The following is a 144,179-nucleotide window of genomic DNA, read 5'->3' as shown; positions in this document are numbered from 1 at the left end:
GAGGGCTCTGTCCTCACCTACATTAAGGCTTTGCTGGCCCCAGAAACCCCGTGCTGGACTGTCAGTGATGGAAGAAAGCCCATCTCTAAGAAAATCCCATAAGAAGCCCTGGCCAGCCTGCTTGTCTCCAGCACAACATAAGGAAGGAAGATTAAACTCATCTTGACCAGAGCTTGCAGATTTAACTGAATTCTACTCTAAGAAGCATTAATTCAATTGGTGTAGCCACTATGGAGGACAGTATGGAGGTTTCTTAAAAAACTAAAAATAGACTTACCATGTGATCCAGCAATCCCACTTCTGGGCACATACCCAGAGAAAAATAAAATTCAGAAAGACACATGCACCCCAGTGTTCACAGCAGAACTATTTACAATAGCCAAGACATGGAAACAACCCAAATGTCCATCAATAGATGGCTGGATAAAGATGATGTGGTACCTATATACAATGGAACACTACTCAGCCATAAAAAAGAATAAAATAATCCCATTTGCAGCAACATGGATGGACCTGAAGATCATCATTCTAACTGAAGTGGGCCAGAAAAAGAAAGAAAAATGACATATGATATCACTTATATGTGGAATCAAAATAAATAAATTAAATAAGGACACAAATGAACTATTTATTATTTATAACTTAGATAATTGATTTCTTGAATATGTGTAAGCACAATTTGACTGTCCTTTATGACTGGATTATCACATTCTGTTGATTCTTATTTTGTGGTTGGCTATATATTCTTTTGATAACTGTAAGTTTAAAAAGCTTAAGCTTTAATCTGTTCTTAGAAACAATGATCAGTACACATATGTAAACTAAAAAAATGTGCAGTATATTGTATATATGTATTTACATGCAATATAATGTATATGTGCAGTCAAACTAATAATTCTACCTAATAAAGCTGAAAAAGGGTGGGGGAGAAGATAATCTGAAAGAAAAAGAAGAATTAATTCAACAAGCAACTGTTTGGTTTTGTTGTGATTCAGGGGTGAGGTTCCTTTCCACTTAGGGATAAATAACTAATCAGACTAAGCAGTCCCTCTTTCCAAACTGTTGTCTTGCTGTTGCATGGACTAAAATAACTTGCAGCCCTTAAACGAAAATATCTGATATAAACCAGCTTCTAAAACCACCATCTCTCTGATACTTACTAATACACACAGATTGATAGATAGGAAAATGTTCTTGCACCATGGGGAAGTCTACAATTATGACATTAACCAGATTTATATCTCTGAGCTCAACATTTTCTGTGCCTGAAAATGTCTCTAATTTCTCCCTTACGTTAGCTACCTGGAACTCAGGTCCCTTGTACCTCCCGGCACAGACACATCTATCATACTCAAAGAGGGCCCCACTGAATGTTGGTCCCCTGAGAAGTGAATATGTTACATAATAAAAGGTTTCAGCAGTCAGATAAGTTTCAGAATTGCTGGGTTAAACCAAGATAAACAGGTAATTTTTACTGCCTGTATCCCCAACACTCAGAGTGGGACCTAGTCCAGAGTGGGCACTAAATCTGTATTTACTGAATAAGGGAACGTGGGATTCCACAGAGCCACTGACTCATGTGGTCTGTAACATGCAGGAAGGAGACTGAGTGTGCCTTCCCGTGGGCTTCCCTTGGGACTAGCATTCAATGAAACGTACTTTGTGAAATCTCGCCCTAATCCCTAAATCTAGAAGCACCGATCATGAAGCCAAATTTCCAGAAATCAGAAAGAATAAAGGGTCAAAGGAAAGAGGGGAAAGTACCTAACCCCCAGAATTACCCTCATTCTCTTGGCCCTTGCTATTCACCCATGAGCAGACTCCCGACAAACCAGCCTGCCCTCAGCAGGGAGAATTTGGGTGAACGAATCAAAAATGGATCTGCCAGACATATTTTACCTCCAACTGTTAACTTCCCAGCTCCCCAGGTTTGCCCAACAAGCGTTGTCTTCAGCTCAGAAGTTGAACTGATCCTAGATGCCAAAAACTGGTGAGAAGTTTTTATAAGAGTTCTAAGAAGTTTTATGATGCAGAAATAATGTGTTATTTCAGCAACCTATGGGAAACTGTAATCCCTGCCTTCTCTAGTCCCACTCCCTGGAAGACCTTGAACCAGCATTTGCAGCATCAACCAAGACCTGAGCAAATATCACCAAGGTCAGCCAGTGGGTCTCACACTCTAGCACACATCAGAATCACCAGCTTGTTAAAGGGCAGATTGCTGAGACCCACGCCGGAGAGTTTCCAGTTTGGTGGAATTTACACTTCTGAGAAATTCTCAGCTGATGCTAATGACGCTAGTCCCTGGTTGCTTCCTCATCATCACATGTGCTTTCAATTGGTTTTAAAGCCACAAGCCTGGTGTTAACTCATGGGTCCAGCTATGGCTATGTAGTAGAATTTGGATCTAACACCTGGTGCACAATAGCCACTCAGAAAATAATTTGATTAAGTTAATGAATAATTATCTAATCCCTAAGACTGGGGTTCTACTTTGGGCAAGTGTAGACCCGCCTTCCCTGAGGCACCTGGAGCCCAGTCCTTTACCCCAGCTGGCTCTGCTGGGCTCATGACCTCCTTCCTGCCTATCTCCAGATCTTTCAGGGACCATATGCCCAAAAGCCAGACCTTCTGACTAACAACAGTAGACGTGAGGGCACCAAAGTGGGATAGGCCCTTTTTGCACCCTGAGATTTAGACTTCTGGCCTGCCTGATAGAAGCCAACTCCACCATGGTTCAGTTTGTCCCAACCATTTATTGATACCTCTCCCTGCCAGACCACTCATCTCCCAGCAAGCTCTGGCTGAAGCGTCACAGTTATGATGGATTCACAGGGCAGGTATCTGAACCTGGTTCCAAAAACAACTTTGAAATAGAGATTTAAACTAGAGATCATGGCAGCTTTCCCAACCAGCCAGAATAAGGAATGGTTAACTTTACTATTTTCTTCTGTACTATTTTAATCATGCTCTGAGTACACAGACCCCAGTGGTTAATTTCATTCTTCCCTCTCTGTGACTTTGTAAACTGTGTGGAAGAGATAATTGTACTCTGGCCCTGGGAGTGCAATATATTTAGGCTTTGATGGATGATGGGGGAAGTAAATTCTAAGAATAAAGATTTTTCTAAGAAATCCAGAAAGGGGAATTAAAATCTTATTTATCAATATCCCAACACTGTAATATTCTCCACAATCCTACATTATTGAGGAAGTCCAGGTAACTGTCTGTGTGTAGACACCTGATAGAAGAATGACCCATCTGTGCTCAACCACAGCCTTCCTTCTCCTTTTCTGTTGCAGCTTCTATCGCTGTTTCCCTTGGAAACCAAAGGATTGCAATTTACTGCAAAAACATCTCTCTCCCTCCTCACTCAACAGTCCCAAGGATTAGCAGCCTGTTTTCTCATTCACTGAAAACATCTGATGTTGGAGGAAGGCATGCATATGGGGGCCAATATAAAATTATCATCACACTGGGTCAGACACATCATGCATTCCGTCTAGTGTTCTTTCTTGGATGGTTTCATTTTTTCCTCTTCATTTTAAATGATACATCACCAGTTTCTCTGCTGTGTTGTAATGATTTGTGCACACGAATCTTCTCTACTAGAACTTAGGCTATTTAAAGTCTAGGAAAGACGTGGGCTTCTGCTTGGCATTTCATACAGACCCCTAGAAAAGCCCTTTGCTTGATAAACATGAGCTTAATTATGTAATTATCAATTAATATGATTTTAACCCAGTGCTGAAAGTTTTTGCAGCCATCAGTGATTCTTGCCTGAATCGATTATTACTTTAATGTTGCTAAATATTCACTTTTCTTTTCTCATTCTACTTTTATCAGTTAGAATTCTACCTTGAGAAAGAACTTTTCCTTCTCCTCCATTTATTTGTCCACTTATTTATTTATAAATGAGTATGAGCTCATTGGTTTTTATTTTATGCAATGAGTTACAATCTGTTACTATCAGTTTTTAATGATCATATTGCCCCAGATTTAGCCCAGGGGAACTTCTTCAAGCTTTATCCTGTGTCCCTTTGACATGTCTCCAATTTGCTTTAAACATTACTCTCTGTCACAAGATGTTTGCATAAGATCCTTAATAATTATAAAAAGAAAACAGTAACTTTACAATAGATCAGCCTGGTAAACAACACCGTAACCGAGTGATCAAAGTTCCTATCACCAGTAATGGTGCCTCCTGTTATTGTACAGTAAGGACACATCACTGATGGTATTTCTGCCAAAAAATGAATAGCTGCAATCCAATCATGAGGATCAGATTAGAAAAATCCAAATTGGGGGAAATTCTACAAAATAACTGGCCTGTACTCTTCAAAAATGTCAAAATGATAAAAGACTAAGAAATTGTCTTGATTAAAGAAGACTAGAGATATGAACAAAATGCAATGCATGATTTTGGATAGGATACTGAACCAGATAAGGAAAAAAACTGCTATTAGATATTCCTGGACTAATCAGCAAAATTTTAATAAAGTTTGGAGATTAGATAGCAGTATTATATCAATGTTATTTTCCTGATTTTGACAACTGTACTATATGATTATATAAAAGAATGTCTTTATTCTTAGAAATTTAGACACTTAAGTACTTAGAGGGAAAGGAACATGACACCTTACTCTCAAAAGATTCAGAAGAATAAGGCACAAATGGTAAGCTGGTTGAAGGGTATATAGGAAACTGGGTGAAAAGCACATGGGTGCTGCTCTTACAACTTTTCTGTGTGTTTAACATTATTTCAAAACAAAGAGTTACAAAAACTCTTGGATAAAAGTCAATACTACCATTTGTTTATTTTTATACATTTATACTCCACTACATTCTAAAAAGGATTAAAGGCAATTTATAACCCTATCTATTCAACAAGATTTTTCCAATTAACTGTCTTCAGCTGAGTTCTCCTAGAAGCAGACACTGAGCCAAGAATTTGAATACAAGTAGTTTATTGGGACATGATCCTAAAAAGCATCTTGCATTGCAAGAAATTTAAAAGAACTTCTTCAGAGAGAAGGAAAATGATCAGCATCTTGGCTGAGAACTTAGATCTATGTAAAGGAACTTGGATCTGCATTATAAAATAAAGAACATTAGAGCAGGAATAAGTGAAGATAAAAATTTTAATTTTTCTTACTCTTAATTGATCTAACAAATAGAAATGTTTGAAATAATAATAAAAACTATTCATCAATTAAAGCTTATGTATAAGCGAAATGAATGACAATTATACAAAGGACAGGAAAGAGGAACTAGGAATATTTTGTTATAAGGCATTTGCACTGCTGGTAGTGGTATAGTGTTATTTGAAAGTGGACTTGGATAAGTTGCAAATGTATATTACAAACTCCAGGGCAACCACTTAAAATTTTTTTAAAAAAATATTATCAGTATGCTATTGAGAGAAAGGAGAAAAAAAAACAGAATCATAAAATGCTCAATTAAAACCACAAATGACAGAAAAAGAGTTGAAAACAAAATTAGGGGAAAGGAACAAATAGAAAACAATAGCAAATGTGGTAGATATTAATCTAAATGTATCAATAACCACTTTAAACAATGACCTAAATACACCAGTTAAAAAACAGAGATTATCAAAAGGATCAAAAAACAAGAGCCCAACTATATGTTTTCTATAAAAAATTTATATCAAATATAAAGTAGATTAAAAGTAAAGGGGTGGAGAAACATGTATCATGCTTACATTAATAAAAAGAAAGCTGGGGTAGCTATATTTATTTCAGACAGAGGAGACTTGGAAACGAAGAAAATTATCAGAGTTAAAGAGGATGCTGTGGACTGAACTGTGTCCCCGCAAAATTCATATTTTTGAAGCCCTAACATGGCTGTATTTGGAGATGGGGCATATAAGGAGATAATTAAGTTGAATGAGGCCATAAGGGTGGGACTTTGATAGGATTAGTGTCCTTCTTAAAATTGATGCTAAAGAAGTTCTTTCTCTTTTCCAAGTATGCTCAAAGAAGAGGGTATGTGAGCTCTGAGAGAGATGACAGCCACCTACAATCCAGGGAGAGAAGCATTCACCAGAAACTGACCATGCAGGCTTCAGAACTGTGAGAAAATAAACATCTGCCATTTAAGCCAGCAAGTCTTATTCTGGTATTCTGTTACGGCAGCCCATGCTAACTAAGATAGAGGGGTATTACATAGTGATAAAGGGGTCAGTTCTCCAAGAAGAATAACAATCCTTAGTGTGGATCCACCTAACAACATTATGTCAAAATACAGGAGTCCAAAACTAACAGAACTGCAAGGAGAAACAAATAAACCCACTACTATAGTTGGAGACTTCAGTACCCCTGTATCAGAAATGGACAGAGCCAGTGGGCATAAAATCAGTGAGGACATACCTGAACTCAACAACATCATCTACCAACTGGACATCATTGACGTCTATAGACCACTTCATCCAATAATAGCAGAATACACATTCATCTCAAGCTCACATAGAACATACATACATCAAGATATACCACATTCTGGACCATAAAACACACCTTAACAAATTTAAAAGAACAGAAATCATATAATGTAGGCTCTCAAACCACAATGGAATTAAACTAGGAGTCAATGAGTAGATAGCCAGAAAATCCCAAAATACATGGAGATGAAACAATACATTTCTAAATAACACATGAGCCAAAGAAGAAATCTCAAGAGAAGTTTTAAAATATTTGGAACTAAGAGAAAATAAAAGCACAACTTACCAAAATTTGTGGGATGCAGTGAAAGCAGTGCTTTGAGGGAAATGTACAGAATTCAATGTGTATACTGGAAAAGAAGATCTAAAATCAGTAATCGAAACTTATACCTTTGTAACTAGAAATGGAACAGCAAATTAAATACCAAATAGGCAGAAGAAAAGAAATGATAAAAATTAGAGCAGAAATCAATGGATTTAAAAACAAGAAATCAATAAAGAAAATGAAACCTGGGGAAAGGATATAGCTTAAGTGGTAGAGTACATGCTTAGCATGCACAAGGTCCTAGATTCAATCCCCAGTACCTCCTCCAAAAAGTAAATGAATAAGTAAACCTAATTAACCCCCCCCCAAAATAAATAAAATAAAATGAAACCGAAAGCTGGTTCTTTGAAAAGATCAATAAAACAAATAAGACTTTGGTCAGACTAAGGGAAAAATAGAGAGAACACAAATTACTAATATCAGAAATGAAAGAGGGGATATCACTACAGATCCCACGGACATTAAAAGGATAATAAAGGAATGCTATGAACAACTGTATCCTTACAGATTGGAAAACCTAAATGAAATGGACCAAGTCGTCGACAGACACAATTTGCCAAAACTCACACAAGAAGAAACAGACAAGAAGAATAGGCCTTTATCTATTGAAGAAATTGAATCAATAAGTAATAAGCTTCCAAAACAGAAAGCACCAGGCCCAGATTCAGTCACTAATAAATTCTTTCAAACATTTAAAGAAAGAATTGTATCAATTCTCTACAACCTCTTTCAGTAGATAGAAGCAGAGGAAATACTACCTAAATCATTCTGTGAGGCAAAATTACCCTAATAGCAATACCAAAGATCTAAAAAGAAAACCGTAGACCAATATCTCTCATGAACATAGATGCAAAATACTCAACAAAATATTAACACATTTTATCTGACAATGTATAAAAAGAGTTACATATCACAACGAAGTGGGATTTATCCTAGGTATACACAGCTAGTTCAGCATTCAAAATTAATTAACATAATCCATCACATCGACAAGCTAAAGAAGAAAAATCAGATGATCATCTCAATGGGTGCAGAAAAGGGGTCTGAAAAATGCAACGATCATTCATGATAAACACTGGAAGCAAACAGGAATGGGGAATTGCCCTAATTTGATAAAGAACATTTACGAAAACCTACAGCTAACATCATACAGTTAACACGTCACCATCACTAAAGCTGAGAGACTAGCTTTCCTGCTAAGATCAGGAACAAGGCAAGACTGTCCCCTTTACCACTCCTTTTCAACACTGTACTGGAAGTCCTAGCTAATGCAATAAGATAAAGAAAGTAAGCAAAAGGCACACTGGGAAGGAAGAAATCAAACTCTTTGTTCACAGATGACGTGGTTTTCTATGTAAAAAATCCAAAAGAATCAACCGAAAAAACTCCTGGAACTAATAAGCAATTCTACCAAGATCTCATGATAAAAAGTTAATCTATAAAAGTCACTTTCCCATATACCAGCAATGAACAGATAGAATTTGAAATTAAAAATATAATATCATTTGCATTAGCACCCAAACAACGAAATTCTAAGGTATAACTCTAACAAGATATGTACAAGATCTATATGAAGAAAACTATAAAACTTTGATGAAGAAAATCAAAGAACTGAATAAACGGAGAGATACTCCCTGTACAAGGATAAGAAGACTCAATGATGTCAAGATGTCAGTTCTTCCCAACTTAATCTACAGATTCGATGCCATCCAAATCAAAAAACCAGCAAATTATTTTGTGGACACTGACAAACTGACTCTAAAGTTTACATGGAGAAGCAAAAGACCGAGAATAGCCAACTCAGCACTGAAGGAGAAGAACAAAATTGGAGGACTGACACTACCTGACTTCAAGACTTACTATAATTCTACAATAATCAAGATAGCGTACTATTGGTGAAAGAATAGACAAACAGATCAATGGAACAGAACAGAGAGCCCAGAAATAGACTCTGAGATGAGTTGCCATTCACAAATTACATAGTTCAAGATTCTTAGTATATACGTATTCACTACAAAAACCATCTTTTTGAAAGACCACAAGCCACTGGACCAACATCAAGATGATTAAGACACAATCCCGCTCTCCACACGCCTTCAATCTAAGTAAAGAACACAAGGGTAAAGGGTAAGTACACAGACCACCATCTGGTGAGGTGACTGAAAGGGAGCTTTCCTGAGACGTGACCATGACGGTGATGTTGGGTTTCAAAGAAGGGAGAGGTTTCATCAGGCTTCATGGAGGAGCGAAGGTTTGGGAACGTCAACCCACGGAGCTGGGGAGAGCATAGTGAGTGCAGGGAAGAGCAAAAGGCAAGGGTGTGAATCCCAGCAAGCAAAGGAGGTGTTCTGGAAACAACGAGCCACTCAGTTCCCTGGGAAGCACAAGGAACAAGCAGTGGGAAAGGAAGGTGGAGAGGAATGTGGGGCCCACCTCAGAGAAGCAGGTACTGTGGCGTTAAAGGATAGGCACTCGCAGCGCCACGCTGCGTGGGCTCACATCCCCATTCTGCCTCTTGCTAGATTTGCCACCATATGTATAACTTTTCTGTACCTCAGTTTCTTCATCTGTAAAATGGGGACAATAACAGTGCCTGCCTCAGAGGGTTATGAGAATGAAGTGGATTAATGTGTGTAAAGTACTTAGAACAATGCAGCAAATGCAGCATGCGTGACAAGTGCCAACATTACGACCACAGAGGGTCTGAGAAGCCAGAATGAAGTGTCCGCACTCAATTTGGACAAAGAGCCAGGGAAGCTTTTCTAAGCTGGGAGCCAGTAAAATTAGGCCTGGATTTTAAAAGGGTAAGTCTGGCAAGCTGTAAGGGATGGAATGAGATGCGGGTGGAGATGAGGAGGGGGGTGGGAAGTGAACACAGTGCAAGTAAAGGGCTCCAGGCTGTGAAGGAGGGACTGAGCTCTCTCTCTGAAGATAACGTGGGTGGTTCCGAGGGGACCCTGAGCATGTGGGTGGCTGTTTTCCCTCAGAGTCTGCCTCCTCATTCAAACCACCTGATTAAAATGTGGAGGAAATTGAAAAGGATTTAATACCTGTGGCAAGAAGATTCTACCAGTCTGAACCAAAGGATGGAAAGCAATTCTTGATACAATAACTGGAAAACTGACCTCTAAAATCTCCCAGTGTTCCTTCGGTGGCCTGAACTACGACTGAAAGGAAATTAACAGTCTTGTTTCAAAGGACACACAGTTCTTCATGAGAAGAGACATCTTCCTCTTTGGAAGGTGTGAGGATTGCTAAAAACCCCCTTCTATGGGCTTCCCCGGGTTCTCACTGTATGTGACTTCCAGGAGATAAAATAATTTCAGTTCCTATTTAAATGCAGAAGATCACCTTTTCCACCCAAATGTAGTATCTTGACAAGATAACTTACTCAGTTAACAATAAACCCGTCGCTACTGAAGCCCCACAGGACAGCTGGGTTTGCCTGGGAACTTGGAGGAGGAGCTGATCTAGAGCTCTGGGTGACCCAGGGGCCATGAGTGCAGGCCACGGGAAAGCACATGGTGGGGAGCAGGTGGGGGCAGAGGCCACATTAAGGAAGGAAGCAGATGTGAAAAGGGAAGCAAGGGGCTTAGAGAAAACATTTGCCAATCTCGAGGTCTTGTTGGGAACCAGCCCTGACGTGTTTAATGAAGCCTACATCTGCCACTCGAACCGTGAACCTGCATCCTCACTGCTGCTTGACGGAGTGCGCTCTACTTCTGGATGCACGGACACCCCTGCCGGGGGCCTCTCCTCGCTCATCTTCCCTAGGAAAAAGGAAAAAGAGAGAGAAAGAGCGAGAGCAAGAGTGTGAGATCAACAGTGAAGGAGAGACCCACCGACCACATACAGTTTAATCCTCTGTGATTTCAGGTGGTCTGAAGGGAGTAGACGTCTTCCTTCCCACTGGCCCAAGATGCTGCTAAAATTTCAGAACCTCTAGGCTCCTCTGTGTTCATGGGAAGACTGTGACAGGCCACATAAAGAGTCAAAAACCAAATGTTGAACAAAGGAAATACTTTAAGCTGAGTTATAAGGAGGTTCATTGCTAACAACTCCAGGAATTGAATTAAAAGAGTTTCTCTCCGGTCTTTGAATGGGGACAGCAGTGCCACAGGCCTCTTTGAGAATACAGAACACTTCTTACCTTCTGGCCAATAGGTGACCATTCCCCCTTTCCCCTGGGGAGGAAAGGCAGAAGCATTTAATTAGGGAAGAGATAGCCAACTCAGCCAGAAAGGGAATCATCCAGTGATCGACTGGCAACTCATTGGACGTGACAGAGCACATCCTCAGCCTGCTCAGGAAACCCTGGGGTCCCCGGGGGCCAACATCCCCAAGGGGTCTCCAGGGGCCGACATCCCCAAAAGACTGATCTTTAATTGGCTCCCCCACATTGCTGAGAGCTCGCCCGACATTCAGGGCAGAGATGACTGCTTCACGGGCACCACGACACACAGGCTGACTAATGAGTCTTGGTCACCCGCGCACACTCACTGACGCTGCCATAACTAACGAATCCCACGTGTGCTACCAACTGCTACTTGGCCCTTCTGGCAGAGCTAAAAGGCGATGATGACCCAGTAAGTCTGAGGACTGGCATCTTCTTTTTAGGGCAGTTCCTAAGCGGGCAGTATCCCCACGTGAAATATTAGTGCCCTGCCATCAACTGTGGATCAATAACACCCTCCTAGCTCAGGGGTCAGAGCCTCAGCCTCTCATTTACACGGACACTGGCCTTCAGAAGCTTTCACTCTAGATTCGCTTTGATACACTTTGCAAAAGAAACATCATCTACCTGTATTTGCTGATGCAATACAACTAAACTCATCGCAAAACGAATTTCAGAGTTAAGCCACGGGAGTGAGTTGCGTTTTCTTGGGTTTTTCTATGTGGGTTACCATGGTACTCCCTCTGAACATATTTCATATTTTAAATACACAAAAATACTTCAGAAAGTATTTGGACAATGTCTGTAGGGAACCGCCCACAAATAGGCACATGCATCTCACATTATTTCATAGCTGGTTAAACTGACTTCAAGAAGAACTTGTTTATTTAGTGTCTTACTAAGCCACACAATTGTTACTCCTGTGACTTTCCATCTGGGGGAGCTGGAGCAGAGTGAAGTGTTTCAGGTCACACCTGAGCTTTCAGCAGAGGAAGCATCGGGCTCTGGAGGAAGAAGAGACAGCAGTGCCCCTTTCCCAGGCCCATCTCCCCTACAGACAGAGTAGGATTGGAGAGCTGAAAACCTCTCTCACCTTAAGTGAGTTCAGCCTTCTGCCCCAGATGAAACCAGCTCTAAGCTAATTTTCATTACTTTAATACAATTAATCCCATTGCCTTGTTCTAGGAAGAATTGATCGTCTTTAAAATAAAACACTCAGAAGGGGAGTATTCTGGGAGTACCTCAGTAGAATCAGTTCACGAATAGACTTCTATTATAGGAAGAGTCCCAGGCAGTGGGAGAGGACAGAGTCCAGTGACTAGAAGATAAAAAGATGCTGAAATTAGGGGGAAAGATCTGGAAAGGCGATGGGAAAAATCAGACGTACTTTGCCAGTTTCACAATTTTGCCAAGGATTGCTGGCCCTAATTTAACCTCAGAGAAGGAGTGTCCCAAGAAAGGTCTGATCTGTTCATAATGATTCAGGGATTCAGAAAACATCTATTGTATGAGCCAAAAGAAACATATGCAGGTCTTAAACAGATACATAATTCAAAAACCCAAATGGACTAACATCTTGATCAAAAGTCAAAGAATTTCCAAGTTTGCTTGGGAGTTTCCCCCGCATAGCAGGGACAGCACACGCAACGCTGCAAATTCTAACCAGTGAGTTTACTGGGAGCAGCGCCCACAGGACGTCAACGGCAGGTTTCCTTTAGCGCTTCTCTCACATGTACGCCTCCACCGATACAGCTAGCCGACAGCTACCTTGACTTGTCAGTTCCCACAACACACCAGTATGCAGTCTCCAATTTGCTCCAGGAACTGGTATGTGCCTGAACAAACACCAACTCTAAAATATGACCGAAGGAATCCAACTCCAAGAATCTCATCCAAGTGAAGAGGTACCTCCGAGCACATCCTGGCAAATATCCTGAAGTGCTTCACATAATATCCTATACCCAAGTAGCTTTCCCCGCAATAGTTGGCTGGGGCCACTGACCTGGGAAAAAGTTGCACATTCTAGAGAAAAGCAGCTATCTACTCTTTTGGGGCAGTTCTCCAGGAATGTCGGCCCTCTTCTTACACACCCTTCCCTCCAGCAGCCAGCTTTTGACTACCTGAGGTAAGAGTGGTCAGAGCAAAGATAAAGAATAAAAATAAACCCCCATGAAGACCCTGTGCTCTCACCAAACCATTCCTTACATCCAAAATGATAGGAATCTACCTCGCTGGGTGCATCTCACGTCATGATTTGTCATAATCTGTACTATTAACATTTTTCTTTAAATGCACTCAATTTAATTTTTCTTAGTGAAGGATAGCAAGGCTTATAAAAGCATCCTCATATCAGAATGAGTTCCCTTTTTTCTTGACCCAATCAGAAAGGAGCAAGAGAACTGAAAAGTAAATCACTTTCTCATAACGTGATTTAACAATATTTAAATCTTTATCCTTTGACTGCCTAAAATCACCTAGTAGTATGGCCCCACACTTGGCGGTGAAGAGCTCTAGGGAAAGCCCAAATGCTCTCCTCCACGCCTCTACACACACACACAACCTTCCCACCAAGGAGGAGCTCTCATCCATCCTCAAGGGCCCCAGACTGGGCCACAGCAATCAGCAGAGGTTAGAACTCAGATGGTTAAGCCAGAGGGGTTAAGTCTAGATGTGAAGTGGCCCCTTTTCTAAATCTCTTCCCGATCACTTCTGCTCACTCCCTTCTCTCAAACCCTAGTGGGTGGTCAGATAGACCAAAGGCTGCCTCCCACTTAACACGGCCCCCACATTCACTCTTGACCCTCATAAACAAAAAGACAGGGGGTACCTAGAGGAGGCATGGAGAGGACAGCTGATGCCAACCTGTTCCAGGCCTTACAAAAAGGGATTCTGTTCTCCCTAGGAGTCTTTTTGGATCTTCTCTTACTTACAGCCTTAAGATCCTGGACTGGGGGAAAAGGGGCCAAGGAGGCCTCACCATGCCTTCGCCTCATCTAAGCCTTGAGCTATGGGGCAAAGGAGCCCTCCTGGCTCAGAAATGGTTCTGCTCAGCAGGCAGGATCTGATGTCATTGTTTTGCTCCAACACAGTCAACCTTAAACCCTGATAACAAGTGACAACACTGAGTGACCCCAACTTACGCTTGTATTAACCTTCCTACCTGATTAAATTTCATTAAGTTGGAAGAGGAGCAAAATTTGGATAATGCCAACCAGAATAATTGGTCCCTGAATAATTGTGTTAATTGTACAACCCAATCACAAATGAACAAATATAAAGAAAAGTGAATTACTTTCTGTAAAGCAGATAACAAACTTGAAAGAGCTCTTATCATTTATTTTTATATTGAAATTCTCATTTGAAGTCCCATCATGACTTTCCATCATATTAATAATTATTACCATTTGTTGACAATTATTATGTGGCAGGTATCGTGCTAAGGTTTTAATATCATCCCTGGGAGGTAAATAGACCCACCCCCATTTTATAGATTAGGTAATTTAGGCTAAAAAGGTTAAATGCATGCCTAAAAGGACACAGCTTATAACTACAAAGCCAGGAGCCAATGCTTTAAGCACATCAATAATGTCGCTCTAAGCCCTAAACTTCACCAGCCCCAGCAGGCCTCCCCCACCTCCACCATAAAGATAAGTCATCAAAAGCAGAAAATGGGTGAGCTTACAGTCTGTATAGAGCAGAGAACACATTATCCTAAAAGGAAGGCCTAATTCTGAGCTTTTACCAACCCAGTAGAGGATCAGAGAAAAGGTTTTTAGTAGAATCCTCATCTTTTGCTACTTAGTGTCTCTTAGTTTTAGTTGAAGAGCCTCCATTAATAAAGGAAAGTGGTTTGGAAAAGGGCATAGGCCCTGAGTATAATTTTTTTTTTCAAAAAAGAAACTGAAATAACCTGAGTGGTAAAGCATCATAACACTCCAACTAGAAACTCTCCAGTTGGTATTTGGCTTTTGACCAAGTAGGCCTTAATCTTCCCCCCACCTTGACTACAGGCCCCTGACCTCCGTTTTCTTAGAGCATTTACTTTAGAAAACTTACAACTAAACTCTTTCTCTATACCTTTGAGATGGAAATCTTTTCCCAGCCTCTAGGTCCATTTACAACCCAGGAAAGTCTTTCTCGAGGACCTGGGAGTCATCCCTTTGAAATGTAATCATCTAGAAAGATAATGCCCCTATCTGTGAGTCTTTGTGAGAGGGTAGGAGCCTAACTTCCTTAAGTACCAATGAGCAAACACTGCCCAATTTCACTGACCAACCTCCCTGCAATATCCTTAGACTCTTTCACTCGCTCATCTCAGCGCTTAAAACGCTTCCTGTTTTGTTTCAGTAGCGTTGAATTCAATCTCTCTCCCCTATTGCAATAGTCTTGAATAGTCTTCCTTGCCTGTACAACTTTGGTGCAATTTTCTCTGACATTTTGTATTAACTGTAACCTGTACCAACCCACCCTTTCTCCATTGGCAATGACTGTGCTTCTAGTGGTGCAGGAACTGCAGATTCTCTTACAAGATGAGGAGGTAGAAATGAGTGCTTGGAGGTTACAGGTACTGAGCATGGCTGACCCATGTCTTTTACTCTCCTGTGACCAGCTACTAGGGAGACTGTAGTGAAATCATCCCAACATAGGCAAAAAGCACCATATTCAGCATTGCTTAGACATCCACCTCATCCACACCCCCATCACCAGGACTATTTTCTACTTACTGGAGGTTCACTCAGGCTCATATGCAAATGCCCCCTGCACTGAACTCAAACAGATCAGCCCTGGAAATGTTTGGGATCCCACTATCTTTAAGACCATGAAAAACATACAGATTACAGGAGAAGAGTATAGCTCAGTGGCAAGAGTGTATGCTGAGCATGCATGAGGTCCTGGGTTCAATTCCCAATACCTCCATCATAAATAAATACATACGTACGTACGTACGTACGTATGTATGTACGTAAGACAAGACCTTTTAAAAATACAGACTACAGTCAGCTCATTGAAACCTTATAAATTTCACACAATTTCCATTCAACTTGCATTGTCTTCCAGACAAAACCTCGGTGGATGTTTCCCCAACCCCCAAGTCCTACTCTGGCACTGGTTCTCATCCGAGAAGTTAGGGTGCTGATGCCCTGAATTGAATCCATTTAGATTGGCTATGGAAAGTTAAAAGAAAAGGGTTTCAAATAATTTTTTAAGACAGCAGGCAAAGGAATTACCATGTAACTTGATGTGTAGGAAAACACACCAACTTGTCCCTTGGAAAACCAGATCTTTAACCCAGTGCCAGTGGAGGCATCTCACCCTAACTGGTTGACACCATTCAGGAAGCTGTGTCCATAGTGTCTCCAAATAGACAGCACGTAGGCACTTTGGTCCCAACAACCCCGGCAACCACTGGCCTGGTCAGTGAGAAAATTCATGGCTTCAGAATCTATAAGCCTCTGAAGCAAGTTGTAAGTCAGTCTAAGGTAAGAAAACATGACGCTACCACTTAATGTGTATGTACTATGTGTTGAGTACTTTACATTCTCATTTTGTTTGCTCATCCTAACAACCTTCAGAGGTAAACACTATCACCTGCATTTTAAGTCACACAGATAAGAGTCAAACTTGTGTTTGTTTAATTCTAAAGCCTATTCTCTTTCTGCTGTACAATACTATGTTTAATTTGGGGGGTATCTAATCAGCTTTAACTCTTGTTTCTTTGTTCCCGAAAGGAATGCAGCCATTTGTGTAGTAGTCAGAGGATTTGCTCTGTGGTTCAGATGACAAGCACCTTACAGGAAGTCTGTAAATTAAATGAGATAGAAATTGAAGGAGATTTTGTTGAGAAGTTACTATGTTTGGTTTGGACACATGGAATCTGATGTCCATGTAGGACACCCAGCTGGAGGTGTCTCAGAGACACTTGTCAATATTAGTCTGTCGCACAGGAGAATGGTCTGGGGTAAATACAATGATTTTAGAGCTTTTGTCAAGAAAGGGTTGTTTGTAAACCATGGAAGTGGATGAAACTGCCCAGGGACAATGGAAAGAGTGAGAAGACAAGAGGGACAAAGCTCTGGAGCCAAAAGAGGAGAAGGAGCCAGTGAAGGAGACCTGAGGAAGTGGTGGCCAGAAAGGTGGGAAGGGGGAAAAGAGAGCAGTGATTGGGAAAAGTGGAGGATGGAGAAGATGGGCCATAGCGTCCCCTGCCTCAGCCAGATCAAGTGAAGTAAGAATTAGATAATGCTTCAGGGCAGATGATGATTTGTAATGAGTTGAAGGGTTCCAGAAAGTTGGAGACGGTGGAATCACTGGAGATGACCCTAAGGAATCCAGGGTTGTAATAACAATGACTTACTAGAACCTGGGCACCATTTACATCAGTCCCTCACCTAATCTCCATATCAGCTTCTTGAGGAAAGTACTGCTATCACCTCCATTTGATGGATAAGGAAAATGAGGCACAAGGAAGTAAGGGAACTTACCCAAGATCTAATCTAGTAGGTAGCAACATCAGAATTTGAACCCAGGCAATCTGGTAGCAGACCCCAACTTTGTAATCCTCAAGCTAAATTGCCTCTCTTTGTAGAAAAAGGAAGCCAGGACTAATGTTAAGTGAAGAAAGGTACCAAGAGAGGTTTTCTGTACATGTTTGATGTTGGATGGGAAGGTTTTTGAGTATGGGTGTAGACTGAGAAAAGGGATCAGTGAAGAAAATCTAAAGATCCTAGAAAGAAAAGGAATCAATGGAACAATATCCCAGAGGAAGAAGGCAGGATCAGAAGCAATTTCTTATCTATGATTAATTCCTCCCGTCCTCAGTGAATACCTACATGCCAGACTCTGCTTGGCTTTAGGGACTCAGTGGTGACCTACAGAAATGGAGCCCTGAACCCAGAAAGCTTCCAGTCTGTGAGGAGACGTGAAAAATGAGAAAACAGACCAACAGAAACCATGGTTTCTGGGATATCCACAGGGTGCTGGGATAGAAAGCCATCTCCCAGAGAGGGCGACATTTAAACTGAAACCTAAAGTTTGGGAAAGAGGCAGCTTTGTGGAGACGGGAGGGGAGTGGTTAAGGTGAAGAGCAGGGGGAAGGGTGGAGTGAGGGGCCACAAGAGAGGTAAGCAAATCACTGAGGTGGCTTTTTTAAAATCCTGTTGACCAGGAAATCACATTGTCTCGTGGAGATGTCTGAGCATGGTTATTTTTGAACTTCTGCAGTGCAGCCTGGGGTGAGAAATACCGTTTTAGTACCAGCATTTCTTGAAAACCACAATAAAGGGTTCGCCTTTCAGTCAGGATGCAATGGGAAGCACCCGGAGAGTTTCAAGCAGAGAAACAACACGATCACATTTATGTTTTTAAACAATCAGGATAACTAAACAGAGAGGAAATCAGCTTTACAGGGGTGAAAGGGCAGCTCTTTCTTAAAATACGAAAGAAAGAAGTGTGGTACCAACTGGCACCTGCTGAGGCCCTGCAACCCCCAAACCTCCAGCCCTTAGGCATCTGCCTGCTCCTCTTCAGAAGATAAAGCACATCGTCTCCTGACCTGTGTTTCCCCTAGCAGGATTAACAGCCCTGGGAAATGGCTAACCTCACAATAGCTCAGGCTGACTTACCTCTGCCCACTTTTTCTCCTTATCGGGCTCATAACCCCCACTGCCTTGCCATATACCAAAGCCCCTTACCTCACTTACAGCCAGTCAAAAATCTGTTCCCCTGTCCCTTTGTGTGCACAGCCCCTTCATCGACAGAAGAGCCTGCACCTTCACCCTCGGCACTCGCACAGGCACCTCTGGTCTGTGTGGCCCCTATTGCCCGTAACAGTGTATCTATTAAACTTTCCTTCGTCTCTTAAAATTTTTGTCTCTGGTAAATTCTTCCACCACCTGTGACACCAGCCCACCATGTCCCCCAACAACAAGGAATGAAATTATTTTATAGACAAGTTGAAAGGTGAAAGGGAGAGTTCATACATAAGGACCTCGACTGCCTCTAAAAAGGGGAAAATACAGAACCACGGGCAGTGCATGAAGGGCATAGGGATGGGGCTCAAACAGCCAACAAAAAGGAGCAGGAAAGGAAGACACCTGGGAAAATAAAACACCTAAAGGGTAGTGCTGGGAGCCTCAGAAGGTGCCGGGAAGCAGCTCTTCTGATGGAGCCCTTATCATGGGGCAAGGTTATGTAATCATCTCTACTGTGCAGAAGAAGAGAGTAGAATGACTGCTAGACCAACCGAACAGTGTGAACCATTGAGCAAGTGCAAAGGGAAAAACAGGGAGCTGAGAATTCACAATAAGAAAGCATAAAAGAGATTGACCGTGGGTTCCAGGCTGTGTCAGAAAGCAAGCCAGGAGCACTGGTTAAACTGGAGCAGTTGAGGCCCTGGGGCTTGAGGCAGCTGAAGAACAGATTTAGTGACACGGGGGAGAGGAGGGATATAAGCATATGGACAGCCGGTGGGGTTTCTTAAAAGGAGCAGTTTCAAGCAATGGCAAAGTCTGGGCTGTGACCACAGGAGCAGCATCACCAGCATTCAGTTCATCCATTGCCTTCTTCAGGGAGCCTCGCAAGCAGACAGGTTTTAGTTTATGGACATTATGTAGATTCCAAATTAAAATTAAAAGTGCTCTGTAGTCACCAAGTATCAGAGTGTTACTGTGAAGGGATCTGGGAAGATGGCTTCGGGTTATATGCTTGATGGTTGCCTGGCACCTTCCCTGAAGCACTTAAATCCTGAATACAAACAACCACTGACCCATATTATCCCAGTGGGTGGGAAAGTTCTATGTAAGAGCAATTTCCACCATTATGCCATCAAGAAACTAAAATGAATGTCTCGATTCAAAATGTCACTCTGTTGCTGACACTCGATTCTTACAACCTCTGGTTATTTCTCAGTCTTGGATAAAATGCCTGTCAAGATCTCGGTTGGCCTACTACAAGATGATTACTCATGGGTTGTTGGCTTATGTGCTTGTTTTTCCAGTCAGCTGGAGGGTTGGCTGTGGGAATTAGCAGAAAACCCAGGACTGCCTTGGAGATGTGAAGGTAAGAAGTAGGAACTGAAGCCCCAGGCACCTGGCTGTGAAAGGTAGCAGAGTGAAGAGTTAAGATCACCGGCTTGGTAGTCAGACCTGGCATCAAACTCCATCTCTACCTGCCAGCTGAGTAGATGAATCCCATTCTCAGCGTCCTCTTCTGTACTATGGGCTAATAATGTCTACTTTGCCAGCTTCATTACAAAGATTAAATAAGATCAATTAGGTAAAGCACTAAACAGTTCATTAAACTATAGCTATGAGGAGGATGCTGGTGATGTTCTCAAATTGTATGTTTAGGACAACGAACCACTTCCAAGCTATTGCTGAGGGGTTCTAGCCCCTCTGGAAAGCTCTCCGAAGCCAAATATGCAGCAGTATGTTAGTAAACCAGTTGGGAAGAGGGTAAGGGGGAGAGGAGAGCCCTGATTTGCAGTGGTTACCGATTTCCATGGTATAGATACGTCCACCATGGACTGGTTTCAAGCTACCAATGTGACATTACTGAAAGCACATTTGACACCCAGGAATCAACATGAGCTGGCTCCCGTACACCACTGAATGTTTATCTGGGAACTCCCCACAAGAGTCCTTGGGAATTCATTTATTCATAGACACACACCCCCACACCATCAAACACCTATTCTATTAGGAGCCAAGCATCTACTGCACAAAGATTTTTAAAATGAACAAAGATGTGGCCCTTCCTTCCCCGGAGCTTGTAATCAGGGAAGGGATGGACAATTAAACAGCCGTTACAACGCAGTGAGGTAGGAGCCACGCAGGGAGGGCAATGTGACAAGGAAGGTCAGCGTGGGGCACTTCATCCAGACGAGGGTCCAGAGAAGGCTCCTAGTCCAGAGGATGAGTAGAAGCCATCCAGGTGAAGTGAGAGCTGGGAGTGTGTTAAACAGAGGAAGTGGCGGGTGCCAAGGTGCTGTGCCCTGGCGGTGTAAGAGCAGAACTAAGAGGAGGCTAGTGTGGGTGGGCACAGAGGGTGGGGCAGGGCTGGAGAGGCTATGCCCAGCAGGCCACACAGGGCCTTGCGAGCTGTGTTAGGGGAGCCAGCACAGGTTTCCAACAGAAGAGTGAGACTCTTGGGTTTGCCTTTTAGAAAGATCATTCTGATGACAAAATCATGTAATTAAAAACAAAAATTTTAAGCAAAGAAAATAAAGCTAAGCCTAGCTACAGTGTGGATAAAGGAGTTGGGGGGAGAGTCCATCTCCAAACCAGAGGCAGGAAACCCACTTGAAGGCTGTTACTATAACCTGGGCAAGAGGTGATGGTGACCTGCCCCAGACTCTTGTTGGCACGGAGAAAACAGATCTGAAAGACGGTTAGAAGATAGAGCTGCAGGATGTGGTGACTGATAGGAGGGGGGTGTGAGGGAGGCAGGGAGTTGAGAACAATTTTCAAGTGTCTGACTTGGCCACCAGGTAGATAGGGGTGCCGTCCTCTGAAATACTGAACACCAGAGGAGGATGAGCAGTGCTGGAGGAAGAGTATAGGCATCAGTGTTGGGCAGGTTGGGTGGAGGCACCCAAGGGAGTGTGACGACCCCCCAGGGGCTCAGGAGAGGATCCTGAGTCGGTGATGAAGCCTTCAGAGTCTCTAGCGCATAGGTCACAGTATAAGCCCTGGAGCAGCTGAGATCACCTGCGGAGATGTGGTGAGTTAGAAGAGGAGGGGCTTAGGATAGAACTCTCAGGGTCGTCAACATGAAGCCTCTGGAAGAAAAACCTCCTGTAGGAGCCTGAGGAGGAGCAGTAGGAGAAGTCACAGGAAAGCCAGGTAAATAAGGAGTCATGAAACTCAAGAGAAGACTGTTTCAAGAAGGAGGAATCGGTCAGCAAAATTAAATGCTGCTGAGAGATCGAGACAAGGAGGACTGGGAAATACTATCGGAGGTCCCTGATGACTTTGGCAAAATTCATTTCAGAGGTGTGATGAGGATGGATGCCAAACTGCAGAGGCCAGCAGAGGAAGGATGTGGAGGCCACGGGGATAGGCCTTCAAGGAGACTGATGGTGAATGGGGGCAGAGAGACTGGGCAATAGCTGGATAGAACTGTGGGGCTGATAGAGGGCTCTTCTGCTCTGTCTGAAGTTTAGAGAGACATGAGCGTGTTTAAATGCTGATAGGGAGGAGCTAGTACATTCAAGATGTAATGGGGGCCAGGCTGGGCCTGAAATGGACCCCAGACTTCCAATCACCTCTCCAAGGGTGGAGTGAGAGCCCGAGGGCCTCAGAGCCCCACAGAGTTCAGTGTCCCTCTGAGGAAGTGAGGGAAGAGAAGGAAGAGGGGGGCATTGAGGAAAATGCATAAGTTAGACAACTGAGGTCACACCAGTTTGTGAGTTACTAGTACCAAGCTTCAGTTTCAGTCACTGCATTACCATTTGGGGAAAACGTGTTTAAAACTTACTTTTGCGGGGAGGGTATAGCTCAAGTGGTAGAGTGCTGGCTTAGCATACACAAGGTCCTGGGTTCAATCCCCAGTACCTCCTCTAAAAATAAATAAATAAGTAAATCTAATTACCCCCCCACAAAAAAAATAAAAATAAATAAAATTTTTAAAAAACGTACTTTTTAAATTATTCCATGAAACAAAGCTTTTGGTTCTTTACCAAAATAAATCTTTAGATACTTTAAATGCTTAGAAAAGGGATCCACAGGGGCAGCTTGTACATCCAATCCAGCAGGCAGACAAATATTTAGCCTAAATAGTGTTGTAAGATTCAAGAAATTCCACATAAAAATCTAGACTTCTGAATTCTCTTGAAAGCTTGAAATCTGGAAACACGGGGACCACGTGGCATCCGTCAGATGAGCTAAGTGGTTGCTGCCTTGTTGGAAAGGGGCAAACACCCTCCAGACTGTCCTGGCCTCACCCAGCCATTTTCTGTTCCAGCCCAGCCCCTAGAGGGGGACTTTTCCACTCTCGCACCAGGTTGGTTTAGATGGCTCTGTCGTCCGTTCCTGCCCCGCTTTATAATTGGGTACTTTCTACATGCAGAACAGAGAGCTCAGGCACTGGGTACACAACAGTGACTGTGACACTGTCCCTGCTCATGGAGAATGGAAGCTGGAGAGGCTAGAGGAACCCTAATCTCAACAGTATAGGGCTGCTGGCACCCTTTGACAGCACAGATTTAACTTTGCATTTAGAAAATATTCTAGCTGTCTGTTCGTCCCACACACCCACTCATGAACAAAAGCACATTCAGAAACGGATGCTCAACTAGCTATAGAAATTCTGACGTGAATTTCCTGGAGTTTGACACTGTATTGTAGCAAATGCTTCAGGAGTCAGGCCAGACCACTTCCTGCAGAGGGCAGGGGGAGCATGGTTTAGCACAATACAAGAGAATTTCAAAGAGCACTGGAATGTTTTTGTTAACAGCAGTCTCACTGCATTCCTTCCTTTTTCTTTACAAGCTGAAGTCATTTCCAATACTGTGCCAATATCTGACCTTGTTTTTGCCAGAAATCAACTGAAGAGAGATTAAAACAATAGAGCAGGTATGACCCTAGGGCTCAAAGATTTATTTGTTTCGCTAAAACTCTTGCAGCTGATCATTTGGCCAATGTAAGCGTGCCTGCCTGCCTGCGTCCCTCGAGGGTACTGTTTTGAGGAGAAGGTGCTCCTTGGAACAGAAGGGTTTTTTCACTACTGAGCCTTCTATATTCCTGCTGCAGAGAGACGAGGAAAATAAATTTGATAAAGTTTTAATGTGGCCTGAAAAGGGCATTTCACACATGAGGAAGACCTTTGTCTTTTGCAGTTAGAATTACTTTTCATTGAATAAGAAACAAAGATGAAAACAGCGGAAGCCCCAAGGAATTTCATACAATAAGAATATTCCTGTTTTGAGAACTAGTACTAATCAAAGACTCTGCGGTGCTGTGGAGTCAAGGTAGGGAACCCAGCTTCTTCTAAGTCTGGGGCTGAAACAATTCTAGGATTTAGAAGTGAGATCACACAGGCTGCTCTGGTGACCCAGTAGTCCTCCCTCTGTCCCTCCCTTCCAAATCAAGACAGCCGCATAGCTCAGTGCCTTATGGATCATGAACTTTGTGTTTGCCTGGGACACAACCAGATCTGAACCCCAGCTCTGCTAATTACTAGCTGGGTGATTTGTGTAACCTGTGCATTTATTAGCTGTTAATCTTTTTACCTAATGTCTCTAAGCTTCAGTCTCCTCACTTATCAAATAAGGCTATTACTATACATTTCAGAGGATTCTGGGGAGAATAGAATGAGTGCCCATTATGTAAATCTAAAGAAACACTACAAAAGTTAAACAGGGTTGGGGGTAGAGCACATAGACTAGGGGACACGGGGCTTAAAAGACAGGTGTGGGAGGGAGAATTACTTCTCACTATTTATATCCTTTTGCACACTTGAAGTTTTCGTCAATTTTACTGAGATATAATTACATACAATAAAATTCACCCATTTTTAAGTCCACAGTTTAATGAATTTGGGCAATGTATATAATAATGTAATCATACAACCACACACTCAAGATATACAACAGTTCTAGCACCCTAAAAATTCCCTTTTGCTCCTTCAGTCTCCTCTTCCACCAGGGCCCCAGTCAGCCACTCATCTGCTGTCTCTCATAACTGTTCTGTGTTTTCTAGAATGTCATACAAATGAAATTACACAGCATGTAGCAGTTGACCTTTATGCTTAGTATGTTTTCAAAATTCATCCACATTATTGTACATATTAATATTTCATTTCTTTTTATTGCTGAGTAATAATTCATAGTATGGGCATAGCACAATTCAATTATGGATTCACCACGCGATGGACATTTGGGCTGTTTCCAATTTGAGGCTACTATGTATAATGCAGTTGTTAATATTTGCAAACAAGCCTTTGTGTTGTATCTTTTAAGTTTTGTCCCAAATGCATGTATTCCCGTTTTTTAAATTAGGGTTTGGGAAGACTCACCTCTCTAAATAACCAGAACCTGGAATAAATGAATATAATTACCATTTGCCTGACCAAGATTTATATAACTTCTCTTCACATGCAGTACTCAGTGTCTTTTTAGGTACTATGTATGTAAATATACCAGCACTATTTGGCTTCCTCTAAGCAATACATCTGGTTGATTTCCCCAGTAGACAAAATCAACCAAATAACTATGATGATTATAAAATGCTTCCCTGTGGTCTTAAGGATGTTTGATTTTCTTTAAAAAATAATCTTTAATAGCTACATGCAACAACACATAGGGTATGGGAAATGCATGCATTTGGTACAAAAGAATACATAAATTCAAATACAGGCCAAACTAAACTATGGAGATACAATCCGATGAGTGGTTGCCTCTAGCAGGGGTCAGTGGTGTTGACAAGTGCAGGGAGGGAGGGGTGGGGAAGAGGGGTGATCGAGTCTTGGGGTGCTGGAACTCTTCTCTATCTTCATCTGGTTGCACAAATATATACATAGATAAAAATTCATCAGACTGTGCAATTAAGATTAGTGCACTTTACTACATATACGTTTACCTCAATTTTTAAAAGTGTAAAGCAAATCATAGCAATAATCTTTAATCTTGGGTCAAATGAGATCATGTGTATGAATGCCTGGCATTATACCTGGCACATAATAAATGGTGCTTAATAAATATTCATTTCTTTCCCTTGCTTTCATTTCTGAGGGAAATGTTTGGCAAAATGTTAACATTACAATCATGGAGTTAAACCATTCACTTTTTTTTTTTTTTTTTTTTTTGCCTTCACAGATAAGGTCACATTGTCTCCCCAGAAAACTGATGCATCATAGGGTATGGGAAGAGGCACAGGTAGGCTCTTCACCTATCCTGTCTTGCCTCACCTGAGTGGATCCCAGCATGGATTTTCAGCTGGGTATTGGGTTCGTGGAATCTCAGAGGTATTGCACAGAGCCACCAGGTCCAGGGCTGTGCTTGCCACTTCCCCAGAATGGAGGATCCCACTGGCCTTGGGCACCCCAAATACCACCAAGAATGGAAACAATGGAACACTTGAGCGAACTGAAGCAGATATTTTAAGGCTGCTAACAGGGTCTTGCCATCCCAAACCTTTACCTAAACCTCCCCTTGCAGCTTAGAAAGTTCATGTAGGCCAAAGGTCCAGGAAAACTTCCAGGAATGGATCTTTGAGAGCAACAGTCATCCAGCTTGAGTAATCTGGACATGAACTGATCTAACAAATCTTTCTGGTCCACAACATGAACAGACTGCTTCTTGGCAGCTGCGGGTCAATCGTTCTTGTGTCCAAGTAGCATTGCTTTTTTTGTCTTTCTGACATAGCCTTGTCCTCTCATACAGACTTCAAGACAGACAAGAGAAACAGTTTGGGGCAACCAGCCATGTCTGAGTCATTTTCTTGTATCTTTGACACTAAGAAAAGGGACTCTGGGAGCCGTAAGAAATAATGAAATGATGTATCAAATGTTAATTCTTTGGCTTCCACAAGACCATTTATGCAGTGAGAGGTGCACTTATGGAGTAACAGCCCAGTAGCTTGAAAGAGTCAGTAGAGCTTCCAAAGATATGGAAAACTCATAAAGATCCAGTCCTCAGCTCAATGTAAGCAAAATCGATTTCCTGGCTCAAAGTTGAACGACCTGTCTTTAAAAAGCTGACCTTCTTTAGAGAAATGTGACAAAATCTCAGAAGCTTGAAACAGTAAAATCTGTAAGTGGTTCCCCAAAGTAGGGATCCAGGGTGTTCCTGCAAGAGATGAGCGTGGACAAGCTGGAGGGAGAAGGTTGACACAGCAGGTTCAGAAGGATCAGAACATGTTAGAATGGCAATGGGCACTGATACAATGCAGAATGAGAACTTAGACACTGACCTTGAACATACACCTGCTGTGCTCTGCTGGAGATAATAGCTGATTGTCTAGGATTTTAATCGAAGAGGTGATGCTAAATGAACAACCTTCTCTGACATTGTCATTTAAATGGGTAGAGAGAAACTCCGTGCTCAGCATCCCCACTCCATTTCTGCCTGAATGCTGGAGGTGCTGCTTCCAGATACCATCCAGCAGACACACACACACACACATTGTCATGACAACTGAGGAATAGTCTAAATAAAATACACACTGAAGCCGTATCTGAATGAAGCCAGTAATTCAGACATTTTGGTTAAGACTTTTTTTTCCACTTGTTTGTATACCTAGCAGCAACAAAAACCCATCTGTCTACACTGTAGACAGTACTCCTGCCTAACTAAGCACTGAATCTTGGGATCTTAGGACACTAAAATTAAAGCACTGGTATTTAAGGCATAAATATTTTTCCAGAAGAGCTCTCTGGATGGAGTTCGCCCATCTTCTCAAGGTTCTCACCCTTGGATTAGTTCCTAGGACTCTAATCCAGGAGTCATAGGAACTAGGCCACAATAAATATAAATTAAAATAAAATAGAATAACTGCCAAACCAGTCTAGAATAAAGTTCTGGATGGATGGGCTTGGAGGGCATCACGCTAAGTGAAGTAAGTCAGAGAAGGACAAATACTGTATGACATTACTTACATGTGGAATCTAAAAAAATACAAAAACTAGTGAACATAACAAAAAAGAAGCAGAGGTACAAACTACTGGCTGTAAGATAGGCTAAAAGGATGTACTGTACAACATGGGAATGTAGCCAGTGTCCTGTCTGATAGGAGAGTCTTTGCTGCTGGGAAGCTCTGGCCACTGACAGTCTAACAATGTGATTTATGATGGGGGCCTCAAGGCCACGCAGTATCAGAGGGAACTGATGCCTAAAAGTATCAGCCTGACCTCTGTGATGCTAGAGACGAAAGGTCAGCCACATGAACAGTGTGTGATCAAGTCCCAATAAAAGCTCTGGCCCCCAAGGGCTCCAGTGAGCTTCCCTGGTTGGCAGTCCTCTGTGTGTATTGTCACACATGGTGACTGGGAGGAGGTGATCCTGTCTGTGATTACACAGGGACAGAATGAGCAGAAGCTCCACATGTGGACTTGTCCTGTGGACTCTGTCTCTGTGTCTCTTTCCTTGGCTGATTTTAATTTCCATCCTTTTGCTGTAATAAGACTGTAATAATAAGTATTACACTCCTGAGTTCTATAAGTCATTCCAGCAAATGATCAAACCTAAGGGTGGTTGTGAGGACCCCCAAATCTGCAGCCACCTGGCCTGAAGGGAGGATGGTCCTAGGACCATCAAACTTGTGGCTGGTGTCTGAAGTAAGGGCAGTCTTGTGAGGACTGTTCCCTCAAACTGTACAGTTGGAAAAACCTACGGCATAGTCTGGAGATGTTGGTTATGTGGGAAACTGTCTGCAAGCCTGGAGAGTCTGCACATGATGCTGTAGGCAATTAAGTTCTTGAACAAAAGAACAAGATGTGCAAAGTATAGTTTCACCTCATAATAGTGCAAAATGCAGGGGCAAGGAGATGAGTTAGGGAGTTTTTTTGCCTAAATGCAGGAAGATGAAGGTCTGGACTGGGGCTACGACTAAGAAAGGAGAAGGCTGTGTGAATAATAACGTTTAGGAGGGCACGCGCTGTGCAGGCATCGTTGAGTACTCTGTACACTTCTGTGGGTGTGTCCTCCTCTGTTTTGTATTTTTTAAATGTTCATGGTCCCTGATTTATTTTCATTTGGTCACACTATAAAACACACACACATTTTTGAAAACATACCCAAACACCAGGAATTAGAAGGGCATAAATAAGGGGGACTTACGTGCTGAAAGAATAGCCTATGCTTCAGAACAAAAAAATACCAATAAATTATTGAAAATTCCTTTGTTCAACACACAAAGATGTTTTGTTTTTAATGGAAAAGATTTAGAGTTAAGTTCCTGTGCTGCCTGAGGTAGGGCCTGGCTTTTCTCCATATTAATCCTCAAAACAGCTTGTAAGGTGGACCATATTATTATCAACCATTGTACAGATAGGGGAGAAAAAACAGAAGCACAGAGAGATTAGTTAATTTCCTCCAAATCACCCAGCAGGCAGAACTGAGATTTGAACCCAGCTGGAATCTGACAGCAGAGCCTGACTCATAACTGTTCTATTGCATGAGCTCTACTGCATGAAAGGCACTGTGGTAAAAAGATCAACAATATTTTCTGGCTAACTGGATAAAAGAGGAGAAAGAAAGGGTAAAGGACAGCTCCAAGGTTTAGCGCACTGATAAAGGGAAAGATGTGGATGTCTTCTATTTCACCATGACCAGACAGAACACGAGCCCAGGTCCATATCTGCCACTACCACCGGGAACTTGCCTAAGTCACTTAACTTTCCTTGGGCCTCCAGTCCTTTGGTCAGAGTAATCCCTAAATTCCCTGCCAGCTATGAGAAGCAGCAGAGTGAGCAGCCAGCAGCATGAGCTCTGGATCACACAGGCTTGGGTCCTGGCTCCTCATTTCCTGTGTGGACTTGGGCAGGTGACTGAGCCTTGGCATATTCATCTTGTAAATGGGGATTACAATATCTAGGTCAGAGGGAGGCTGTGAAGATATTTACTATAATGAAATAATCCATGGGAAGCCCTTGGCACAAAGCCTGGCATCCTGCTAAGCACTTAATACATGATGGTTTTATTGTGAGTATTCCAGCTCTAACATGCTACAGGATAACGCAGAGCCAACATTCCAGAGAATGCCATTGGCCAAACTCAAAGGTGAGCAGATAATTAATTTATCAATCCTTACCAATAAAAATATAAGAGAAGCTTTTATTAACCACCCTTATGCAGATGTACCTTCTGTATTCTACTGTGTCACATTTGTTATTGTCCGGCGCCATGGTAATTAATACATATGCTAAGTATGCAAGTCCACACTGATGCATAACCAAGTTGTGCAACAATAAAACGGATAATATTATAAAATGAAGATTCAGCATCACATCAGACCTTGACCAAAACACAAATGGATCAGCACTTCCCTAAAGTGTGATGGGACAGAACTTTGGTTCTAATCAAGTCCTAGATGCCTAAATTACTTAATCCATTTTCTGTCAACTCTAAGCAAAACTAACTTCAAATTTATCCAAAGGATTATCTCAATTTTCTTCTTTTTTACCCCATACTTGCCATCAGAGATAGCATTATGACCTCATCCACATTTCTGTATAATGAGCTTACTCTTGGTGAATGAAGGAAAATCCTTTAAACCTGGGGATTATTGAAAATAAGCATCTCTGCTTACTATGTATCCAGTGCCCTATATTTACCCATTAACGGAGATCAGTTAAAAACCAACATATTTGGGGCTAAACATCTGTTCACTTATCCTGAATTAGAGGCACAGGGAAGAAACGCCCAACCAGAGATTAAAGAGTGAAATGCAAAGCTCATACAGTTTAATTAAATACACATATATAACATATATGATAGCAACTTTAATTTCATAATGCTGTGTCTTCTAGTAATGAAAAGGAAACACAGGGATTGCATGAGCACAAGGACTGTATGATAGTTCCATCAACATTAACCTCAAAATGCAGTATTTTTCAGCAATGAAGGAAAGAAAAGGAATTAAGCAGTTGCAGTGAAGCACACAGTGACGTGCATGAGCAGGAGGTGAGGTAATGGAGGTAAAATGGGAGAAGCATCATTCCCTCTTCTACGTGGTTCCTGGTCTCAGTCTTTTTATTTATCACTAGACTCTAAGTTCCCCGCAGGTAGAGATCCTGTCTGTCACATTCAGCCTTATAACCTCCAGAGCTCCCGTGCTAACACAGTGCTGGCACATATTGGATTCTCAGTAACCATGCACTGAATAGAAGAATTTTAATATTTTCTAAATCTACTCTCAGTTTGCCTGATAGCTAATGAAACATCATTTTTCCCATCTCAGTTTATACAACTAAAGTTGGAATTAGAAATTGTAATGATTATTAATATTATTTTATCTAATTATTGTTCCATGTTAGCCACCTCATCTTTCAATAGTCACCCCCCCACCCCCCACCCCCGCCTCACTGGCCACAGGGAAAGGGAGAATGTCAATGTGAATATATGGGCAGTTAGAGGTCACTGAGCTAAGTGCCTGAGAGTCTGACCACAAAAATAAAAGCATAAAACCAGTTTCTTCCCTTATTATTGATTAAAGATGGTTCTCAAATCAAATCAATAGACATTTTCTGGGTGCCCACTATGAGAAAAGCCATGGGCACAATGAAGACTACTGATTTGCTTCCTAAGGACTTATGACTTGGGAGAGTTAGAAATTTTATATAAATTATTTGCTCCCATTAATTCTTAGCTTTGTTCCCAATGTGATTCAACATTATTCCATGTCTAAGGGACTGCCCATTCATCCACAACCACTCACATGCATCTCCGATCGTCTCCATTTTGTAGACATAGAATGATCTATAATTTCATCAAAGCTGGTGTACAGCTGTTCAGGACATCCACTACCGGTTCGGCATGCTGGCACTGGAAAGGTGAGTGAAGCCCACAATGTCACTGGAAAGGGGCAGTGAAGTAGAAAAAAGTTAAATCAGCCAAAATGATCGGTAAGACCTGATTAAGCAGTGGTACCTCCTTGTTCAGCACAATTTTTTGAAGCTCTCAGAATTCTAAGCCAGGGATACCAGGAGGGGTGGGCCGGTTAATTGCCGTAGAAGATATTCTTAGTTGTCTGATATGTTTGATTGGTTTTCCTGTTTGGTTTTGGGTTTGAGGTTTGAGGGGTTTTGTTTTTGTTTTGCTTAGATTTGTCTTGGACTGTATTCAAAGCCAGGCAGCTTGTTTGATGAGAACTCCACCCCCTAACATCTGGCCTTGCCCTGTTTCTGTCAATCAAGTGACTGGGTTTATATAACAAGAGATTTACATAGCTTGAGAGGGCTGTGTAAAGCTCATTTAGAGAAGTCCCAGGTCGAGGTTAGTTTGCTTGCACGTTATCCTGATTCCTACCTACATTCTAGATCTTTTATCTCTTGGTTGTTAGTGGGGCTTTCATTTCTTCAGATAAATTACTTTGAGTTTATACTAGACTCTGCTGGAGAGAGGCTCATCTGCCTTCCCCCAGCCCTGGGAGAGTTTCCTCCGGTGCCAGGGCAGGATCCTGAGTGTGTCCTTAAGCTCTGGGCTCACTTCCTCCATCGGTAAAACAGGGAGTGTCCCTTGACCCCCAGATTGGGACTGACTGCTTTGAGTGCCTGCAGCAGACTGCCCTTGTGCAAATCGTTTAGAATGTCAACCTCACAGCTTACAACTTCGATTTATAGGTTTTTGTCTGAACTTTCAAAACTTGCCCCCAGGCAAGGCGACCTCGATTCTGCCCCATCACTCCTGGGGCCACTGTATCCTTTGCTGTGGAGAGGAAGAACAATATGGCCTATTTACTTCTTTGAAACACATTCCCTAAGATGAATAAATATACCTTCCCAAAGCAATTTCCTGCTGTTTTTGCTAAACTGGATACCTTTTAGCTCTAAGAAATCGATTTAAAACTTTTTTTAAAAAGTGGTGGGGGCAGAAGGACTTAACCAAATCACACCAACGTATCTAATTAACAGCGTGCCTAAGTGGTAAACACACTGCCACTTTACTCAAACGCCTGCATTTTCTTCTTTTGCAGATGTTATTTCCTCTCCAGCTATGTTGCCATGCACAAATTATGTAATACTGTCGATGGCTTCATCTCTCTGACTTTTGAGTTGAAATTCCAACTCTAGTTGTGTTAATATACCCGAAAAAGGTGGATGCACTCAGGTAACTCAGCTTGGCAAGGTCAGCCTTCCCTCAGGTCATCAGCAACTTGTTTCGGTAACATGGCTGTTTTTCAGGTATGAATTAAAACAGTTAATTATCCTGAAGGGAAAGGACACGTGGGGCCCAGTCCTCATGTCTGTAGCATCATTTGTCACCATTCACATTCTCGATCGTTCTGTCCTCCACACAGTAGTGAGGTGGTGTTTGTATTGTTTGCCTGGCCATAATGCATTTGTACCAAGCCCAGCACATTCCCTAACCTGGCTCTCCTGGGACCAATGTTGAGTGGGGTCATGTGTGCTGTTAGGGGCAGGGAAACAAGGAAGCTTAACCAGAGGAATGGAAGCTCTGCCTGTAATCCCATTCACACTGGGCTTTACTGACCCAGCGCTTTGGTCATTAGATTGATGTCTCCTCAAACTCGAGGCAGCACTATGGAAACCAAGACCTTTCAGGGTGAGTTAAGCAGGCCCAGCCTTAAAGGGATTTGCAATTTAGTTGGTATAAGCAGTGAGTATTGTTAGAGAGCTCTGGGACTTTGAACTCTGGTGGGGTGGGGTTCGTGGAACCCTTTGTTCCCAAGAACAGGGTATTACCTTCTTCACAGGGAGTTTGGTGGTACATGAACAATTGTACCTGCCTCCTCTAGTCTTGGGGAATTTAAAAAAATCTAACGTTACTGGAAGAAGCAAACCAACTAAGATCTCCATTCTGGCCAGAGGGCAAAAACCATCAGAGTGATTTACTGGGCACATTTAGCACTCATTTCACTTGCAGGAAGCTTGGGACCCCCCTGGAGGGATAAAGGATGAATATTTATTGGAGTCTAATAATAGTGGGAAAATCAGATTTTGTATTTTTTCAGTGAAAGAAGTAGGGTGATATTTTTATATCCCCCTCAGGAATTTCTGTCTCAATAGGTCATTTTTGATATATATATTCATAACCTACCCTGGTAATAAGCTAAATACTTACAAATGCACCATGATCTGCCTATATTGCTATTTCTTGTGTTTGTAGTTAATGGAGGAATACAAAATGTAGTCAGGCTTCCAATCAATATTTACAAAGCAGTTACCATGTCCCAGGCACTGGGGACACAAAAATGAATAAAATTCAGTCCCCACACATAAGTAACACACAATCCTGTTAGAAAAACAGAAATGTATACCATTAATTGCATGTGTGTAACAGTTGAATATAAAATCCTGGCTTCCTCTGGCCAGGAGAAGGTTTAAAGGGTTACACAGGAAGGACTGGCATGTCTCTGCCCAAAGGGGGGTCATTTCAGATAGATTTGGAAAGGCACTCATCCCACTGAAAGGAAGAGAATAACTCCTCTGTGTCCACAGAGCAGGACAGTCAAGGACTCCAGAGGCTGATAAACAGAACTACCCAGATTAGCTTGATTCTTCATTCTTTTTTTTTTTTTTAGGTTTTTAAATTTTTTTATATTTTTATTATTATTTTTTTTAATGGATGTACTGGGGATTGAACCCAGGACCTCATGTATGCTAAGCATGCACTCTACCACTGAGTATACCCTCCCCTCCATTCTTTATTCTTGAGTTCCCTCTGAGATTATTAATTAAAAACATGGGCCCTCTCCTAGAAAATGCATCAATCTCACACGTGATTTCAGGGATTCATGGCCTACCTGAAGCCCAGACCTGGACTGCCCAGGGCACCAAATTTAAATAAGCAGACCAGAGCCAACAATAAACATCAATATTTAGGAGCAAAAGGGCATCTAAGGGAAGTTAAGCAGAGAAGAGCCACTGACGGAAACAGTGGTATCATCAGAATTGAGCTGGACTGTGGGGCCTGAGCATCCAGAACAGTGTCAGTCACCACTAGTTAATAAAATATCAATGCAAATGCAGCGAGAAGGAGAAAACTGTATTCACCAAAACTCCCCTAGAGGGTCTTCTACCATATATGATTGATATGGAATGCTTAGACAACCTGCTTGGGAAGGAGACTGACAGCCCTAAAGGACATGCTGTAAAATAAAAGATTGTCCCCCTCCGGCCTTCTAAGGAAGGCAGATCTGATTAACCGCAGCAACTTTGGTTCTGCTTAGTAGAGTTTGCAGATTGGGGACCACAGTTGAACTGCTTGGGGTGTGGGGAAGGGTGGGGGAGCCTGGGAGCCTCCAAACCTACACAGTTCCTGCTCAGCCACTCCTCTCCATCATCACCACCACCATCTTCATTATCATCATAATCAACATCGTCACTAACACTTATTTTGCTCCAGGCACTGGTTTAAACACTTTACATGGACTAACTCACTGAATCCTCACAACCATCCTGTGATGCAGGTATCACCAACGGAGGAAGAGTGGAAGAGCTGAGATTTAAATTCAAGGAGGTCTAAATCTAGAGTCCGCTTTCTCAGCTACAGATACTGACAACATTCAAATAAAATGGGGTCTTTTTTTCAAGTAAAATAGTTTTGAAAGGCAAACAAATTTTGATTTTCCAGGATACCCACATGCCTTGGTTTGAACCCATATGTCTTAGACTATCCTTAAATCAGAGAAAATGGGAAAAGAAACAAAAGAGCATAGTATCCTAGAAGCCAAGAAACAAAAAGAAAAAAGTGATCAACTTCTCAAAAATTTTAGATTCACCAACTAAGGTAAGAACTGAAAAATAACCTCTGGTGTAAGTCTTGGCCTTGGTGAGGGCAATTCCTGTAGAATGATGGGAACAGGAGCCGTACCACAATGGGCTGAGCAACAAGTAAGAGGTGAAAAGAAATCATTGAGTGAATATTGCTTTTCGACAAGCAAGTTCTTTAGCTAGGAGGACAGAAACCAAATTTCCTTCGGGATAAGGAAGTTCAAATTAAGCCACCCCCAACCCCTCACCCCTACCTCCCACTCCCACCACTCTCCCACCCCGACCTTGCTCCTTCGTAGAAGAACTAACATTTGCAGCACCCCTTTTAAGAATCAGGTACTAAGTTCCTCATATTCATTATCTCACTTCATTTTCACACTAGCCTTGTCAGGATTATTTAGAGATTCAAAGAGATTGAGTCACACAGCCCAGAAAGCAGAAGAAACCAAAGCTGCACTAAGGACGGCCTCGTTCCAGAGCTCTTGGGATTTGACTTACATGAAGGAAAGGAACACTGCATATATAGGTAAACTGAGGTGAAGATGCGAGAGCCAAAGAAGAGACTGGAGGTACCAAATCACCAATGCAGCAAGAGCCATCAATGTTTTCCCTTTCTATTGGGCCCTTCCTTCAACATTCCACCTCCTAAATTACTGTAAAAAGGAAACTCATTGACCACTTCAGATATGGCCGTATTTCTCTTCTCTCAGAGCAAAACTCCTAGCCTAGATTTGCTGTCTCCTCTTTCTCTTGTTCTATTGTCCCCTAAATACTCTCCAGTGAAAGCTTTTTTCTCCTCAACACTCCACCGAACTGCTCTTGTGAAAGCCACCAGGACCCTCCGCGTTGCCACATCCAGCGGTTGATTTAAGAATCAAGCTCATCTTACTTCACCAGAAGCAGCATTTAACACAGTTGATCACTCCCTCCTGAGGGAGACACTTTCCCTGCTTGGCTTCTGAAACAGCACCTAATCTTGATTCCAGCTGCTCCTTCTCAGTCTCCTTTTCCGGCTTGTCCTCTCCGTCCCCTTGACCTCAACACTGAGGGACCAGAGAGCTCATGCCTAAGCTTGCCCCTGCTGCCTCTCACTTTTTACTTTATCTTCTACTTCCCTGCCTCCCTGTCCCATTCCTCCACTGACCCCCTTGCTGTCCCTCCAACTCCAAGGATGCTCCTGCCTGGGTGCCTCCGGACTCCTACCCCCAGACACCCCTAACTTCATTCAGGGTTCTGACCACACCAGGGAAAACAGCAGCCCCAGTCACCCTCTCCCTCCTCACATGGCTTTATTTTTCTCCCAGCACTTACCACCACCTGATACGCTATATAACTATTCGTTAGTTTGTACGTTTTCTGTCTTCCTTCACTAGATTCTGAGCACCGCATGAGCAGAGAATCAGTCTGTCTTGTGTACTGCTGTATTGCCTGCCTAATACAATGCCAGCACATAGTAAATAATTAGTTAAGTATCAGTTCGATGCCTAAATGAAAGGAGGCAGCAAGATGCGATTCAGAACTCAAGTGGAGAGGCTGGCCTTGGAAAGCAGAAGGTACAGGCCCTCTTCTGAGAAAAGAAGAAACAAAGTGAAGATAGGCCTTCGTTTGATAAGTTTGGTGATAGCTGGAAGTGGGGAATGCTGGTCAGTTTCGCAAGCTGGAGCCCATCATTAGGGAAGCGGGATGGTGGAGCAAGGTGACCCATTGAGAGTGAGGACAGATGGGATTAAGAAGGTTAATGTAAGGCAAGCAGTAAAGGTTAGGAATTACCATCGAGGCAACTGAGGATAAATAAAAAGACTGCCATACAGTTGTAGCCTAAATGGCCCAGAACATCCAGGTTGATGGCTGGAACTCACACACCTGGATCTCGGGACAGATGGGGCATTAAAATTCCAGGTTTAGAAATCACTGACACATAGGTAGTGATGGAAGCTGAGAGCAGGAGCTCAACCATAGGGGGTTTAGAGCAAGTGAAAATCATGCCAAGGACAGCCCCCAGGAAACTGTCAGCATCCAAGTTGTGCATGACAGATGTAGAGCTGCTAAAAAGACTGTGGGGAAGCCTGCTGGGCAGCAGGAGGTGAAGAGGAGAGAGGCAGTAGGGAAATCCAGGGAGGAGAGAGCTTCAAAAAGAAGGAAGGAGTCAGAGGTGTCAAATGCTGCAAAGAGGTCAAAGAGAAGAACCAATTATTCGAATGGGTTACTAAAGAATTATGAGTTTGGCACTTATCTTGCTACTAGATGTTTACAGTTTTCACTGCATTAAAATAATGCTTAGTTTACTTGTTGAACTGCTAGTTAGGGCAAGCAGGGATGCACATTAGTGTCCACCAGTGAGCTTTTAAAATACTAATGCCTGAATATTCCTCCTGAATAATTATAGCAGAATGCCTGAGAGGTGGGGTCCAGGCATGAGTTTATTGTGAAAGTCCCAGGGGATTGTAGCATGCAGCCAGGATTGATCAGTACCTTGCTGGGGGAAACCAGGTCTTCTACAATAACCACATTGGGAACCCCCATGCCCAGCACATACCAGGCCACCCTAGCCCACTCAACAGAGCAGAGGACAGAAAACTCTGGTCCTTAAGATAATGGGAACAATCTGTTGGGATGCTGGTGGACCTTGCCTAGGCACTTATATGATGGTCACCCCCTGTGGCAGGTACCCACCTCCTATTTGCTTCCTTGGTTTGGCAGATCCTTCAAACAAAGATCCTGGTCTATTCACGTCGTCGTTGTCATCATCGCCATCATCATATCCACTGAGCTGTTTACTGTACCAGGCACTTGCTAAGAGCATGACATGCATTAACTCATTTAATTAACTCATCTAATATGACACTCCTATGAATTAATCCCTATTTCATGAGATAAAGAAGCTGAGGCTCATCAAGTGACGTGCCCAAGGATCACAAAGCTAGAAAAAGGCAGAGCTGGGACACTAATCTAGCCCAATACAGCCCAAGCTGTAAACCATGTCTGTACCACACTGCTCCACTCCACTGCCAGGTTGAGTCCTCTTCCTGCCTGAGCACCACCCCCTGCAGCTTCCTAGGAGGGCTGCTCTCCCAGCTCCACCTGCCCCAAGGCTGGGCACTTCCCTGCAAGACTGTCACACAGCTGCCTTATATTAAATCCTTTCCTTGGCATTACATGTACGGATTTGTCTTCTACCTTCAACCTTTGACACACATTGACTTCTGTTAAAGGGACTTGAGTTATCAAAATTCTAGTGCAAATGAGAACTGACCCTTAAAAACTCATGCAATCAGAACACAGGATTTTAAAACAAAGATGTAAAATTGTTATTTCCATAGCTTCAGCAATTAGCTCTCAGAAAAGAGCATTCCAGAAAAACAAGTCAAATAGAAATGCATGAACTAACTAAATTGGCCTTTATTATAGACACTGTACTTCAATAAAGCATTGCTTACTATAGAGCAGGAGGTGGGTTTTTTGGTTTTTCATTCATTAGGTCTTGGGTCCTTTCTGCCACAAGTGCTTCCAGGTGTTTCCTGTACTTCTGCACTTACATGCCCATCACAAAGAGAAATTAGTTCATGGGAACATTTTGCTCCCTGTGCATTAATCTCTGACTCTTTGAAAGCTCTTAGAAAGCAGAGGCCCCATAGGGGGGCCTTGGCTTGTAATTATCATCCCCTTAGGATCCAGTAAGCAAGCCAGCTATGAGGGGGTGCACTCCTGAGACTTGCTCTGAATGCTCTGGTAAATCCACACCTGCGTGGGCGCAGTTAGTGAGGACTGTGAAGTCACCCAGGCTTACCAGAGACAGCACCACGTCCACTGGACAACTTTGATCGGATTCATCTTGCATAAAAGCTTCTTTACTTGTTCAGACGTGGGTCTTTAGGATGTGTTGTTTTTCCTGCATCTCCTAATGAATTGTAGTAATCAAGAGTAACAGTCATGCACTGGTGTACCGGTATTCGGAAAAGAACTGCAGAACTGAACAATTCGGAATCATCTATTTCTGGGTTTCTCTGTCTTTTCTAACCTTTGCCCACCAGCCAGGAAGATTTGGTTGAACTTTACATTCAGTGGCTTTAACTGCTAAATAAATATGTGTGATTTTTGTTCATTTTACAAATCTGAGATTTGATAATAAAATGCAACATGCTTTCTGAGATCACGTAAGATAAGTGATCTTTTAGGGGACCCACCCCAGTTTTGATATGCAGCTTGTGCCTGCCCCCTTGGGCTCCCCGATGTAGTATCCTTTTTTAATTTTAAAGATTAGGAAACTAAAGCCTAGAGATGCTCAGATGCCAGAGGCCTGGGGATTTAAGTTCATGAGGGCAATTAACACCATGGCTGGGGCTGGACCAGTGGACTCTGTACCACCACTGGCTGGTCATTTTCACTCCACCACTGTCCTGTGAACTGTACTTAACCCTTTCACAGTCATAATTCTTACTTCATGTTTCAGTAAAGTAATTCTTATCAGTTATATACATTATCAGAAGCCCGTATGCATGTCTAAATCCCAAAGTGACAGATGTTATGGCTCCATAGCTGTATCGGTGGACAGGCTGTGCTGCATATGAACATGCCTTCTTTCCATCATCATATGTGTCACTTTGTCATTATGTTTTTACGACACCAGGGCTCTGCAGGAATGCTGGGCTCCCATCTCGGATCCTGCCCTCTCTCTACTTTTCTCCCTCCATGTCTTCTTCACCCCCATCTATGGCTACATTACAGCATAGACAGTGATGGTCCCTAAATTTCTATTTCTGTCTGAGCCTCTGTTCCAAGTTCCTGACACATATTCCAGGTGCTGACTGGATCATTTCCACCTGGATGTAGATTTGGAAAACCTAGGAAAATGCCAAGAAGTTGTTACTTGAGGCAACAGGTTACTCTTGTTTTTTATTTGTCAGTGGGAGGTAATTAGGTTTGTTTGTTTGTTTGTTTGTTTGATTGAAATGGAGGTACTGGGGACTGAACCCAGGACCTTGTGCATGCTAAGCACACACTCTACCACTAAGCTATACCCTCCCCTCCTTTTCTCTTGTTAATATAGCTCTTTCTGAGACATAACATGAGCTTGTGCTTAGTCAATGTGATGGCTGCAGAGTCAGCACTCAAGTTCCTTTCCCTCCTCACCCCCTTACCTCTGCATACTCTGAGGGGCAAGGACAGAGATTCTCAGGCTTCCCTGTAATCTGCTCCTCAAGAGGAAGACACAAAAGGAATGTTCCATTGAATGAGGCTTTTTTTTCTGCAGGAGGGGAGAAAAGAAATGAAGAAAACTAAAAAACAAACGAACAAAAACCTTAGCATTAGAAATAATCAAAACAGAAGTATGTGCCAAACTCTCTAGAGCAAAGTACAGTTTAATCACCCTGAAAGCTACCCTTGTTTTCACTGATTTATTCATTCACCCAACTAATAATATTTACTGCGCACCTACCATGTGCCAACCATGTCCTAGGCACTCGGGATACAGCAGGGAACAAAGGAGACGAAGGCCCTGCCCGCGAGGATTTTGGAGTCCAGAGGCGGGAGATAGCAAGTCACAAAGCACAGGTAACTTGTCTGTTTGTGACAAGACAACAGAAGAGAGTTTAGGTAGATGAATTTATATCAGTGATGGACCATGGACTCTAAGGCCGGTGAGGAGACAAACTCATGGGAGAAGATGGGGGGGGGGCAAAGGAACTGACAAGTTTCGGACACATCATCCTCATGGATACTGAAGTCACCCAAGGTGATACAGGAAGTAGAACTGGAGAGAGAGAAACAGGAGGCCCAGGCCGAATCTGTGCCCTTCCACTGGAGAACTGAATGGGAGTACGGGAGCAAGCTGGAGCCCTGAACAGCTCTCCTGATCTCTCTAGGTCTCAGTTGCCACATCCAAAAGTGAAATGGCACAAACAAACAATCTATAAGGTGGCTTCCACCTAGAGCTCTAGTTCTGGATGCCCCCAAAGGGACAAGCTGAGACGGTCGATTCAACTTCTTCGCCTCCCTCTGACAGGTAAAAAGGGTCTAATTAGCAAGGGTATCAATTTATCTGTTAAACAGCACTTAGAATTACACTGTGAATTAGGCATTCCTTTATGAGATCCACTCTGGAGACCTTACTAAGTGCTTTAATTAACCATGAAGGAAAGAAAATTCAATCCTGCCACCAATATCTGTCTCTCTCTTCTTTCTGCCATGTCATTCCCACCATTTAAGAGCTGTCAGTGCTCATTTCTGATCAAGTGTGACTTTCTCAGCGTGGTATTTAAGAATGCCCACCAAAGGGCCCCTCACAGACCTCCAGTCATTCCAGTGCTCCTCAACACAGACTGATCGACTCTAAGAATGCTGCTCAGGCCCGTTACTCCCCACTGCCCACCACAACCCACACCCTCTGTCCTCCTCACCAATATACACACACTCACCTCACTCCTGTAGAGGACACAGTGATGTCAGCCTAGCTCCTGCCATAGACAAGTTCCATATACGATTACTGCTTAGTACAGAAATGATTTTGCTCATCTGCCCTTGCCTGAGAGAGTCTGCTTTCAAATACTGATGACAAATAGTGACTCATATGAGCCAATCCCCATGAAGAGTGTAGTGTGTTGTTTCATTCTGTTTGGTCCCTGTGGGGTTACACTTAAATTTCACAGTTGTTGAAAATTAATTTACTTTATCATACATTAAAGCTGTACTGGGCAGTAACCAGATAAATGGGGGAAATGGGAACAGTGGATGAACCCAAATAGTGTAGTTATTGGTATAAAGTAAATTCTCTACTACCGCCAACATTTCATGATTCTACTGATCTGAGAATTGAGGGAGATTTTCTCATCATACACTATCATCTTTCCTTCTGTTCTTTTTTGCTTTCATTTTAAAGTACCAAGATCAGTTGATAATGTTTGATTGTTCTAGTTGAAATTCCCATGTCCCTTGACTTATCTGTTGAATGGCATTCAGGAGCACATGAAACTATTGGTCAGAATACACAGCTCCCAAGGGTTTCACATTTACGATACGAAATGAAAAATAACTTAAAAGCACCATGCTCCACCCTTAATTCCTATTTCTCTTACAATGTTTTTATGACAGTTTTGGTCTCTTTTGAAACTATGTATAATTTTTGTGATCTGTTGGAATTCATAAACCTAGAGGGAAGTTTCCTAAAATAAGTAAACAAAACCTAAGGGTAAGAAGAATTTATTTAAGGATTCACATCCTGGGGAACAAAATCCACACTCAACATCATTATGATTGGAGTGTGATCAAATGAAACAAATCCCAAAGGATCCTAGTGTTCCAGATGCAGGGAGAGTATTTTTAGTCCTGCTTCAATTCAATAGGCCTACATTCGGATGAGGGAACTCACCGCAATACCCAGAAGACTCCACGTATTAGATTTTTTTCGGTGTTTTTCAAACCAAAAGTATATGCTATTCAAAGATAGATAAATGGATGGATGAATGGATGGATAGATAGACAGACAGATAAAGATAAGATAATCTTATTCTCTCCCAAAAACATATGAACAAATCAGACACACCATCCTTCTCTGCTAGGGTAGGGCACACTACTTATGGCTGACTCCCTGAGAAGCAGATTCCCCAATGGTTCATCTGAAAATATTTTCAATAGAATCTTACCAAGACTGGGTCACTTCATGTTACAAACTCCAAGAAAATGATGGCATAGCTGCAAAAATACACAAGGTCATTTTGATGCGAAATTCCTCATCCAGAGCAAATTAAAAATCCATACAGACTTCCCTTCCTCTGTGAAATGCAGAGCCACTGTTTGCAGGAACAGTGGAGACGTTGTTTCAGGTAAACATTTGTGAATGCTACGAGGTCATAATTACCCAGGAAAAAAAAGTGAGTATTTTATTTCTTCCAAATAAATCTGACTTGCCTGTACATGTCACATTTAAAACTAGATTTATATGTTCATAGGCTTATCTATAATTACAGACCAGAAGTTATTCATTATGCTACATATATTACTAATATTTGTAGTCTATGAGTATCAACCTGAACTCTTTTGTTAGTTATACTCGGTAAGAGATCATGTTAGAAATACTTTTCCCGAAAGAAAAAATATATGTGTGTGTATATTTGTATAGCTGAATCACTTTGCTGTACACCTGAAATTAACGTTGTAAATTAACTGCTCTTCAACAAAAATTTTTTAAAAAAGAAATGCTTATAGCACAGGGAAATATACACAAGATCTTATGTTAGCTCACAGAGAAAAAAATGTGACAATGAATATACCTATGTTCACGTATAATTGAAAAATTGGGCTCGACACTGGAATTTGACACAACATTGTAAAATTATTATAAATCAATAAAAAATGTTAAAAAAATGCTTTCCTCAGATACTCATATTCCTGTTAAGTTTTCATTGTGGTGTTATATAATCATATCTGAGTGTTTCCTTTTGGTACATCTAAAAGTTTCATTTTTCACATTGAAAATTTAAAGCTGACCCCAAATTAATTTTGGTTAAAAGTGTGAACTAGGGGTCTAATGTTATTTCCGCCAAATGGTTAGACAGTCATCCTGTATATTCAAACAATCTCTGGTTTCCTCACTTATTGGAAATTCCATTTTTATCAAATACTAAATTATTGCATATACTTTGGCCCATTTCAGGAATATCTACTTACCTTTCTGTCTCATTTCTCACCACTGCTACCTCCCACTTCCACCCTCGTCTCTAAGCTCTGGTCATATTTAATGAATCCACAATCCCAGGCTGGACCATCCTCTCTTACATCTTCCACACATTGTTCCTTCTCTTTAGAATGACCTCTCTTCTCCCCTTCTCCTGGCAAACTTCCACTCTTCCTCAGCTCACCTCCACTGGGAACCTCCCATGGACCATGTCTGGACCAGATGCTTCCCCTAGTCACCTGACACTCCCCTAGGACTTGTATCAACTTTTCTATAACTCCAATTATTGTCCTTCCCACCAAACCAAAGGAATACTTCTTATTTATTGTTGTAATCCTTATTGTCCAACACAGTGTTTGGTATATAAGTTTATTAGACCTAGCAAGTGCCTGCTACTTGCCTGTAGCTACACTCTTTAGATGCTAAACAGGACCTTCTGTCATCATCTCCATTCAGGTCTCCCCTGGGTACCAGTGGGTGAGCCTGGTTCAGAATCCTGTTCCCTCTAGGCATCCTTCCATTCCCATTCATGCCCTAAGGTATAACACAAATCTTCTTCCAAGAAAATGCATTCAGATGGCAATAGACCCTTAGGAACACTGATGGAAAGAAGGCTTGGTTGTAGGATTTCACTAGTTGTGTCTCCTACCACTCAAATGCCCGCCCCTTACTGGAAACCCCAGTTGAGAGGAATGTCACCAGTGAGCAGAACATCCATCAAGCTTCCCTTTGGGCAAGTGTTCTGTCACAACAACCACACCTGGCACTTCAATGCAGACTCCAACAAATCTGCAGATGCTTGCATGATCTAATTTCCTGGGAAAAATCATACAGACCAGAAAGGATCTTTCTGGAACACGACCTCCTAATTCCCACTTTAAAATTTGGCCTAGTCTTTCTGACCCATAATGGAACAAATATCCTCTTGGGTTTAGTGTTGTGCACAAATAAAGCTTGCACATCCACCTATTGTGATGCAGCATAAAGGATTAAGAAAAAAATACATACCGTCATCACAATTCATTCTGGGTTAGGCATTTTACCCCCAGTATCTCTAATTGGCACAAAAACCCTGCCTGGTAGCTACGATTACCTCCACTCTGAATGAGGAAACTGAGGCTCAGAGGGGCGAAATACTTTGGCCAAGGTCCCCCATAGGTAAGAGAGCCAGGTCGATCCTAAAACTGACTTTGCCTAATCCTGAAATTCATTCAAGGTTTTTTTAAAAACACTGCCATAATGTATTCCAATATAAAATACAAAGAGAAAAGATCTCACACTGAGAGAAGTTTTATTCTTCTCAAAAACATTGTTGCTTTGGAAACAAAAGGCAATTTTCACAAGCCACGTAGTCATAGATTTTTCAGAGTCTTTCCACACCAGCCTCTCATATGTTTATTTCTCTTTAAGTTGGAGTGCCCCACTCCTGGAGAGGGAAAAGGTTTTCCCCCAATCCCAGGCGTGCAGCTGGCTTTTCCGCGTGGTTAGTTACTACATCTGCACCATCAGCACGGAGGCACAGGTGCTGTTTTGCATAAAACAAGGATTGACTTGCAGATTATCCATGGGGAGTTTTCTAGGCATAACATTTTTCTCCAATCAAAATTCCACCATCTCTTCAGCCTAAAGCTTGCTTCCCCAAACATCAGTCCTTGGATTAGACCACAAACAAGACATCCTCCGAGGATAGCACAGAACATTACTTTTCAAAACTGATGCTCAGAGGAATCCTGCTTGTTGTACCGCAGATGAACGGCCTTCTGCCCGCTCTCCCCTCTGCTAGGAGGACTGGACGGAAGGCTCCGGTCTCTCCTACCCACAATTCACTTCCCACTGAGGGCGTGGACCATGCGATGGGTGAGAGTTCACACTCACTGTGCCACAATAACTAGTGAACAACATCACTGTACTAAAGGCTGCCCCTTCCATTTCTGCTCCATATGACGAGCACCCCTGGGCTGTCCGTCCTAAGTGGGGCAGGCTTGCCATTCTTCTTGTTCAACTTACGACAGGGTGGGTGTGGCAGGCCTGGAGTCCTGGCACGTGGGTGGAACACTGCAGGCCCAGTTTCTCATTTGCTCACCCTCTCATGGGGCTGAGTGTGTGAATCTAATGCCTTAGATCTGGGCTGGGTGGTGGAAGCACATACTTCAGCTTCACATCAGAGTCAGGTTCTCTAATCCAGCTTTTACAAAAGCTTACTTTGGGTATCAGGAGCTTGTCTATCTATGAAGAAAGTGGTACTTTCCTGTCTGACTATTATTCCTTATGTGCATCCCCCATTGGTCAGAATCAGAAAGAGAAAGAGAGGTGAACAGCATCCCAAATATCTAACAACTCTTGGAAACCAGGTTCTGAAAATACTCTCTATCAACATTAGAACATCACCAAGTCAAGGGCACATGAGGAAACCCATCCTGACAGTAAGATGAGACATTTAAAATATCTGAAATATAGCATATTAAAAGAATAGCATTTCTTCCCTGCTTCATTATCCACGATATGATTTTTATATACACAGTGGTGCTTTGGTTTGCTGACTCTGGCAAGCCACAGAGCCCTTTGAAAAGGTAAAGAATTAGGAGTCCAACTGCAGGCTGCCAGGTGCTGTGAACTACTGTGTATCTGAAAGACTAGTTTCAGTATCAGGGCTATTTTGTAAAATTCAACCCAACCCAGTATCTCCTAACCAATATAAACTGCTGCCAGCCCAGTGTCTCCCCATTCATTCCCTATCTTTTTTTTTTTTTTATTTGAAGAGGGAATGAAGACTAACATATTGCCCCATTAGCCTTGGGAGTAAGAAAAGAGGGAAAAAATGCAATGTGCCTACTCTCCTTCCTCTCCTGAATCTAAAGTCAACTGCATGGAGCAGGGACGAGTGGTGGGGAGTAGAAAGAAGCTGAATCACTGGTGGGAAAGGCAATCATGATTACTGAAAATAGTTAATCTTCTAGCATAAACTGTCACAAAATAAGGCCTTAGATTTTTTTTTTTTTTTTTTTTTAATGAACGCTTTTTTTGTGGGGTCGGGTGGGAATAGCTCAGTAGTAGAGGGCATGCTTAGCATGCACGAGGTCCTGGGTTCAATCTCCAGTACCTCCATTAAGAAAAAAAAAAAAGAAGACTTTTTAAATAAGAAAAAACTATTATACTTTTGCTGCAAACAACACTCAAGTTCTCTAAATATTTATGACATTAATTCTATCAAGCTCTATTACATTGGTCACTGCCCTAGTCTTCTAGCCCTTAATGTATCCTGATTTATCCTTTCCCGTGAAGGGTTAAATATATAATAAAATATAATACGAATCAACAAAAAGTAAGAAAGCCTATTAGATTTGTATTTGTGTGCCAGCTCTGAGAGATGATTTGTAACAACTAACTGAAGCACTGTGTTAAGGATTCTGAGGCCCATCCAGGCTCAGTGGAAAAGGTGTTAGTAAGAAGGTCCATGGATGTGAGCAAGGCCCATGGGCGTGGGCATTGCACATATTTTCCATCCTTGATAGAAAGAGAATCTTACCTTTGAGTTCAAAGGGCCAATTCGAAAGGACGCAGGTAGGAAGGTCCAGTGTCACAATAATATATAAGAAGGTGCGGAGTTTGCACTGACTACAAGTTCAATATGAGCCAGCAACCTGAAGGCACTGACAGGAGGCTGATGATCTCTAGGGTGGCATGGGTGGGGGCGTGCTGTCCAAAGGTAGGAAGGTGTATTCTGCTCTGTTCTGGCAGGATCATGGCAGCAGTGGTGGGTCCCATTCCAGATGTCACATGTGGGAAGAAATGTTAGTCAACATTTAGGCTAGAGAGCAGTACACTCCATAAAGGGCTTTGGAACCTGTGTTTTATGAGAAAAAATGAGGATGAAAACCCTGCTGAAAAGAAAGCTTAAGGAAGTTCTGATACTCACCCTTCTCAGAAATTTAGCATGCTGCTGCCCCGAAAGTGGACCACCACTAATTTATCTAATCAGGAGACCCCCATGAGCTCTCTGGCGTGCCTACCTGCCTGCCACTACCGTGGTGTGCCTGCTGCACCCAGATGTCAAGCTAGTAGGCTGTGATCAATTGGCAATTATAATTAAAGCTCAACATAATTAACAACATCATAGTGAGATATTTTTGTTTAATTTCCTGAAGTTGGAAGACTATGACGCTCCTGACAGGAGATAATAAATACAAATAAAGCTCCTTAATTCAGATGAGCATTTGAGTCACATCTAAATAATTGTTCATCAAGTCATTGTTATCAAATGGAAAGCCACTGGCCCACACAAATGTAGATAATTATCTTAATTAATGATCTTGTGGCCCACTACCAACAGACTTGGATGTCCCTGCTGTCTTTAAATGCTTAAAAATTAGCTGATGACTGCACAACAATTTGAATATACCTAATGCCACTGAACTATATACTTTAAAAAGGTTAAAATGGTAAATTTTATGCTGTGTATATTTTACCTCAATAAAAATTCTTTTTGAAAAAGCATAGTGTAGTGATAAAAGTATAGGCTGCTGAGTCAGTCAGAAAAGAGCATAAATTCTGGCTGGGCCACTTCCTGGCTCTGTGACCTCTAGCAAGTTGATAAACCTCTCTGAATCCCAGTTTCTTCCCCTACAAAATCAAGTAATAATGCCTACCCATCAAATGAGGTAGGTAGTTGGAGGTAAGGAGTAGAAACGATGCATAGAAAGCATTCAGTGGGTGACACGGCACTGAGGATGGATTAGGCCCAGCACAAGGACCAAGATGTGGAAAATCAACTGGCATTCAGGATGAGGAAGATGTGCTACCTTAGAGCTGTCTGACGTGGGAGAGGCACCACAAGTCTGTAGCCCTGCAAAACCACAGCCCTGAAAATCATAGCTATGGTGAAACAAAAACCCAAGCAGCAGAGGTTAAAAAACAACAGTTCACTCTCCAAGTTTAAGGCTCCTAATCCATTTCATAGGATGAAGGGGCCACTGTTAACAGCAGACAACCATTGTACAGCTCAGGCTTCCCAGCAGGGGTCATTCCTCTAGACCACCAACCCCATGTTTCCACTTACCTTGCTTGCTTCACTTCCCTAAGGATCACCTTGGAGAGAGTGAATGTCTTCTTGATCCTCCTTATGGATAGTAGAATGGTGGGATACAGTCCTCCCATTACTGTAATATGAAAAGCCACTTAGACTCTTATTTGTATGAGATCAGAACTGTGTTCCCTCCTCATCCATGGGTAAAGCTGAATCAGCGTCCTCCCAAGAAAAGGTGGTTTGATGGGGACATCAATTTGCTTAAGAATGTGGAAGACGCTCAGTTGGGGGCAGGGGCGGGGGCTTAGGAAGTCCAAGCAGCTACCAACCATATTGACATGCTGTAGCCCTTCTCACTGAGAACCTGACCTATAGGTCCTAGTTGTTAGTTTCCAGCCTCGGAGAGGAGTAAGAGGTGAGGAGGCAGAGGCAGAGATTACCACTTTAGTACACAGTTTGGATAACATTTCCTAAAGTGTTTTCCCAGCTTCCCCAGGCACTGCCTTCTCAGAGCTCCCACAGAACTGCACAACCTTCTCTTAATGCCTTATTTTGGTATCTAGGTCTTAAATCCAGGTCTCTAGATACCATGATAGGAACTACCATGTCTTGTTCATATTCCCAGCACCTTCCAGAAGCCAAGTGCAGAGTAAGCTTTCAGTGTAAGGTTGTTGAGTAAATTGGATAGAAAGCTGGGCAGAAGGTCAAAGAAAGGAAGGCAGGGAAGGAGAAGGGAACTGCCGCAGGGCACTGACTCCTTGCTTTACACACTTTCTCTCGGGTGATGCTTCATCCTAATAAGGCCCCACCCAAGGTAGGCACTATAATTATTTTCTTTGAACAGAGCAGTGAAGTAAAGTAAATTGCCCAGAGATATCCATTAGTGAGTGAGAAGTCAAGATTCAATCCATATTTGCCTGTTCTAACAGCCCATGCTGTTTTCCCCTAAGAAAATACAATTTAGCCTCTTTCCTGGTTCTGTGGCTCTGCTTCATCTCCACTCTGCATGACTCCCTTCCTAACCTTAAAGCATCGCCAACAAAACCCATTAGTTTTACTATAATTCTCCTAAGGATCTATGCCTAAGGAACATTTCTGTGTTCCTCAAGTAGGAACTATTTAAAAGAATGGATTAATAAACATTAGCTAGGTGCTACTTGCACTCTCAAAAAAGTGATGGATACTTTTGCTATGAAACATGGTAGGAAATAAATTACCACTATGCTTTATTAAAACAGCTCTAAATAACATGAACCTAGAATGCTTGCATGAAAATTGTGATAAAGATAGAATTTGCATTGGGATCACCAAATGAATAGATTTTATCCTCCTCAGTGACTACAAATATTTTTAAATTATTCCACTTTGCAGTCTGCAGAGCATTTTAATACTTATTCATCTAATTGGATCTTCCTAGAAGGATCAAATGGGTAAGATGTTTTCATCTTTTAATGTAAACAAATCTATCAATATTTTCCTTTTGAGTTTACGCATTGCTTTTTGAGTTTATCCAAAGCTTGTAAACACCTTTCTAAAATTTTATTTTCCTTTCATTTTTTATAATGCATTATTTAAACCACCTAAAACTAACTTAGGAAATAGAGTGAGATGAGAATAAGATTTTATTTTTCCCATATAACTAATCTATTGTTCAGCACAACTTATTGAATAATCTTTCCTCTGTTGGGGAAGAAGAAATTGATCTCTACCCTTCTAAATTCTTTTGGTAGGGTGGGAAGGGATAGACTGGGATTTCAAAATTGTAGTATAGATAAACAAGATTATACTGTATAGCACAGGGAAATATACACAAAAACTTATGGTAGCTCACAGAGAAAAAAATGTGACAATGAGTGTGTATATGTCCATGTATGACTGAAAAATTGTGCTGAACACTGGAATTTGACACAACATTTTAAAATGATTATAAATCAATAAAAAATGTTTAAAAAAATAAATTCTTTTGGTTGTTCTAAGAATTAAATTGACATGAGGGAGTAACAGGAGAAAATCAAACAAAAGTTCAATAACATGTATACATGGGAGAGTCTCAGGAAAACTGAGTCACTCGCCAAAATGGCCAAAACCCTCACCTTAAATACCATCATCAGCTAAAGACAAAAGAAGATATTGGAGATGGTGGTTTGGGACTTCAAAGAGAAAGAAGGCAATTTACATGGAGATGGAAAAGTAAATGTTTGGGTAAACAAATGTTTGCTGGGCCATGTGGAGACAAAGAGACACAGAGAGGAATTTTAACAAACAGACTTTGCTAGGTTCCTCCCTGTCCACACACCTAATTCATTCTATAGTTATCCATGGTGATAGCTCTTTCCTGGAACAGGTCCTCTATCTACATTCTTTTAGGGAGTTTCAGGGAAGGTCAAAGGCTCTTCCTGAGTCTTTTAGGCCTTGATTGTTTTCAGCCTGAAATAAGCCACATGCCAATGAAACATTCCGCAGTGGCAAATTTTGCTCCCCTATACATCCTTTGCTGATATTTGAGTTTTGTCATGCATTTGTTTCATGTGTATCGTTTTATCCATTTCAAACTTATCTATTCTATTCTAGATCTATTTGTCAAGCCTTTTTTCAGCAACACACTCCTTTAATTTTCCATTACTTTTTAATGTCAAAGAGTGAAAATACTCTCCCTTGCTAGTATTTCAAAAAAAAAAAAAAAAGTCCCTGAACATTCTCATCTGTTGATTTTTCCAAACGGTATTGAAAATCATTTTGTTAGCATGGCCCTGAGGCTTCTGAGGCAGGGAGCAGGTAATGGGAAAACAACAAAGTACCTTCTCCCCTCTCCCCTTCTTGCTCTAGACCTGTTGGAATGGGTTGGATGGTCATGATAAGTGCTGTGCTTTCTGAGAAATAGCACTACTTAATTACAATGCCTGTGATACCTGAAGCAGACAATCTCAAAATTACTTAGAAATCCGAAGGGAAAAATTTATCAGAGAGGTACCTTTTAGGTGAATGGTTTCACTATAAAAACCTGACTGCTGTGGTTTGGGGTAAGAGAATATTTTTAGTTAAATAGACTTCCTCCCCAATAACAGAATATTAGCCACATACAATAGTCACCATCACAGATTTAAATCATACTAAAAACTGTCGATTTGAGTTGTATTTACCTTTTTCTCTGTTTTTTAGGTTTTTTTTTGAAGCTAGGTAGAGATACATCAAGGGCTGTTAAACAGATGTCATGAAACCATTATAACTGTTGTTTTAGTGGGAAGCTGGAAGAAAGCATACTAGGTGTTCTACTGAGTAACCTACCACCATGTGACCCAGAAATCCAGATATTTAAGTCAAATGTCCACTACTTTTAATCAGCACTGGGAAAAGCTGGCTTACTAGTAATGTACTTAGAACCCAACAGACTTGGATTCTAATCCTGACTCCTTTTTATGCTATTTGAAAGCCCCGGGTGAGTTTATTTAACAGCTCTGTGCCTCAGTTTCCTCATAGATAAGGGTGGGAAAATAAAACTGACCTTGTAGGACTCAAAGACTAGGGATAATATATATAAACAGCTTGCACAATAGTTGACACAGAATAGGTCCCTAAAAAATATTAGTTATTGATGCCACCAATAATATGAGTAGTCTGCATTTCCTTATTATTGCTAGTCTAAAAGCTCATCCAGAAAAAGTGAGAGGACATCAACTATGCTGAGTGGAGGTAAGATAACAGACGATTCTCCTAGTCTACAGAGTTCCTGCCTAGGAAAGCAGGTTCTTGCCTCTGGCTTGAACAGTGTCCCAGGGAGCCCACTGACAGCCCACACTTAGCACAATAATGGGAACGTGCTCCTCACCCGCAATGAACACACACACAGGAGCCACCTACTCGATCCCGCCTGGGTGGAGTATTGCTTCCTGGAGGAACCAAAAGCAGCCTCACACATTCTGTCCCCTGTGCCCCAGGTGGCATGGGACTCCTTGGCCACTGCTGACCCTCTGCCCAGGCTCTTCATCATGGTCCAGTGAGCCACATCTGAGTGGAAGAAACAGAGCAGCAACATCAGTCAGTGCAACCAATGAAGGGAGCGAGCCAATCAGCAGACTCTTGATGAACAAGAATCCTTTTTTTTTTCACATTCCATTTACTATTTTATTTTTTTAACATTTTTTATTGATTTATAATCATTTTACAATGTTGTGTCAAATTCCAGTGTAGAGCACAATTTTTCAGTTATACATGAACATATATATATTCATTGCCACATTTTTTTCTCTGTGAACCACCATAAGATCTTGTGTATATTTCCCTGTGCTATACAGTATAATCTTGTTTATCTATTCTACAATTTTGAAATCCCAGTCTATCTCTTCCCACCCCCCCACCCCCTTGGCAACCAAAAGTTTGTATTCTATGTCTGTGAATCTATTTCTGTTTTGTATTTATACTTTGTTTTTTGTTTTTTGTTTTGAGATTCCACATATGAGCAATCTCACATGGTATTTTTCTTTCTCTTTCTGGCTTACTTCACTTAGAATGACATTCTCCAGGAGCATCCATGTTGCTGCAAATGGCATTATGTTGTCGGTTTTTATGGCTGAATAGTATTCCATTGTATAAATAGACCACCTCTTCTTTATCCAGTCATCTGTTGATGGACATTTAGGCTGTTTCCATGTCTTGGCTATTGTAAATAGTGCTGCTATGAACATTGGGGTGCAGGTGTCATCCTGAAGTAGGGTTCCTTCTGGATATATGCCCAGGAGTGGCATTCCTGGGTCATATGGTAAGTCTATTCCTAGTCTTTTAAGGAATCTCCATACTGTTTTCCACAGTGGCTTCACTTTGATCCATTTTGAGTTTATTTCTGTGTATGGAGTAAGGGAGTGTTCTAGCTTCATTGTTTTACATGCTGCTGTCCAGTTTTCCCAACACCATTTGCTGAAGAGACAAGAATCCTTAATAATAGTGATTTACCATTTATGTGCCTGGCACTCTACAAGACTCTTCCTGTTTAATTATCACAATAACCCTATAAGATAGATACTGATATCATCATTTTACAGAGGAGGAAATGAGGCTCAGAGAAATTCAAAATAACTTCCCATAGCTGGTAAGAGTCAGACACAGGATTCCAATCCAGGTGTATACAGCTACAAAGCTCTGATTCTCCCAGAACCACGGATGAGTGCTGCATGGGCTTCAGAATCTGACTCAGAGACTCTGACCAGGAAGGAACCTTAAAGATGATACCAGTTATTAAGCTGTTGTCTCTCAGCTCCAAGCCCACCCTTCCACACTCGGCTTTGTGATGCTAGGGATGGGACCCTGCATACCCCATTGCTCCACTGCCAGCTGCTTCCTGTGAGGCTTTTCCAGTGGGGATCTAAGGGAGGGAGAGGGGGCCTGCTACTTCCTGCTTGCTTCTTATTAGGTCAGTATGGCTCCAGCAACTTTTCTTCTTTACCCTGACCTCAGCAGCTCATTCCTACAGCCAGAGATTGTTTGCAACTTCCTCAACATCAGCCATGTGGTACTATCCTCTCCTCCCTTCCCCAGAGCCCCCAGGACCTACTGGTGCTGAGATGCATGGTCCTCTTCCCCAGGCTTCTAAGTTTTAACAGTCTCAATATCTCCTCTCTGTTCCCCCTAGCTCTAGCTGCTCCCTGTTTGCCTTTCCAGTTCTCTACCACCTAGTTAAGAATTGTTGATATTAATTTCTCTGTAAAAATAACTGGCATGGTTTCTGTCTCCTGACTGGACCCCAACATAAAGAATCATCTACTCTAATGCCTTCCAAATGAGGAAACCGAGGCCCAGAGAAGTTGTGACTTGCTTAAGTTCGCACAGTACTAGAATTTACAATAACGTTGCCACCACTTACACACTTAAAATGTGCTACAACCCAGTAAGATACTTAGACCATTATTCTTATAAAACAAATGTGGAAATTGAAGCTCAAAAGTTATGTGATTTCCCTAATGTCATCCACCTAATGAGTAACAGAGGTACAATTTGAACTTAATTAGTCTAACTGCAAAAGCAGGGCCCTTAACCCCTATCCCATGCTCAGCGTCTTGTCTCCCCTCACTGAGGGATGCAGAGATGTAAATGTCTCTGCATCTTCACAGGCTAGTGGAGCTCCTAGTTATGATCACTCACTCTCCTAGAACTGCTCATTCTCAACACCCATAATCTTTTCTTAGCATTCTTGGCACAGAATAAAAAATCTAAACATCGTTCCATCTACTAACATTTCTTTACCCAAGTCCCCAAACCAAACAGGAAGAAAACAGCTCTTTTACATCATGTCATTTGTCTCCCAAGCAATCCAGGAATCTTCAGCATGTCTGATGCCCCCCTCACAGCCAAGCACAATGACTCTGAGTCCTGGGTCATTTACAGACAAAAACAGAGGACTACTTGGCAACAAGTAAGGAGTAAGATCAGTTAGGAAAGTTGAAGTTGCACTTCAAAAATACCAATAAGTCTCTCTTTATTACCTCCTGACAGGTGGAGCCCAATGAGGAACTTCCAAGGAACTGAGGAGCTGGATTTGGGGGCCAGCCACCCCCTGGACTGGAGCTCTGCTGATCACAGCTAAGCTTACAGTCGGTTAATCACAAAAGGAGACTGGATGCTCCCACACCGGGGATGCTGCTGGGCCGTTGTCTACTCATGACTCAATCTGGATGACGTGCAGCTCCTGTTGGGCTCAGCACTTTGTAGGAAGCATCCTCAGAAGGATTCATCTTCATTCAAGCGCAGCATGGAGGTTAAGGCAGGAGGAAGCCTCAGAGCATGGAGCAAGCCTTCCGACTATCCCAGGGTTGAACCTACACACAAATGCAGGAGCGGAGAACATCATGAGAACAAGTCATGGGCTTTTTCATGTGTCCTGAGCTTTGGCGGTCAGTTCCCTGAAGCCCTTGAAAGTTGTGCTGCTTTCATTCAATAACCCCTCATGGAGCACTAGCTGGGTGACAGTGCACTGATAGGACTGCTTTGTTCAAGTCAATGGATGTCTGATGAGCACTTACCATGTGCAAGGCTTTACCAGAGAGGAAGGACTTATGCCTACAGGAAGCAGCCTGCTGGGCTTGTGTGTCACTCCTGCTCAGCTCAGAGCCCTGGTTTTCACAGTTTTCTCAGTGCCCACAGCAGGAGCATCTAGTTTATCAGACAGCGCACTAGACCAGGAGCCAGAAGGTTTAAGTCTGAGCTATGCCACTAACCCTCTGTAAAATTTAGGCAAGTCACTTAACCACCCCACCTGAGTGTGCTCATGTGCCAAGAGGCATCTGACCAGTTAAGATCTAACAATGGGAATCTAGGATAAATATTATTGAAATTTGGGGGAAGAATGAAAAATGTATTTTAGTCCTATTGAGTTTAACCATTATAGCAGATAAATGAAATTCCCTGATCAAGAAAGACCTGGGGACTGCACAGCAAAGGATACTGTCAACAAAATGAAAAGGCGACCTACTGAATGGGAAAAAATATTTGCAATTCATATATCTGATAGGGGCTAATATCCAAATATTTAAAGATCTCATTCAACTCAGTATCAAAAAAACCTAATTTAAAAATGGGCAGGAGATCTGAAAAGACATTCTTCCAAAGAAGACATACAGCTAGCTAATAGGTATATGAAAAGATGCTCAATATCACTAACCATTGGGGAAATGCAAAGCAACACCACAATATCACCTCACACGTTAGAACAATTATTATCAAAAAGCCAAGAAATAACAAGGCTGGCGAGGATGTGGAGAAAAGGGAACCCTTGTGCACTGCTGGTAGCAATGTAAACTGGTACAACTACTATGGAAAACAGTATGGAGATTCCTCAAAAAACTAAAAAAAAAAAGAACTACCAGATGATCCAGCAATTGTACTTCTCAGTACAATTTATCCAAAGAAAATGAAAAACACTAACTCAAAAAGATATATGCTTCTCCATGTTCATGGCAGCATTATTTACAATAGGAAACAACCTAAGTGTCCATCAAGGGATGAATGAATAAAGAAGATATTATTCAGTCATAAAAAAGAATGAAACCTTGCCATCTGCAACAACTTGGCTAGACCTCAAGGGCATTTTGCTAGGTAAAATAAGTCAGAAAGACAAATACCGTATGATCCCACTTACATGTAGAGTCTAAAACAAACAAACAACAACAACAAAAACAAGCTCATAGATACAGGGAACAGATGGGTGGTTGCCAGAGGTGGTGGTGAAAGAGTGAAGGGGGTCAAAAGGTACAAACTTCCATTTATAAAATAATTAAGTCACAGGAATGTAATGTACAACATGGCGACTACAGTTAATAATACTGCATTTTTTTTATGTAGAATAGATAAACAAGATTGTACTGTGTAGCACAGGGAAATATATACAGGATTTTATGGTAGCTCACAGTGAAAAATAAATGTGACAATGAATATATGTATGTTCATGTGTAACTGAAAATTTTTGCTCTATCCTGGAATTTGACACAACATTGTAAAATGACTATAACTCAATAAAAAAAAAAGTTTAAAAAAACTGCATTTTTTAAAGATGCTAAGAGTAGATCTTGAAAGTTCTCGTCACAAGAAAAAAAATTTTTTGTAATTATGTAAGGTGATGGATGTTAACTGTGGTGATATTTTGCAATGCATACAAATATCAAATCATTATGTTGTACACCTGAAACTAATATACTGTTATATGTCAGTTATACACCAATCAATCAATAAAGAAAAAAGAAGAAAAATTTAAAAATAGGCATACTAGGAAAAAAAAGGGGACATACTGCAGAGGAAATAGATATCAAAAGTCATAAGAGATATACAACTTTATGCCATTGTATTTTAAAATGATACTTTTAAGAAAATATTACTCACCAAGACTTTTTATTTTATTTTATTTTAGTTTTTTGGTGGGGAGGGGAAGTAATTAGGTTTTTATTCATTTATAATGAAGGTACTGGGGATTGAACCCAGGACTTCGTGCATGCTAAGCACGCACTCTATCACTGAGCTATATGCTCCCTGCCCCCTCACCAAAACCGACTTAAGAAGAAAATTTTTTAATCTAAATAAACCAATAACCATTAAAAAAAAAAAAAGACATAGGGAAGTTAAAACACAACATCATTCCTAGGAAAATGTGGCCGTGGATAGGTTTATTTTCAAGGTTCCTGCCCTTAATTTTTTTGGTATCCACTTCATTCAGTGCCCAGTCCCGACATGCAAAATAGCCCCCACCATCACACCATCCACTCCAGAATCACTGGATCTTAGCAGTGGAGGGGCCCTCAGCCCATCTCCTCCTGCTGCCACAGTGCTCCAGTCACCAACATGCTGGTTGAGGCTTCCAGTCTTCGCTTAACTACATGCAAGGGTGAAGTTCATTGCTTGTTAGGGTGCCCCTCCATTCCTGCTCACTCTGATGAGTGAGAAACATGCAATGTAAACCCTCTTCCATATCTACTTCTCAGTGGTCCTAGTTCAGCTACCTGAATGCACCTAACCCTCTCCTCCAGGGCAGTCTTTGACACAGTCCCTCATTCTCTTCTCCTTCATGAGAACTCCTATAAACTGCTCTAGGGTTTACAAAGCACTTTCCTTACAGCTCATTAGTAAATTGACATTCCAAAGGGGGATGGTATGGAGAAGGGAGACCCCACACCCTGACATTACTTGGGTCCTATTAACAGAAATGAGTCCTTCACCCTGTTTATTCAGAAGTTGACATTAGGCATAAAAAATAGGCAAGACCTTCTCAGTCAGACCCTAGGGAAGAGATCCTAAAAATAAATCCATGTCCTCAGGCACCGTGGTCAGAGCCGACACTATGAATAGCCCTCCGTGCTCCCTGGAGATTCAGGCAGGCAACAAGAAGGGGCTTGCAGGCCAGCTTGTATGTGGGGGTGCAGGGGGAGTTGTCAGCCAGGGCTGGCCTTTGTCCTCTAAGAGATGAGGCATGGCCCAGAGCAATGGATGCTTCATCCACTCCTGAGCCATGAGACGGTGCAGAGGAAGAGAATGGGGGGAGTTTGATCATATTATAATAGTCATAATTTCCCTTGATATTTGAGAATTATGAACAAGGACTTGGATTCAAATTAACTTGTGATTAAACTCAAATAATATTATGGTACTGTTGATTAAAATGAAATATCTGGCCACACTAAGTCCAGGGTGGTGGAAGGACTTAATCCCACTTAAGTATTATCACTTAATAATAACAGTAATAATTAACATTTATGGAGCTAGTCACTGTGCTTTCTCTGTGTTATCTCATTTAATCCTCACAGCAATCCTATAAGGAGATACTATTATTATCTTCATCTTACAGTTGAGGAGACTGAAGCTGATAGCAAGTAAGGCCACACTTACCTAAGGTCACACAACTAGTAAATAAATTACTCTGGGCCCATTATGGCTCAGAATCTGAGCTCTTATTCAAGAGACGAAAACTGAGAAAGAATAAGGCCGCCTTCCTGAGAGCCATTCAGAGCAGGCTGGGGTCTCTAGGTACCACTCCCTCCCTCCTGGGGACTTCTCCCGAGAAGCAAGCAGGACAGGCCTCTGACTGATGGGGACCCTGGGGGAGTCTGGGCCCAGGACTCTGCCATCTGCCATCTAGGCTCTACCTCAGCTGCCTGCTCACGTCATACCTGGAGCCCCAGGCTCCCCTGTGCTGCTGCTACCCACACCTGCTTGACTGAGCAGAGGAGTTTGAGCAGAACTCAGCCTGAGCTGAGCCCCTGGACCCTTAAAGCCAGCAGGTCTCCCCGGAAAAACACAACCCATCTGTTCTTCCTTGTCAGTCACCCCCTGTGCCGGAGCTGAAGGACTTGTCACCTGCAGCCTGTTGTTGAATGAAGCACTAGAGAGGGAAAGCACCTTTGAGAACCAGGTCCCTGGGCTCACACACCTGGCTGGGACAGAGCTGGGTCTAGAACCTAGGTTCAAATCATTTGCCTACTCGTTTCCACTGCCTAAAATGGATAAAAAAGTCAACAGAGGTAGACTTTCTTGGTAAAAAGATGCAGTTACGTGATTATGCCATCCTCAGAATCCCAAAAATTGGGCCAGCTCAAAATCCTTTTCTTTTGCTTTTGTTGCATTACATTTATCTGCATGATTAGATTCTGGATAGGCTGCAGCTCAAGTTAATTTGAATTCCTTGATTTCATATGAGTTGACAGTGGAATCTGGTGCCCCGAGAATGGGCTGGGTGGCAGGCTGAGCTTAGTTAGGGATTCTAATTTGTTAAACATAGTCTTCGGGTAATTGAGAAGTGACCATAGGCTGCTTAGGCTCACTGTCTCTCAGAGCTGAGAGGGACATTAACATTAGCTGTGCGTTCCTAATCGTGATGATACCCAAACACCATCAGTCACATGCTACTACCATAATTTTTGGAATATCTGTGAACCACTATTATCTACCTCATGTGTTTCTGTAAAAGAGCTTATTTAGTTTACTTACTTGCCTAAAAGTAGTATCTGTGAAATCACAAGCTGATATTCTGGTTAATTTTTTTCTAATACGTATTAAAACAAATACACAACTGGTAAGCTATTTTAAAATTACTCACCAGTAATACATAAACTGCTACCGGCACATACTGCCACACCAGATGCACAAATCCCTTCTACACACTGTAAATACCTAAAGAGTTACTTCCCAGCTAAATGGCCAGACCGCTGTGGAAGGACACCAAACAGTACGGAAGTGATCAAAAGAACATTCTGCAATTTTTGCTTTTTTCCAGCAAGAACGTCTTGAGAGAGAATAAGGCTTCCCTCAAAGAGGTGGTTAGAATTTCAACGCCACTGCTTTTAAGTTCCTGAGCAGGTGACAACTTCTCTGAGCCTCAGAGTCTTCATTCTACAAAGGGACAAGGATACCCACGATACGCATTTGACAGGGTTGTGCTATGGGTTAAAATGCATACATAAAGCATCTAGCACAGTACCTGGCACAAAGTAATCACCTAATGAATATGAGTTCCCCTCCTTTTCCACAAGAGTACTGAGTAAAACAACGTGGAAACACTGACTTTCCTTGGTAAGAATCTGCCTGATGTATTTCCTACGGGCGCTCCAATCATCCACTGTTCTGCAGTAAATTTGGGGCTGTATTTTCCTTCAAGCTTGGCTGGGAGCCTGATTATCTTTCCAAACCGTAACTAGGGGACATGATCATTCTGAACCTCAAGACAGAATTTCTGACTGAAATGGCAGAGCCGTCCACCACTGTCAGTTTCCTAAGTCCAACAGATTTCCAGGATCCCAGTGGGGAGGCTGGTCTGCCTCTGGGGTCACTCTGGAGTGGAGGGTAGGGTGGCCTCTACCGTGGGAGGCACCAGCCCTGAACCTGGCTGGATGCTTAAGCCAACAAAAATTCGGCAGAAATGCATCAAGCATCACTATCACTGTCAAACGCCTTTGAACGGGGATACACAGCTGGCAGGAAAAGTGTAGGAAGAGTAGAGCTGGAGCATACACAGTCCTAACGAGGTGGGCTGTGGTTAAAGCCTTATTTGCATTCATTTCACTCATTATTATGTGGCATTAAGGAAATTTTCTGCCGAGCGGAGTGACCTTGACATGTGATTTCCTGTGCTCTCTGGGAATATGCAGAGCATTATAAGAAGTAATGATTCCCAAAGAGCCCATCTAATCTGACAATTTTCATCAGCCTCTCAAGGAAGATTTTATCTTTTGTCCATTTCTCCCTTTTTTTTAGTGTGTTACTATAAAAAAAAAGAGAGAGAGAGAGAGAGAGAATAAGATCTATAACCTTCAACAATGTCCTTGCAAAAGTTGGAAGTGTGACATAAGTGCTATCTTGCCCTCATCTTTACCACCAGTCAGCAATTCTCAGCAGGTGAATTAAACATACCCTGGCCCAACTCTCATCTTTCTCTAAATCTTGGTGGTACTCTCCAGGAGCCTTATAGGAGTTTAGCCTAGGAACCACAGGCACTAGATTGTCAGGACCAAATTGTGTGAATCTAGGCTGTCAGATCCTGATTGCTCTAATCTCAACTAATTTTGAGTCCACATTTGGGAACATTGTTTGTGAGGGACTTGGGGATAAAATTCCGATGCTGGTCATTTACAAACCTTGTTTGATATGAGTGAAATCTACTGTCTGACTTTTATCCCAAAACATCTTTTGTTTCTGATACTGAACTCACTTAAAAAAAAGAAGAAAGAAAGAAAAGAGAAACAAAGATTGAAATATGATTTAAATGTTTTACAGTAAAAATTAATCAAAACAATAGCATTCAGCATAAAATAAATAATTATTCATCATTAGCAACAGTAAGACTACCAATAAGATGATGGCACTCACTAGCAAAAGTCAATTACAGTGGATTTAATAAGGATTTCAATTAAAAAGACATATAAATGAAAAGCCAAAGAGTTGAGAATTCAATACAATTTTAAAATATCACATGACTTTCAGATTTGCCAAAATCCTTATTGATATACCACACAAAATGTTGATACATTACACATTTCAGCTTCAAAATAAAGAAAAATAGTTTTCTAGCCATCCAAAAGCTATGGGTATTCTTCCTCCCTATCCTGCCCCTGTTTCTCTGGAATCATTCTTTAGCATTCTGTGAACCCCTTTCCATTCTCTTATTAAAGGCTCCAAGGATCCATTTCTCTCTCACACTCCCCCATACACACAATCCCCCAGCACAGTCAACAAGCTTCATCCCAGGGAGGATCAACAGCATCAACAACCCAAAACAGAAAATGCCAAACCACTGACTTTTTTTTTAACATTTTTTTATTGAGTTATAGTCATTTTACAATGTTGTGTCAAATTCCAGTGTAGAGCACAATTTTTCAGTTATACATGAACATACATACATTGTCACATTTTTTTCACCGTGAGCTATCACAAGATCTTGTATATATTTCCCTGTGCTATACAGTAGAATCTTGTTTATCTATTCTACGTTTTGAAATCCCAGTCTGTCGCTTCCCACCCCCCGTACCCTTGGCAACCACAGTTTGCTTTCTATGTCTATGAGTCTGTTTCTGTTTTGTATTTATGCTTTGTTTTGTTTTTGTGGGTTTTTTTAGATTCCACATATGAGCAACCTTATAAGGTATTTTTCTTTCTCTTTCTGGCTTACTTCACTTAGAATGACATTCTCCAGGAGCATCCATGTTGCTGCAAATGGTGGTATGTTGTTGGTTTTTATGGCCGAATAGTATTCCATTGTATAAATATACCACCTCTTCTTTATCCAGTCATCTGCTGATGGACATTTAGGCTGTTTCTATGTCTTGGCTATTGTAAATAGTGCTGCTATGAACATTGGGGTGCAGGTGTCTTTTTGAAGTAGGGTTCCTTCTGGATAGATGCCCAGGAGTGGGATTCCTGGGTCATATGGTAAGTCTATTCCTAGTCTTTTGAGGAATCTCCATACTGTTTTCCACAGTGGCTACACCAAACTGCATTCCCACCAGCAGTGTAGGAGGGTTCCCTTTTCTCCACAGCCTCTCCAGCATTTGTCCTTTGTGGACTTTGGATTGATGGCCATTCTGACTGGTGAGGGGTGATACCTCACTGTAGTTTTGATTTGCATTTCTCTGATTATTAGTGATATTGAGCATTTTTTCATGTGCCTATTGATTATTTGTGTTTCTTCCTTGGAGAATTGCTTGTTTAGGTCTTTTGCCCATTTTTGGATGGGGTTATTTGTTTCTTTCTTGTTAAGTCATATGAGCTGCTTATATATTCTGGAGATCAAGCCTTTGTCGGTCTCATTTGCAAAAATTTTCTCCCATTCCGTAGGTTATCGTTTTGTTTTACTATGGTTTCCTTTGCTGTGCAGAAGCTTGTAAGTTTCATTAGGTCCCATTTGTTTATTCTTGCTTTTATTTCTATTGCTTGGGTAGACTGCCCTAGGAGAACATTTTTGAGATGTATGTGAGATAATGTTTTGCCTATGTTTTCTTCTAAGGAGGTTTGTTATATCTTGTCTTATGTTTAAGTCTTTGATCCATTTTGAGTTTATTTTTGTGTATGGTGTAAGGGAGTGTTCTAGCTTCATTGATTTACATGCTGCTGTCCAGTTTTCCCAACACCATTTGCTGAAGAGGCTGTCTTTATTCTGTTGTATATTCTTGCCTCCTTTGTAGAAGATTAGTTGACCAAACATTTGTGGGTTGATTTCTGGGCTCTCTATTCTGTTCCATTGGTCCATATGTCTGTTTTTGTACCAATATCATGCTGTTTTGATTACTGCAGCTCTGTAGTGTTGTCTGAAATCTGGGAGAGTTATTCCTCCAGCCTCTTTCTTTTTCTTCAGTAATGTTTTGGCAATTCTAGGTCTTCTGTGGGTCCATATAAATTTTATTATGATTTGTTCTAGTTCTGTGAAATATGTCCTGGGTAATTTGACAAGGATTGCATTACATCCATAGATTGCCTTGGGTAGCGTGACCATTTTAACAATACTGATTCTTCCAATCCAGGAGCATGGGATATCCTTCCATTTTTTTAAGTCTTCTTTAATTTCCTTCATCAGTGTTTCATAGTTTTCCATGTATAAGTCTTTCATCTCCTTGGTTAGATTTATTCCTCAGATATTTTATTACTTTCGGTGCTATTTTAAAGGGGATTGTTTCTTTACTTTCTTTTTCTGTTGATTCATCATTAGCGTAAAGAAATGCAACTGATTTTTGAACATTAATCTTGTAACCTGCTACCTTGCTGAATTCTTCCATTATTTCTAGTAGTTTTTGTGTGGACCTTTTAGGGTTTTCTATCATGTCATCTGCATATAGTGACACTTTTACCTCTTCTTTTCCAATTTGGATCCCTTTTATTTCTCTCTCTTGCCTGATTGCTGTGGCTAGGACTTCCAAGACTATGTTGAATAGGAGTGGTGATAGTGGGCAGCCTTGTCTTGTCCCAGATTTTAGTGGGAAGCCTTTGAGTTTTTCACTGTTGAGTACTATGCTGGCTGTAGGTTTGTCATACCAAACCACTGACTTTTAATTTCAGCATATACTATACAGGTTTAGGTGTAACTGGTTCTTTCTAATAATAGTTTCTAGAATAATGTTTAGATACTCTTTGTCAATTTTCTAGATACACACCAAGGGACAGGAGAAGCAGGAGCCCACACATCAGAGAATGAACTGGTAAGAATTTGAGATTTTAAATTTACTACAGTGGATGCATTTAAAGTTGATCTGACAGGGGAGCAAAAAAAAAAAAAAAAAATATGAGTAGCTCCAGTGTCTTTCTTCCCCAGACCACTCCCCTGCCCTTTGTAAGGACTAAGTGGCCTTTCAGATCAGCTCCTAGATCTTTTCGTATTGTGAGGAACTAAGATAATGGAGGAAGAAGAAAAATTAAAATCGCCAAAAAGGCTACACTGACCTACATAATGAAGAAATGAGCAAAGGAGAGTGAAGAGATAAGCAAGTTTATGTGAGCTCGGTTGGGTAAAGATTTGGGGAGTAGTCTGTATGGGGAAGAAGAGAGACTTTGGAGCAGCTACTGTGTTAGAGAGATACTTTCAGATGGAAAAACTAGGATTTTTAAGATGTTTTACTATGGCATTTTAGAAGAGAGAGCAAGAATGATTTAATTTGTTAATAATTATTATTTGCTGGTCTGTTATTCATTGACTGGGATTCCATGCTGGACTGGACTACAAGGTGATTATCCTCCCAATCTGCATTATATCAGGTGTCAACAAAGACTCCAAGTCACCAGATTAGTTGGCAGTCGTTGATATGGTGTGTGTGTATGTTTTGTTCTTTTAACATAGTTAGCTCTCCTCTCTCTATTAGACATGAAGCTCTTTGACAACACATACTTTGCCTTTTGTAAAATAAGAATAAAAAGTACAGAGTTCCACAACATGGCAGGATATGATCATTAAAGTTCACTGCTTGAAGCAGAGATAAGACTGAGGCCACTCAGCTACAATGGCCTCAGTGCAGAATGTACTTCACGCCCTGTTCCATCAATAAGGCTCTGGGAGAGGCAAAGTAGTCCCAGCTGCAATTCTGAAATCCCCAGGTGCACCAGCCCAGGTTACTTTAGCTATTATAAATTACTGGCACCTGAGAACTCATTGCCCCACACAGTGCATCTTAATAGCATGGCTGAGAACCATGGATATAAACCATTTGCTTTAGGCAACCAAAGGATCCTTCTGAAAATCAGAAATGTCTATGGTGACTGACTCCATTGTCCAGAGAAATGATCCCCAAAAAGCAGAGCCAGGCAGTGATGGTCAAGCTCAGTGTGGACCTTTCCAAACTGTGGGACTGGTCTTGCATACCTCTACAGCCCAAGGGAGTTAGGGCCCGAGACTGTCTTCTTTAAAGTGTAGTGGGAAGAGCACTAGACTCAGAGCCAAGAGAACTAGATTCAATCCAAGCTCTGTCACCATCTTAAGAGGCATCATGGGGTGGTGGGTTGTGCAAAGAAGCAGACTTCGGAGCTAGGCAGACTGGGTTCAAACTCCCGTTCTCTCACTTACTCTTCTTGTGACCTTGGGCAAAGCACGTCACCTCTTTGTGCCTCATTTTCCTCAACTGTTAAAAGGAATAATAATATTTGCTTATCAGGGTTTGTTGTAAGAATTAAATGAGGACATATGTAGGTGCTCAATAAAGGTCAGTTACTGCTGTGCAGCCTTGAGCAAGTCACTGTTAAGCTCTGGACCTCAGTTTCCTCATTTGTAAAGCATTAGAGATGGATTATATAATTTCAAAGACTTCTGACAACAGGGAACTCTAAAAAGATGTCAGATCCTGACATAGAATAATAAACATAAGGAACAAATAGCTAAGGAAAATTCAGCATGAGATGTTGATTCAATCTTCCCATAATGGTCAAGGCAGAGGCAGTAGAGACCAAGCAAGTTGGACAGGCTATGGTCAACCCAGGCATCTGCAGGAAGTGGACCTCCCCCAGTCAGCTGGGCACATAGAGCGGCTCTCACTTTCCTCACAAAGGCCATCCCCACAAAATCAATGGAGACAAAGAAAAAGAACACTAAATAAAAAAGATCTTTAAGACCAAAAAATGTAAATTCAATAAAAAGTGATTTTTAAATGGAACAAAAAGCAAACTGGTCTAAGACTGAGTTTTGATGCTGGTCCTATCACTAGCTCGACTTCCAGTTTTGCTTTGGCTAACCAGGAAGCTCATGGCCAAAGTCAGAGTTCATTTTCAATTGACTCTATGAATTGTCACTATACTCCCCCTTTTACTTGGCCATTATACTTTAACTTATTTTCCATTTCAGCTTGGCTTTTATTTTAGATTCTCCTATTTTATTGTACCTATTCTTACAATCCACTTTAAATCCTTTATGAAAAAAGGCAAGGCATAAATAACTAGAAATCATTTTGTGAATCACTCAATTACTTGACAAATCATTTCCCTATGTATAAAATAAGAGTTTGGGGCTCAACGTCCAACCTGTCTTTCAGCTCTAATCCGGCTAATTCTAATCCTTTATTTCTAAAGCTCAAAATCCATACTAGGTTGCCTTTATAGAGCCTTGACTCTATGTAAGCCCACTAGGCATTGCATTAGTATCCTAGAATAGGATTTATAACTCTAACTAACAGTTGAACGGGGCTTAACATTTCTGTAGACTTTATCACCTTGAGTTTAAAATTACCTCACTTTGATCCTCAGCAGCCCTGTGTGGTAAGGGAAGCAGGGACACATCTCCATTTTATAGACGAGGAAACAGAAATACAAAGATTAAGTGACTTGCTCAAAGTCACATAAGCAATGGCTGGCACGGGTACTTGAATGCTTACCTTCTGACTCTAAACCTTTGGCCCTCTCCAACCTCCCAGCCACAGAATTGGTCTTATTCCTCTTTGACATGACAGACCTTCTAACCTTTGAAACAGTAATCCTGCACCCTTTAAATCTTCATTCCTGATCCAAACATCAGAGACATATTCCCTTGGGGCTGTTGTATCTGTTAGGCCAAAAAGCCCAGTGCCTGGGGCCCACAAGCTTTCCAGGAGGCTATGCGGAAAAAAATGATTGGCTCTAAGTTACACAAAAGTGAACTAAAATTAATAAGCATTCAATTAACTGCTTGTAAAGTATAACATTATGTAAACTTCATTCATTGTTCAATTCATTATTCATAAAAAACTCTTCATTACATGTGAGAATAATTTGTGGATTAGATTCTCTTGTTTTATAAGAATCTGTGAGTAGGCACAATGATTAATAAAAAGACATAGTCAACTGTAAATTAAATAAGGTATTCAAAGGCAAGTAGTTTTAAAAACAAATTTACAAAAAACTGTTTCAACACTTGCATGGAAATTTTTGCCTTTAATTGAGATGTGAATGCATTTTAATATGTTTGGTCTAAGTGCTAAAATCTCCAAAAGAGTCTACAAAAAATTTAAAATGGCACTGAGTCTCCCATTGTCAAAATTTCTCCATGTAAGTCAACAAGGTATCTTTTAGTAAGATGTCTCCCCGTGGCTTATGTAGTTTCTTCTATTTGCTGGATATTCCCAGTAAATCGAACCTCGTTAGTTAGGAGGGAAATGAAGGTACTGGGGGGCACTTAGGGCCCTGCCCCAACATCACCAACACGGCCTATAGTGTGCCAGAGATAACAGATAACTAAGAATTCAAAAGGCTCCCCATAGAAAGCTTCCTCTCTCCTCACCAGTCAAACTTCTTTCAGATGTGATGAGAAAGTCTGCTTTAAAAATTCAAACTCTGGCAAAACAGTCTGTATGTTGCCAAAGGCATGGTTTGAATTGCCTCAAGGAGCCTTGGGGTGCTCTGGCAGGATCCTAAAAATATTGTGGGTTAAGAACCATCTTGCATTCAGACAAAGAGACTGCTGTTAATTCTGATAAACTTTTTGCATTCAAGCGATATGCTTGGCATCAAAAACGGGCAGTTCTTTAAAGGTGCAGAGGTTCTGTGAGTGCTCCCTTCACAGAATCTAAGGTAAGGCCATCAGGCATGAAGTCTTTGCCCTTGGCGCCCTCAGAAGCCACCAAGGGGAAAGCTGTGGGGATCAGCCTATGAAACCAGGGGACTGGTAATGATACAGAACCTGCTTCCTGGAGGGCTGAGCCTGTGACTGCTGGCTTCCATCCCGGACTTCTGGGAGTCCTGGGAACTGGATTACCGAGGCAACATCTGGATGATAGCAGCTGAAGCCACAGCCAATTCTAGAACTTGCTGGTCTGCTTGGGAAAGGAAAGCCAGAGCCTTATTTGGATTCTAAGGGGGCTTCCTGGGTCTTTCTGCCTGAGGCAGGAAATAAAGCAAGTTCCTGAGAGGGGTCAGGTAGGGGACATGGGGCCCTGCATCAAGAAGACATGCATAGAAAAAGCTTCCACTCAAAGGTACTCTATGTCCTCAGAGGCTCCGTCGCCTGGCTGAGGATGGATTTGCCTCATAAAAACACTGTGTCTCCATCTAGCACTTCAAGAGTCTGTCTGGGGCTACCTCCTACTCAGTCCTCCAAGTCAACTTGTTCCATGTTTGTGCCACAAACCTGAGCTTGTCTCTGCACCCAGGCCCTTCAGATTGATGTTGAAATCAGCTTGCTTCTTGAGCTCGGCTTCCCCCGATGCTGTATGCAGACATCCTTTGTCTATATTCCCAAAGCCAGTCCTGGCACCCAAACCCAGCCAGGGCTGCAGAGCCACACCTCCGGTTGTCCAGGCCCAGACCCTGAACGCTCAACTGCAGCCATCTCTAGAGTTTCTATGTAGAAACTCAGCCAGGACCCTTGAGGAGGGGGACAACAAATTTGGCCATGGAACAGTAAGCCCCTTTTAGAAATTCAGTAGTACTTACTGAGTGCCTGTGCTACATAGGAACTATGCCAGATACTCAGGGTACAGCAGGGAACAAGGCCCACCTGGGCTCTGTCCTCACAGAGCTTAGAGTCACCTTCTGACCTGCTGAACATTTTTTTTCTTTGACCTGCTGAACTTCTGATTCTGCTTCCTTACCCACTGCTGACAGCATAGTAGTTTTGGCTTCCAGAGCATCTTTCCAATTCTAATACAGGCAGTAAGACAGGTTTCACACTTGTGGACCAACACCACCTGGAATAGCAATAGAGCAAGAAATCAGTACAGCCCCAGTTCTTTCCACCCCTTCTACCTGATTCCCATTCTAGCTCATGCATTTGTTGCCCTGGGATATCTGCTCTGTGGGCACCTCCAGCATACATCCATCAGTCAAGTCAAGTTGTAGTTCTACTGCAAAGGAAGAAACTATGATAGACGACAAACACCCTATGGCTTTTCAGCGTAGTGCACATTGAATGTGACCTTTCCACTGGGATAAGCTGAAGTAATTGAGCTCATTGGAGCATACATGACAGCAAGGAAAATGGAGCTTATGAAACCACGTTTATTTTCTATGAATCTTATCACAGCATCCCTCATTCAGATTAAAATACTCAAAACCAAGGCTCATAGTCACCTGCAGGGCATACGACTGATTAGAAAGAGGCACTCCTAAATCATGATGTTGATTTTTGAAGGGTAATACAAGGAGACAGACTGCTCTCTTATTAACAGATCCTAAAATAAGATTTCTCTCATCTATGACCACAGGTACTGGTTTCCCTGAATTATGCAAAGCTTCTAATGTCTAACCTAAATCCCTCCAAAATACCAACTAATCCTTACTCTCTAATGCTATCTTCAGTGATGTTAAATTTTGAAGATCAAATATACGTCATTTAGGTAATACACTTGAATAACCAAGAGTTTGATTTAGCATTTTTAAATTCTAAAATTATTTTTAAGTTGGCTACTTCACGGTCTTCTCTATATTTACTGCAATTAGGTGTATTTCACTTTGTAGGATGAATGCAACCCAGAAGGTTCACTTCTAAAGTGAATCTTTCCCCTCTGACATTCATATAAAACCAGTTCCAAGACAAAAGAAAATTGCCTTTAATGATGCAGAAATCTTTTTTAAATCACGTATTTAAAGGATAATTTTTAACAAAATAATAATAATACACATATGGAGACCAAAGTTTCTTTTGTTTGGCAGAATCACTTCTAGAGTTAAAGGGAAAACAGCAATTATAGCTTAAGAACAGAACATCCTAGACTGAAAATTCATTCAGCTTTTATCAAATCTCCTTGTCATTTTACAAGAGAATAACAGGAAACTCTCCTTGGGTGCTCAGACCTTGTTTCCTAGCAATTGACAGAGGCTGCAGGCTCTTAGGAATAAGCAATTGAGCTAAGGCTGAGGAGAGTGGAGACTGAGGTTCCAAATGCCACGGAGAGTAGATCAATAGGCAATTAGGAAAAAGTGGGTCTCCCTCTATGTGTTCATAGTGTTACCTGTTACCTAATTTAAAGTTAGGCTTTAGACATCGTATAATAATTTCTTTAACCAACCATAACCCATATATACGTACATAAACGTTAAGAAGGAGGGACATAACAGGTAAGAAAAATTAACTGTTTAGTAAAAGGAGGCCAAAATGTACAGTGTTGTGAATGAGGTTGTAGAGTGGCCAGGAGTTCAGGACCTGACCCAAAGACACCAGTTACAGAGTGTGTGTGTACTCACACATGCACGTGCACACGCAAATAACAATGTGACAGCATCATGACTTTCCTAGGGTTGGTATAGACTAAATCAGAAGAAAAGATGAGAAATAAAAACAGAATACAGATCTGGATATACAGCATATTTGCAATTCTGTAAAAGCAAAGGAAATTCACCAAACTTTGCCTGTGGTTCTTTCCAGAGTTGTGAACGGTTGTGGATGGTTTGTCTTCACACTGTTTGGTATTTTCCTAATTTCTATAGCAAGTATACGTCTTTGATTTCCATGTATAATGAGAAAATATTTTGTTTAAAGAAAGAAAAGTTCTGAGATCAAAGAACAGCAGACAAAGGGCAATTCCCCTGAGAAGAGTACTGAAGGGAAGACTCCGTCAAGAAGCTGGGCATGAAGGTAGTGAAGAAAACATCAAAATCCTCCTGAGAGGCTGCACCTAAAGTGAGGTCAGGGTTGCGCTTAAAGGCAGCTCTGGGGATGACACAAAGCAGAGGCTGTAAAAGTGACCGACTGGTTAGGGAGGCTCTGTAGCTGTAATTTAGTTCACCTGTGTATACTGGTGCCCCCAAATTACCTCACACTGTAATAAAATAGACTTTGGACCTAAATTAGCAACTGAATGTTGTGCAAACTTAAGACCCACCCCAGAAGAGGGCATCAGAGGAGTGGAAAAGAAAGACAGCCATCCCAAAAGTGTTAGCTAGAGGAGACATTCCCTAATGACAGTGGGAAAGGCCATGACAAACACAACCAAGGAGCTGACTGGCAGGCACCCAGAGCTAGTTACTGAAACACGTGGCCCAGAGCAACAGCTTTCAACCCACATTCACAAAGCAGGAGCAGACCCGGGTGAGAAGTGGAGGAGACCATGCAGAGCGCCCAGTGTGAAAGCTGCCATCCACTCCTTTTCCCAGTCACTGCAGCACAACCCAGGATTTGACACCCTGAGAGTGAGTCTCTAAGGGATGTACATGAAGTACTTGATAAGATGGTACTAGGTTATGTAAGCTGGTTCCCAGACTTCCTCCTCCTCCCATGCTTAGGAGAATTCCATCTTTTTTTTTCTTTAATTTAGGTATAGTCAATTTACAATGTGTCCATTTCTGGTGTACAGCACAATGCTCCAGTCATACATGAATATACACATATTCATTTTCATATTCTTTCTCACCATAAGCTACTACAAGATATTGAATATATTCCCCTGTGCTATACAATATAAACTTATTTATCTATGTTATATATACCAGTCAGTATCTGCAAATCTCAAACTCCCAATTTATCCCTTCCCACCTCCATTCCCACTGGCAACCCACAAGTCTGTATTCTATGTCTGTGAGTCTGTTCTTGTTTTATATATAAGTTCACTTACCTTTTTTTTTTTTTTTTTAGATTCCACATATGAGTGATATCACACAGGATTTTTCTTTCTCTTTCTGGCTTACTTCACTTAGAATGACATTCTCCAGGGCCATTTATGTTGCTACAAATGGCATTGTTTTATCATTTTTTATGGCTGAGTAGCATTCCATTGTATAAATAAACCACAACTTCTTTATACAGTCATCTGTCGATGGACATTTAGGTTGTTTCCATGTCTTGGCTATTGAAAAGAGTGCTGCTACGAACATTGGGGTGCAAGTGTCTTTTTGAATTAAGGTTCCCTCTGGATATGTGCCCAGGAGAGGGACTACTGGGTCATATGGTAAGTCTATTTTTAGTCTTTTGAGGAATCTCCATACTGTTTTCCACAATAGCTTCACCAAACTGCATTCCCACCAAAAGTGTAGGAGGGTTCCCTTTTCTCTACACCCTCTCAGATGAGACTGACAAGGGCTTGATTTCCAGAATACATAAACAGCTCATATAAATTAATAAGAAAAAAACAAACAACCCAATCCAAAATGGGCAGAAGACCTAAACAAGCAATTCTCCAGTGAAGACATACAAATGGCCAATAGGCACATGAAAAAATGCACAGCATTGCTAGTTGTCAGAGAAATGCAGATCAAAACTACAATGAGGTATCACCTCACACCAGCCAGAATGGACATCATTCAAAAGTCCACAAATGGCAAATGCTGGAAAGAATTCCATGTTGACCTTCCTTACTCTGCCTCCCAGCCAGGGATGGTCTTGCTTTGCTAAATAAGCTCTTTTGGATCTTGTAATTCAGAGGAAAGGAGTTGGTGAAGATGACAAGAGGCATGGAGGCAAGAGCTGGTTGGGAATGAGGTGTTTGTTAGAGGGAGGCTGAGGTGAGGGAGATGGGGGAGCTGCTTCAGTGTAAGGGAAATGGATGGAAGAGAAAAGGAGATGTTAAAGATATATGACCTTAGGGCTCAGGCGTGCAGCTTACCAGAGTCCAATAAAACCATAGCAAACATTTACTTCCTAATGTTCATGTGTGTATTGGCTAAAATAAGGGTCTTTAGCCCTTACTGTTCCCCCATGAGGGTTTTTTTTTTTTTAACAGAATTCTCCCTGAAGCTCCTAACTCGGGGAGCTGCTCAAATTTCTCTAACAGTACAGCAGGTATAAAAGCATATCATGTTGGAAGTGACAGGGAGAAAAATGATAATATCTTCCCTAAGCTTGAGCTGTACAGAAATGTCTATTCCAGGTATGTTTTAAAGGATGAATAACCAAATCTGAAATATTTTTTTGTATCTAGAGCACAGTGCTTGACAATTTCATACCCTGGAGCTCTCTAATGAAAGCACAGCTCCCTTTAACATAATCAATTGTATTTAGCATGATAAGTAGGAATAATGAGCCATTCTGTGTACACCAAGATGGTGTTACTAATCTTATATGCACAGTCATAGGCATATATATAATGTGCACACTGGGACCTATGCAAACTCATAGTTAACAGTCAAGAGCTAAATGGTGACAAATGACTTCCCTAATGTGGTACAGGAATATTCACTTCCATGACACCATCTAGGACAAAGATAGCAAGAATGTGGGAGGAGAGAGGGCAAGGTAATAGCTCAGTGGTAGAGTGCCTGCTTAGCATGCACAAGTACTAGGTTCAATCCCCAGTGCCTTCATTAAAAAAAATAAATTAAAAAGGAAAGAAGAATGTGGTGTGTTATGCTACCACTCCACCTCCCATGACCAGACATCATTCATCAATGGATAAAATATTTCCTGCTGAGCCAGGTGTGGTCCTAGAAACCTCAGTGCAGTTCTCCAGGCAGTCACTCCCAATGAATCAGAGCTAGCATGTGAGATGAAACCTATTAGCCATTCCTAGTCTGTGGGAGCATGAGTCCAAAATGTCAATGTGGGGATAAGTGTGCAAAGATGACACCCCAGGGGCACCCAAGGGTATTGGAGTTGATGGTGCAGAAATGAACTAGCAACAGAGCTGGCCTTCTGCAAAGGGTGAAGACAGGGCACTTACTGGGGCATATGGCAGGAAAAGCCCCCCTGCCTGTAATCATCCCTTACAACCCCCAAACCTCTCCTCCTCTTGGTTTCAGGCACAGAGGGCTGCTATTCAATTGAAGTTATTTTCAAGAAAAAAATAACATTTTGAGCTACTGTCTTCTATAAACACCGTGGCGCAAATCAATTTTTAATTTTTCACATCAACAAATCAGATACCTGGAAAGACCCAGAAGGATTAGGGTTCAAACTGGGTAGCTCTGAAGAGGTAAATGACCAGGGATTAGTCAAAGACGGTGAAAAGGGCTGGACACAGAATGCCACCTCCCACCCACAGCTCTTGGGAGAGTCAGCCCCAAACCGGTAAACTGTGCATCAGATCCTCAAATAAGGAACAGAATCCAACAGTAAATAGCTGGGAGAAAACATCTGATTAGGGCTTTATCTTTAATAAATGAAACTAATTTAAGAAAATATATTTGTTTTATCTTAGTTTTTTAATTAGGTTCTAATCAGCACAATTATGTACGGTCTTTGAACAACTCAAATAGTTATGTTAGGGGACATAACTTTTCCAACAAAAAGAGTATAATAGCATTATATAATATTATTTACTTCATGGTCAGTTTCTGTAGTGAGATCATAAAGAGGGTCATTTCTGCAAAAAATACTTAAGGACATATTAATTTATCAATATCAATATCCTTTTATATTCAAATCATTCGCTTGGACGTCCTATCATGTCATAACCCCTATTGGTTTGCTGTCCAATTGTTAACTTACCTGACTTTCTCAAGCCTCATTTGTGTGTGATTTGAGCAATATTCCAACATCATTTTCTTCAATTTTGTGAAATCCTAAAATGTTTCCAGGATTGGCAATTTCGCATCACAAACTATTTACATTGAGTTTGCATATATACTGTCAAAGGTTACAACATTCGTCAGTGAAACTGGGAAAATATGTTGATAAGTGGAGAGGTAGGTGCTGGCATTAAGTAGGATAGATACTTGAGAGGAGGCAAATTTTACAAGTAGAATATTTTCATATGATGATAAATGTTGCTTTCCCACGAAATCATGTGAGTGTTGTGACTGGGATCATGAACACTCAGATATGCAGGCTGACTGTATTATACCACCCTCCTCCCTGGGCCACAGCCGATTGGATCAGAGACCGACATCTGACCCAAGTGAAGCAATTATCTTCTCTTTCTTGGAATTCTGGGATTGAGACACAGCTATCTGTATAGAACAGTGATCTCTGAACTTTTTTGATGGTACATCCTTGTTAGCAAAAAGGTTCAACTACACTTTAAATACAGGCATACCTTGGACAGTTGGGTTCAGTTCCACATCACCACAATGACATGAATATCACAATAAAGCAAGTCACATAAATGTTTGGTTTCCCAGTGCATATAAAAGTTATGTTTATATTATACTGCAGTCCATTAAGTGTGTAACAGCATTATGTCTAAAAAATGCACATCTTAATATAAAAATATTTTATTGATAAAAAAAATGCTAATCATCGCCTGAGCCTTCACTTAATCTTTCTCCTGGTAGAAGGTCTTGCCTCTCTGTTGACGGCTGCTGACTGATCAGGGTGACAGTTACTGAAGTTTGGGATGGCTTTGGCAATTTCCTACAATAAGACAACAATAAAGTTTGCTGCATCACTTGACTCTTCCTTTCATGAACGATTTCTCTATAGCATGCAATGATGTTTGATAGCATTTTACCCACAGTAGAACTTTCAAAATTGAAGTCAATCCTCTCAAAGTCTACTTCTGCTTTATCAACTGCTTTTATGTAATATTCTAAATACTTTGTTGTCATTTCAACAATCTTCACAGTAACTTCACCAGGAGATTCTATCTTAAAAAAGCATTTTCTTTGCTCATCCATAAGAAGCAGTCCTCATCCTTTAAAGCTTTATCATGAGATTGCAGCAATTCAGTCATATCTTCAGGCTCCACCACTAAGTATGGTTCTCTTGCTATTTCTACCACATATGCTTCCTCCACTGCAATCTTGGACCCCTCAAAGTCATCCATGAGAGCTGAAAACTTCTTCCAAGCTCCCATTAATGTTAATATTTTGACCCCTTCCCATGAATCACAAATGTTCTTCATGGCATCTAGGATGGTGAATCCTTCCCAGGAAGTTTTCAATTTACTTTGTTCAGATCCATCAATGAAATGTATTCCTTAAATAATAAGACCTGAAAGTCAAAATTATCCCTTGATCCATGGACTACAGGATGGTTGTGTTAGCAGGCATGAAAACAACATGAATCTCATTGTCCATCTCCATCAGAGCTCTTGGGTAACCACGTGCACTGACAATAAGCAGTAATATTTTGAAAGGAATCTTTTTTTCTGAGTAGTAGGCCTCAACACTGGGCTTAAAATATTCAGAAAACCATGTTGTCAACAGATGTGTTGTCATCCATGCTTTTTTGTTTCCTTTATAGAGCACAGGCAGAGTAGATTTAGCATGAGTCTTAAGGACTCTAGGATTTTGGGAATGGTAAATGAACACTGGCTTCAACTTAAAGTCACCAGCTGCATTAGAACCTAAGAGGAGAGTCAGCCTGTCTTTCGAAGCTTTGAAGCCAGGCATTGACTTCTTTCTAGCTATCAAAATCCCAGATAGCATCTTCTTCCACTAGAAGGCTGTGGCTGGTTTGATCTTCTAACCAGATCACTGAAACTTTCTTCATATCAGCAATATAGCCGTTTCACTTTTCTTATCAGTCATGTGTTCACTGGAGTAGCACTTTTAATTTCCTTCAAGAACATTTCCTTTGCATCCACAATGTGGCTAACTGGTGCAACAGGCCTAGCTTTCAATCCATCTTGGTTTTTGACAAGCTTCTTCACTAAATTTAATTTCTAACTTTTGATTTAAAGTGAGAGACTTGTGGGGAAGGATATAGCTCAGTGGTATAGTACATGCTTAGCATGCATGCAGTCCTGGGTTTAATCCCCAGTACCTCCATTAAAATAAACAAACCTGATTAACCACCCCACCCCCCAAAAAATAAAGTGAGAGACTTGATTTAAAGTGTGACTTCCTTTCACTTGAATTCTTAGAGGCCGCTGCAGGGTTTTAATTGGCTTAATTTCAATAATGTTGTGTCTCAGGGAATAGGCAGACCCAAGGTACAGGAGACAGATGGGGGAATGGCAGGTTGTTGGGGCAGTCAGAACACACATGTTTATCCATTAAGTTCATCATCTTACAAGGGCATGGTTTGGGGCACTCCAAAACAATTACGAAGTACCATCAAAGTTCACTGGTCACAGATCACCATAACAAATAATGAATTAATAAAAATGAAAGAGTTTGAAATCATGCAAGAATTACCAAAATGTGGCCCAGAGATACAAAGTGAGCAAATGCTACTAGAAAAATGGCACCGATAGACTTGCCTGATGCAGGATTGCCACAAACATTCAATTTGAAAAAAACACAATATCTACGAAGCACAATAAAGCAAAGCACAATAAAACAACGTATGGCTATAGATCTTTTTATTTATAAATTGTATTCATAATTATATTTATTTGCAAATTACATAAATATAAAGTTTTCAAATATTGTAAATGTATTTTAATATTTTAATGCTATGACTAATACAATAATCTTATTCTCTATAACAAAATTATTAATATAATATTTAAATTTTTATTATTTATTATTCATTGTTTTAATAGATTTCATTCATCTCTCTGACACAAAAAAATCATATCAGATCTTATGTTCATATATAATAACTGGTTTTAATTGCTGCATAGTTGAAAATCTAACTCATAATGAAAATATGCCCAAGTGGGGAAAAAAAGCTACATCCCTGGCAAGATTTTGAACATTATGATTTTTTAATACCAGCCACAATTTATGCAAAGACTTTTGTTGAAATTAGGCTCATTAATTCCTATGTTCTCTAATCTCAATCAGATCTTACAAAACTAATCAAACCCACTGACTTTCTCTTCTGGAAATTTTTTTTCAATTAAGGTATAATATACTAGTTCATTGTAGTTGATTTATAACATTATATTAGTTTCAGGTATACAGTATACTGATTCAGTATTTTTACAGATTATACTCCATTAAAATTTATTACAAAGCAATGGCTATAATTTCCAGTGCTTATCTATTTTATATATAGTAGTTTGTATCTCTTAATCCCATACTCCTATTTTACCCCTCCCAATTCCTTCTCCCCACTGGTAACCATTAGTTTTCTATATCTGTGAGTCTGTTTTTGTTATGCTATATACACTTGTTGGTTTTATTTTTTAGATTCTACATATAAGAAATATCATACAGTATTTGTCTTTCTCTGTCTGACTTACTTCACTAAGCATAATATTCTCTAGATCCACCCACTTTGCTGCAAATGGATTTCATTCTTTCTATGACTGAATAATGTTCCACTATTCACTCACATCTTTATCTACTTGTCTGTTGATGGACACCTGGGCTGTTTCCTTATCTTGGCTATTGTAAATAGTGCTGCTATGAACACTGGGGTACATGTATCTTTTCAAATTAACATTTTTGTCTTTTCCGGATATATACCCAGGAGTGGAATTGCTGGATCACATGGTAGTTCTATTATTAGTATTTTGAGGAAACTCCGTACCATTTTTCATGGTGGCTGTACCAATTTACATTCCCACTAACAGTCTGCTAGGGTTCCCTTTTCTCCACATCCTCATCAATATCTGTTATTTGCTAGACTTTTTGATGATAACCATTCTGATAGATATGAGTTTGTTTGGATCTGCATTTCTCTAATAATTAGTGATGCTTAGTATCTTTTCATGTGCCTGTATGAATTCATCCGTATGTCTTCTTTGGAAAAAAATGTCTACCTAGGTCTTCTGCTCACTGATTGTGTTGCTTGTTCTTTTGATATTGAGTTGTATGAACTGTTTATATAGTTTGGATATTAACCCCTTGTTGGTCATACCATTTGCAAATATTTTCTCCCATTCCGTAGGTTGACTTTCGTTTTGTCAGTGGTTTCCTTTGTTGTGCAAAAGCTTCTAAGTTTAATTAGGTCCTATTGTTTGTTTTTGTTTTTCTTTTGCCTTAGGAGACAGATCCAAAAAAATATTGCTACAATTTACGTACAAGAGTGCTCTGCCTATATTCTCTTCTAGGAGTATGGTTTCAAGTCTTAAATTTAGGTCTTTAATCCATTTTTAGTTTATTTTTATATATAGTATGAAGGAGTGTCCTAGTTTCATTTATTTACTTGTAGTTGTCCAGTTTCCCCAGAACCACTATTGAAGATTAGCTTTTTTCCATAGTATATTCTTGCCTCCTTTGTCATAGATTAATTGACCATGTGTGTGTGTGGGTTTATTTCTGGCCTCTCTATTCCATTCCATTGATCTATGTGTCAGTTTTTGTGCCAGAACCATGCTGTTTTGATTACTGTAGCTTTGTAGTATAGTATACAGTCCAGGAGGGTAATATCTCCAACTTTGTTCTTTTTTCTCAAGATTGCTCTGGCAATTCAGGGTCTTTTATGGTTCCATATAAATCTTAGAATTATTTGTTCTAGTTCTGTGAAAAATGCCATGAGTATTTTGACAGGGGTTGCATTAGATCTGTAGATTGCTTTGGGTAGTATGGCCATTATAATAATATTAATTTTTCCAATAAGAGCAGGACATTTCTTTCTATCATCTTCAATTTCCTTTATCAATGTTTCAGTTTTGAGAGTATAGGTAACCTCCTTGGTTAAGTTTATTTCTAGGTATTTTGTTGTTTTGGGCGCAATGGAAATGTTTATGCCAGTTACAAAATTCTGGTTTATGAAGTACAGAAGTATCAAGATTTTTGTGGTTGAGATACATCATTTTCAATAACAAAATCATATAATGATAGAAACATTTATCAACATCCATTTTCACGATGTTCTCTCCATAGCAAGAGTTCTTTTGATAAGCAGATACTCTCTCTCATTGATAAAATGTCACCTTTGCCTTGAGGAAGAATAAACTTTTTTAAAAATAGCTACTAGCATCACAGAAAAGGTCAGTGCATTTGGAATACTTGTTGAAAAAGAAAAATATATAACATCTATAAGAAGGACCATTCTTTTGCCACAAGATGGCCAGAAACCCTCCTGTGATACAAAAGATTTTCATAGTCACTATCTTTTTTAAAAAGTTTGGGATGATTCTACTACTCTTATTATTATTATATCTATGATGTTTTCTCAACTTAACCACATCCAGTGACCCCCTGTGGCACTCTGCACCCTTCTGACTTCAATTCTTTCCTACACTAGATTGAACACAAATACCAGTGGATGAATTTCACATGTGGAACTAACAGTCTAGTCTCACCCCAGAATTATTTTTTAGTCCAATCACAGTAACTGCCCCATTAGTGGTTACACATAGGTGTAAAATATTATTTTATTAAAGAATTCATTTCCCATGTGACTATAGTTGACAACTGCATGTCCTGTGCCATGTGTTCACAGATGCCTCATAGCTTGGATGTCCAGCTTCACTGGGTCATGTTGCCAGTAGTAGACAGAATGTGAGTGAATATTTGTCCATCGTCAGGATTCTAGGTGCCACCTATCCCACCTTTCCTCTCATCTAAGAGAAAAGAAGCTGTTTCATTAACAACAGATACAGGCAGGAAAGCATCCGTTATAATGACAAGAAAGTGCAGAGCAAAAAGCAAAAGAGAAAAAAAAAAAGATCACTGGTGGGATTATTTAAACCCTTTCTCCTGACCAGGGCTACTCTGCAGCAAATGCAGAGTAATCACCCTGAAGAGCTCTGAAAATGGGTTATTTCAGCTCCCTAGTCAGGATATAATGCAAGTGAATGGAATTCACCTTTTAAAAAAAATTCCTTTTCTGTGTCTTTTGTTCCCAAGGAATATCACAGTAATGAGCTGGATACCCAAAGTATAGTTATTATTTTTAAATGCTCAAATGGCTCGGCCTATATATGCCCTCAAAATACTTGAGTCAATGGAAGAAATTAAGAAAACGTACTGGAGGGTTAGAAGGGATTTCCACAGGAATCACATTCTCACCTCAAATCAGAGACTCGAGGCCTGCTGTAACTACAAGCTTTGGCCCTTTTCTTACCATATATGAAATATTTGGGCTGTTTCTCACTATTATAAAGATTTGAGATTTAATTTCAAACTACTAAATAAAAGTGACATTTACCAAATTAAAAGTAAGCAAAATCTTCGTGGTATTCTTCATACAAATACCTTTCCATCTTAAAATTAACAAAGCTCCTCTGATTGCAAACGGAATTTAAACTAAAACCTACTGCTACACCTCTAGTGGGTGGGACTTTCCTTGACATCACTGAGTGAGTGGAGTCTCTGGTAGAGGTTATCAATCCTATATATATTTATTAGCAGGACTGTTTTCTGTTTCTTAGGATGGGGTGCCCAGACATCTTTATTTCTCAGGCCTGTTTGAAGGTGAGAGTATCCAGTTCAACAGACTTGTAATGAACTACTTTGTGAAAAGACTTGGTCTCAGTTTTGTGAGCACTTCAAATATGAAGAGGTCCCTACTTTCAAGAGCCTCCTTGAGGAAGAAGAAGTAAATTCATTTTTTAAAAGATGCCGGAAAGTCAATGATGTAAGTTACTAAGTAACTTTTAATAAGGGCTCTGTTCCAAAATTCTGAATTATAAAATTACAACATTCACTTAGCAGAATAATCCAGGCTAAAAGCAAATCCACTTTTCTCCTTCAGTCGAAATTAAAGTTTCTATAGGTTGAAATACAGAAGTAAAATACACAAGGAGGCAGAAAAGACAAATAGGGTAAGCATACTTAACTGCTAAGTAGGCTTTTAACCCTTGAATAAATATGATCTATATGTTACCATTTTGAAGAGGTACAAAGTGAAGGAGGGGAGAGCCTAAGAGGGGCTGGGTTTTTAATGACAGGACCTCAAGGACAGCACTGAGGCTGAACCTTCAGCACTGACTGCCTGGTCCTGGATAAGTCAGATCCAGACACTGGACCCAAGATGAGTGACTTCTCAGTACCAAGCTCATACCAAACGGACCAGACCAATTCCTAAGCCCAGAATCTAGCCAATCTTTCATTCTTCATTCAAACCATGACTTACTCCAAAACAAATTTAAGGCCACTTAGAAATATGCAAACATGTTACAAGAGCAAATAAATCCAAAATAAAAAGATGAGGCCAAAATCAAGTAAAATTAAGAAAGCAAGAATGGCTTGGGGATTAAAGTCAGCCCACAAAGCATAGCAGGAGGTCCTATGTTCTTTCGTGAGTAGCAACCGTCGTAGCTGGAATACAGAGGCAAACATAGTACGTTACATGGTGCGCTGCCACCATTCTGGTATGAAGATACCAAAGAAGCCAATCAACAGTCAGAAGACTGTTCAGAACAAAGGAGATATAATGGATCGGGAAGAGACGTGCCCCCTAAATCCTAGGAAAACTTGATATCTTGTTGCCCAAGCAAGACCCATAGCACAGTGGGTTGCACAGCAACCCACGTGGTTGCTGAGTGTCCTACACGGTCCCCTGTGTCTCCTCCCTGGTCAGGACGGCAGAGCTACTTCTCTGTGCCCGCTTTCCTGTGCTCACACTCCCCTTCACTGACACATTAAGTGTCACCGAGGATACGAGGTGTCTAAGGACACTTCAACCAACTCCTTGTGTGAGTGTGAGACACACTCTGTCCAGTCCCATCTATTCATTTATCCTTGAATTTTATCAGACTGATCCTGCAAACGTATTAGGCCAAATGCATTAGCTGTAAACTAGATAGATGATTGCCCAAAAGCAGCAGTAGTGCTTCCAAGACATTGGGGATCTTGGCACAGGTTAAACTAAGAAGAGTGGCCCCAGATAAAAATTCTCTCTAAGGGATCCTACTGCCAACGGCAGGACATACACAAAGCTTCTGCACAAAAATAAACGTATCTCTTCCCACAGTAATTCAGCCAGTGGGAATGTGCTCTTAGGAAGAAATGCAAAACAGAAAAAAAAAAAGTATGTTCAAACATACCCGTTGTCAAAGATGTCCATGTTGTTTATAGTTCTTTATTTTTATAGAATTTGAAACAAGTGTCCAAGAATTGGGAAACTGGTAAGTAAACTATTGCGTCAACTCAGTGCTATATTATATATCACTAAAATGATGTTAAAGAAAATTCTGCTGCACCATAGACAAAGGCTCATAATACAATTTAAGTCTTTTTTAAGGAACATAGAAACTTCTGTGTGTGTGTGTGTGTGTGTGTGTACATTCTGAGGTACTAGGTTTTAGAGATTCCAACATGAACTGGAGGGGGAGGTCACAGTTCAAACCATACAGCCCTGAACCCTGAACCCTGCTTTCTTGAAACTCTTCATCTAAAACATAAACTAACCTGAATGAACAAAAAACAAATTGAGAAAGCACTGAGAACCCCTGACCTGTGCTGTTTTGGGGTGGAATTAGCACTGGTATTGTGTGTGACTTTTTGACTGTGTGCAGCTGCCACTTTACCCTTAAATATTCTGAATCATGTAATGAACCATGTCAGAAAGGAGTTCCTAGAGTCATGCTTTTCTGTTCCTAAATCCAGCCTCATGACATGGCACCATGAGCCCTCAGATCCTTCCTCTTGTGCCCTGAACTGATCTTGTAACTGACCTTGGATTCTCCCGGAGTAAATCTTACAAGCTGTTAAAGAAAGCATGATTTAATCACTCCATAAGCACTTCTAGACACCCACAGTGCACATAGTCCTCTTCTCCGCTAGGGGCTAGAGGAAACAAAGACAAGGCTACCCAGCGGATTTGGCCCTACCTTCAAATAGCCCTTAGGCTGCTCAGAAATAACAGCAGAAAGGAGGAAGCTACCCTCACGACACACACATTTAGATGTCCACTGAATTCACAGTTATCATAGGTGAGACAGAATGAAAAGGAAAACAGCCCAGACTGCTAATGAGTGGGAAGACTGACAGCCTAGACATAAGCATGTCTCCAGAAGAGAGAAATTCCCATTAGGTCTCATGCTTTTCCCCTCCAGGGAACAAGTCACAGTACCTTTTCCCAAGTCTCATGGCCTCATCTTTTTATTTCAACTGCAACAGTTTTTCACTAGTAGAGAGCTATCATATATAAAGCAAATATTTAAAATATGCATTTGAACAAAAGATATTTTGCCCACAAACTACTCATTTGCAAAAGCATCAACAAAAAGATGTCTGAAACTGTCACTGTTAGGAGGATCCACATTATGAATCTTCTCAGGGCAAGTTTTCTTCCCCTCCTGCCAATCCAGTATCATGTCTCCCTCCCCATCCTCAAAAAAATCAATTTTCAGAAAAAAATTGAAGTGTAAATCAAAGTACACCTATAGCTTGTCATTTCACTAAGCAGAGTGACAAGCACTTGTTAAATGCTTTCTATGTGCCTAGCCATGTTCTAAGTGCTTGGAGGCACAAAAGAAGCACAAGGAATCTCTCTGGATCCATTTAAAACCCATTTTGGCACATTGAAAATGCCTCAAAGGTTCTGAAGGAAAAAGAGGGACAGCATCTCTTCAGGAAACTTTTTTCCTCTGTGAACCTTTGAAGTGCATGTTAAATACTACGGAAGAGTATTTGAAACTTAGATTCTTAAAGGGGAAAAAACCAGACTGGCCTGAGGATTGAAATAGAGGTTGTAACAGCCACTATGAGGCATTCTTCAGGGAAAACAGTGCCTTTGGGTTTATGAGTTATTCATTAGCAAGGCAGCATCTAGCTGGCTGACACTGTGGGTGTTTCAAGCAAAACTTTCATCCTGACTGGAAGGTAAGAGCTCTAAAGCCAAGCAAGGGCTGCCATGTGCTCCTGGAGGGCAGTTCTAAATCACAAGGTCATGGAGAAACAGAGTGAGGAGAGCAGGCAGCAGAGATAGAGAAGGTTTTGCTGTCTTGTCCATAGAAGGAAATGACAAATGTCAGAAGCAGAGCTTCTCAAGGCCTCATTAGGAGGTAGGAAGCCAAGAGGAGCACTCATTTTCAGAAGATAATCACAGGGATCATCTTCTCTACAATAATTTTGATTCAAAGGTCAGAGTGGTATAGCCTCAAGACTCTGACACAAAACAGAGTTAGTCTGAGACCCAAGAGTATTAAGTAGATGAGGTTTAAAGATAAGTGATTCATTGGCATAGGTTATAGGCATCCCCTGCTTTGCACAGTTCCAAGATGTACAAATTTTAGTTACCATAGTTTAAATAACACCAGTCATTCAATAAAACAATTCAAATTTCAGTTACCACCATATGTTAACCTGAGTCATCACATAAGATACAAATTTTGTGCTAACCTTCAGTTCACCAACCACAATACAACAGATGGGCGTCATGATCAGTGACCACTCACATCTCTTCTGCCCAAGTCTGTTCGTGACTGGCCACTGTACATTTGCTATTCATTTCTTTCACAGACAGTAATGAGCACAGTTGTGTTGCCTTCTTTTTTTCCAGTGATAAACTCACGAAACATTTTACAACAAAGATTAAAGTGCAGCAAATATAAAGTAATAAGGTTGGAAATGAAACTGGATGCAATTAGAAGATCTGAAAAATGACAAAAGAAAAGCAAAAATAGGATGAGATCTAGGCTTTCATGAAGTTATGGTCTAAACTATGTTGACAAAATTCAATGAATACAAAAGACAAGGTAAAGTTGCTTCCACATATTTTAGCTTAAATTGTAGTAGGAACAGAAAGGCAATTATGGTTGAAATGGAGCATTTACTTCTACTTTGGACTAAAGACTGCAATTAAAAAAAAAAAATCCAAATCAGTTCCACTAGCATTCAGGCCAACACATTAAAGCTGGCTACCATGTTGAAAGAAAATGGCGATTACAGGGAGACCAAAAAAGAACCTTTACTGCCAGTAAAGTCTGGTTTCATTGTTTCTGATATTGGCATGAATTAATTAAGATTAAGCTATCTGATGAAGTGGGTACAAGTAAGGGTGCTGCTGTGAAATCTGAACCCAGATTGTAAGAATCAGTTAAAGCAGGTAGTTATGATGCTAACATGAAAGTGGCTGTGACAAAAGAATGAAGATGTCCCAGAGGAAGTGACATTGGCAAAAAAAGACAAAACCCTCAGGTTAAGAGAACTCTCAGACACTTCACAACACTGAAAGTGCAAAGGAGAAAATGTTGAAAGATGATTCAAACTTAGAAAGGATTCTGACAATCTGCCAAGGCATAAAGTACTGATACGTGCTACAACATGGATGAACCTTGACTATCACACGAAGTGAAAGAAGCCAGTCATAGAAGACTCCATTTATATAATTCCATTAACATGAAATGTCCAGAGTAGATAAATCTATACATACACAAAGTAGATTAATGTTTGCTTAGGGGTGGGTGGGGGGAGGTGGAATTGGAGGGTGATAGCTATAAGGTATGGGGTTTAAGCCATCTGTTTAAAGTTATCAGAGAGTTGTCAAAATAACCAGGCTATAAAGGGCCAAAATCCCAAAGAACAGGGAAGCTCACTAAAGTGAGTCCAATATTCTGTTTACCTCTTTTTTCCTCAGGGAAATGTTTCTTAGGGTGGATAGGTGTTGTAAGGGGCCGGGATAGGAGGGAAGGAGGGAGGGTGAGAGTGGTGAGAAACCAGGCAGAGAATGGATGCTAGCAGCAAACATAGTCATAATCTCACAGACTTGGGGAGGGAAAATAAAAGGTAGGGCCTACAAAGACAGTCAGGACTTAAACAGTCAAGGCTCCTGAAGAGGGGAGGCTTAGGAGAGACAGCCTGGCATTCAATGATTTTCTTTCAAGATTAATAAAACTGGCCATCCTTTTTAGCAAGATCAATCAAGAAAAAAAGAGGAAAAGTACAGATTACCAATAACAGAAGTAAAAATGGAGGCCTCACTACAGAGCCTGCAAACATCAGAGATACCAATAGAATTTTAGAACATTTTTAAGACAATAAACTTGAAATTTTAGATAAAATGGACAAACTCCTAGAAGAATAAAACTTAACCAAAACTGATATATAGGAAGAAATATAAAATGTAAACAATGCTTAAGCCATTAAAGAAACTAAATCTATCATTTTAAAATCTTTCCACAGAGGAATCTCCAGAGCCTGTTGGTTTCACTGATGAATTCTTCCATTTAAGGAACACCAATACTAAGAAAACCTCTCTCAGAGAAGACGATCTATAACTAAGTGAATTTATCAAATTTACCAATAAACAAGGTCAATATACAACAAAAATAAAATACCAAAAATAAACTGTAAGAAAATGAGATTTGAAAAATGAGGTAATAGTAACTCTCACCCCCTCTCCTCAATGGAGCTCAGATCTAATTTTTTAAATGATCAGTCTGATGATGAATTTAACACCTTGGAGGAAGTCATAAGGTCTATATTTGAGTAACTAGACTCCTTTTTATCCAACAAACATGAACACATGCATGTCTTTCTTTTAGACAGGCCTTCAAAACAAATCTTCTGGCATTTAGCTGCAAGGAAACCCAACATCCCAGGTGCCACAAGTAGTTCCAGGCACGTCTGCCTGAGCTCCAGGAAGCTAAGTCATACAGCTGATACAATCCACAAGCTCACTTCCAGTTTATTTTCAAGGGGAACCCTTGTTTTGGGGACACTGATTCTGTAAGGAGACCTTCCTTGGGCCTGGCTGGAGAACCTCCAGAAATGTCAACAAAAGGGTAAGGACCAGAGGTCAAGAAGCCTGGCTGGTGAGCCTCACAATTTGATGGAGAATCTGTTCTAAAGACTATTAACACTTCCCTACTACCACTGCATCGATGCTTGTTTGCAAATATGATTATAACAAGTACAACAAAGGGTTATTAATACCCTTAGTATCTAAGGAACATACAAATATCAATCCAAAAGACCTCTAAGACCCAAAATATAAGTAGGCAACAATCCTGAACAGAATTTACAGAAAAAATATTAATACAAATATCCAATAACCATCTGAAAAGTATTGGCCTGGGGTAGAAATCAAAATTAAAGTTAAAGTGAGTTACCTGTTTTTACAAACATACTAGCAGAGATTTTTTAAATAATAATTTTCACACACACACACAAGAGAGATGGGCACCCTTGTATCTGCTGGTGGTGTGTTAATATATCTTCAAAATCCGTGAAAGCTTAACAGAAAGAGATCCGAACAAGGCTAATTCTAATCTAAATGCTGTAAAGAAACAAATGCTGTGGGGATGGGGGTTAATATATCCTAGCCCACCTCATGTCTAAATAAGTTAAAAAAGCTTTTACTTGAAATAAGTACTGCCCTCTGGCTACAGCAAATAAGACTACTATCTTCCTTTATGCTGTTGACCTGGTGTTTCTATCAGGAATCAGGAATGACCTGACTGGAGAGCTAAATCTACTGGAAAACTATGTTAGAAAGAAGAGTTTGGTAGAACATATTTCAGCATTCAGATTGACAATGTACTCTCAATACAGCCCTCCAACACACACACACATGCACATGTAGTTTCTGAAATTGTTTCTTCCCTTTATTTTCAAAACTTTTCAAAGTTTTTCCTTTCAATCCTCTAACTTCTTTTTGGCCAGTTTTTCCCTCCCTGTCAGCTAGTTTTCCTCTGTCTGCCCCTTAACCACCCCAAAAGTTTCATATTCTTGCGTCTGTTCTCTTTAAGGTTTATACCTTCTTGCCGAGTGGTCTCAGACTCTACTATTGCTTCAAGAAGCATCTCTGTGCTAACAACTTTCAAATCCATTATCTCCAAACCTGTGTGAACTTTCCTCACAAATACTAGATCCATGTCTCTTGTATTGCCTTCAAATGTACACATCTAAAATGGAATTTTCCTTTCTTACCCTATATCATCCACTTTTTATCCTGTATTTATTCACTCCAACAAATAGTTACCCAGGGTCAGCCACTGTTGACCACTTATTCTTCCAAATTAGACACTTGTGAATCAACCTCCATTCTTCTCAGCCCTTCTCCTGCTCAGGTCAACCATGTCTTCTAACTTAGGTCCCTTAAAATCTGCCCTTTTCTTCAACCCCACCAACACTTCAGCCCCAGTTCTCATCATCTTTCGCCAGGATGCCTGCAGCAACCTCCTATATGTTTTCCCTGCTGGTGAAGTCAGTCCACTTTCCACACAGTTGGCAGAATTAAATTCCTAAAAAAGTAAATCAGGCCATGTCACTCCCTGTTCTTAAAAGCCTTCATAGCTCATAGCAATGGTGGGGTCTGTGGACCAACTGCACTGGAATCAGCTGGGGAGCTCATTAAGCTGTCGCTTTCTGAGCCCCAGATCGACTGCAACCATCTCCTTGGAGAGGAGGCCTAAGAATCCCCACTTTTTAACAAGCTCCCCAGGTGATTCTTGTACCCACTAAAGGTGGAGACAACTTCCTGAGGCAGAAAATACAAGGTGCTCCACTCTATACTGTGGGTCCTCCAGGCCCAGCTGATCTCAGCTCCCTCCACTCTATACCGTGCACCCTACACATCAGTCACACTGCGCTTGTTACTCTTGTCTAGACACTTCAAGGTCTCCTACACCTCCATGCCTTTCTCTATACACCACTCCTCTGCCTCCTTCGCCAAGCAAAACCTGATCTACCTTCCTCTGAGAACACTTCCCTGACCACCACTCCCTGCTTCATCAGCTCTGCTTACAATGTAAAGTTCTATTAGAAAAAACTGTTTTTTCATGATCAGGAAAAACCACCTTTACCATGCAAGCCAGGCCTGCCTCTGAAATTTAGTTTCTAACCTTGTAACAAGTTAGCTCAACAGAAAACTCCTTATTTTAGCTGCCTACATTCCTCAGACAATTATAATTTGATGTAATGCTCTACTGTCACTGGGATGATTAATTTTCTATGTCAACTTGACTGGGCCTTAGGGTGCCCAGACACTTGGACAAACATTATTTTGGGTGTACCTGTGAAGGTGTTTCTGGGTGAGATTAACATTTGAATTGGGAGACTGAGTAAAGCAGATTGCCCTTCTCAACGTGGGTGGGCCTCACCCAATCAACTGAAGAAATGAACAGAACAAGGAGGCTGAGTAAGAGGGAGTTCCTCCTGCCTGAGTTTTTGAGCCGGGACATTTGCCTTCTTCTGGCCTTTGGACTCAGACTGAAACATCAACTCTTTCTGGGTCTGGAGCCTGTCTGCTTTCAGACTGGAATTTACATTCAGCTTTCCTGGTTCTCAGGCCTATGGACACAGACTGGAACTACATATTGGCTCTCCTGGGTCTCCAGCTTGCAACATGAAGATCTTGGGGCCTCTCAGCCTCCATAATCACATAATCCAATTCCTTACAATAAGTAATGTTTGTTTGCTTGTATATATATTCACATCCTGTTGGTTCTGTTTCTCTGGAGAACCATGACTAATACAGTCACCAAGTGACTATATTCTCCCCCACTGAAAACCTCATCCATTATATTAAATGCTCCACTGAAACAGTGCTAGACACAACGTGAGTGTGCTGCTGATGCCCAAGTGTGTATCACTTCCCTGAGTTCCACACTCATGGACCCCACTGTCTGCCTCACATCTCAACTGAGTTATCACAGAAATAACTCAAATTGAACATATTCAAAACAGAACTCCTGATTTTGCCCCCAAACCAGGTTATGCCCAGTCTTCACTGTCTCAAAAGGTGGATCCTCATTCATCCCTTTACTCAAGCCAAATTCAACACCCATTTATGACAAAAACTCTCACCAAAGTGGGTATAGAGGGAACATATCTCAACATAATAAAAGCTATTTGTGACAAACCTACAGCCAGCATAGTACTCAATGGTGAAAGACTCAAAAGCTTCCCACTAAAATTTCGGACAAGACAAGGCTGCCCATTTACTCAGGCCAAAATCTAGAGCAATCTCAATCCTCTCTTTATCTCATTTCCCCTCATGCAGCTAATAAGCAAGTCTTGTTGATTCTACTTCAGCGTGAACACGTAACACCACCTCCACTAGCTTCCTCCTGGACCAGGCCACCATCATCTCTCACGCAAATGTTTGCAATAGCCTCCCAGATAGTCTCTGCTTCCACTCTTACCTTCTGCAGGCTAGTCTCCATAGAGTAGCCAGTGGGAACTAGAATTAGACATTTTAAAAGGTGGCATAACTCGCTGCTCAAAACTTCCAGCAGCTCCACAATCTCGCTTGGGGAACAAATTCAAATTTCTACAAACTCATCCATGGCTACCATCTCTAGCTTCTTCTCTGACCAGTCCCCTGCCACTCACCCCCACCATTGCTATATCTCCCCAACCATGTACAAGTCTTCTACAGTATCACTGGCTCTTTCTCAAACAGATCAAGTTTTTTCCTACCTCTGGCCTTGGAGTTTGCTGTTTCCTTTCCTGAAATGCTCTCTGTATGGCTCACTCCCTCTCATCATTCAGGTATCTGCTCAGACGTCACCTCCTCAGAGAGACCTTTCTTCCCCGGCCTTCCTAGCATGGGCTACCACATTAATCCACTTCAGAGCACTCACCACTACCTGATGGTACTTTATTCACTGAATTGGTTGTTGACTCTCTCCCTCCACTAAAATATAAACCTCTTGAGGTCAGAGAATTTGTTTTTCCTGTATATCTTCATATCCAGGGTACCTGGAACACAGTATGTGCACAATAAATAAATAAATGGGGAGATTCTTCTTGTATGTAGTACCAAAAAAAAAAAAAATCAGTGTTCGTAAACTATTATGTAACCTCTTATGAGACAAGGAAATTATATAATTCATCCTGTTTCCCCTTTTCTTAACTTCCAGGAAGCCCAATTCTAAATTTTGTATTCAAACTCAACAACTTAGCTTAAATTGGGTTTCCTTTTCAATTATCTCTCTATTACATGGACCTTGATCTTTTATCATTGTTGCAACATTCTATAGAGCTATCTTTTATTATAAACCATCTTGATTCTTTTGTGTAGGCAGACTACAAAAATTAATACAATCTTGTCCTCTGCTGGTTTTTTTGACTCATATACGTTAATACTGTCTCTCTAACATGACTAAGCTTCCTGAAAGCATACCTATATATAATTGCCCTTCATATGCCCTCAAGCACATATAAAGGGGTAGAACTTATATTTGCTCAATAACATTCTTAATGCACTGATTTCTGCAATGATTGACTGATTGATCAACAGCATGACCTGACTTTAGTTACAAGTGAATAAGCTAGGGTCTAGAAAAAAATTGTCATCTCCCTTTCAAAAAGTGGACAAAGATTTGTTAGAAGGGAGAGAGCAGGAGTTATGTGATATAAAAGAGAACTCAACTTGGTGAGTTGGACCAGGAGGACACCACAGGCACAGCTAAACTGGATGCAAAGCTTAGTGCAGAAAACATAGAAGAAACATCCAAGAAAATGCCCCAGAAACCTGGTGGAGAGAAAGTGAAATAAGGGAGGGAAACAAGCTTGGGGATGCCCCGAGGTTAGCCTTCAAGAAAGGCGAAAGGTATTGATCCAAATCTTGCTGGAGAAATAATGAAGACCCCTTGGCAGAATGGATGGGGTAGAGGGGAGATGGATAAATCTGGTATTAAAGGGATGGGAGCAGTCGAGGGCTTTGTCATTAACACTGCTTGAGAACTGCCTGGAGGTGGGGACCCAAGAGACATCCCTGTGGGGTCTAGACTGAGCTTTGAGACAAGACAGGGAAAAGAGAGAGAGGGAGAGGTAAATTCTGAAACAAACCTGGCAGGTCTACCCCCTCACCCTGAACTCTTGACGTTTAGCAAAAAGCCCAGCACTACCCGTGAAGCCAGCAGGCAGGAGTGGATGTTGGCCCCACTGGCATCTGTCCAGCCACCCGGCACTCCACGTCTTTACAAAACCCTTTGGCAGCAGCTTCAGTGCTAGACAAGTGCAAGGTTGTGAGTTTCTTTAGGGATTTCCCCACCCCCACAGGCCTCCTGAATCTGCAGTTTGCATTCCTCACACTGGGAGAGGGCCCAAGATCCCCTCATTAAATAGGATGGAAAAACAAAAAACGAAAAGCTGACATTCCACATCCATAGCCTCTGTTTCAGCACCCAGAGCCTTCTAATGGATACTCTGCTCACACTTTAATGTCTACATAGGGGCCCAGAAATAGCAGGGACAAAATGTGAAGTTTCATCTGAAAATTGTGCCAAATAACTGCATGTTAGTCAGAGTAACTTACATAATATACCAGGGTTTTTGTGGGGGTTTTTAGTGCTCTCCAAGTACAGTTCTCCACTGCTGAGATACTTACCTATTCCAGAGCAGGAAACAGATGGTAGGGCTAGTTTCAGCATGTGAGGGAGAGCACTTTAGCTTAGAGAACTTTTTGTCCTAACATGGGACCAAACCTAAAACCACTGGCATCTTCAAAATCTCTGGTGAACATTCATTAAATGAGGCATTTTTGGCCCCACAAAGAAATCAGGCTACCCTGATGCAAGAGCTGAGCAGGTCACTCATAAATCTAATTGGTATATGCAGGCCCAATGAAGTAGCAAGACTTTTTTTTCCCCTTAATGGAGGCATTGAGGATTGAACCCAGGACCTTGTACACACCAAGCCCACACTCTACCACTGAACTATAGCCCCACCCCATAAAATGGAATAAATTCACAATGAATCTTGGAAGAAATGGTCCGCTAACAGCTTCCACTCCTGTCTACACCTGCAGAGGCACAGCCAGATCCATACGAGAGCCCACCAACATCAAAGCACGTGCTCACTGAATACTTACCATCTTCCAAGCACTATGCTTACACCATCATCTCATGTAAGCCTTCCAACAACCCTGCAAGGTTGTACCACTATCACCCCATTTCACAGATGAAGAAACTCATCAAGGTTAAGCCTTCACCGAGTTGGTGGAGCTGGTACTTGGACCCACATGTTCTGACTCAAGAACTCCCATTCTTAGCCTCTAAGCTAAGAATCCCAGGGATGGCATAGGGCCAGTGAGGAGAGATGCCAAAATGAGGCACACCGTCCCACACAACTGCCTCTGAAGCAAAGGAAATGGTTGCAGCTTAACAGGGAAAATGGCGTTCACATCAGAGGCAGAGGAGATAGGACCTCTTGAAGCTCTAACTCTGAATATGAGTGGCTTTGTTTGCTAAATTAAATTACAGGATCAGCTAAAGCTAAAGTATTGTAGCAATAATTTTCACTTTAATCTAGTTTATAATATTTCAAGTTTCTGCCTAAAAAAACCCAACATTTAGGCTTAAGAAAAAAACTTCCAAATGATTTCTGGGGCGATGAAACATTTAAAAAACCTTACCAACTGATCTCAATGCAGAGATACTTTTAAAACAAAAACTCTAACCTCTGGATCTTGGCTCCCTGCAGAACACCGCCCCCCTCCTCCACCAACACACACACACACATACACTACACAAACAATGCACTTACACCACAAGCAAACACACACAGTACATACCAGAAACACACACATCCCACACCACACACACACCACAGGACACACTTACTCCTTACGAAAAACTACACCATAAATACACACATATACATAACACATATATACCCAACTCACAAACCACACACCCACCATATATACACACATATACCACAAGGCACCCTACCACAAGAATCACACACACAATACACGCTCCATACACTGACAGTAAACTGGCATGTGCTTGCTTGCCTGTGTTTGTGATCCCCTTTCTGCATCGATTAATGGTATAATTGTACCTTTCTTTTTCAATTTGAAAAGTACAGCTCTGTAGGGGCAATTGTTTTAAATTTGAGAACGCCCAAATTAAATAACAATTTTAGTTAATTTTATAGTCAAAAATGCAGTTTACATTAGTGAAAAAAAAAAAAAGCATGGGGCTTCTAAAATCTTCCTCTTAAGCTTACTGAGTCACCTCAGTTTTAAAGTTTTGGATCTACCATTAGGGGAAAAAGGAAATCTATTCTGTAATCTGGCACATTCTTATGAAGAGTCTCTTACTATGACTCATGCCATGGATGCTTTGCTCAAATGTAAAAGAAAATAACCAGACTAACATGTGAGGAGAATTTCAATGATGGGAGAGGGGCTGCTGGGGTGAATCAAGCCTTTCCCACCCTCCACTGACTTGGGGCTCCTCGGAGTGCCCACATAAGGCTCAAAACAGCATTCTCACAGAATAGAGAAGAACTTCATAGGACAGAAAAAAAAGAGAGGATTTTTCTACTGGCCCTGATCTACACTCCCTTTGTCCACTGAAAAACACTCTTTTAAACCTAACAGCCTAGCCTCTATTTCTTTTATTCTAATTAAAAACCTTATGGCCAAACACAAGTGGCCTCAACTGCTTCAAGCTTAGCCCTGGAGAGGGCGAATGCTGGAGAGGAAGGGAAAAGAAGGAGTCAAGGAAGTTAATTGATGGGAGATGAGGTTGAGTAGGTTTCTCAAAGAGATGGGGTGGGCGGAAAGTGGGTGGGAAAAGTACAGGGTCGAGGAAAGCGGGTGATGCACGTAACTCAGAAGTGTCTGCTTAATTCTCAACATAACATGTGCCAAGTTAAGTTTACACTAAATCCATTTTGTACATTTCCTTGATGAGTTTGGTTTACATTGCAATTTGGGGTTATCTATGACCAAGTAATTATCTCAGCCCAGTATTACTGCATTGTGTTTAAGTTTCAGAGGGCAAAACCATCAAGAACTTTAAATCTACTATTGTAGAAGAAGTCAGGTGTAAGTTTTTTTTATAAATGGTGGTTACTACCTGCCTTTAAGGAAGGTCTTGGAAGTTTACTGTGAATCACTATGACACTGAACAATATTTGAGCCATTTCTCTTCATAAAAACCACTATTAAAATAATATAATTTATCTAAACAATATTCCCTAAGTGCCAGAGACAATAATTAAACAAAGAGTTTATTGTATGCTATAGGAAAGGAACTAACAGGATTTTTTTAGGACTAGAAAAATTCTTATCTTCTCCTTGGATGTCAAGAGCTGGAGAATAGTTCAATCAAAGCCAAATGCATTTGTCTTGGAGATTTTTCTTAAACCTTTAAAATCTAACTCACAGGCACTTTACTGCTAAGTTGACTTCTGTTCTTAAAGGGGAAAAATCCTATTTCTGTTCTTATAATTTTCTTTCTTTCTAAAGGAGATTTATGTGGTTTTCTAACAGCACAGTTGACATAATTTGAAAATAACACATTTTCAAGGTACAGATAATTTTCAAGCTCTGTAATCTATTACAAAGCATTAAACTTAGAGAACTATTTCCGTCATTTAACAAAATTCACATACCCCTGAATAGAAAAACAGAAAATGAGAAATCAATTCTCTTACAAATGTTAAGTTTTAAAATGAAGACAAGGATATCCAATATTACAACGATTATTTAACATTGCCTTGAATATTTTGGCAAATGGGAGTGGGATGAAGGCAATAAAAAGCAACAAGTATAACTATCAGAAAAGAGAAAGAATTAGGTAGATGTGATAGTCTACCTAAAAACTTTAGGAGGGTATAGCTCAATGGTAGAGTGCATGCTCAGCATGCACGAGGTCCTGAGTTCAATCCCCACTGACTCTATTAAAAAAAAAAATTTAGCAAGAGGGAAATAGCTCAGTGGAATGCTTAGCTTGCACAAGATCCTGGGTTCAATCCCCAGTTATCTCTATTCAAAAAGAAAATGAAAAAAAAAAAAAAAGGCAGTGTAACTCTCATGTTGAAGGAAATCAATTATTGAAAGTATGTGTTCACATGTGCAATGTTAAAAATGATCATTTTAAAAAAACTTTAGAAATCAATCAGAAGTAATTAGAACTAATAAGACTATTAGTTATGAAACAAATTACTCAAATTACTAACTTTCCTTTATATTAGCAATATATCAAAAATGTGGTGAAAAACGTAACTGCACTCCAATACAAGAGGATCTCTTTACATATAAAGAATAATCACTAGGAATAAACTTAAGAAATAGATTGAAAAAAATTACAAAACTATGCTGTAAGTCATAAAGGAAGATTTGAATCAAACTATTTCCAGGGAAGTGCAAGAGTTGTAAACCAAAGTCCACCCAGTGAGACTTCATTCAAGACTAAAAACAGTGACTTAGTGATGCCCAAACCTAGGAAACCAGGCTTCCCACAGGATTCTAGTCATCAGTCACTGGACGATGGGGAAGACCTTATGTCAAAAGGCACCAGCAGGTCCATCTGTCACTATGTTTTAGTGGTAATGAGACTGCACGCAAAACAATACAGTCAAGTGGAGTTGGGCTGTCTCCACAGATTGCCAGGTTTCCTGGGGTAGGACTATGTTACTCTGTATGAGTGAAAGTAACGCTTGCCACTGTAAAGATAAACCCATTTTCTCAATAGCTTAATAAAATGCTTATTTAAAAGTCCAGTCATCCTGGGATAAGGAGAAAGGAGAGAAACCAGGTTGATGGGGAACCTTGCCATCTTCAACACACAGCTTTTCAGGTTGCCCTGAACATCAATGTCCCAACAGCAGATGGGAGGAAATGGAGAAGGACGTTGTTTACGAGCCAGATCTGAATGAGGCGCCCTTCACTTCTGCTCACACTCCCTGGGTACAACTCAGTCTCATAGCCAACCTAACTGCAAGGGAGCCCGAGAAAGGCTTCCTGACTCTGACTAAAAGAATGGACAACTTGGTTTACTATCAATAAAGAAAAGACTTGCCCAATTGTCTTCTTCATATAACTGCAGCTTGCCCTTTAAACATTTAATTTTTTAATTTTACACGTATTGATGAAACTTTTCCCAAAATGCGTAACGATTTTCCTGTTTCGAGAGAGAGCAATAATGAGACTTTTCCTATGGCTCAGGACCTTCACGACTAACATCAGCTCTCTTCTGGGAACTGTCATCAGGAACACTTGAGGAATTACTGATCCTTTCCCTCTATACCAAAATGCTCTGGATCACTATCCTTTTTTTAAATCCTGGGGTCTTTTGAAATGTCTTTTCTGAATCCTTCCTCCGAATAGAATGGCACCAGTCGCTTCCTGCTGTTATCAGCACACAGGCAGTTCATTTCCCCTCTAATGTCTTGCTTCTACTAAGGGTTTATACTAAAGTATAAAAATTGAGTGTGAAGTAAAAGCAGAAAGTTGGCTCAGACTAAGACTCACTTCTGAACAAAGACTGTGCACTTCTATCACCTGGACTTGCTAGCAGTGACTTTGGTTTTCCAATGTCTTTCAATTTTATTTTTCTCTCAAGTTTTTACTGCTTTCAGCAGTTATAAAAAAAAAACCAATTATGTTGGCCTAGGATATGATCCTAGGGGAAAAAAAAAAACAAAATTATGTCTCAAAGAGAATCACTTTAGAAATAGTTCTATCTGTGAAGAAAACTAAATCATAAAAAATAACAAAACCAGAATAACAACCAACAAGGAAAGAGGTCTACAAAATATTCTTAGGTAGAAAAAAGCAAGCTGTAAAATGACATTTGTGGTGCAACCCCATTTTGTGAAAAAAAGAAAAAAAGCATATGTTTGTATATGCATAGGAAAAGTCTTTTAAGAAATCAGGAGTTGTTTTCTCTAAGGGGTAGAATTACCGAGAACTTTTACTTACAATGTCATTTATTTATGTGTTTGAGTTATAAGAAGCAGATTTTTTTGTAAGCATAAAAAACAATAAAATGAATTTTAAAATAAAATTCATGCTGTTTTCTCAGAATACAAGCTCCCGGAAGACATGGATAACAGATGAGCACTCCTCTACATACTACCTGCTGCCACAAATAAAGGGATTCTTAACAAACACTGACTTTTATAGACTGAAAAATATAGACAAACTAGTTTTGCACTCAGAGTCAATCTCATAGACAGGGCAAGTTCCAAGAAAGAGTTGATGACTTTCCCCTTGGAAGACTTCTGCCTGGAAATCTTCTGGAGACCGTATGAAGCAGAGTTTCAAGAGCCCATCAAAGCCCTGGCAAGCATATGCTAACCAGAGCCACACTGTGACCTATACTAGACTCACGATGGAAACGCACTCAGCTGGGAAAGAATTCTGGGTAAGTACACAGTGTCATAAAGGCTTCCAGAATCTACTTCTCTTTTCTAACAAAATGGCTGATCATGCAGTGTGTGAAACCAACATGCACATAGAAGGCTTTTGCCTCTTGGTGTATGCTGAGGGGATCCCACAAGACACCTTCTGCTCAGAATTTCTCACTACCCGGCATGAAACTCATTAAAACACACACCAGGATTAAGGCATGAACTCCAGAATACTCCAGTTTAAATGAAAATATATTCACTAGAAAAGTAATGTATCATTTAACTATTGTCCCCAAAATGCTGCTTAACAGATTGACCCAAAACCAAAAGGTATGCAACAAGAAGCAGTTATTCTCATTTTCATAAGTCTGCAGATATGATGGGACAGTTCAGCCTCATGCCATGGGTGTGTGCACTGGTTGGGGCAGCTATGCTCCACAAGTCATCCTTCTTCTGGGAATAGTGGAGAATCTAGGGTATGTTCCCGACAATGCAGAAGTACAAGAGGGCAAGCCAAAACCCAAGGGTATATTTGAAACCTCTGCTATCATCATGTCCACTAACATCCCAATGACCAAAGCAAATCACAGGGTCAGTTCCAACATCAGTGGGACAGAAATTTGTACGACTTCTAGCAAGAAGAACCACAGTCATCTGTCTAGCATACATGAGGTCCTGGGTTTGATTCCCAGCACCTCCATCAAAAAAAATAAACAAATAAACCTAATTACACACACACACACACACACACACACACATACACACACACACACACACAATCTGATGTAGAGAGGAACCACAGAATCACATGGCAGAGGGTGGGAACACAAGGAAGACTGAAGAACTGGGAACAATAACACAATCTCCCAAAAGTAACATGAATTCACTATTAACCAATAATATAGTAACATTTCTGTTTTTATACTTAGCCAGTCTGAAAAGGAGGACACTAAGGAAATAGGACAGGAGGAAGGAGGAAAAGTTGGATCTAAAAATGTGTAGCATTCTAGACATTGCCTATGAGGGAGGAAGGGCTGGAGGAGGTGCCACAGTGGAGGTGTCTGGAAGAGAACATAATAAAACAGAACACCCTCATGAGTGAAATTCACTGCTGAAAACTCAGAATTGAAGAAAAACAAGATAAGACAAGAGGAAGATATGGTTACATGAGCATAAAAGAAAATCCTAGAGAAAGACAAGTTTTAAGAAACCTGCCCAGAGGAATGAAACTGTTCAGGCACAATGTGTTTCTCCACTTGAAACTGGTATTTCACAGATGACCATTCCTGGTCTATTACCTATGGCTTATGATTCATAATCTGAAGAGACTGCAAATTCCTATGAGAATCTCTCTGTAAGAATCATTTCTACAAGAAAAACAAGTGTGTGTGTGTATGTGTTCAGATTTATTTTCAAACCAGGCAGATCAGAAACTTCCTAGAATTTGAGCCTTGAACACAGGAATACAAAACTGGCAAGAGCTCACTCATCCTTCTGGTTGTCCTGATGAGGCTATGTCATGATTAATGCTTCCCAGATTCTCAGAGTTGCCCTGTATTTGTGACCCCTCTAAAGATCCCTTTTGCACATTTCCTCCAACTCTGTGAACCATCCTTTGATCATATATATATATATATTTTGCTTAAATGAGTTAAAGTTTATTTCAAATTATAAGTCAAATAATTGAATTCAGAGAACTGTACCAGGTACAGGTCTATTTCCTATGTTCAATCCTGCAAGGAGACGAGAGAGAAGGAGAGAGAGCACTAAAGATGCCTTGAAGCAAATAACAAGGGATGCCATCACTCAAGAACCTAGTATCTAAAATCATTTCATGAAAATCACTGTTACTATAGCAACGCTTCAGTGTGCATTCAGTGATTTTATATCAACACTTTAATGTAACACAACTGTATTTGGCCTTGATTCCTTTCTAAATACAGATTTTGTCTCATAAAATTTATTAGAGCTGACCAACCAAGTAAATTTACTGTTTCCTCTAAAATTTCTATTGAAATGACACTATAAAGAAAAGCCCTCCATGTTTGACCTCCCACCACCACCATCATTCTATACACATACACACACTCATAATATCCACAAGAGCCCCAGCTCCTGTCACCAGAATCTGTTCTAATGACCCAATATGGTTAATATCCCTCTCATTAAATGATAAATTAAAAACCATCAAAGTAATGAGATTTCTAAATAAAATATGACAAGTTGGAGAGAAAGTTCATCTGGAAGAGTAACTGTGTAAGAGCCAACAAAATGCTGAAGAAGAAGAACACTAGTCAGACAAGCCATGACCATAGGGAAAGCCAAGGTGAATGACAGCAAAGTAACGCACGCAGCCCAGGGAGGGAGAGCCCTAGGGACAGGTGTACCCTTTCCACATCACTTTGAGCTACACAACAGCACTTCATTATCTGCACCCAAAACAAGTTCAGGCAAACTTTGATCAGCAAACTGTTTCCAAGGCCATATGGGACCACTGAGCACCATTAATGTGCTACATGATTCTGAGATTCCATGTCTCATTAATTCAGAGATGAGCTGCACAGAAAATAAATAAAAGAGGAAATAAAGAGGTGAATCCACACATACTGGGGTCAACAATGTTTTCACATCTTCAAAGAACTGAGAGAAAGTTAAGTTAAATCCAGTAATAAAAAGAAATAGATTCTACATACACAGGGTCCAAAGGATCAAAAAGAGGAAGTACAAAGAACAAGCCTTAACTAAGCTGCAATCCTTCCAACCTCAGCAAGGCCTGGAAAGGGTGACACTGGGCAGCAAAGAATGGGAGAGTGAAGAGTAGGGAAAGGACAAAGATTCTGTGATTAAAGAAACAGAGTTGGACACTCATGTTGGTTTGCCTCAACTTCACAGGAATATCCTACGAGCTTGGCTGAAGTGGAAGTAGGGAAAAGAAAGGAGGAAAAGTGGGATAAAATGGAGAAGAAAAAGAATTTTTAAATTCTACAAAATCATATTAATGAAAATTATGGTATGAGTTTAGTAATAGATGGCTCAACAGAAGTATAAAAGGGAGTCCATGACAGACTCCTGTGTGTGTTAGGATTTAGCTCACCTTAAGTGTGGCATTTCAAGTGAATAAGATATAAAGGCTTGTTTAATAAGTGAGTTGGGGTATTCAGTTAAAAATTGAAAAAATAAAGATGGATCCCTACCTCACAACATGCCACAAAATAAATGCCAGTTATAATAAAGACCTTAAGTCAAAAACAAAAGTATGTAAGTACCAAAAGAAAATATACGAATGTATGAATGAGGATGGCCTACTTAAGCAAAATATAAAATCCAGAAACAATAAAGGAAAAAGAAAGAATGCCCAATTTGGCTTCATAATTTTAAACCTCTGTATGATGAGAGATACCATAAACAAAGTTGAACGATTTAAAGGTCTAAATTTATAAAGTATTTGCAAAATAAGTAACAAATATGTCAAGAACAAAAAGAGAAGCAATCCAATTTTTCCTGTGTACAAAGGAACACTGGCAGAAACTATTTAGAATTTCTCATTTTCATTCTGTGCTGCTTCTGTAAAATTTTATTATTTAATTGGGCATGTAGTTACACAAAATAAAGCTTATAATTCACAACCTCCCTTAAAGCTTAGTCACCTGTGGCATGTGACTGAATTCTGGCCAGGGAGGTATAGGGAAGGGTCATGAAAGAGCTTCCAGGAATTTTCTTAATAGCCACTAGGTATGGGTCCTTGACTCTCCATCTTACTGCCCAAAGTGCAGATGCTTCTGTCTTGGACCTGAGATCAAGGTGAGAAGTTGGATTTGAACAGGAAGAGTGACCCCCTTATCCTGTGGAAGAAAGTCAAGACCTGTACGCATGTAGACGAGTGGCAGTAAGAGGGACGGAAAGTGAGCAACATAATGCTTATTGGCCTCAGTCTTTTGATGAGGTAGCAGAAAACAGTCAGTTAAGAGTAAGGGAAGTGAGAACATAAGGACAGTGGTACTGAAATGGAATAGTTGTTGAAGACAATGAAGGAGGAACCTGACAACAGCCAACTGACAAAATGAAAGGGGAGTGCTGAGAGCCCAGCAAGGGTTCAAGGCCATAGATATGCAGGGGTGCCAATCTGTAAGGTTTATTGCAAGACGTACTGATTTTTTTTCTAACATTGATTAACTAATCCAAAGACAGGAGTAGAGGAAGCAAACTGTGGCACTGATCCTGGGTTAGGATACAGTAGAGTGGGGATTAGCAGTAGGATAAAAGTAAAAGAGGGTCTCTGTGGGAGAATATTTTAGGTGATCAAACATGACGTTCGTGGAGAAGAAAGCAAGCCCAGGATGGGGTTGTTAAACTGGGAGGAAGTGGAAAGAGCACGGGACTGGAAATCTTGACAATGCTAAAAAACAGAGAGTGGAAATGAAGCTATGAAAAAGCTGAGGGCTGGGATCAAGATACTTAGTTTTACTTGAGTCTTCTAAGATGGAGGTGTTCTAAAAGAAGGCAAGTTCCAGAATATGACCACACAACAGACAAGAAGTGTAACACAGTGGTTAAAAGCATTCTCTTTGCAGCCAGAGAGAATTTCTGTTATTGATTTTATTATTTATCTCACTTAGCCTTGGTTTCTTCATCACACCTAGTTCATAAGATTGTTGTAGGGATTAAAATACAGAGTTTTGTTCAGTGCCCAGGACATACCAAGCTCTCAATAATTGAGTTTTAACATTGTAAATCAAACTACACTTCAATAAAAAATAAGAATTTAAAAAAATAAATAAAAATAAATTTTAAATAACTGACAGTTTTTAAAAAGAAAAAAAACACACAGGTGCCCTACTATTCTGCCTACTATTAGTGAAGATGGACCTTATTGGGTAGAAAAATGTACTACCTTTAATAATGATGCTAACTTTGCCTATGGGCAGTAAACATTTCCAAATTGTAAGCAAATGCCTAATTAAAAAAACAAGTAAATAGCTTAATCCACTTCATTTTCCTTGATTGAAAATATCGGAGAATGAGTGCTTGTTATGGTGAGCAGTACTTCTGGAGGGTGTGCCTATTACAAATTAATTAAGTCATAAAGCACAGTAGAAACTCAGACCCTTCAACTAAGCCAATATTTTGAAAAGAAGGAAGAATTATTTTTAAATGAAAGAAAAAAGAACCTATTTGCAGATAACCAGTTAAAAATAATAATAAGTAAAGACAACAGAGCTAGTGTGCCTGGAGATGGAAGAATTATTCTTGGTAAAGTTGGAGAGGACATCAGAGTTACCTAGTGCAGTCAGCATGTTACTGTCAGAGAGTTTCCCCTACTCCATACGCCCTTATCAGCCCTCGCTCATCCTGTAAATTATTACCTGAAGTATGGGAAATGTATGCTTGTATATCAAAGATATAAAATAAACCACTTTAGCAGAATCCCTTACGATGCAGCTGGAGAACAGGTACAGCCCCTTGTCATGGGCTAAAGGAGTAACTGCAGGCTTGTTATCTGTTATGCTTGAGGGCACATGGTTTGCTCTGTGATATACTAAAATCCATTTAACTCAAATGGCTTTAGGCCACACAGCTAAAAGGCAATGCCTGATGTCCAGTGCTTAGTACATAGTAGGTACTCAATGAATGTTAATATCCATTTGCTTATTTATGCAGCCAACATTTACTGAGTGCCTAATATGTGCCAAACATTGTTCTATTCTTAAAAATAGAGCAAACACATTTTTAAATTTTGTCTTTATTTTGGCGGGTTTTTTGCATTATAAAAGTAATACATGATTGTTGCAAAAAGTGAAATAACACAAAGCTGTATCAAGCTTTCTTTATGGTCAGATATGGGATCAAATAGTTTAAATGTTCCATGAACATATGGGGGGAGTACATCTTCTCTATTCAAATATGAGGGTCCTTCTTCTCTATACATGAGTGCACACCTGGGTGCTTATATGCACGTGTGCATGCACACACACACACACACACACACACATTTACTTATTGTAGTGTTCAGTTCCTATATGTCCTTATTATCTGCCTCCTGGAGATGTCTAATTTTAATATCTACATATTAAAATTTCTCACTATAATTATTTTATTTATTTCACCAGTCAATAAAAATTAAAATGAAAGAATCACACAATGAGTTGAAAAGCAAGAGCTAAAATCCTTTGTTAAGCACCAAATGAATCAGAAAAAACATTAAACAATTTCTGTCAATAGAACTGTCTATAGCTAAGTACACTGTGAATTAAGTCACAAGATTTTTTTTTTCTTCAGAAAAATTCTTTTCCTGTCAATGTCTAATTAAATCCCTCAAGCACAAGAACTACATATCAGATCATTTACCTATTCCCAGTCTGCGAGTCATAATTATTTCCCTTGGCTCATTGTTAATGTGGGCTTTTGTATGGTTGAAAATGACTATGCAATTAGGTAATTCTGTTAAAAAGACAAAAATTAGGTTTTTCTCTCCAGAAACAGAAGCCATATGAATACAGTGATGAGAGACTAAAAAGCAATTCAGAAACACTTTTAATTATAATACAATGTCCAAAGTATCTGCCTGCATTGTTCATCTTTAAGGTCTGTTGCTTTTCATTTTGGTAACTCCTCCTTGGATTTTAAAGGAGAGGACAATGTGAAAAACACAATTACATTATGTGTAGAGAGTAGCCCCATCCAGGAAGCAATGAGCCACAGAAGGAGAGAGGATGCCCTGTCGACCATCTTTGCTATTAGTCACACTGGTTTAAAACCTCACAAGTTTTCTGGGGATAGAACACACGGAAAACAGGAGGGAAGGACCCAGAGGGCAGATACTATGATAATGATAGGGGTTTACAATTATACAAAATGTTTACTTTCCTTACAGGCACAACAACTGAGTTAGGATGTTAATCTGCTCCTGGCCAAGGGACTGGGAGTTCAATCTTGAAGTTTACTGTTGCTCCGAACCTTTGTGAAGTGAATTCACCTAAACTGTCACCTAAAGTGTTTTTCTACTTTAAAACATAATAGTTTCAATACTATACAGTGCAGGTTTATGATACAAATGCCCGAAACTATTTGAGAACCAAGATGGAAAGCCCAGAACATATGTATATTCTTACAGTCACTGAACTATTAGAACATTAGGGAGATTCTGTAACTAATAGGAAGGAAGAAAGAATGACTCAAAGTAGGAGATTCAGCTGAAGTTCTTCAGTATCATAAATCTCCACTGTATAGTATTTGGAAAACTAAAATTGGGTTCTTCCTATCCTTGGAAATTCCATGCCCCAGTGCCCTCCAGATAACAAAGTCATGTTGGTAACTGCTGCACATTTCTTAGGGTTGCCATCTAGTGAAGGATAAGTAGAATCAAGTGAATCATGTTCAATCTCAGAGGAACATAGGCTGCTTTACTGACCTTGATAACCATCTGAATGAGACTTGAGACCTATTTGAATTTGCCATGAGAAAAGTTCAAACAAGTTATCTCTTTTGAAATTTTCTTCTTTTAATGTAAAACATTTTAATAAGTCAAAACCAAATAAAGTATTTTTAGATATCTTAACTCTGCCATATACTTATATTTTGGTTGTCATTTCTCCACATTATTTGATCTTTCATTGATTTGACACCAGTCTGTGCTTTATCTTGTGGTGTTAGCTTCTAAAAAACAGATCAACTTATACATGGATTTATTTTCCCCCAAATTATTTTCTGGTTCATGATGTTAACATATTCAATAAATCCTTCTATAGTAAAATAATAATAATAATAATAGTTTATTAATTAATATAGAAACTACCACTGCTAGCTCTTATGTTTGGAGGAGGGGCTAAATTATTTCCTTTCTCAAAATTGTTTTGAACTAAAAGTAATTTGTTTTGTCAAGAATGCTATTTGGTCCTAAGGCACATTTGGCATCTACTAAAATAAATCTTACGCCTGCTGCCACTGAGGGAGGGGAGATGGAAAGGGCAGGAGGGCAGAGAGAACTAGCATGTTTTGTCATTCTTCACATCAGAAACAAGAATTCCATTGAATAGATTAGACCAATTCCACAAGAAAATTTCCTTTGAAAACAGCTATTTGCCATAATCACCATAGTTATTTACTGACCATCTACCAAGTGCTTTACCCTTATGATTTAACAGTAATCCTACGAGGTAGATGTATTGTGTCCTGTTTCACAGGTGAGAAATCCGAGAATCAGAGAAGTTAAACAACTTGCCAGTGTCACAGCTGCTAAGTGATAGACTTGGCATTTTAACTCCGCGACTTCAAAGCTTCTAGGGTTGTCATCCAGGATGTCGGTCCTTTGGGTTAACATGAGAGACTAAGAAAAATCAATACTGGCCATTGAGGATAGATACAGGTATTTCTCCAAGAGGTAATATTAAAATCACTTTTAGACGGGCAGCCCTAGAGCCCCAAGTATATTACAGGAACCTTCCTCACAGCCCAATGTCTGGGCGTCCAAGCACAGCCCCAGCAGGTTACTGGGGAGCTGCACTCACCCCTGCAATCCAGCATGATGCCCTCATCCATCCAGGTGGAGCAGCAGCCAGCAGGCGAAGTCTTTGTTGTCCAGATCTTGCCAGGCCCAGGTCCCTGTGACGAGCAAGCAGCTCCTGCTCTCTGAGACGGTCTCTCTGAGCCTTCCATGACTTCAAGCCCCAGGGGTGTCCTCACACCACCACTACCACCATCACTACCACCCTCCAACCAGCCCAACTAGTCCCCAGCACAAACCTCTCATGAGGGTGCCTCGAAGTCTCCAGTGGGCTCCTGGGGAAGGGCCTGGGGCTTACCCTCCTCTATCCCTAGCCATCTGGAACCCAGGACTCCTTCCAGGGGTCACCATCTCTCTTCTCCACCTCCTATGGCTCAAGCCCCTATGGGCAGCCTCTGACACCCAAGGATGCCACAGAGCCCTAGGGGCACTCTCACGATGAGGATCCCAGGGCAGCTCCTGCAGCTCCTGCCCCCAACTCAGTACAGAGACCTAGCTCAGCTCTCTCAGCCCATCTCCACAGGAAGAGAAAGGAGGGAAAAGTCAGGCAAGAGCTTCACAGGGGCTGGAGCCACAGCCCCTGGACCCTTCCCCCTCCCACCCACCTCTGCCCCCTCCTGGAGGGGTGCAGTCCACATCTGCCTGGTACTTTCTCCCAGGCAGGCCAGTGTATTCCACCTCGCTGCTGTGGGGAAGGAATGTAAATTAAAACCCAAAGTGCCAAGCCCTGTGTCCAACACTTTAGATACTTTATTTCACTTACTTCTTACAGTTTTAACCCTTGATTTTACCTCGAAGGAAACTGAGGCTCCAAAAAGCCAGCCAGAGCAGGGAGGATCCAAACAGATCCAGACATGCTGGGTCTCTGATCTTCGGCCCTTTCCACCTCCCCTCGCTCAGTGGCAGCAGATGTTTTACTGGAGTAAGTCATTTTTCAGCTGTACTTTCAGTTGGGAAGCACATACTTTTATGAAGGGGGCTGAGGGAAGGGGACATCCAAATAAGATGTCCCAGCCTTCAAGAGTCACTGCCTTCACCTTATGGTCATTCGCAGCTTGCCTTCCAACATACTGTGACTGAAAGTCAAGGCTCAGTAACCAACTTGAAGGAGATGTTCTGTGTGGATACGGGAGGAGGTACCTGGACGTGAGGGAAGAGCTCCAGCTTCTGATTCCTATCCTCCACCCCCTACCCTGGTCTGAGAAAGAACTACCCTGAGTTGCAAATTCCTCAAGTAAAGTGAAACTAAGCCCACCTACCTTATGGCATTGCTGCCAAGGTCGGTGACTGTCACAAAGGGAGCCTCGGTACTGTTTATTTAATGCCTCCCTCTATACCCAGCAGACCGTACTTCCTAGGCCCCAGCAGGAGGAAGAAAATCTCACCTTGAAGGAACCAGTTTCTAGGTCTCATGGTAAACCCAGCATGAGAAATCCTTTTGTCCCCAAAGACCCCCCCTGTCCTAACTGCTCACCCACACACCTAACACTCCCTATGCCCATCTCCCTTTCACAAACGAGTTCCCATCTCTTTCTCAAAGAGGGGACACCACTCTGGTGTTCTTCCCACCACCAGGAACTGGAAAACAAGCTCTGCCTTTACAGAAAGAACACTATGCTCAGCAGGTCAGCCTGGCAAACTGGAGTTCCAAAATGATGAAAAGATTCCTGGAGGGTTTTGCGGTGTTTTGGAGAGTGCCTCTGGGCAGATCACACACCATGACAACTTCTTTCCAAATTGTGACGATTCAATCACGTCTTCTACAAAGGACTGACTTTTTACAACTAACATCAGTGGTAGCTGCCCTTGCTCAATTTCCCCCAAATCTTGACGTGAGTTTGGGATTGTGTTACAGAGACAAATGCATAGCTTTCTGAACACTGCTTCCATTCCATGGCACCTGTGAACCAGCAGCCAGGCACAGGCAGGAGGTGAGCAGGCCCCTGCTGATGGTTACGCTGGAGTTGGAAATGCTTTTTGCACACTGAGCCCAAGGAAGGCAGAAGCTTCCATAAACCCATCCCCACCAGCTGTCAAAGGCAGAAAAACAAACAGCTGAAGGAGGAGTGGAGGTCTCACACTCTAGTCTCCCTAATTTACATGACTTTCTGCTAGCAATTGTATTGTTTTCCCTTGAAATTCTTCTCTCTAATCATAGTTTCTCATTATCAGGGAAGTGGGACAGCAAGAGGGAAAGAAAGAGATGCTTACTTCATACTAAAAATTTTCCCATCAGGTACTGCTTTAAATCCTTTAACTAATCCTTTAAATAATTCATATGCAAAAAAAAAAAAGATCTAGACACAGACCTTACCCTTGTCACAAAAATGAATCAAAATGGATCATAGATCTAAATGTAAGATACAAAACTATACAACTCCAAGAGGATAACATGGGAGAAAATCTAGGCAACAATGAGTTTGGGTGGGGCAGGGGCAAGGGATGAGTTGTACTTCATTAAAATTAAAAATCCTTTAACTGAGGACAAAATTTTTTGTTGTACAAATAGAACTGAAATGCAAGTTCCTATCTGAAAGAGATAACACTGAAATTTAAATTCATACCAAAGTATAAAAGACTAATGGCAGATCCTTGCCTAGGTCACACGGTTTCGGTTTCATTGTTATGATGCAAGTAAGGAGAAAGGAGATGAGAGCACCCAAGTATAACTACTCATTTACAAGAAATGAGGAAGAAAAAATATGTGTGACATGTACAAGGAATAGAGCCTTATCCTAGGGATAAACACACCACTTCCACTTAGCATCCTGAACGTATGCATTCTCTAATGGACACGAGGAAACCCCATGGTTCAGGTCTTAAAATCAGATTAAAATTTCCTTGTTAACAACAGCCAAGGTAGTCTCCATAAATCTCAGGTCCGAACCAGCAATTAATTCATAGTAATAAATATTCCCATGATTTTTAAGGTTCAATTATTAATAAAAAAAGATATTTTAATATTAAAGTATATAAACTCAGTATTTGACTCAATTTAGAAAAATAAAAAAAGAAATAAAGGCAAAAACAAAAAGATTATAAATCCATGAAAGTAAATAACAAACGCAAGAACTACTTTTCCAAAAATTAACACTTCGTAAGTATTCAGCAAACATAATCAAGAAAAGGACGGAGAAGATGGCGGAGTAGAAGGACGCTCGCAGGTCACCCTCTCCCACAAATACACCAAGACCCACATCTACAGACCCACTCAGCCAACCAGAGCACCTGCGGAACTCCGACAGAACATCGCCCTCTTCAAAAGATAAAGACGACAAAAATCTGGTAGGAGAAAAGGAAAAAAGAAAGAACAAAAGGCAAAGCAGAGCGGGACGGGTCCCGCGGGGAGGGAGCGACAAAGGAGGACTGGCGCTCGCTCGCTGCGTCTCCCCTCTCCAACTGAGAGGCCAGCGGGACGGAGGGGGAGCCTCTGAGGCTTGGATCTGTACAGAGCAGCCCTTGACTAACAGAACTAAGTTAAACGGGCACAGAGCGTCCCCCCGACACCCAGCCTGAGACGCGGGCTGGCAGCGGCGGGCAGGGCCAGGCTGCACAAGCCGGGCGGAGGACGGGGGCGGCTGCACAGAGGCAGCCCCGAGGGAACGCAAGGGGCTGCACGCTGTGACTGTGGGTGCACAGGGCAGAACAACCTGGGCCCTCCATAAAACAGCAAGGTTGATGTGCTCTCGGGGGAAGGGTGCACACCCCCATCTCTGAAAACCCGCGGAAAGTTTTCGGGGGAAGAGGGGCGGGGCTCAGGGACAGCCGCCATATCCTCCTCGCTGAGCACTCAGGCGGGGGCGGGGTGAAACCTGCATCCGCACGGAAGGGCTTAGCCTCAAAGGCCAGACTGAGACTGGCCTGCAGCCCGGGGCAGATAGGATCCTTCCATCCTGGTCCCTCAGAGAACTTGCTCCACAAAGACAAACAAGGAGCTGGGTTTTGGCTCGGAGCAGGGACAGGGCTGTCCCTCGGTCTTCCCCGAGCCCACCTGCGGAGCGCGACCAGGGCAGAGCGCGCAGCCGCACAGAGAGCGGAGCTACCGGCGGCGCAGGTAGAGCGAGAGCGGCCCCCCCACCTTTCGGGCAGGAACACAGCCCCTGACCGCGGTGCTGGGAGGGGGCACGACCCGCCCTCCTACCTGGCCAGTCTGCAACATCTGACTGCGGCATCCGGAAGGGCAGCCACCCGCCCGCCCAGAGCAGAGAGCTGCACCTGACCCAGTGTTAGGAGGAGGCGCGATCGGCTTGCTGACAGGTGCTGGGAGCAGCACAGAAGAGGGCGCCAACGGAGGGCCTCTGAAAACAGCAAGCTGAGCTTCCAAAACAGGACGAAGACAGAAAGACTTCACATTAAAAACACACAGACTCCAGGAGAACACCGACAAACCCCTCCCCCCCCTTTTTTTTTAAATCTGTTTTTACCTGTTCTATTTTCTGTTACTCTCTTAATTTTTACTTCTTAATTCATTTCCATTTCTCTTGGGTTTTGATGTCCTGCTATTGATTAGACACAGGTTTCAAATACATCTATTCATCTCCCCCCCCCCTTTTTGTAAAGGTTTTAAAAGGACATCTCAACCCGATTAATACTCTGCTTCAACTCACTCTTCTATTATTCATTATACACTGTTTTCAAACCCTCTTTCTCCCTTCTTTTAAAATTCTTTCTCTCTCTTTTTTTTTTCTTTCTTTCCTAAGTTCTATTCCTAAATAGGCATCAGATAGATAAAATCCTTAAAGACCAAAATAAACAACTGATACTCCATAAACCACAGTGCCAAAGAGGTATGAGCAAGATGAAGAAGCAGAAAAACCTTTCCCAATTAAAAGAACAAGAGAAATCCCCTGAAAGAAAGATCAACAAAATAGACATCGATAGCCTACTAGATCAAGATTTCAAAAAAGGAGTGATCGAATTGCTGAAGGAATTAAAAGAGATAGTGTTTAGAGATATAAAATATGTCAAAAATGAAATTGAAGCTATAAAGAAGAGCCAAGTAGAATGGGTAAACTCATTGACAGAGATGAGGAATGATCTAATAGCTGTGCAAAGCCAACTAGATAATGCAGAGGAATGAATTAGTGATCTAGAAGACTGGGCAATAGAAAGCACCCATTCAGAAGAACTACAAGATAAGCAAATAAAAAATAATGAAAATAGCATAAGGGACCTATGGGATAATATAAAGCGTCCCAATCTTCGCATAATAGGGGTCCCAGAAGGAGAAGAAAGATCAAAGGGGATTGAAAAGGTTTTTGAAGAAATCATGACTGAAAACTTCCCAAACTTAAAGAAGGAATCAGATATCCAAGTACAGGAAGCTCAGAGGGTCCCAAACAGGAAGAACCCAAATAGACCCACACCAAGACATATCATAATCAAGATGGCCAGAGTCAAGGATAAAGAAATGATTCTAAAGGCAGCAAGAGAAAAGCAAAGAGTAAGTTACAAGGGAACCCCCATAAGGCTCTCAGCTGATTTCTCTACACAAACACTACAGGCCAGCAGGGAGTGGCAAGATATATTAAAAGCCCTGAATGAAAAAAAGATGCAGCCTAGGATCCTTTATCCAGCAAGGCTATCCTTGAGGATAGAAGGAGAAATAAAGAGTTTCACAGACAAAAAAAAAAAAAAAAAGCTGCAGGAGTTTAGCAACACTAAACCCATGCTAAAAGAAATATTGAAAGGGCTATTCTAAATAGAAAAGCAGCAGGATGCTACAGAAATGAGAAACACACAACTGGAAAGGTGGTAACTCATGAATTACAAATAAAGTAAACATGAAATTATAAAAGAAGACATACAAATTACTGAGAGTGGGAGAGGGAGGCAGGGAAATATAGGATTTTTTTTCTTTCTTTTTAAAATTTTTTTAACAGTAGGATGGGTTTGAGATTATGTTACTATCAGTTTAATAAAAACAGTTATAGTAATGGGTTGATAGATTTACAAAAAAGGGTAACCACAAGCCAAAAATTTACAAAGGAGTCACAAAAATTAAATAAAATCCATGATAATACAAAGGAAAATTACCAAATCACAAAAGGAAGAAGAAAGGAACAAAGAGGATATACCAATTCAGCCACAAAGATAAGTTCAAAATGGCAATAAACACACATCTATCATTAATTACTGTAAATGTTAATGGACTAAATGCTCCAGTCAAAAGACACAGAGTGGCAGACTGGATAATAAAGCAAAAACCTTCAATATGCTGCATACAAGAGACCCACTTTAGGGAGAAGGACACATATAGATTGAGAGTGAAAGGATGGAAAATGATATTCCATGCAAATGGAAAAGCCAAAAAAGCAGGTGTTGCAGTACTGATTTCAGACAAAATAGACTTTAAAACAAAGGCCATAAAGAAAGATAAAGAAGGACATTTTATAATGATTAAAGGAGCGATACAAGATGAGGATTTTACACTCGTTAATATATATGCACCCAATATGGAGCACCTAAGTACATACAAGAATTACTAACAGAGATAAAGGGGGATATTGATGGGAATACAATCATAGTTGGAGATTTTAACACTGCATTAACATCACTAGACAGACCTTCCACACACAAAATAAACAAGGCAACAGAGAAATTAAATACTACAATAGAAAAACTAGATTTGGTGGATATTTTCAGAGCATTACACCCCCCAAAAATAGGATATACATTCTTTTCAAGTGCACATGGAACATTTTCCAGGATCGATCATGTACTTGGGCACAAAAGAAACCTCAACAATTTTAAGAAGATAGAAATTATCTCAAGCATCTTTACTGACCACACTGCCATGAAACTGGAAATCAACAACAGAGAAACAAAGGAGAAAAAAAGGAAAGCATGGAGATTAAACAATATGTTATTGAAAAAACAATGGATCAATGAGGAAATCAAAGCTGAAATTAAAAAATACCTTGAGACTAATGATAATGAAAGCACAACCACTCAAAACCTATGGGACACAGCAAAGGCAGTGCTAAGAGGGAAGTTTATAGCGATACAGGCCTTCCTCAAAAAAGAAGAACAATCTCAAATAAACAATTTAACCCACCACCTGAATGAATTAGAAAAAGAAGAACAAAAAGCCCCAAAAAGCAGCAGAAGGAAGGAAATAATAAAGATCAGAGAGGAATTAAATACAATAGAGATTAACAAGACCATAGAAAAAATCAACCAAACCAAAAGCTGGTTTTTTGAAAAAGTAAATAAAATCGACGAACCTCTGGCCAAACTCACAAAGAAGAAAAAAGAGAGAGCACAAATTAGCAAAATAAGAAAGGAAAATGGAGAAATTACAACAAACAAAATAGAAATACAGAATATCATACGAGAATATTATGAAAAACTATATGGAACCAAACTGGATAACCTAGAGGAGATGGACAAGTTTCTGGAAACATACTGTCCACCAAAACTGAATCAAGAAGAATCTGAACACTTGAACAATCCGATCACTAGAAAGGAAATAGAAATAGCAATTAAAAACCTCCCTACAAATAAAAGTCCAGGACCGGACGGCTTCACCGGGGAATTCTACCAAACATACAAAGAAGAACTCATACCAGTCCTTCTCAAACTCTTCCAGACGATTGAAAAGGAGGGAATACTCCCAAACTCATTCTATGAAGCCACCATCACCCTGATACCAAAACCAGGCAAAGACACTACAAAAAAAGAGAATTATAGGCCAATATCACTGATGAACATAGACGCCAAAATCCTCACCAAAATTTTAGCAGATAGAATCCAACAACACATAAAAAAGATTATACATCATGACCAAGTGGGGTTCATCCCAGGGACACAAGGCTGGTTCAACATACGCAAATCAATCAGTGTAATACATCACATCAACAAGAGAAAGGACAAAAACCACATGATCATCCCAATCGATGCAGAAAAAGCATTTGATAAAATTCAACACCCATTTATGATAAAAACTCTCGCCAAAGTGGGTATAGAGGGAACATATCTCAACATAATAAAAGCTATATATGACAAACCTACAGCCAGCATAGTACTCAACGGGGAAAAACTCAAAAGCTTCCCACTAAAATCTGGGACAAGACAAGGATGCCCACTATCACCACTCCTATTCAACATAGTCCTGGAAGTCCTAGCCACAGCAGTCAGGCAAGAGAAAGAAATAAAAGGGATCCAAATTGGAAAAGAAGAGGTAAAAGTGTCATTATATGCTGATGACATGCTACTATATATAGAAAACCCTAAAAGGTCCACACAAAAGCTACTAGAGCTGATTGAGGAATTCAGCAAGGTAGCAGGTTACAAAATTAACGTTCAAAAATCAGTTGCATTTCTTTACACTAACGATAAATCAACAGAAGAAGAAAGTAAAGAAACAATCCCCTTTAAAATAGCACCCAAAGTAATAAAATATCTGGGAATAAATCTAACCAAGGAGGTGAAAGAATTATACACAGAAAACTATAAACCATTAATGAAGGAAATTAAAAAAGACTTTAAAAAATGGAAAGATATTCCATGCTCTTGGATTGGAAGAATCAATATTGTTAAAATGGTCACACTGCCCAAGGCAATCTACAGATTTAATGCAATCCCTGTCCAATTACCCAGGACATATTTCACAGAATTAGGAAAAAATCATAATAAAATTTATATGGAACCATCAAAGACCTAGAATTGCCAAAGCATTACTGAAGAGAAAGAAAGAGGTTGGAGGAATAACTCTCCCAGACTTCAGACAATACTATAGAGCTACAGTCATCAAGACAGCATGGTATTGGTACCAAAACAGACATATAGACCAATGGAACAGAATAGAGAGCCCAGAAATGAACCCACAAACTTTTGGTCAACTCATCTTCGACAAAGGAGGCAAGAATATACATTGGAATAAAGACAGTCTCTTCAGCAAATGGTGTTGGGAAAACTGGACAGCAGCATGTACAACAATGAAGCTAGAACACTCCCTTACACCATATACAAAAATCAACTCAAAATGGATCAAAGACTTAAACGTAAGACAAGATACAATAAACCTCCTAGAGGAAAACATAGGCAAAACATTATCTGACATACATCTCAAAAATTTTCTCCTAGAAGAAATAAAAGCAAGAATAAACAAATGGGACCTAATGAAACTTACAAGTGTCTGCACAGCAAAGGAAACCAGAAATAAAACAAGAAGAAAACCTACGGAATGGGAGAAAATTTTTGCAAGTGAAACCAACAAAGGCTTGATCTCCAGAATATATAAGCAGCTCATATGACTCTAAGAAGAAAATAAACAGCCCAATCCAAAAATGGGCAGAAGACCTAAACAAGCAATTCTCCAAGGAAGACATACAAATGATCAAAAAGCACATGAAAAAATGCTCAATATCACTAATTATCAGAGAAATGCAAATCAAAACTACAATGAGGTATCACCTCACACCAGTCAGAATGGCCGTCATTCAAAAATCCACAAATGACAAATGCTGGAGAGGCTGTGGAGAAAGGGGAACCCTCCTACACTGCTGGTGGGAATGCAGTTTGGTGCAGCCACTATGGAAAACAGTGTGGAGATTCCTCAAAAGACTAGGAATAGATTTACCATATGACCCAGGAATCCCACTCCTGGGCTTGTATCCAGAAGGAAATCTACTTCAGGATGACACCTGCACCCCAATGTTCATAGCAGCACTATTTACAATAGCCAAAACATGGAAACAGCCTAAATGTCCATCAACAGGTGACTGGATAAAGAAGATGTGGTATATTTATACAATGGAATACTACTCAGCCATAAAAACCGACAACATAATGCCATTTGCAGCAACATGGATGCTCCTGGAGAATGTCATTCTAAGTGAAGTAAGCCAGAAAGAGAAAGAAAAATACCATATGAGATCGCTCATATGTGGAATCTAAAAAACAAAAACAAAAACAAACAAACAAACAAAAACAAAGCGTGAATAAAGGACAGAAATAGACTCACAGACAGAGAATACAGACTTGTGGTTACCAGGGGGGTGGAGGGTGGGAAGGGATAGACTGGGATTTCAAAATTGTAGAATAGACTACACTGTATAGCACAGGGAAATATACACAAAATGTTATGATAACTCACAGAGAAAAAAATGTGACAATGAGTGTGTATATGTCCATGAATAACTGAAAAATTGTGCTGAACACTGGAATTTGACACAACATTGTAAAATGATTATAAATCAATAAAAAATGTTAAAAAAAAAAAAAAAAGAAAAAAGAAGAAACACAAAATGCAAGATATGAGAAATGGACCAAAAACAACAGAAATCTAAATTTCCCCCCCAAAAAGATGATGTGTATAATCTTTTCTTACATCTCTCAAAAATGATTACAGGGGATTCAGGTCACATCAGGGAGAGTAACTTTCTCCAAAATCTCCTCCTCCCTCCTCTCCAGACCACTTGACCACTTGAAAGCTCCCACTTCCCAGATGTCTCAAGGTCTTCACCAAATGTTCACTTCCTGTATCTTCTTTCTCCTCTCTCTCTCCCTTTTCATTATGTAAAGTGGTTTAGCTTCTCTGACTTCTTTTTGTTCCCTCTTCACTTCTCCCCTTACTTAAATTCTCTAACACAAAGGACATCCAAAGCCAAAATCCTGACCCTTCTCTTGATTTTCAGGTCCCTTTTGCTCCTCCTCTTCTCCTGGTATTTTATGTCTGAAGTCTGGGTTTCAGGCCACAAAGCACTCACACATGAGTTAATCTATAAACCTTATCTTCCATCCCCACCTCATCAAAAATGTTTCCTGGTAAACAAGTTTATACTGCATAACACAGGGAACTATATCCAATAAAACCTTGTAATAACCTATAATGAAAAAGAATATGAAAACAAATATGTGAATGTATATGTATGACTGAAACATTATGCTGTACATCAGAAACTGACACAACACTGTCAACCAACTATACTTCAATTTAAAAAAAAAAAGTTTTAAAAAATGTTTCCTGGAGTTCAAGTCAACGCTTGAGAGAGTAGCCCTCAGAAACCAAGAAGGTTGATTCCCAGAACTCAAGGATGGTTCAATATTTGGAAACTTAATATAAGATGCCATATCAACATAACACACAAGAGAAATCATGGAACTTCAATGGCTGCTGAAAGACATTTGTAAATACAAACAGGAAGTTGCTATGTACAACAGTTTTGAACAAAATGCAGTTGATATCTCTGTGAAAGAGCGTGATCAAGATTGGGGGCAGAGAAAATCTACTTTTCTAGATCTAGTGGTAGGGAAATCAGATCCAGGACATGAATTACCTTCATTTGTGTCATCCTCAGGCCCACGGGAACCTGTTCGAGGCCTGGAATTAAGCCTTGCAGGGTGTCTTTCTCCTCTACAGCAGGCTGCAGAACTGATATGACTTGTTAAAACTATTAGCCATTTTTGGCTTTACTGGCTACTAAATACAAATAACTGAATGTTGATTTCATCCCCTTGTAACGTTACTTTTTTTTAAATAAAACTTTTTTCTCACATTCCCAAATACACACTTACTGCAGCTAATTAGAAATATGCACAACATAATAAAATTTAAGTTACCCAACTTCTTACTATCCAAAGACCACAAATTAACATTTTAGTATATTTTCTCCCAGCATGAGTTTGGGAATATAAGCACTCTTGATGTTTAATAAAGACATAACTTTGTCACTGGTGTTAAAAACAACTACTTCAGTGTCCCAGACAACTCAGTGGGACACACAGAGGCTACTAGATTAAAGAATTTTAACACCTTCTCAAGGCAAGAGATTATACATTTGTCTGCCTCCAAGACACAGGGGCATTAGATGTTCTCCCACTGGTAGCAGAGTGAATTTCTGTATGTGGTCTGGAGAAATGCTCTACCAGATGTTTCAAAATAATCAGGGTCTAAGAGATGTACACACACATGAGCGTATACCAGCTAAGAACGTCTGCCCTAGGAAATTCATAGATGATTCATCTGTATGGAAGCGTATACATGGGAAGAGGGTCCACAGCTCTCACCAAATTCTCAGAATCTGTGACTCCTTCAAAACATCAGCAGCACTGGTTTGTAAAGTTCTTTCCAGCTCTAATATCCTGTACTACTTGAGGTTGAGGCGCTTGTTCTGCCTGCTTAGATGACAGAAGCACTGAAACAGCTGGAGGACAGAGGTGAAGCTGGGTTCTTTTATCGGTAAGAGGCTTTGGGGGAAGCTGGCCCATGAAAAATGCACACACAGCCCTTTATCTTCTCTGTGGATCATTTATCTCGCTTTGACGGTGCTTCCTCTAATATTGAGCCAACAGAGAAATAACAATTATGTCAATGTAAAAATTATGCCACTTTTCAAAGACATACCCAGGAGAAGCAGCTCCTAGTGCTACTTCTAGGTCTGCCTGCGACTGGAACAAGAGTTACTAAGCTTGGGGTCACCTTAAGAAATGGGAGGGAATGAGCCAGCTAGCATATTTCCAATGCCTACCATACACTTGATATGTCCAAGACCCTCACCTTCTTAGTGCCAGAATCAGACCTCAACCCTGGCACTAGCCAATTTTAGAGTCTATTTAACCTCCAGATCAAATGGCCTCCCCTATCAATCGTGTATGTTTTGTATTCTTATCTACACCCTGGCTTTCTGTCAAACTTCTATCCTAATTAGGAGATCAGTTAAACATACATAGGGCCTTATTTTAAAAACCCCTCTATTTTATTTTAAAACACTGATCCTGAAACATAGAAGAGTTACATAAAACTTCTTCCCCAAAAAAGCTCTGGAATAAAGGATAAATTAAGAATTTAATGTTCAAAGGCTGCCATCTGGTGGCCAAAGATAGCAATCCCTCTAAAAATAGAGCATAGGAAAGGTAAGGAAAACCTCAGCAGCTCTAATCACCCTGTTTGTTAGCAGATTGATAACCTGGAGCGTCATGTGGGAAAATATTAACATGTTTATGTTCCACTAATTCTGATACATGAGCGATGTATGCTCATAGACAACAGCAGCAGGACGTTTATCACAATGTTTCCAAAAGCCAGATGCAGCCGCACCAGACCACACATTTGACATGTAAATCCAGCTGCAAGAAAGAGTTGTTTCCTATAATGCTTTCAAGGTATGACACAAGGTTTCACTCATTCAACAAAGTTTTATTGGGATCCTATTACGTTCTAGGTACACTAAACTTTACTGGGCACATGATGGAGAATCAAAGAAACAGCTTCTGTCCTAGAGAACCTCATGGTCTGGTGAGAAACAGGGTCCCCACCCTGTAACGCTGCACATGTGAGCCTCAGCCTCAGGGGTGAGTGGGTAAAAGCTTCTGCCTGAATAAGTGCCTTTCCTCATTCATATGGGACATATATTAATAGCTTCTTAGGTGGGGTATTCAGACAGGTGTGCCTACTGGGGCCTCTCTACAAAATCTTAGGTCTCTTCTCTAATGCCTGACAAGCTAGAGGGATCCCATTTTAGTATTTGACCTACTTTCTCCCCTTGTTCTGTCATGAACATTTTCCTCTTTATGGGTTCTTAAAAGCAAAAGTAATCGTTTTCCAATCCCCAGTCACTGGACAATTCTCTAGGTATTCACAACCTTGAGAATACTTGTGACAGTAGAAATACTATCAGTAGTAGATAAGAAACTAGCTCTCACCTGGCTTCTCAGGCAACTCCCAAAGCCCATTCCTCTGCCCTGGCCCTGGCCTCCTACCCTAGAATGCAGCCAACGAAAGAGCAGCAGAGGCTGGTGATCTCCTAGTGAGCCAGGACATGGAGCTGCCTCAGGACCCTGGCAACTCCAGCCAGCGCAATAGGAGTACATCCTACAGCTTCTGGAGAAGTTTCTGCAAAAGGTCCTTGCATAGTAACTATTCAGTTTGAACATGATAGTTTTTCCTCCAGTCAAGGCAAACAGTACAGGTCCGGGGTGGGAGCTGTGGGTTGTGTCAACTTTCAACTTGTAGCTGCCAGAAACCCATGACTGTTTGCCTCCTTTTTAGGCTTAGATCCCATCAACATCAGGGTGGGGTCAAGAGAGCTTCCAGTGTGTTGGGATGATCCATATGGTCCATGTGAGAGGTAAATATCTATTATTTTGCAAATTGCTCTTCCATGTTCCAAGTAATTCTAGTGAGGCCATCAGTCCTGTGATCCTCCTTCCCTCACACCTCAAGATGGTCCTATTGCTCAAGATGGCCAGAGTATGTCATCCTCCTAAGAAACACAGTGACTAGTCGAGAGATGAGTATGTGACCTAAGCAGAAAGAGTCAGAGCCCTTTCTATACTTTGGCAGGAATGTCAAGGAAAAGGATTGCCCTCTCTCTGAGGCATGTGGCTATTTTTGTCCTCCCCACCCCCATCCCTGGAGCGAGTCAACACAGGAAAGCAGAACTAAGAGATGGAAAGGAAATGCTCTAGTGATGTCATTTAAATCCCTAGATTCGGCTATGCATTTTGCTCCCCACATGGGTCCAGAATCAGCATTAAGTGGGGCAGATGAAGACATCTTTTAAAACTTACTTTACAGGTGAAGGCATGGATGTAAAGAATCTCTTGTGTTTTAGAAAGCTCATCTGCCAATTTTGGTCTTAGGAAAAAAAAAAGGAGACCTTGGGGACTGAACAATAGAATCTAACCAACTGGAGTCTGAAGACTCGAATCTTACAAATAAGATGTCAATACCTTGCAAGCAACTGGGAAGAGTTAAGAAGATGACTTCAGTACAAGAAAAGATCTGGTTTAAATTGCTAAATGAGCCCCTTAAACCTCCAAGTCCCAGCTGCCTCCTAAAAAAAATGACAAAGTTGAAATAGATGGTCTCAAAATAAACTTGCAAAATGGAACAAGCAAAAGGAATTGGGTAGAAAGTGGCCCAGAATCCTAGAACTCCTTTCCCACTGCCCCATGTCCAGGCTATTTCCTTCCCTGAGGTCGAGGTAGAGAGCAGCTGCCAAAAGGGTGACTCTCAGGCATTTGAGGACGTCACTGATTGATGAGTCATTTTACAATTGCTTACATAATACTCACCTACCAGCCCCTCCCTGAGTCAGACTCTAAAACCCAAAGTTCATTCCTTAGTGGTAGTCTGTTGGCTTAAAAAAAAAAAGTTAACAGATTAAGATATAAATACTAAATTACTCCATTTCAGAGTCTGCCTAATGGACTTTGAGAGTCTCTCCCTCCAGCCCTGACTTAAGATCTGCTGAAGGTCTGTTCTTCATGCCCTCGTATAAGGCACTCACTTGCTCAGTTTCCAGTTGCAGTTCAGCTCTGACGGTCACATCTACCTACGTTCTCTTACAGCAACAGAAGAACTCAGTTATAAACGTGCCTTCTTGACTAGAGTTTAAAGTATCCATCCATATTCAACTGCTTTATTTTGATAAAACTGCTGCCTTGCCTGGCTATGACGGAGCCAAGATAAAAGAAGACAGTGGAGAAAATTTCTCCCTAATGGAGAAAATATTACGATCTGGCATCATAAATGTGATTTACATGTTTTTCGTCAATTTTTTTCATGCCAGTTTGCCGTGTACTTTGAGAAGACTCCACTCACTTTTAATGCAATGATAAATGATAAAATTCCTATATAACATAGACAAAGAAAGTAATTTTTTTTCTAGTATTGTCAGTAATAGCCCACCTAGGGGAGGGTGTGGCATGGGGTCTATATACCTCAATATTTCACATCCTTTTTCTGGCCCCTCCAAGTCATTACACCTGTTCTAAAAGAGCTATTATTATTCAAGCTCACTGAGTAGCCTGGCTAAACAAAGAATTTAGAGGTGGTTACCTCACTTCCAAATTTTCCTTCATTATATCTCACATACTATACTGTCTGTGATAGTCTCTTTGGTTGTAGTTTCTTATCAAATATCCTCATCCTGATTTTAACACTGATATATTGAACTATATAACATTATTGATTAGGTGGAAAGTTAGATTGAATGCTTTTGCAATATCTTTTTTTTTTTTTAAGTTCACTGAGCACATAATCTGAAGTTTAGTTAAATGTTCTGTAATTCTCAAGTGCACTGGCTGGGGCCTCTAAAATCTCTGCATTAGTTTGGCAGTACAAGCTGCTACAAGCTGTACTGGGTCTTCAGTACAGTTTGTAACATTAACAGACTGTACACAAGAAATACTGCCACTCCCACTGTCTTGCGATACGGTCATGATGCAGCTGATCTATTTGTGCAGATGATCAGTACTGTTTCCCCCTACACATTCATTCTGATAAAGCATATTTAATGCCTTTTAGATAGCTTATGATGAGCCTGTCAGCCAAGGTTCCCAAACCCCTCAGATCAGAGGATTTCCCCGTTTCCCAAGACTCCTGCCTGAGTATGGAGGCTAAACTGGAGCCAGCAGTTCCCGGGCCCGAATTCCATCTCCAGCCAGAGGCCCCCAGGTTGTGCATATACCAAAGGACTGAGGGAGGAGCACTGAGACCAAAGGAGAGCATCCCAGAAACACCCTGGAGGTGGTCTCGCCCCTCGTCTTCCATGGTGATCCCAGACACCTCCTGACATCCCAGAAGCATGGTGATGACCCTTTTCTCCAGAGCAGAGGTTCCTAAGGTGCGTCCACAGACCCGTACGGAGTCTATGAAAGCAATTTAGGGACTTTATAAACTCCCTATTAATGTATATAAAATGTGTATATATACCTTATTCTGGGGAGTAGGCTTCATGGCTTTCATCATATTTTCTGTAATCTAGTCTACAGAAGAGCTCTGACGAAGTCTCCAAGTTGGGGTTACTGGGACAGAGAGAGACAGTTAGGCCAACTCTGTCACAGATGAGCCCTTGAATCTCTGATATCTAGCCACATCCAATGAATATGATAAACTGCCAGATGCCACATTCCAGGAAGTGTCCCTGAACCCACAGAGACTCTTAATGACCATCCCAAGTATAGTCTGGTCTGTGGAGGGACTTTTAGTACCTGGATATCAGAGACAAACCCAGAAAATGGAAAACAAATATGCTCTGAGCCTAAGGCAGGCTGCATTCTTTAGGGTCCCAAGCCAAGCTTCTGGATGAGAAGAGAGGATGGGCTCCCACTGAAGAGCAGTCATCAGCTCAACTGGCTCCTAAGAGCCTGGGGACAGAAGCAGTCCCTCCAACCCCTGCAGAAAGGGAAGGATGGTCACTACAGCCAGTCACTCTCCCTCATCTAATGCCCAAGGTCCTCCTGGATCCTGAAATAACATTGACCCTGCAGAGGGAAGGAAAGCCCACAATTGGCCTAGAAAGCCAACCAGAAAACGAAGAATGAGTCCTAATCTAGCAGCTTCAGAAATATCAGGTGCTTTGAAGCTAAGGGCTCATTTAAACTGTGGTTCTCAAACTTTAGTATGAATAAAGATCACCCTGAATGTTTGCTATATAATGCAAACTGCTAGGCACAAGGAATTGTGATTCAATAGTTCTGGGTAGAACTTAGGTATTTACGTCTTTTAAAAGGAAATTAGTAATTCTGATCCCTGGAGTCCATGTAGTATACCTTTAGAAACAGAGTTTCTAGGGATTCCAAGGCACCAGATGTGGAAACGTGGATACATCAAGTGAACCTTCCTTCCCAATCCCCACCACTGCCCCCACCAAAATAAAAGTAGGGACTTCTAGCTACCACTTATTGAGCCCTTCTCTGTGCCAGGTACTATGCTAAATCTTTTACACGGATTATTTTATTTAACACTTATAACCCTTAAGTTCAGAAAGTATAAGTAACTTGCCTAAGATTCCTCAGATCTGAGTACCAAGACAGGACTGAGATCCAAGTCTGAATCCAGAGTCTGTTCTTAACCAACAATCCCATGATTTTGAAAAGAGTTACAATGCCTAATACCTGATGACACCTGAAGCCACATCCCCTCCACAGCTGGGCTGAAGGAGAACCCCATGGGCCACGGCATTACTTACTTACTGCAAGCGCTGCAGAAGAGGAAGTAGCCAATTGGGCAGGCTCAAAGGTCCAGGGTTGAGCCAGACAGAAGGAACTATGGATAAGCTGGGCTGACAAGGTAAGGACTACATTCCTGGAATGCAGAAGGAACACCAGACAGAGATTTAAAAAAAAAAAAGTTGGACAAAAGGGGCTTTAAAGGAATTTACCAGCCTCAGAGAAATCAACAAAAACTGTGGAAACTTTTGCACAACACAGGGCCACGGCCCCTGCAGGTCTATGACCCCAGATAGTACTGCATTCTACTATTCGGCAGAGAGGGAAAATAATGAGTTCAGTGCACCAGAACCAAGACCAACTTTGGAGCGCAGGACCTCTTATAGGTTCTTAGATCTTCATCTTTTAAAGGGGTCTAACAATAGTGCTTACCCCATAGAGTTACATACAGTGAGAAGTAAATGAGACCATCTGAATAAAGTACTTAGCATAATACCAGAACACAAGAGTTAAACAAGTGTTAGCTGCTATAAGCATTAATTACTACTAATTATGACTATACCCACGCTCACCAAAAAACCACTATGGCATCTTGTTTATTTGTGAAAGACACTGTGGTCAAATGCGGTCTCTGTGGATTGAAGTTTTCTCTCTTCAGAGAGAAGATACAGTTAAGGATGTTCTTTTTTTTTTTTTAACTCAAGAGCAAAGAAAGTCACATCCCCAAACAGATCAACAATTGATCAAAACAGTGTTTTAGATCTCCCTTAGCCTTTAGTTCTGATGTTACCCAAAAACCAGCTTAATCCAACTGTTCCATCCAAGTTTATTCCGAGGGAAAAGTGAAGTGATGGGGTTCTCTGCAACTTTTTCATTCAACAGCTACTTTTTGTGCATCGGAGCTGACTTTGTGACTATTAGCTGAACTCCTGATAGTTTTCAATTACCTAAGGGAGATGCCCCAAACAAATGAACTTTATTTCAGACAACAGATTCAGGCCACCAAGAAGAACTGACAGCTAAACCACAATGAACATGTGGCTGAGTATTTCTTTACCAGCCAGGAACTCCTGGTATAAGAAGAAAACTCCATCCCTCCACCCCCTCATCTAGCCTGTTTGCTCAGAGTGAAGGAGAACTGACGAGGCAGACTTCTTGAAAAGGGAGGATTTGGATGGTTTTGTATAGAAAGGAATGAAGAGACAGAAGAACCTAAGTCTTCCTATGAAGGAGGGGGAAGAGATAGACTATTACCGACCAGAGTCAAATCAGAGAACAAGACCAATCAGTGCCTTCAGGATAAACAAGAGAACACTCTGGCTGCTCTGATGAAAAGGTACCAGCTACCTCCAAGGAGGAAGGATGAATGTAAGGAACAGAAATATATAAGCAGCCGTCTGCTTCCATATCCCGCATTTGATCTGAACGTGATTTTGCTCCCATTAGTCAGAGGTAACGTGGCTCCTGGCGATGGTGGATCCAGCCTGTCCCAGGCACCCTCACCAGAGAACATATCCATGAGAAACCCAAATTCCTAATTCCTAAACTATTTCCAGTCACCCCCACATTGTGCCCACTCAGGAACAGAACAAGCTTTGTAGAAATTTCTTCTAAAAATTTAAAAACTGCATGTTTTAATTCAAGAAATAAAAGTTCACATGCAATCTGGAACAGGTATCAGGAATTTGCTCTTAAACAATCAGCCACACCTGCTGCAGAAGTTCAGGCTCCGCAGAATCACCACGGCCAGTGCTTCCTGAGATGCTCTTTCAGCTGAGGAATGGAAGGCAGCAGCTGCTGGCACTCATGACAACGGAGAGGAAGCTGCAAGAGCTCAGACATTCCATCTCGGACAGTCACTCTGCCAGCCTCTTGTAGCATCTGAATCACAGCTGCAGGCAAGAAAAACAAGTTCAGAGCCCAGCTACTCTGCAAAGCCAAGATACCAAACAAAAGGAAAATCTGACTCCAGATATGCCAGGTTGTCTTCAAAGCCAGTACAGTTGAGGTTAAGTTCACTGTTGTGGGAAAGGGGCTTGGTCAGATTCTAAATCTCAGCAACTTATTTTTGAGATGATTACATTCCTTCAGGATACTCTCTAAGCAATCCATGTTACTATGTCAAAGACATCACAGGGCTTTACCCCTGGTAGCCCTTAATCAATGGTAGCTATCGTTGTTAATATCCCAGCACACTGAAGTTCCACAGTATGCACACCAGGAAGTGCTTCCTTCTACATATACACAGCCTTCCCCTGTTAAGTAACCATTCTTGACAGAAGGCAGCTCCCAAGCCTCTCCCAGCCAATGGCAGAAGAAACAAGTAAGTGTTCAGAGCTTTCATACCCATGAACTCCAAAAATTCTCAGGACAACATTTAAGTCCCCCAGTTACAATAAACAATCTTTTTTGACCCTAATATAACAGCATTCCTACTCCCCCAAGAAGGCTACTCACAGCAAAGCGGCAATCCTACTACAATTCAAGTAATCCAATTTCTTTTCATGGGGCTCTCTGTATAAGCTACACAAAGTTACACATGGGTTTTTGAAGCCAAGTTATTATTTAAGGAAAAACAAATGAATCAAGTATAAAAACAACTGAGAAAATGAAACAAATGTGAAAACCAAAGAACACTGTTTACCTTGTGATTCAAGGAAGTACTCTGTATTGAAAGAATTCCAATGCTTTTTATTCTTAAGGCAAGGAGAATCAAAATCCTGGCTAATCACATGAAGGTGTACATGGCTAGTTGAGAGGAAAAAAAGACTGACCATTAAACTCATTAAAAACTACAGCTTAATCAAAACGACAAACAGTAAAAGTATGAGTATGTAAAATATTGACAGTGGTTCCATTTAATTCAACTCATCCATTCATTCACTTAAGAATATTTACTGCTCATTAAATACCTACTAGAGCCAAGCACTGTTCTAGCACTGGAATTCAGCAGTGACCAAAATGGTAAAGGTCTATGCCCTTATAGAAATTATATTCTAATGAGGGGAGAAAAATAATAAATAAGTAAACAAATAGACAAGGAAAATTCAAACTGCTAACACTGTTAAGGAAAAAAAAAAAAGAAAGCAAAATGGGATAGAATGCCTAGGGGGTAGAGACTGCCTCTTTAAGCAGTTGGGTGTTCAGGGAAGGCCTCCCCCGGGGCAGCAATCTGAGCTGAGAAAGCAGTCAGGCAAGCAAAGCTCTGAGGAAAGAGTCTCAGGAAGTGGGAGGCCAAGTGCAAAGGCCCTGTGATGAGAATGAGCTTGCTGTAACCAAGGAACAAAAAGAAGGTAATATTGCGGAATGGCTGGAAACAAGGAGCAGAGATGAGGTAGGAGCCAGATCATAAAGGGGTCTTGTAGGTCAGCAGAAGGTTCGCATTTTATTCCGATTACACTGGGGAGCCACTGAAGGATTTTAAGCAGGTGGGTGATATTATCTGATTTATACTTTAAAAGATCACAGCAACTTCACTTACTACTCATTTTGCTTCCCACCCACACCAGTCATAGCTCTTGCTTTTAGCATTCTCCTTAGCATAACAGCACTCATTATATGAAAAAGGTATGGACACCATGATTACTATGTGAAAAGCACTATGGTCAAGGGCTGTTAGTCATGAGCTCTGCAACATTAGGGAAACAGGATTATGGGTGACTTTTAGCAACAAATTTTTTGAATAAGGTTTTAACAATAAAAAATATTTTTTAATGATACACAATATACATTCACCCTGTAATGTAGCAATTCCACTTCTAGGTATTTACACAAGAGCAGAACAATAAAGTATGTCCATGACATATACAACCTGCCTGAATCTCAAAATCCACTATGCCGACCAAAAAAAGACAGAAAAAGAGTACACATTGTATGAGTCCCTTTACATGAAGTTCTAGAACAGATAAAACTAAGTTATACTAAAAAAAAAACCAGGACAACACCTGGGGGTTGAGGGGAGAATTAAGCGAAAGGAACACAAGGGAACTTCTGGGAGATGATAGAAATGTTCTGTATCTTGAGCACAGTAATAGTTACATGGCATATACATCTATCAAAACCGATCAAACTATAAATCTTACTGTTCATTTTACTGTATGTAAGTTATGCTTCATTTTAAAATAAAGAGTATTGATGGGGAAAAAATGTGGTACAAAAATTTCATTTGGTTAAAGTGGCCAGTAATCTATGCCCTAATTACCCTCCTAATAAAATGTGAGGAATGTTGGGTGATTAAAAAAAACAATCAATAGAGGGAAATGGGTATAGCTCAGTGGCAGAGCGCATGCTTAGCATGCACAAGGTCCTGGGTTCAATCCCCAGTACCTCCATTAATATAATCATCATCATCATCATCATCACCATCATCATCATTAACAGAAATTCTGACACATGCTACAACATGGATGAACCTTGAAGACATTATCCTAAATGAAAAAAGCCAGCCACAAAATGACAGATACTGTATGTTTCCACTGGAATGAGGTATGAGGTACCTAAGGTAGTCAAATTCATAGAATCAGAAAGTGGAATGGTAATTGCCAGGGGTTGAGGGGATGGAGGAATGAGAGGTAGTCTGGGAAGATGAAAAAAATTCTAGAAATAGATGGTGGTGATGGCTGCACAACAGTGTGAATGCACTTAATGCCACTGAACTGTACACTTGAAAATAGTTAAAATGGTACATTTCATGTTACGTATATTTTACCACACACACAGAAAAACCCCAAGATTAAAAACTTCAAAATCTAATTAGTCTGCTTATCCTGTTACCTAGCTCAAAAGAACAGGAGATCTGCCTTACTTGCAATCTTTGAAAAGAATTGATCACCCCTTTCTGAATCCATCTTGGTATGTGCCAAAGGAAAACAAGCTCTACTTTTTTTTCTCATTTTATCTTAAATCTTAGATCTACTAAGCTGTCATGAAAGAAGTCAGTGATGCCTGTCTCCTTCAAAGCAATGGTCCTTAATCATTTAGGGGTTATAGATGCTTCTGAAAAATCTGATAAAAATCACTGACCAGTTTTTCTCCTGAGGGTAATGAAGCTGCTTCATCTAGTTCATAGGTTAGTCTCTCAAAGTTTATACTTTGAGAAGAACAAAGAACCGTATGTTATTGAATTATAAACAGAAGTAGGAACTTGTTCGCAAGTAGGAACTTGCGAACAAGTCAGGCAGAAGAGTCTACATTTCAGCCCACTTGCCTTGGCAACATCCCACCCTACTGCCCCTGGGCCTTGGGGCTATCAGCACACTCAGCAGACCCAGGGTAAATCCACGTGTCCACCCAGACAAAACCAAGATGGACCAGGACCCCCACAAGGCTTACCTCATGCTGGGAATGGCGTGGTAGCCCAGTCGGAATCGGAGTTTGCTAGAGCCAGCGAAGTCTGCAATCACCTTTTCCCCCACAGTGTGCATGTGTTTGAGGAGCTCAAGGTGTTCTCTGGTCACAGCCTTCAGACTGGAAATGGAGGCCCACGGTAAGACCAGCCAGTGGTGACGAGCCTTGGGGTATTTATCCTTAATCACCACCACCTGCTCATCTTTGTAAACCTAGCAGAGGGGCACAAAAGAAACAGGCAACTACTGCACATCTTACATGTGCCAGATGCTGTCACATTCATTAACTCACTTAATTCCCACCTCAATCTTGTGCTGAAGTCTTAGCATCCTAATTTTGACAGATGAGAGCACAGAGACTCAGGTAAGTTGAGAGTCTTGCACCCGGTCACACAGTTAGATACTAAGTGGGAAATCTAGAATTCCAACACAGATCTAGTTACTCCAGAGCCTGTGTTTTCTGTCACCACACTACACAGAACACACAGAAGAGGTACCGTACAAAACAGTTCCCGAGAACCTGACGTAAAATCCCTGCAGGCATAAACTCAAATGTTTCTCCACTCGGCAGACCACATCACATCACACACACACACACACACACACACACACGTGTGTGTGTGTTCCATGTAGCCCTATCAGATCTTGCCCCTTGTCACCCCAGGATGTAATTTAAGAACTCAGACTCCTCCCAGGATGATGCCTGACTAATAATCTCAGAGAAGCCCAATAACTTTAGTCATAATACATTATCTGATGCTCTGTTGAAAGGGACCACACTAAGGGGAACACAACTTCTCTTAACAGTACCCAGAAGTTTAGGAGGAATGAGGCAGAGGAAACATTTGTTAGAAAAACTTAGCTTCTCTCCAAACAATTCCAGTTGCTAAGTTACTGACAATGAGAAAAGCCACCTGATCTCACAAAATAACCCAATAAAATGAATCTCATTCAGACCAACTGATCTCCTTTGATTTCATTTGTAGTTATGAGCTCTGTGGAGTGATCATTTAAAACGTGAAATGTGTTTTAATACCCAAATTTTATTCTGACCTGCATTTTGGGGTCCTCCATTGAAATCTTCAAGCCTTGACTCCAGTGGCCCAATGATTTCTAAAACAAAAAATGGCAATGTAAATCACAAATGCTGATAGTTAAATTTTGCATTAGTTAATACTGTTATGTTAACAGAGTCCAACCAAACTTGGAAATAAGGTTAGTTTTTAAAAATTAAACTGTATCTCTTTACCTCAATCTTCTGCCTTTATAAACTATAAGCCATCTCCTTTCTCTTCCCATACTGAGAGCCCTATGTCTAGACAGAGCTTGGAAATGCCAGTGTGTGAACTGCATCTTCTTTACCCTCTCCCTTTCCATCAACAGCCTAAGTTCCCACTTTGACATCAGGATGTAAATCACATGACCTATGTATAGTGTTTCAATGTTCACCTTCTATAGGTATTCACATGACTGACCCATTTTAGTAGCTCAGTGTTAAAAACACTGCCATTATCGCCCTACCTTCAAGTGGCTTACCTTAGGAATTCAAGAGAAAAGTACATCAAAGGACATTCACCCAAGTGACTGGTGACACAAACAAGTGACTCTTTCATCACGGTTAATAATCCCTTATGCATCTGGGCTTTACAGCATACAAAACAATTAAGCAGTCATTACATCTCAGTTTAATCTCTACATCATCTATCAAGGTCACTACCCTCACCTTTTTGGTGGATTCATCTTTTTCTTTCTTTGGGGGCATAGAGCACTGGCTAGGGTTGCTCCCAGGTTCCAGTCCTGTACTGGGCTCAGCTTCCTGGGCAGCAGCCCTTTCTGCAGAATCACTGTTGCCTGACCTCCTTCTCTTCCTGTGTGGGTCCAGGACAGGGCTCTTTGCCTCTTCTTCAAACTCTATAATATATGGATAAAGTTCATTCACCATGTGGAGAATCTGGCCAGGCTGCAGCTTCATCTCTTGGTCCTTTCCAATTATGACTGAGTCAATGCTGGTGGGATTGACCCCTACCTATGGAATAATCAGAAAATAATTATAATGATAGCAATAACACCATTAGTACAGCAGCCACTGCTATGTTAACCACTTACTATGTGCCAAGCAGCATGCTTAATATTCACTTACTTTACTCTGTCACTTCTACACATGACAGAGAAGCCTTTACTGGCTGTCACAGACACTCCAAAGTCAATAGCATAAAAAAATCAAGTATAAAATGGAAATCCAAGTTACAAACAGACATACCTGCTTTACCTTGACATATCCTTTGTTACACTCGGCTTTCAACTGAACTGAAAGAGATTGAAAAAAGTTAAACTCAAATGCCACAAAGAATCAGGCACCTGCTCCTGTTCTCCTTACAACACAGTGAAGCCTCACTCCAGGAGGCAATCTGACAAGGGTTTCCTCAATGGCCTACAAGCAAAATCATGTTATTCAGGTGACTAGGGCTCCAAGTCCTCCCATAAAAAGCCCAACAGTGTACATACTCCCTTAGCTACTGCTAATACCTCTATTCAGCTTCACTGAATCCCTATAAGTCTTCCTATTCCAGAGCCCTTGGCCCACTCGGGATCACAGGCTCTGCAGTCAGGGAAAGGGGTCCACTTGTCTCACAAGCTCTTAGCTCAGGATTAAATCAGGCTTCCACTATTATATAAAACTTTCAGATGCCTTCAACAGAGAAAGAGGTAAAAGATACATTCCTGGAAGACTGAAGGTTAGCTGGCTTTGGGTAGGAAGAGTGGAGAGAATATCCTTTCTAGAAAGAGGACAGCAAGGACAGAACTGTCTGAGCATGTGTGGGAAGAAACAGCACTAAACACTCATGTTCAGATAAGTGAACAAAAAGTTTCTGGGCTAAAACAGGGAGCAAAGAGACACCACAGCTGCTCTCTGAGGACAGGCAGAGGACAGACTGACATACACATTCCTATAATTGTTGTTGCAACAAGGGGTATAGAGAGTAAGAAGCAGTATCTGCCTCTGTATCTTTGGCTTAGTCGGCTCAAGCATGGCTTTTTTTTTCCCATTTAGATTAACTCACATGGGAAAAATCATAATCACTGTTGCAAACTCCAAGCCTTGGGAAACCCTGCTACAGAGAACATACTGCAATCAGAGGCCCAGTAACAGGAACATGTCTGGAGTTTACAGGTAAAAAATGAAGTACATGGTAAAGCTTTTTCCTAAGGACTTTCATTTTATTAAATCCCAGGAAAGATATTTCAAGACCTGGATGCCACAGTCTTTTAAAGATACCACCCTCTTTGTGCGGCAACATGTAAAGGATGGAACCACTTCCCAGACGCGGTTTCAACCTGGAAATCCCAGAATTCAACTGTCTCACTGCCCAACGAGGACTCTCCCTGGGCAAAGCAGAGTGCAGGACTCAGTTCCACAACCCATAGTACAGTGTGGAACCTGCCGGCTCCCAATATTAGTGGAATATTAACCACTCTCACAGGGTGGAATCTGGTAGTGTTGGCTAAAAGAGCTCAGTTCCTGAGTTTTGTTTATGGCACATAGAAGGTTTTTTATCAAGAGCATCCAGGAAATACGCATCTTTGATTATCACTATCCTTATCACTGAGGAGCCGAACATGGTAATCTCCACATCCCCATGACTAGTTACCTTGCTGTCGAGAACATTTCTTGTCAGTGATCTTGGTCTCTGGACCACGCCCCACAATGACTGCTTTCAAATGTGGCAGTTTAATTCGCTGGTGCCGGTTGTCCTGTCTCACCAACCAGCACACCCGCATCATTACCCTGAGAGATGAAACACAAGAGAATCACTGGAAAAACCAACACAAGTCCTCCAGGGTCACACCCCAGGACCACCACACGTGCCATTTATCAGCTGTTCATCTTGAGGCAAGTGACTGCACCTCCCTAGTCTCAATTCCTCACCCATAAAAAGTGATAATGACAGGACTCATGAGGCTGTTGTGAGGATTAAATAAGATAATGTGAGTATTTACCTCTGTGCCTGAATCATGCTAAGCAATCAAATATTTGTTACATTTATTGAGACACTCTATGTTCTAGGTATTAGGCTACATGCTAAGGATCAAAGAATGATGAAACACCACCCCATCCTTCAGGGGTCTGGGGTACAGTGTGGCAGACAGACTCATGTACCAATTATTACAACGTAATGTGATAAGCACTATAAGGGAGTAACCAAATATGGCATTAGCCTAGGGAAAGGAATGACTGACTCTTGCAAGGAGTGTTAAAAAAGGCTTCATGAAGAAGGGATATTTATCCTGGGTTTTACAGGATGAGAAGGAGCTTGTCTGGCAGAGAACTAAGGACAGAAGAACAGAGGATGTTCTTCGGTCCAAAGGCATTCCTATGTGTATTAGGTTAACTGTCATAACATACTGATGTTAGAACAATACATTTTACTGCCATTGGCCAGAAGACTGTCATAAAAAATACACAAATCCGCAATTTCTAAAGCATGAATGCAGCATCTTTGTGCAATACACAGCCTGCATAACATGAGTGAAGGTGCTGGTGTTCTTCTGAAAAATATTCTTCACAGTCATGTAGAGTAGCAGTAGCAGAGAAAGAGAAGAAATTTGGGAGAGAGATGAGGCCTGACCAAAAGCAAAACAAAGGAGACGGAGAGAAAGAAGGGCCAGGAGAAATTGTGAAGGTAGACTTAACTACTGACTGTATTTGGGGAATGACAAGGGAGTAAAGGGAGATACCAACCAAGATTTCTAATTTGGAAATGCTCATTAACCAAAACGATGAATACACAAGGAGACAATTTGGAGATAAACAGCAGGTGGAGAAGGGATGATTTCAGACTGAAACACAATTAGATCAAGTTACGTGTAGAACATCCAAGAGTCATGCTGCGATATATGGGTATGAAACTCAAGAGAGAAATGGACTGAATGTGTATGTGTGTGTGTGTGTGTGTGTGTGTGTGTGTATTTTTGAGACTACAAAGAGCTTTCTTTGGGGTCTTAGGAATTACAATTCAGGAGACACAGTTTCAAGTAAAACCAAAAGTGTTTCATGGAAGAGAAAGAATCAGGGGCTTAGACAGGAAAAGCCACAAGGTTGTTAAAGCTGTCTTGTAAGAACTGACTGGCTCTGACGCAAGAAAGAAATATTTGTCCTTAACTGAATGTAGGTATTTGAGAGGCATCAACAAGTCATAGAAGAGTAAGGTTGAGATCACGCCGGGAGGCAGAGCAGGGAAGTGTGTGGGAGGGACAGGACCAGATCTTTGGGATGCCTCCCCAGACTCCAGAAGCTTACCAATGCTCGAGCCTGTAATACCCTCTCTTTGAGAAAGGACCCCTGCAGGCAAGGCAGCACTTAGCAGGCCCTCTGCAGAAGCTTTGTATCCAAAGGGGAGAGAAAAGAAACCAGATTTTTAAAAATTGTAGTTTAACTACCATCTGCAGAGACAGGATAACACAAGGCAGCGTGAGCAAATGAGTGCCAAGGTCTGAGCCGCACAGTGAGGAAAAATGACAGCTGTGTGTAGGCAGGCTGGAGTGGAGAAATCTAGAGTCAGATAATAGTCAGGAAGCTGTGACCATAATGTGGGCCAGAGAGAGGTCCAAAAAGTTAAGCAGGCTTTGTGCAAGAGCATGAAGAGTCAGCTGTAAATCTAAAATCCTAAACTCAGAGCCTCAAGTGATGATGGCTACAGGCAAATCCCACTTTTAAATGCTACGTGTTCAGAATGGTATCTGTTTGCACTTGCTGGAAACTGATGAATGAGCAGGTAATGGACTGAGGAGTATGGTTTTATTAAGCACTGGGAAATGAATCATGTGGTGACTGACTATTCACAGTAATAATAAAAGAAGCCTAAAGAGAGAACAGTTAGAAAGGAGGGAATATGATGGACAGCTGAGATCATGGCTGACTTTTGCAGGATAACAGGAACTACCCCTCATGCCCTACATAAACACACATTCACATGCTTCATTCCCCCTAAAGTTCTGAAGTTATGATGTTCCTATTTACTACTCCTTGAGAAGCTGAAGCAGTGACTACACGATGCTTACACAACTAACCTTAAGCAATGTCTTAGCCCATTTCAGCCACAGATTTCAACTTTTAGGAATGAAGCATTTTAGAATATGGGGAGTACATAAGGATGGATGTTTGTTCCTGAACCTTCAATATGATCCATCCAGTAAAAATCCATAAACTGCAAACTCTATGACTGCAGAAGTCAAGCCTGTTTTTGCTTCCACTATATCCTCAGCACTTACTACTTGGCATACAGCAAGAATATAATAAATATTTGCAAGTGAATGGCCAAATGATAATCCTATCCAGGTTCTCTTCCCTTCCTTCTCTCTCTCCCCTCCTCCAGGTCCTCTTCTTATGTGGGCGCTTTGCTACTCTGAGTAACTCCATCCTCACATCTATGTGGATAAACCCTAATTCTCTCTTTTCAGCCCCATACTTTTCATTCCAGAGTTGTGGGGATTGGTCAGAAAGAAATTCTGATTATTTCTTAAGGGACCCAAGTGATCTGACAGGCCACACAAGGCCAGAAATCTGATAACCTGGAACGTGCTGTCCAGTAGAATTTTTAGCGATGATGGAAGTGTTCTAAACACCAACAGATCCACCACGTGACAATCGAGCATTTGAAATGTAGCTGGTGCGACAGAGGAAATGAATTTCTTACTTAGTTTCTTTTAAATTTAACTTAAATTTAAAATTAAATAGCTACATGTGGCTGAAGGCTACCATAATGTCCAGCACAGACCCGGAAACTTGCCCAGCCCTGGTCAATTCCAAATCCCTCAGGTTTGAAGTTAACTTTCATACTCTAATCCCACAGAGGTTACTTATTTTGCCTCCCACTTCTTTTCATAGAACTAGTCCCATTTATCCATCCCTCTCTCTCCTCCCTTCTCCCAGACTCAAACACATGCACCCTCACACACACATACATCCTTCAGGAATGACGTACTGAATCAGGACTCCCAAATGAGTCATTCTTAATATGATCTCCTGGTACTGAATTATACACTTTTCTCCCTCCAAGAAAACCAAATCTTTCTCAACTTCCAAGTCCCACCTCCTCCCTGAGGCCTTCACTGAGCTGTCTTCTGTACATCTTGTTATTGGGTGTGGCTGATTTACCTTCTTTGAAAATTAAACATGGATGTAATCTCACTGGCCTACTGAGATTATAATCTCCTTGTAAACAGACTGCATCCATTCAGGAAATTCAGAGGAAAGGTCACTGGACCTTGCTGGTCTAGGCTTGGTCTGATCCTGTACTTCTGGGTCCCCTGGTGTTCAGCATACTTGTATCAAGTGCACACTATGTGCCAGGCACTTGCCAAATGTCTTACTTACATCATCTCATTTAATCTTCACAATAACTCTCACTCTAAGGAAAATTTAAGTCTTAGAGAAAATAAGTAACATATTCAAGTCACATAGCCAACATGTGCCAGAGCTAGAATTTGAATTACTCCAAAGAATGGGTTCTTACTCACTACATCATATACTTTCTGTCTTCACTCATTTGATCGTTTAAGCAAAATTACTGCATGCTTACCACGTGCCTTGTGCCACTCTGGTGCTGGGAATAAAGAGATATTACATCTCACTTACATGTATGATGCACGTATAACACATCAAACCTGCCTTCAAAAGGCTCAGAAAAACTCAAAACAATTGTAACATCCCTTACACCATACACAAAAATAAACTCAAAATGGATCAAAGACTTAAACATAAGACAAGATACAATAAACTTCCTAGAAGAAAATACAGGCAAAACATTATCTCACATACATCTCAAAAATGTTCTCCTAGGGCAGTCTACCCAAGCAATAGAAATAAAAACAAGAATAAACAAATGGGACCTAATGAAACTTACAAGCTTCTGCACAGCAAAGGAAACCAGAAGTAAAACAAAACAACAACCTACGGAATGGGAGAAAATTTTTGCAGATGAAACCAACAAAGGCTTGATCTCCAGAATATAAGCAGCTCATACAACTTAATAAGAAAACAAACAAACAACCCAATCCAAAAATGGGCAGAAGACCTAAACAAGCAATTCTCCAAGTGAAGACATACAAATGATCAATAGGCACATGAAAAAATGCTTAATATCACTAATTATCAGAGAAATGCAAATCAAAACTACAATGAGGTATCACCTCACACCAGTCAGAATGGCCATCATTCAAAAGTCCACAAAAGACAAATGCTGGAGAGGCTGTGGAGAAAAGGGAACCCTCCTACACTGCTGGTGGGAATGCAGTTTGGTGCAGCCACTGTGGAAAGCAGTATGGAGATTCCTCAAAAGACTAGGAACAGACTTACCATATAACCCAGTAAGCCTGCTCTTGGGCATCTATCCAGAAGGAACCCTACTTCAAAAAGACACCTGTACCCCAATGTTCATAGCAGCACTATTCACAATAGCCAAGACATAGAAACAGCCTAAATGTCCATCAACAGATGACTGGATAAAGAAGAGGTGGTCTATTTATACAATGGAATACTATTCAGCCATAAAAACCAACAACATAACACCATTTGCAGCAACATGGATGTTCCTGGAGAATGTCATTCTAAGTGAAGTAAGCCAGAAAGAGAAAGAAAAATACCATATGAGATCGCTCATATGTGGAATTAAAAAAAAAAAAAGAGCATAAATATAAAACAAAAACAGACTTATAGACATAGAATACAAACCTGTGGTTTCCAAGGTCGGAAGGGATAGACTGGGAGTTCAAAATTTGTAGATACCGACAGGAATGTGTAGAATAGATAAACAAGATTATACTGTATAGCACAGGGAACTATATACGGATCTTGTGGTAGCTCACAGCAAAAAAAAAAAAAAAAATGTGACAATGAATATATGTATGTTCATGTATAACTGAAAAATTGTGCTCTACACTGGAATTTGACACAACATTGTAAAATGACTATAATGCAATAAAAAATGTTAAAAAAAAATTTAACAAATGTGTAAAGTATAATAACTGGTGTATACAAAAGGTGTAAGGAAAGCACACTGCTGGAGTACCCAACCTAGACATGGAGGCAGGAGGTGTCAAGGAAGGTTTCCTATAAGAGGTGGGCCTAAAATGAGACCTATATATTAACTGGGTTAATTAAAAGTGGGCAGCCTAATTAGGTAAGAAGCAGGAAGTGGAGAAAGGAATCAGAGAGAAGATTCCAGTCAAAGAGAAGAGCAAGGGCAATGCACAAAGAAATAGCACAGTGCACATGAAGAAACAGTTCGGCGTTGCTGAAATCTAAAGTACGAGGCAAAAAGGAGGCTGGAGATGCAGGCAGGTCCAGAAGGAGCAGAGCCCTGGGGGACCAGCTGAGAAGCTCAAACTTTAGAAGTTCTAATGGATTTTGCAACTTAGTAAACAGTAAATATTTGCTGAATAAATGAGAGAAAAGGTTGGATGATTGAACAGACAGATCTTTAAACATTATTAAGCAGGACTCTGACTCAGTCAGATTTGTTTCAAAGATCATTTGGGGCAAGGGGATAGGTAGTGTGAAGAGCAGATACATGGGGAACAGGACTAGAGCAGGAGAAACCAGTTAGAAGGCCATCATACTCTAGATGAAAAATGATAAATTCTAAAGTAGGACAATAATAGGGACAGAAAAAAGAGCACAGATTTGAGAAATATTTAGAGGACAAAATCAACAGGATTTAGTGATGGATGTGCTAAGATAAAGTTCAGGGAAGATGGCATTTGAAGAGTCTCTGGGACTTGCAGGCAGAGCTGCCCAGCAGGGTAGCCAAAGGGGAGCATGAAATTCAGAAGAGGTCTAAGATGACACTTCAGTTTGGGAGCGTGTAGGAGGGAGTCAGCTGATGTTTTCACTCAGGCAGGGTGTACAAAATGAAGAGCAGTGGGCCAAAGTTACAAACCTTGGAAACACCCAAGATTTTAAGAGAGGAGAAAAGGCTACCCACAGGAGAAAAGATCTGAGAGAGAGGCACATTGAGAAATAGCTAGAATGTAAAGTGTTTTCTCCTTACAGGAAATCACTGTGTCTTGTTCATCTCCATATCACAATAAATGTTTGTTGAATAAATCAGCTGGGTGTATTGTCCTGGAAAACAAAAGGAGTAGGGAGTGAGAGGTATCATCAAGTTTCAAAAGCAGTAAAGGTATCCAGTAATGATTGAAGAATGTCTATGTGGTTTGATAATCAATTGCTGGTGACTACAAGGTAAAATTTCAGGGGAATAAGAAATCTGAAAGCTGGACTGCAGAAGGGAACGGGAGGTGGGGAGTTGGAGACAAAAGTCAGAATACTCTTTTTAAAAAGTATGGATAGAAGGGGAGAGAGGTACTGGATGAGAGCCAAAGGAAGATGTATCACCAGGAAATTTTTCTTTCTTTCTGGCTTGTGGGAGGGAGGAAGGATTCTGAAAAACCTTACCTTGTTTATAAATGATTGGGAGACACAGGGGCAGAAAAGACAAAAGAAAGCAAAGTCTCATGAGTGAAAATATAAAAGAAAGGTCAGAAGCAAAGATAAAGGAATTTGCTTTGATCAGAGGAGACAGCTCATCCTTTGATTCTGAAGGAAAAGTAAAGCTGGGTATAAATCTAGATGACTTTGTGAAGAGAGAAAGTAGGGGCAGAAACCCGAGAGAAAGCACATCTGATGACCTTAATTTTCTCCATAAAATAATAGATAACAGAGTTTGGTGTTTGAGAACTTAATAACAACAGTTGAAGAAAATCAATATAAAATAGTGAATAATACCCAGCTTCTGAAGTCCAACTGCTCAAAGTTCAAATCTTGCCTCTACTCACTGTGTGACTTGAGGTCAGTTATTTAACCTAAGTCTTTATTTCTTCAGCTGTAAAACGATATTAATTATTGCTCTACACTACATGGTTGTCACAAGGGCTAAATTAATACGTAAAAAGCTCGGTGTTTGCCAAAATGTAACCATTCAACACTATTATCACTCTCGTTAACAGTGAAGGTAAAATGAAAGCATGGGTGAAGGAAATGTAAAAAGATCATCTCACAGCACTGTGCAATCAAAGAGAAAAGGCAAACCTGTTTCGTCTGCCCAGACGAATAGTGTCTCAAGTGTTTTCGTGACGCCCAATATAAATCAAATTCCCAAAAGGCACCAAACCTGGACCACATTAATTCCATACGGAAATTATATCCCTGCTTTGTTGAACCGCTATTACTGGTCTGCAGCAGCAAAGTCTTACATCTTCTGGTCTTCCTATAAGGCCTGTTGAGGACGCTGTAAATGGCTCTCAAGTTCCTCTCACGGGGCATTTCTGGAGGAAACAATGTCCTTCCTGAAAAGCTGAGCAGCCTCCTTGGGTTGGGCAGTGCCCATTTCCTATTCTGCCTGTGTTCCGACCAAGCTAGGTACACGGGGAGACGGGGGCGAGGAGCACTCATGTGAACGAACGCGAAGTGGGGCGAAGACCAACGTGAACGCCGCCAAGACCCCGCAGGAGAGAAATGAAAGCGGAGAACCCTGGAGCCTAAGAATGGAACGCTAGCTGTGGGGGAAAGCAGTGAGAGCGTTATTCAAAGCACATCACCCAGGGGTAAACAGAGGACCCAGGCAAAGGCCCCCACTCAAGGATTTCAATCCAGGCACACAAGAGGCAGGCCGACAACTGCCTTACCTCGAAACCGCAGAAAGGACAGGTTCACGTTACTTCTCCGTGCCGCACCACTTCCGGCGCTGCGGAATGACGTAGCGACTCAGGCTAGAGAGCAACCGCTGACGTCACCAAGCGCTTGTCGGAAGAGTGGTTGAGAGGGTCTCGGCCAATGCCCGGATCGGGAAGCCCCAGCCCTAATTGGTCCGTACTGGACCAGGATCCAAATTTGGATCCTGGCAGTTGTCCCGGTGCGGACGGGCTCTCTCAGTATCTTTCTACTCGAGAGCTGCTGCCCTGTTACCACCTTTTAGCAGCTATCCCCGCGGCGGCCGTTTCTAGGCAGCAGTACAGCCTCTTGACATTCCCTTCGTAAGCAGCTCACTACCTTGAAGGCCATCTTTACCTGCTTGTAGCATTGTTTTCCCTCATCCTTTCAAAGCTACAATCTGCTTTCTCTTTTTTCTAGGGTAAAAGAGTGGAAACGGGAAAACCTGCTAAGATTTTTTTTAATGCTGTCTTCACTAAATGAAATGGCTGAAGAGCAATCAGGGAGGAGAGAGGCAGGATGTTGGGATGAGCAGTGTTTACTGATTTTTTTTGGCAATTCTAGGATGTTCCCCAAGAGGCACGTGCTGCAATTATTCTAAGGCATTTTGGTATATGGAAAAATTCCTATCTCATTTG

General features: G+C 41.0%; 1 protein-coding gene across 5 annotated transcripts; it reads right to left on the bottom strand.

The window, feature by feature from the left end:
- Nucleotides 1-47,546: 47,546 nt before the first annotated feature.
- Nucleotides 47,547-143,439, bottom strand: APTX (aprataxin). Of its 5 annotated transcripts, none has more exons than XR_004319113.1 (13): nt 143,085-143,439; nt 135,482-135,618; nt 134,092-134,138; nt 133,555-133,857; nt 132,885-132,944; nt 131,818-132,044; nt 129,131-129,234; nt 128,196-128,378; nt 70,037-70,132; nt 55,517-55,849; nt 52,870-53,048; nt 49,077-49,176; nt 47,547-47,746 (listed from the first exon to the last, which is right to left on the bottom strand). XR_004319113.1 is itself a non-coding variant. In XM_032477572.1 (9 exons), coding segments are annotated over exons 1-8 (1,035 nt in total). In that variant the 5' UTR covers nt 143,087-143,439; the 3' UTR covers nt 80,194-86,637; nt 128,196-128,223. The 5 variants fall into 5 exon arrangements, 3 of the variants coding, with proteins under 3 accessions (XP_032333463.1, XP_032333464.1, XP_032333462.1); XR_004319114.1 differs by having other exon boundaries at nt 52,902-53,048; XM_032477572.1 differs by lacking the exons at nt 47,547-47,746; nt 49,077-49,176; nt 52,870-53,048; nt 55,517-55,849; nt 70,037-70,132 and adding an exon at nt 80,194-86,637.
- Between the last annotated feature and the right edge of the window lie 740 nt (nt 143,440-144,179).

The sequence above is a fragment of the Camelus ferus genome, chromosome 4 (assembly GCF_009834535.1).
Source record: "Camelus ferus isolate YT-003-E chromosome 4, BCGSAC_Cfer_1.0, whole genome shotgun sequence".
Taxonomy (NCBI): domain Eukaryota; kingdom Metazoa; phylum Chordata; class Mammalia; order Artiodactyla; family Camelidae; genus Camelus; species Camelus ferus.
Note: the sequence above shows the minus strand (reverse complement) of the source record. Positions and strands in the feature narration are given on the sequence as shown.

What these genes read in the sequence shown, in the direction of transcription:
- APTX (XM_032477572.1), bottom strand. An exon ending in GAAATGTTCTCGACAGCAAG is followed by an intron (nt 134,139 to 135,481) that starts GTAACTAGTCAT and finishes AATCTCTTTCAG; the next exon opens with TTCAGTTGAAAGCCGAGTGT. An exon ending in GTACTTCCTTGAATCACAAG is followed by an intron (nt 128,379 to 129,130) that starts GTAAACAGTGTT and finishes TCTTGCCTGCAG; the next exon opens with CTGTGATTCAGATGCTACAA.